This window comes from Clarias gariepinus, chromosome 21, assembly GCF_024256425.1.
Source record: "Clarias gariepinus isolate MV-2021 ecotype Netherlands chromosome 21, CGAR_prim_01v2, whole genome shotgun sequence".
Lineage (NCBI taxonomy): Eukaryota > Metazoa > Chordata > Actinopteri > Siluriformes > Clariidae > Clarias > Clarias gariepinus.
Genome location: NC_071120.1, coordinates 9,390,789 through 9,500,210, shown reverse-complemented (window position 1 = coordinate 9,500,210; position 109,422 = coordinate 9,390,789). Strand labels below are relative to the sequence as shown.

General features: G+C 37.5%; 7 protein-coding genes and 1 long non-coding RNA gene across 9 annotated transcripts; 2 read left to right on the top strand and 6 right to left on the bottom strand.

Annotated features, from left to right (window-relative positions):
* Window positions 1-5,263: 5,263 nt before the first annotated feature.
* LOC128509012 (uncharacterized) lies at window positions 5,264-13,417 on the bottom strand. Its single transcript, XR_008355990.1, has 2 exons — window positions 13,186-13,417; window positions 5,264-5,380 (listed from the first exon to the last, which is right to left on the bottom strand). It is a non-coding gene; the product is annotated as an uncharacterized LOC128509012 (long non-coding RNA).
* A 2,749-nt stretch (window positions 13,418-16,166) lies between these two features.
* ela3l (elastase 3 like) lies at window positions 16,167-20,730 on the bottom strand. The gene is made up of 8 exons (XM_053480709.1): window positions 20,632-20,730; window positions 20,439-20,527; window positions 20,199-20,296; window positions 19,957-20,085; window positions 19,699-19,835; window positions 19,300-19,445; window positions 18,901-19,053; window positions 16,167-16,225 (listed from the first exon to the last, which is right to left on the bottom strand). The coding sequence occupies exons 1-8, from the start codon at window positions 20,669-20,671 to the stop codon at window positions 16,208-16,210; spliced, it is 810 nt and encodes a 269-aa protein (XP_053336684.1). The 5' UTR covers window positions 20,672-20,730; the 3' UTR covers window positions 16,167-16,207.
* A 3,930-nt stretch (window positions 20,731-24,660) lies between these two features.
* Window positions 24,661-29,535, bottom strand: pxmp2 (peroxisomal membrane protein 2). Its single transcript, XM_053480712.1, has 5 exons — window positions 29,363-29,535; window positions 26,613-26,735; window positions 26,215-26,377; window positions 25,706-25,825; window positions 24,661-25,176 (listed from the first exon to the last, which is right to left on the bottom strand). Exons 1-5 carry the CDS (start codon window positions 29,470-29,472, stop codon window positions 25,108-25,110), a joined length of 585 nt encoding a protein of 194 aa, XP_053336687.1. The 5' UTR covers window positions 29,473-29,535; the 3' UTR covers window positions 24,661-25,107.
* Window positions 29,536-32,981: 3,446 nt separating this feature from the next.
* Window positions 32,982-42,355, bottom strand: LOC128509121 (ubiquitin carboxyl-terminal hydrolase 30-like). Of its 2 annotated transcripts, none has more exons than XM_053480705.1 (13): window positions 41,931-42,355; window positions 39,719-39,828; window positions 39,122-39,373; window positions 38,903-39,006; window positions 38,706-38,804; window positions 38,572-38,617; window positions 38,359-38,453; window positions 36,750-36,809; window positions 36,522-36,608; window positions 36,243-36,317; window positions 35,787-35,979; window positions 35,273-35,381; window positions 32,982-34,734 (listed from the first exon to the last, which is right to left on the bottom strand). In XM_053480705.1, the coding sequence occupies exons 1-13, from the start codon at window positions 41,999-42,001 to the stop codon at window positions 34,527-34,529; spliced, it is 1,509 nt and encodes a 502-aa protein (XP_053336680.1). In that variant the 5' UTR covers window positions 42,002-42,355; the 3' UTR covers window positions 32,982-34,526. The 2 variants fall into 2 exon arrangements, with proteins under 2 accessions (XP_053336680.1, XP_053336678.1); XM_053480703.1 differs by having other exon boundaries at window positions 36,243-36,320; window positions 41,931-42,351.
* Window positions 42,356-43,102: 747 nt separating this feature from the next.
* araf (A-Raf proto-oncogene, serine/threonine kinase) lies at window positions 43,103-58,566 on the top strand. The gene is made up of 16 exons (XM_053480702.1): window positions 43,103-43,537; window positions 46,287-46,495; window positions 46,589-46,692; window positions 46,814-46,916; window positions 48,238-48,389; window positions 48,508-48,594; window positions 48,670-48,814; window positions 49,013-49,040; window positions 49,226-49,353; window positions 49,454-49,647; window positions 49,835-50,011; window positions 51,316-51,362; window positions 51,474-51,592; window positions 51,823-51,954; window positions 52,223-52,357; window positions 53,617-58,566. The coding sequence occupies exons 2-16, from the start codon at window positions 46,388-46,390 to the stop codon at window positions 53,755-53,757; spliced, it is 1,800 nt and encodes a 599-aa protein (XP_053336677.1). The 5' UTR covers window positions 43,103-43,537; window positions 46,287-46,387; the 3' UTR covers window positions 53,758-58,566.
* A 3,847-nt stretch (window positions 58,567-62,413) lies between these two features.
* Window positions 62,414-69,889, bottom strand: zgc:64051 (leukocyte surface antigen CD53). Its single transcript, XM_053480711.1, has 8 exons — window positions 69,607-69,889; window positions 67,167-67,240; window positions 66,833-67,021; window positions 66,137-66,211; window positions 65,008-65,109; window positions 64,823-64,921; window positions 64,592-64,675; window positions 62,414-63,373 (listed from the first exon to the last, which is right to left on the bottom strand). Exons 2-8 carry the CDS (start codon window positions 67,221-67,223, stop codon window positions 63,305-63,307), a joined length of 675 nt encoding a protein of 224 aa, XP_053336686.1. The 5' UTR covers window positions 67,224-67,240; window positions 69,607-69,889; the 3' UTR covers window positions 62,414-63,304.
* A 3,466-nt stretch (window positions 69,890-73,355) lies between these two features.
* lman2lb (lectin, mannose-binding 2-like b) lies at window positions 73,356-79,840 on the bottom strand. Its single transcript, XM_053480708.1, has 8 exons — window positions 79,636-79,840; window positions 78,447-78,565; window positions 78,104-78,221; window positions 77,772-77,854; window positions 77,514-77,675; window positions 75,820-75,934; window positions 75,515-75,631; window positions 73,356-75,168 (listed from the first exon to the last, which is right to left on the bottom strand). Exons 1-8 carry the CDS (start codon window positions 79,838-79,840, stop codon window positions 75,026-75,028), a joined length of 1,062 nt encoding a protein of 353 aa, XP_053336683.1. The 3' UTR covers window positions 73,356-75,025.
* Window positions 79,841-101,462: 21,622 nt separating this feature from the next.
* tbx3b (T-box transcription factor 3b) lies at window positions 101,463-108,930 on the top strand. The gene is made up of 7 exons (XM_053480713.1): window positions 101,463-101,988; window positions 103,686-103,953; window positions 105,285-105,431; window positions 105,795-105,871; window positions 105,968-106,098; window positions 106,756-107,204; window positions 108,633-108,930. Exons 1-7 carry the CDS (start codon window positions 101,714-101,716, stop codon window positions 108,858-108,860), a joined length of 1,575 nt encoding a protein of 524 aa, XP_053336688.1. The 5' UTR covers window positions 101,463-101,713; the 3' UTR covers window positions 108,861-108,930.
* The last annotated feature ends 492 nt before the right edge of the window (window positions 108,931-109,422 follow it).

The window sequence follows — 109,422 nt, the reverse complement described above, 5'->3', positions numbered from 1 at the left end:
TATGCAGAAATTTCCATTCCAGGATAAGGAGACAGGATTGTGTTTGTTTCTTCTGGTATACAGCAAGCCTCAGCTTCACTGTTCATTATAGTCAAGATATGGAAGTGGAGCCAGGATGGTACCTGGTGCACAGCGTGCTCCCGAGTGTAAAATCTTACTGAAACAATGTAATAAAGAGAAGTGCATCGTCAGCACTTTGGGTATTAAGGCACCTAGTAATTTGAGCTTGAACTTCATTATAATTTAATACCTCTGCAGTGTATGGCTTAGACTGTGTGCAGCAAGGAACTGCGAGAAACTGGGAACAGTTTCAGATTCAATTCCTTAACTATAGCACATTTGAGGTTTATTTCAGACAAAACCACTGACCAAACGTACACAATCATTGGCCATGCCAAGCAAAAGGGCGTGAAATCTGGCAACCCCAACAAAAGAGCTCATGCTTGTGCAATGTTTTGGTTTTGCTTTACTTTGTCCCATGCCCAACAAGAGGCTTTCTGTCTAATACTGACAGCTGTATTTATATTTAGCTACACACCTAACGTAGACATTCCTCCTCTAACTGTTGCAGCTTTCCCCACCCAGATTTTACCCAGATCTTGTTCCTTTTCTCATCATCCCTCCTTGCCTCTAGGCTGCATTTTTCTATTTCCTGTCTTTCAGTTCCAAGGAGCTGAAGCTAACAGTGCTCACAATGTCCAATGTCTTTTTTTTTTCAGTTTGGGTTTGAAGAATTCACACAACTCTAAGCTTTAAATGTCTATCCAAGGTCAGTGTCTTTGGACTGCTGGTCGATAACTGTGGTGAGGATTAAGTTACAGAAATTTGATCCTGGATCAGACTTTATCCTGAGTAACAAGCTGCAGTAAGTAGGCTGGCGGATGGACGGCGTTCAAGAAAAGGGGAGCAGATAAGAGGCTTTATTTGATTTACGTAATGATTAGCCTTCATCCTACTGCTTGCAGAGACAAGACGAGGACAAGCTCACAAGGGGTTCATGCTGTTTTTTAAACGGTTTCTCACTTTTACTAGTACCTTTTTTATTAAGCAGGACAATGGACTTAATGGGGATTATTATTGTAATGTCACTAATTTATATGTCATAAAATATCCCATAATATTAAAGGAGTACTAAAAATAATCAGTATAGGAATGAAAATTTTATTACCATTAGAACAAATGCCAAAACATTGGGAAAATTGTTTTGGTTATATCAGTTTGCATTTTGTGTGATTTTGCAAAATGCTATGCAGCTGCGTTTGTGTAAATTTAGGTATGCAATTTGTTGCACACAAAACCTTTTTAATTACCAAGGGGGTTGAAGATCATGGAAAACATTGTGATTGATGGGGTTCACAGACACCCATCAATGGATCCTTGTAGTATATAAATGTTGGTGTACCTGTAATGGCAGTTACAGAGTATTAAAAAAAATTTATTTATTTTTTTTCGTGACTTTTTCTTGAAACATTCTCCAAAAAATCCAACGCCTTTAGTTTACTCTTGATTTGCCAAGCTGATCAAGTGATGGAAAGAAGCAATGTTAATGGCTTTTCAGTTGTGTTGTGTACTGTAATATGCTAATATTGCTATGTTTCAGTCATTCCATGCTATGGAAAGGAATATATTTAGTGGTTTTCAAATTAATTGTTTTGCCATAGAGAACTTTGTGTGCCAGAGAAAATAATTTGCCAGAACAGGTGAAAGTAAAAAAAAAAAGCTTTTATTTTGTTTTCCTGTCAAACTGTTCATATAAATAATTTGACAACCCTACAAATTATTTATACTAAATCATGTAAAAATAAAATTGAGACATTCTGTAATTTCTTTACATGTAACATGTACATATTTGTTTCCCTTTTTTGGGGGAGAAATTATTTTGATGTTACAGGACTAGTTATTGTCAGTAACATTGGAGACAAAACTTTTGCAAATATTAATACATTAATATATGTAATTACTTGTAATTACAATGGAAATATATATACATATATATATATATATACATATATATACATATATATATATATATATTAGTTATAAAACTAATATATAATATTTGTATTTAGACTATTGAAATACATTTTAAAATAGTTGTTAACTTAAATGGCTTTTATTTTGTTAATTTGGAACCAAGAAACCATTAACTGCAAAAGCAGACATGGCAAAAATGGTCAATTTAGCAACATTATGAAAATCGTCAAGCACATAATGTGTGTGTGCATGTGTGTGATATTATAGCCTAGCTTTTCCCCTTAATGGGTAAAATATGAAAGTAGGAAGAAATAAAAAAAATATATGTATTCTAAATATACTTATCAAGTGAAATGGAACATACCCCAAATTATGGAATGAGTTATAAGCTAGTACAAAGAAGAAAAAGCACATTTTCCAAAGATGGTAAAAAATCTGAGGCATTTATTCCATTGAACATTATAATGATTCGCACATGAAAAAGCTCTTCAGATTCACTGGAGTCCATCTGAATCCCAAACATACAAAACCAATCTTGATTAAGAGATACCAGACCTATTGTGAAGATTTGGTCCTCTTTGGTCCTATTGTCAGTGTCAATATGATGCCAGTGGTGTAGAACTTTATGTGCAGTATTTATTTGATGTGTGCACCATTTTGGATGTACTAGTGTCCTGTAAATGTCAGATCATGTTATAGTGAAACATGTCACCATCGACAAAGTTTTACTCTATGACTAATTAACACGTTACACGTAACATAACCTTATGGTCATACATGTAACTCAATTGTGCGACCTACATTACGTATTTTTACACATACTTTTGACTTGGACAATAAATCTCAAATTATACCATTTATTAGGTCAGAGAATCATATATTTAGAGTTTTATAATGGAACATGAGAAAAATAAACCATACTTATATAATATAGAAAATTCCCAGTGAAATTACCAAAATTTAAATTAGTTCCTCAGTGATTTTTCGAAGAGTTACGGGTTTTATTGTCTCCCAACAAAGTTCCATTTTGAATCACTTAAGACAAAATCTTTCATGATTCCCTCAGAGGGACAAGAAATAGAAACAGTTAATGGCTCAAACCTTTATTTGTTCATATTTGTGTATAATCAAGATATTTTTCATTCTGTGCTCTTTGAAATCAGTTCCTCAAATATTCTTCAAATGTGTAGTTGTGGGAGCTTTTAATAGGGTTATTCAATCACAGGGTTTCCTTAAAGATATAGACCAAAGAATAATACATTAAAAAACTATAAAAACCCAATGCAACAGGTATTTGTTTGTTTGTTATAAGAGAACATTATACCTAAGATAATGACCTTGAATAGTCAAAAAAGCTTTAAATATTCAATGGTCCTAAGCTTGCTAATTTGATTCTACGTGGAAATAAAATTTTACCTAGAGGGTTAGAGAGAAAAGGCCCCACATGGAGCTTTGAAACTTTTAATTAGTTCTCTTTCCATCTGAGTGGAATTTTTTTCTATTTCTCTATAAAGCTACAGGTGGTGCACTCTAAACTATTCACACATCAGCAGGTTGCGCAGCATACTATGAGGTAGAAGCAAATTATTTGTTTTGGTTTGCAATAAAAAAATTTCTATATTTAATATCGAATCAGGATGTATAAAATTGTGATATTTATACATGGTGGGTGAAAATAGCCCACGGTATCTTGCTGGGATAACATTGGTGACCTTTTTTCCATGCAGGATGGTGAACCACGCCATTTTGTTTTTACTGTGTATGCTTGCTTAGCCCAGCAATTTACAGAAAGTTGGCTGGGACGATGCTAAACTCATGAATAGCCTGCAAGAAGTCCAGATCATGATTTTTTTTTTGTGGTGCTACGCAAAGGAGGAGGTGTACAGGACAAAGCCTCGCAAAAGAGTCCAGAAGTCTGTGCCTACAATAACTTGGAGGCACAATTTCAAGATGTTCCCAGCAATATCCCAAACAACTTCCCAAACTTGTCATTTGAGGAAACTGGTTGATGCCACCAGCCTATGTTAAAATTTAAACATTTGCTTTTATTTTCCTATGTAATAAAGTACAATTTGTTTCAATAAATTTGTATTAGAAATATGGCCTCTATTACCAACTTATAATGCCTAGTTACTTTTTATCCACCCTCTAGAACTGCGAAACAAATTGAAAACCTGGGGAGCGTGATATCATATCGGGTGGTCGTTGGTGATTTTTTTTATCCCTACTTTCCATACTGTACATCCCCACAGTCTCCTTTCAATAATTCAACAACTCCTATGAAGTCTCTTTAATGTGGGGATGATTGGCTGAGGCAGAAGCTGTCAGCAGCCCAAATTCTTAATTGGGAAACTCCAATCAGCCTACACTGTATGTCTTTGGACTGTGGGAGGAAACCCACTAAGCATGGGAAGAACATGCAAACTTCACACACATACAGGCCAGAGGAGAGATTTGAACCCCCTGGAGGAGCTTGCCGACTGATTACTTACTACAAGTCAGTCTTTTAACTGATCAGTTTCAACTCATCTCTGATGTGAGTAGCTTTCAATAAATATCAAGCTAAATCAAATGTAAAGGTAAATATACGAGCAACTGTAAAGACGCGGCCAAACCCTCAGGCGACACGCCAGAGAACTCTTAACAGGCGCTGGCCAGCATAGGTTTAATTTTTTATGCTCATTTCTATCCTTTTATTCTAAAGCAGGAAAACATAAATGATTACAATGCACAGATAAAATAGTTTGTGTTTCATCCCTCTGAAATTTTCAGCTTGGTTTCCGCTCAGTGTGAAACCAGGAAAGTACTTCACCTGCTCCCGGGTGTAAATGATGTTATTAAAAAACCAAGGCAATAACTAAACAGTGCTGTGCTTTTCTTCTTTATCGCTCTCTCCAACAGAACCTTATTACAGTTTAATATAATTCTAAATCATCCCAAGTTATTTCTCTGACTATGAGGATTCAATAGCGCCATTGTACGATGGCTATTCAAGTTCCAAACTCAAATGACCTGCCAGGCAAGTACAAACATATCTGAAGTCTCAGGCTGAAGTCAGTAAATACTTTTGTTCGCTGCTCTTCTTCTTCTCTTGCGTCTGTCCGAGCACCGGTGCCCTCTCTGGACTGGAGGGCACTTTACAGGCCTTGCATATGATGATGAAGAGAAGGAGCATGAGAACGGCAAGTACTGTGTTACACACGATGGCCACCACAGCTGCTGAAGAAAGGCCGGTTCTTGGTTCCGACTCCATTATAGTTTTCCTATCAGAGTTTAGTTTCTTAAAACAAACAAACACACCACATATCGGTGGTGGTTTAATTAAAAAAGCAAATCAACTATTGAAGGTGTAGAGAGTTGTTCCTTTGCCCTTTTTACAGGATGCAGTCGGAGCTTTGATTCACACCTGAAAAGACAAATAATGGTTAATAAAATAATCACGTGCCCTCTAATTGGACTGAACAGGAACAAATCATTCCATGAATGGACTTTTAATTCGGTTCACTGATTGTTACAGACATCATCAGACACATATAATCAAAGAGCTCATTTAAGGTTTAAAAAAAAAATCCAGAATATATATTCATATGTATTTAATATGAAAAACACAATACATATGGTTTTAAATAGAGCTACCAATCACAATGCAATGCTGGGTCCCGATTGGAAAAAGAAATTTTGGCAAACCATTCTGTGACTAAGTGCAGTATAAACAGGGTGTGCGCTTGTCCTCTAAAACAGCAGAGCATGAACAACCTGATGCTTAACATATGAAGGATACACAGAATAAACAAAATAAAACTGTAAATGAGTATTATACAACACCGTGACATTCCACGCCTTCTTTACAGTGAATAATAAGCACTGAGGACTGAGACTGATAAAGTGCAGATGTTACACCTCCCTCATTGGGACTGACAGGTGCACAGGTCATGTCTCTTCCGTTAGGACTGAGAGCACAGAAGCCATGCCTCCTTTATTTAGACTAAAAGGTGCAAAGGCCATGATTCCCTCACATGGACTAATCTAGACAGAACCTCTACAGCTCTTTTTAATGGAACATTCATTCTTCCATTACGTGGAAACAGGAAAATCAAAGAGGCCACATAACCTTTGCTGGGATTGACAGTGACAGAGCCTGTCATTGTTTTTTAGTCCGCCTGCTATATGATACAGTCACATCTGACCATAGTTTGCAACCATTTACAGTGTTATATAATATTATATATATATAAGTATAAGTTATATATATATAAGTATAAGTTATATATATATATATATATATATATATATATATATATATATATATATATATATATAAGAATATAATTACACAAATTTGAAATGACTGAGTCAAAACACATTATTACTACTATTAAATATTATTAAATACGGAAAGTGCTGACTGATTGATCAGTCGGAGGTCACTTAAACAACTGGTGAAGTTTCATTATAAAATATTGAAGGCTGAAACCAGAGCTGTGTTTAACAGAGAAAGTAAGCGCATTAAGAAAAACACTTGTTAGGAAGGCTAGCCAGGAAAAAGTCGTCAAACTGCTCAGAAGTACAAGAATTGACCTTTGGAGTAATGGCAAAAGGTCGTGTGGTCTGAAGAGAGGGGAAGCGCATAAGGCGATGCACCCATCATGCACAGTGCCCACTTGTCAAGCCTCTGTAGGTATGATCTGGGGTTGCTTTGGATGGTCAGGTCCAGGCTCAGCAACGTTATACGTATGGCAATGAAATTAATTCAGGATGTACTAAATGATTGGCTCTGGGAGCAGTAGGATTCATTTTCACACATTAACTGTCGACCACATTGTGCACTGTAATCAAAGCTAATGCCGGTCAAATGAAACGTTGGCGTGTGAGACTGTCACGCGGCGTATATTCACCGGCCACTTCGTTAGGTACACCTGTACAACTGCTTGTAACGCAAATATCTAATTGTTCAATCACATGGCAAAAACTTAAATTATTTAGGCATGTAGACATGGTCAAGACTATCTGCTAAAGTTCAAGCAGAATGGGAAAGAAAGGTGATTAAAGGCACTTTGAATGTGGCATGGATGCTGGTCTGAGTATCCCTGAAACTGATGATTTACTGGGATTTCCAGGCACAACCATCTATAAAACCAAGGATTTACTGAGCATGGTGTGAAAAAGGGCAAATATCCAGTAAGCAGCTGTTCTCCGGGTGAAAAAACCCAGAGGTCAAAGAAGACTGGCCAGAGTAGTTCAAGCTGATAGTAACTCAGTAACTTAAATAACATCCTGTTACATGCTGAGTAGCATCACTGCAAAACATCACACCGGATGGTCGCTAAGAACAAGAAACCGAGGCTATAATTTGCATGGGCTCACCAAATTTTACCAACAGAAGATTGTAAAAATGTTGACTCTGGTCTGATGAGTCGGACGTTCGGATGGTAGGGTCAGAAATTGACATGAAACAACATCAAAGCATGGATCTATTCTCATATCAACGTTGTAGGCTGCTGCTGGTGGTGTAATGGCGTGGGAACTATTTCCTTGGCACACTTTAGATGCCTTAGTTCCAGAATATTGCTGCTGACCATGACCATCCCTTAATGACCACAGGATAATGTGGCACCTTGTTGAATCTATATCATGAAGAATTAAAACAGTTCTAAAGACAAAAGTGGGTCTAACCCAGTACTAGCACGGTGTATCTAATGAAGTAGCCGGTGAGTGTATATTGTATAGATGTTTTGTGCAGATGCATGTGACCCAGAAAGCAGAAAGCTTTTCCCTCAGCCACTATGAAAAAGCTGCGTCATCTTTTTTCAGCAGTAACAATTGCATTCCGATGTGACATAAATTTCATGATGAGTTTTTAATGTGTGGCGCAGAACAGAAACACATTACCATAACTGAAACCAGTTGTTGTTCTGTTCCTAACCGACTCTCAGAAAGCCTCCGCTGATGATAATTCAGTGAGCAAATGAGAGGCAGATCTACTCAAATTGCCATTAAACACTCGTTACGCAGCTGGACGGTAAACTTTGTCCTTCACGAAGTCAACATAACTGTGGCTCTGCGACACTCTCAATGAAGATGGATGACATTTGATGCGCTTAATCCATTCACACTGCAGGTTAATGTTAGCGTCAAGGCGTTTTTTTCCTGCTTACGAGACTGAATAAGATTCAATCACAGGCATGGTGCCAAGTCTCGGGGCAATTCCCCTCTCGCCCCCGCGCCAATTTCACACCCTGTGCTGTTATTACTGAGCGTGGAATGAGACGAGGCAGAAGGAAGATTGAGGACGGTCACTCTTTCCGTCTTTCTCACACACACATACACCAATGAGTTCAGGTCCAGAGATGGAAAAAAGAGAGAGGAGAAGTCAGCTGTATAACAACTGTGTGATTTTAGAGAGATGACAATCCAAGCAAAACGAAACCAGATTGAGGAAAATAAATAATTAAAGAAACAGTGTCGTATGTATTTTGTGTTTACTCAGCAAACTTTTTATTTGATTTTATTGTAGTGGTTATAAGTGCTACAACAATTAGGAGATGAATCATGAAACTTTATTCCAGAGAGGTTGGCGTTCTGAATAAAATATGGCATTCACAAAACTAAAACGTGTGAGCCAGGAAGTACAATAAAAAAGGAAGCTAGTGGTTGTGGTGTGGGTCGGGCTTTTTGTCATGAGTCACGTACATTTTTACATGAATATTAAATATTGCAGTCGCTTAGTGACCTTTATTGAACATTAAATATGACTATAAACAGAACAAACTGCTGTGGTATAAGAGGAATAAAACAAAATGAATTTAAAAGGCAAGCTTGCTCACACTAGGCCTGAATGACAAGACAGGAAAAAGTACTACGGAGGTAATAAGTTAGAATGAGTGTGAATCTTTCCTTACCTCCCTTCTTGGTGTCAGTGCAGTGAGTTATTGGGCTTCGCTTTGCTAAATTGAGAGATTCTTTTTCGCCTATCACAAGTCTACAACGGGAAATGAGCTCTCGCTTTGATTATCAGCATCTGTCTCATCACCTAAGCTGCAAGTCACTCATATGATTTAAGCACGTCTCTACACTCAACTGATCTCTGTCTGTCTTTTATGTTAAGTTCGCTCCATTGTTTTAGGTTGGTTTTGATGGTTCTGGTTCTGGTAACTGATTACAAACTGAATTAAAGTCCATTCTGCTACGGCACCCAGACTTCCAAAGCATGGTGTTGATTACTCTCAGGATAATGTAACCATCACAACAACAAAATTACATATTAGACCATTTTGCCATTTTGAATAGAATATCATGTCCTATGCCTTTTCAATCACATACATGGACTAGCCACTTCATTAGGTACACCTTGCTGGTACAGGATTGCACCCACTTGTGCCTTCAGAACTGCCTTAACAAGGTGTTGCAAACATTCCCTTCGAGATTTCGGTCCATACTGACATGACAGCGACGCAAAGATGCTGCAGATTTATCAGCTGAACATCCATGATGAGAATCTCCTGTTACACCCAACGGATTAAAATTTGGCGACTGTAGCCATTTTAGTACAGTGTCATGTTCAAGAAACCAGTTTAAGATGATTTTGGCTTTGTGACATGGCGTGTTATCCTGTGATCATAAAGGGGTGGACAAAAATACTTACACAGCAATAAGTTGTGGCAGTTAAACCATGCTTAAATGGTACTAAGCGACTCAAAATGTTCCAATACACCATTACACCACCAGCAGAACTGTTGATATAACGTAGTACAGATGCATGTGTTCATGCTGTTTACGCCAAATTCTGACCTTAACATCTAAACGTTTTCTAATCTTGGTGAGCCCATGCGAATTTTACCCTTATGAATTGTTTCCCGGTCTAAGCTGACAGGAGTGGCACACAGTGTGGTTTTCTGCTGCTGTAGCCCATCTGCTACCATGCCTGATTAGACCTGATTAGATATTTGCATTAAAAAACAGTTAAACAGGAATCCCTAATGAAGAGGCCGGGAAAAGTATTTTGCATTTTTTTGACACAAAAGACCCATTTTTTTGTTTAAAAAAAGGCTGAGAAAATCTCTATTTTAGATCGTCTATGAGCTATGAAGAACATCTGATATAAAAAAAAAAGTAGTTGCGATGCTGCTCAAGCATCACATTACATTTAAAGTGACTGTAACAGAACATTATTAACACTGAAAGCAAAACCTAAATTTACACTGAGATCTATTATACTCAAGCTGATTTGTCCATGTCAGGAACAATTTAAGACTTGTGTGTAAGTCCCTCAGTGGCTGCTTTGTTCCGTTTGCTGCTGGTCATGAATGTGGAGCTGAATACTAAACAGCATGAAGCGAAATACACTAAAGACATTCAAGTGCTGAATGGACTGAACAAGGGTTTGCGGATGAATTTGTTTTAAAAAATTGTTTGATTAAACTTTATTATTTTTGTATAAGTCAGAGTTTCTGCTAAAATATTGGATCATGTCAGGTTTCAGTCATGCGTCCTGACATCACCATGATCTAGGGTCGTGTTTGAGTTGCAAGCTGTTAAATTTCATCAATGCACACACCCTGACACAACCACAGAGTGACAGTGTCTGTGAAAAATGGAGACAAAGACAGCATTCTGTGCAATAACAAACAAAACTCTAATAAAGTCCATAGAACTTCTAGGCAAGTTACAAAAAACATTATGGAAATTATACAACCTTGTGTTAATCAGTGCCGCTTCACTACTCAGGGGAATAAAAGGATTTAAGGAATGAAGCACTTGGGAAAACAAATCCTCGACAGGGTGGTATGATGGAGAGACATATTATTTTTGCCACCACCGGCATGTCCTGTATTTTATTCCTTTTATTACTGCGGAAATTTGTGATTCCTATTTTATTCTACAGTTGGAGCTCTAAACTGCACCTCGGCAGGCAGCACAGCATCCTGTGTGGTAGTAGCAAATTATTTGCAATTTTTTAGAATTTTAAAAAATTAATAATAATAGTAATAATAATAATAATATTGAATTAGGGTTTATAAAATTGTGATACTTTGTATAATATATTATGATAACAAATATCATATTATAAATATAAATATTGTATCAAGAGGTCTATAGTGATTTCCATCCCTAATATTAGCCATAATATATTTATATTTAATGTGCATATGACTGTTGACCAGAGGTTCTACCACAGTCATACAAGATGGAAAAATCGTCACCATTGGCTCCATGGTCCCTAGTTGGACTACAGAGGTTCCTAAATGGATACATGGATATTTACACATAGTTAAATAACATTATTCAAATTAGTTGCTCTGCCAGATAAATCAGATTTGAGAACTCAGCAAAGCTGCAATCAATATTATGGACAACTTGTTGCACTTCCTGATTCCTTATATGGTAACACTTCCTACAGCGCGTGTTCAGATGGATATAAGTACAAATAGCTTGTGTCTGCTGGAACCCTTTTGTCTAACTGGAAAATGTTAACATGTCTAACATCCTAGTCTGTCTGTCTCCGGGTCTCTGTAGGACTTACATGTTAATGACTTTTGTTCTTTTGATCTACGGGATGTACGTGAAACAGGTCACCACTCCTGGGAACTTCAGATCATGTGTGCGTGTGTGTTTGTCCCTTTCTCTCAGTTTGAGGCCGTCTGGTGAACGTATCAAGATGCAGCAGACGCATCAAACAATAATTCTTTCTTTAATTCATTTTAAACAACCCACATGAGTCAGGAGACACACCTGGGGGTCAGTTTAAATTGTCTTGCGTCAATGCAAGTCCAATTCTGTTATTTTCTAAGCAAGCATACAGTAGTGTGTTGTTCTAGACTTAACAGGATAACTGACACATCCTCGTGCATCCTTGTAACTCACCTTTCGATATGGATGGACGGCATAAAGATGCAGAAAGTTTATTCCCAAGTCTCGCCCTTTTCTCTTACCCTTGCTTGTACTGCTCATCCCACGACTCTTATTCACAATCTGGTCATACTGAACATCCTGAAAGCACCAGAATCATTTGCCTTTTGGTCTTTTTTTACTTGTAGGGCCATACACTGATGCATTAAGAAGATGTATATAAGTCAAAAATTATCACAAACTCTTGACTGTGAAATTTACTTGAATTAACTTACAGAAAAGACAAATACATATTTTTTAACATAATCCCCTTTCTTTTCAATACACTTTGTCCATCTGTCAACAAGCTTTTATATTCCCTTATGAAAAAATTGTTCAAAGCTGAGCTGCCAGCCACTAATGCACTACTGTCTTCACATCTTCATCAGAAGTGAATCCTCGTCCTCATAGGCCTGCAATCAGGAGACCAAACAGGCGAAAGTCCTATGGAGCGAGATCAGTACTAAAGGAAGGATGCTTTAACACCTTAAAACGAAGTGTGGGAAGAAATGTGAGAACGTGCATCATCGTACAAAATCACAACACAATTGGACAGCAGTCCTCCGAGTTTAAGCCGAAGTTCAGCCTTTAGGTCTTCAATAAGCAACTCACAGTTTGCAATGTACTGTTGGTTGTTGCACGTGTTTCCTGATAATATTCCAATACTGGTCCCTGAGAATCCCAGGAAACTGTAAGCATCAATTTTCCAGCTGATGGTTAACTTTTAAGCTTTTTCTCAATCAGTGATTGAGGATGTTTCCAGTCCAACTCTGCGGTTTACTCTCAGACACGTATTGATAATTCTGTGTCTCGTCACTAGTAATGATTCTTTTGAAGAAACTTTCACCTTTCTTAGCGTGCCAATATAAATGTAGTTTGCAGATATCCAGACACTTTTATTTAGGCTCATTAGGCTATGTCCTTCATATTTATATGCTTCCTTCCTCGTGTCCTTTTAGGAACTTTTTCCTTTTCTTTACTCCAGGATTGCTTATTAAAGATCTTAATCTTTTTGTTTATTTGTTTGTTTGTTTATTTAAGATATCTAAAAATGAATTCGAATTGCAGTACATCCTGAAACATTTTACACTTGCTGCGTTGGTGTATGATCACACACACACACACACACACACACACACACACAGCGCACATTAAAACTTAACGCAAATGCAACATATTTCATATAAACAAAACAAAATTTGGTCGCGCGAGGGGGAAAAAACCTAATTTGCACGCGCACACATGTTGCGTCGCGTGCATACAACTGTTCAGACGCTATAATTCAGACATTTTAATACATTAAAATAAAGTATCACTCAGACTGACCCGGTTCATCAGGAGCTCCTCCCGGTGTGTTTGTTTGTGTCGATGCTGGAAGGACCTTTGCCGTAATTTCCCAACGTCTGGTTGACTTTCGGAGCGCGCGAGAGCTAGGAGGAGTCACGCGAGTAACGGTGTCAGTTAAAGCGCGCACTGCAACTGTGTGGTCCGGCAGGGGGGCGTGGCTTCAGCTCGCCACATTAAAAAGCCTCGAGCAGAGACAAAGTGCTTCTGCCTGCCTGTTCTTTTTAAACGCGCGCGAGGCAGCTGAGACTATCTGTAGAAGCGCGCGCAGCGGAGAGATTCCCACGTGACACATAATGTGCCTAACAGACAGAGAGAGAGAGAGAGAGAGAGAGAGAGATGTTTTGTTTGTGTTGATCTGCAAGATGTAAATTCTTATCACTGAGGTACATTTGGTCCTCAGCACGAGTTTTATTATTATTATTATTATTATTAGTGGGGCATAACAACATGACATAATAAAAAAAGATAAAATTCAATTCTATTTAATTAATTATAAAATGGTGACACTGGTTTAGTGATAAGTACTGTCGCCTTGCACCTCAGGTCTGTGTGCATGGAGTTTGTATGTTGTCTCTGTGCTTGGTGGGTTTCCTCCGGGTACTCCGGATTTCTCCAACAGTTCAAAAAGAGATACAGATTAGGCTAATTAGTGTTCCCAAATTGCATGTAGTGTGTGTGTGTGTCCTGCGATGGAAAGGTACCATGTCCAGAGTGTACCATGCCTTACGTCCAAAGTCTCATGGGATAGGCTCCAGCCACCCCCTGCAACCCTGTACAGGATAAGCGGTATAGAAGATATATGAAAAACACCACTTGCATGAACTCAGCTGGGAGTTATTCCCACTGTACAGTCCTGATCTTGATACAAACCATTTCCACATGTTTGGGCCATTAAAGGAGTTGGCCATTGATGGTATATCCAAGCACTAGTAAAATGCTCTCAAAACAATTTTCTGCATAATCGAACATCCTGGTTTCACTTGAACACAGCTCGTAACTTCGCGTGAAACCTCACTAGGGTGTGATTTTTATTTGAAATGATTTTGCCTGCGCTTGTACATTGGCAGTGAAAGCATGTTTGTTGTTTATGAACCACAAAAAGATAAGTTTTGATACGAGCAACTGAAGACCATCACAGACAATAACACCTCCATAATGTTTTTTGTAAAGTAAGATTTAATGAAAGTTAACCAAAGAAACACTAGTCAGGATATTTGGCAATTGCTGTCTGGTTTTTAAAAAATGTTAAAGAATCATTAGGAATTGGAAAGAGTCGAATCTTATTGGTGAGCTGAATCAAATGAACTGATTCACTGTGAAAAGCCAGAATCCCGAACTTGCTAAAAAAAGACACAAAGTATACAATCAATCAATCAATTAATCAATCAATCAATCATCATAATCAATTTTATGTTTATCATACATTTTTGCTAGCTATGGATGCTAGCAAGCAACTGTAGCTTCTGTATACTCATAGCTATATAAACTATATAAAATGTGTGAAATATCCTCAGTTTATACAAATAATTCTTCTCGCTAGCAAGGAAACTGACTGCTAACAAGCAAGCTGGATGCTAGAAACAGTAACTGGCTCTGTTGTGTAGGAGAGGAAATGTAACCACAAGTTAGCCTTTGCTAAAATAATTCACACATTATTTCTATTTCTACATTTAAACCAGTTATTTAGATAGCTAGACAGACTCCCAATATATGAGCTAATTTATGCTTTATAATGCATTTAAATGTTTAGAGAAACCCTGAAGATTCCAACATTAAACAATTGACTATATTAAGTCTATCTCAGATTTTTACTGGTGAATGGTGATTATTTTTTTTACTGACTCATTTCTACATAGCCAAGGCACATGTTTATTCAAGGTGCACGTGCAATACATCTCAATGGTTGAGATATTGATGTCACATGAAAAGAAAAGGAGTTTGTTTTGGTTTCTTTTTAAGAAACGAGGCAAAAAAATTCCCACACAATTGCACTTGTATTTTGAGATATTTTACATTGTTTTTTTGACCAGCAAATACAAAGAAACGTCATAACAGTCGATGAAGACAGATGCAAGCATGACAGCAGCCTTGGAGATAAAATTCAAAGCTTTAAAATACACACACACACACACACACACACACACACACACACACACACACACACACACACACAGAGAAATATATATATACACTTCCACAGTTCAATTTCAAACCAAATTCTACTCTCCAGGTTTCCCTGGGCTGCAGCATATTCAGGTCTGATCTTAGGCCTCCTGCTATGCTTGGAAATGCAGCTCCACCTTGTAGTAGCCAAGAACGAATCAAACCTGCTCATCGGGATGGAAACCATGTGTGTGACCTTGCAAAGATTTATAATCTGAATTGGACTGGTAACAGATTCCCAGTCTTGGCTTTGGCACTAACGCCAGCAGGTAACGGTGGGAAGCATCTTCGTCGGGAGGCAGGTGTTTGGAGTTGCTGTTTGTTCTCTCATGGCTGGTCAGAAATCACTAATAATGTGCCTTGGTTGGAAAACACATTCCATGTTTCGTATACTTTAGGGTTTTGATATTAGAACGTCAAAAACATTTGGGCAAATACTTCAGAGGATGACATGATCAGACTGCTTGTCAACAGGAAAGGAAAGCAAATGCTTGGGGCTCAGGCCACTATAGGGCGAGCCCAGAGGGCTGACAATTTCATTATTATTTATAAGATAATGGTAATGAATCCTGGCTGGAGAGGACCCCTGCACAGTTTTTGCCTAGGGCCTCTATATATGAGTGTGATTTATATTTACACATGGAGTGATCTGAGGAAATTTAGCATGACAGGTTTAAATATATATATATATATATATATATATATATATATATATATATATATATATATGTGTTTGTGTGTGTGTGTGTGTGTGTGTGTGTAAAATAGACAACAGACACCATGACAACAATGACAAATGCATTACCATTAAAGGATTTATTGAAATGAGTTTATCACCTTAGTTTTTAAGCATAACCTGAAAGCAAAGAGAAAGAAAAAATTTCTTAATAACTGCCGAATAATTTTATATTTAAATATATTCCAGTATTGTCAGCTATTGTAATAACTATCAATGTTATATTAGTATACCACTGCACTAAAAAACAGTACACAGTATGAATATTTAAACTGTTAATAGATTATACAATTAACATTATGTAAAACAGTATTAAGTGCAATTATTTAACCATATCAGAACACAGTATTAAAATACAATCTATAGAAATAGTATAGTAAGTAGTAGAAAAGTTGTAATAGTAGAAGTGGCTGTATTTCTAGTTATAACAATATTAGTAGTGCCAGTAATAGGAGTTACAACAGTAGGAGTAGTGGCAATAGTCATTGTTACAGTACAGTGCTGTGAAAAACTATTTGCTCCCCTCCAGATTTTTTTTTTTTTTTTTTTTGGCATATGTGTCACAGTTAAATGAGATCATCAAAAACATTTTAATATTACACATTACATTTTAAAGTTAACCACCAAAGAGTCAATACCAGTGGCGGCTGGTGCAAACATTTTTGGGGGCGCAAACAAAATTAAAATGAAACGTTTAATAAATGCCTGTAAATAGCCATAAGAAGTGCTGGAAAAGCACCGGAAATGTAAGCTCGGCCGCGGTCCCTTGACTGCTGCTTAATTAAAAGATCAGGTCGATCTGGTCCAACTTTATTTCTTTCTTCATTAAATTGCCTTGTGAAGGGGTATTTTAGCAAAGAAATGACAGAATTTTCTCTCATATTTAGACTCTTTCAGAATGATTAATAAGACTCGTTGGGAATGGTCCAATCACATGAGCCCAAATATTTAAAAACAATATTGATTCACTAAGAACAAACGTGGGAGTGTTCAGGACACACAGTTCTGCGCCCTAAGGATGATTTGGAAAAAAATCCAATTAGAGCTCAGCCTCAAATCACATGCTTTTTAAAAATGTACGTGCCTACATGGACACTCGTTTTTCCGGCGCCCCGCGTACACAAACACAAATGATCGTGACACAGTTTTGGATTTTTTTAATTGTTTTTTTTTATTTTTATTATTAAACAGAATATTGTGACTAAATTACTTTATTTTATTATTAACATGAATAATTATTATGGATCGGCCGCCACCGGTCAATACAAAATGCAGTTTTTAATTTTTTTTTTATTTATAAGGCTGTCCAAACCTGCCTGACCCTATGTGAAAAAGGTATTGCCCCCTAAAACTAAAAACAAAAACTGTTTGGTGTTGTTGACACCAATAAATGCTTGGTGTCTTTCGCCTCACTGTGGAGGAATTTTGGCCCACTCTTCTTTGCAGAATTGCTTATATTTAGCCACATTAGAGGTTTTTTTTTTAAGTATGATCAGCCTATTTGCATATCCTATACTACAACCATTGTGTTTGACTGTTTGTATAAAAAAAAATGTATGAAATGCTGTGCTAGTTTCATGCCAGATGTAACAGGATGCACACCTTCCAAAAAGTTTGACTTTTGTCTTCGCCCAAAAGACTTAAGGATAATCGAGATGTGTTTTGGCAAATGTGAGACAAGGCTTTGTGTTCTTTTTGGTCAGCAGTGACTTTCACCTTGGAACTTAAGATGTTGTTCTGTGTTCTTTTATAAGCTCCTCGCCGTTCTGCTCTGGAGTGATTTCGGGAGGCCGGCCACTCCTGGGAAGTTTCACCACTGTTTCAAGTTTTTTTCCCATTAGTGGATAATGGCTCTCACTGCGGTTCGCACCGCACAGTGGTTCTCACAGTGAGTCCCAAAGCTTAGAAATGGCTTTGTTCCCCTTTTTAGACTGATACATTCAGACTGATACCAATTACTTTGTTCTTAATTTCTTTAAATTGTATCATGATGTGCTGCTTTTTGAGATCTTTTAGTGTGCTTCACTTCAGATAGGTTCTAGTTTAATAATTTATTGATTCTACAGGACTGGCAGTAATCAGACCTGGGTGAAATTTAAGTCAGATTTCTAAAAAGAAATTGGTTAATCACAGGTTTTCATAATTTATGCGGAGGGGTACTCAAATATACTTAGATTATCTTTGTGTGATATAATTTTTTTGATGATCTGAATTATTTAAGAGTGTCAAGTATGAAAAAGAAAATCAGGAAGGCTAAATACTTTTTCATGACATTGTATAGCAGTAGTAATAGAAGTAGTAGTAATGACAGTAATCATAGTTATAAAAGTAGTAGTAGTAGCAGTAGCAGTTATAGTAGAAATAGTATTACTAGATATAGCAATAGTAAAGCAGTGTATTGTAGTGGTAAGAAAAAATGTTGCATTAATAGTAATAATAATAGAAATGGTAGTACATGGTAATATATAATAGTAGTCATAGCAACAGTGGTGTTGTAGTAGTAAAGTTTGAAGAGTTCTAATAGTATTAGTAACATTTGATGCAATAGTGGTTGTAGTAGCAATAAAAATAGTAGTTGTAATAGAAGTATTAGCAGCAGTACTAGTAGTGGTTAAAGTTATGGCAGTATCAGCAACAATTGTCAAGGTACTAGTAATATTATTAGTAGTAGCAGAAAAAGTGTTAGTGATCGGAGGAGTAATAGTATCAATAGGAATATTACTTTTAATAATAATGGTAGTATAAGTAGTGGTAGTAGTAATATTGTTTCATAAGATTGCAGTTTGCTTAGTCACCTCATTGATCCAGTCATTGTAGGCAGACACGCGGGTGAAGACGGTTGGTTTCTTCTCATAGTTGCAGCCGAGGCCTGAAACAAAGCTGGCGATGCCATGCACTTCCCACACACCATGTGCGTTCTTACAGTTGAGAGGACCACCAGAGTCACCCTGCAGGACAGAGGACCACAATATCAGCTTAGAGACTGGGAGTTACTGCTGTTAATTCATATTATGAGCCAAAGCAAGGAAGACCACTGCATGTCTGGATGGTTAGGATAGGTGTGGATGACGTATTAATGGATAGTGGTTTTATATGGAACTATTACATAAAATTCTCACACACTCCCATATTGACATTGATGTTAATCTTTACTGAAAGCACAGTAAAAAGCAATATTGAATGCTGTCACTTACATTGCAGCCAGCGACGACACCGTCACCACCGGAGCACAGCAGAGTGTCTCTCAGGCCAATACCCCACCAGTCAGGTTTGGAGCAGGTGGCATGGTCAACAACAGGCATCAGAGCCTGCTGCAGCTTATCAGCGATGGGACCTCCAGCTGAAACACACCACAATGCAGTCTGAACATTGAATTTATAATGCTTAACGATTCCTAAGGCTCTGTAGATACAAACAGTTGGCCAAAGTTAACCCTTGGGGTAGTAGTTCTATTTTGAAAATGAAGTATGACATTCAGTTTTATGTCTTAAAATAAACCAGTCAAACTAGTGGGTTCAGAATTTGATAATTGCAACAATTCCAACATGAACCCATGAATAAATACTTAAAAATTTAGACACACTCAAACTTACTAGAGAGTCTGCCCCAGCCGCTGATGTAGCAGGGGTAGTTGTTGGGAAGAATGGTACCAGCAGGAGGCAGGCAGGTCAACTGCACAGCGTCACTCAGGGTCACATGCTCAGTGAGTTTAATCAGAGCAACGTCAAACCTGAATTCACATTCATGCAAATCATATAATTTTTTACACGAGTTTTTACTCTGATGCTACTCTTATTACCTGACCAAGAGACTAGAATGAGGATATGAGACTACAAAGTACATCTTCTCACCCCAGAGCTACGAAGATGGGGTTCCACCTCTCGTGAACGATGATCTTCTCGGGAGTCATGGCTTTGGATTCGGCCTCCTCTGCTAACAGGTTGTATTTTCCCACATACACGCGGTAGGTGTTCTGTTGGCTGTGACAGACGAGAGCAAAAGTTTAAACATGGTCCGGCTGCAGTGCTGTCTTACAGAATCATACTGTAAACATCAACAAGGAAGTTAACAATGAAGTAACATCAAGTCATACTTGATACAATGAGCAGCAGTCATCACCCAGTTGGTGGCGATCAGAGATCCTCCACAAGTGTGTCTCCACTCATCATTGCGCAGGTACTGCAGAGAGATCTGTAAAGGAAAAAAAAAAAATATATATATATATATATATATATATATATATATATATATATATATATATACATGTTTGCATTTTTGGACCGAAGGAATAAAGGAAAGACAGAGAAATACAAAGAAAAGAAAGCATGATTACCTGCCAGGGCCAGCTATGAGGAATGGCATCCACTCCGTTGACCACGCGGGTGGTGAGGGGCTGGATGGCGGGAACACCGCACCCCAAAGCTAAAGCATCAACGCAAAGAATTGTGAATGCATAGCAAAAACATCATGATGCAACTCTGAATGTTAGTTTGGTTAACACCTGCCCAGATGTTAAAGCTGCTTACCGCCAGCAATGAGCACTGATGCCAGAACAAACGACAGCATGTTGACTTGATTCTGCTGACTCTTACATGTCGAGACGATTTATAAATCCTTCCTGTCGCAATAAAGCTACACCCCAATTCTAAAAAAAAAAGTATAGGTTTGTCCATCACCCATTGGATAAAAGGATAAAATTAGATTTTGAGTGTAAGGCTGTGTCAGGATTTGTGCAGCTGGTTTCCAGAAATGAATTCTCACGGCCTTCACTCTTTCACACACTCACGCCAACGTTTTTCTTACTATGCTTGTGCGGACCTACCCTTATGTCTTTATTATTAATGCATCTAATTAATTTTATAACTACATCTAACTTTAACCTTAGCTTCAGCAACTCCAAGGACACTGTAGGGTATTTACCCCCTTTTTATTTTTATAAATATATGGAATCTGTAGTTTTGTAAAAAAAAGAAGATCTTTTTCCTTTTTTTTTTTTATTTAGGGGGACCAACTAGATGTCCTCATTATTTAGACAGTGTATGACAGTATATGACCTTCAGTGGATGGTATTTCATTTTGATTCTTCTTAATGGAATCCAGGAGTACAAGGTTTATTTTATTTATCAAAATTATACAGAAAGTTTTTAAAATCCACATACACCTATTAGATGATTAATTCAGTGATGTTGAAAGTCTCAAAAATGCCATATTTTGCCAAGGTTAGTGATCATGATGGACTACTGCTTGTAGCTGCTCTGTACTGTACCAACCTACAGTGCAAACAGATTGTTTACCATCACTCTTTACTGTAGATTGATGAACACTGAAAACAAAAGGAAAAGCAGAAATGCGCCTTGGAGCCATTTCTAAACAACTGCAGACTCCAAAATTAGTTCCAGCAATTGTCCCTAAGTACCCTGTGTCCCTAAGTTATTAAGAGTTGGAGCGACTCTACAAAATCTCCCACTAAAGTTTGCAGCTGAACACATGGACAAAGAAAAGTCTTCTGGAGGGACGTTTTGACCAGGACTGGTGCATTGCACAAAGTGAATGGAATAATGAAAAAGGAGGACTGCCTAAGATGATCTTAAATCATCAGCTAGATGGCTAAAACTTGGCAAAATTAAATGTTCTAGTTCATGGCAAGAAACCAAGTTATATGTATTATTATATATATATAAAATATAACATTTAAGAGCAACTAAACTTATCTGCTCTTTATTTTTCCCCAAAAGCCATATTGGTACATTATCTAGGTTAAATCAGGTCAACATATGCCACTTTCTCATGTCAGGTCAGTTGGTCTGTATTTGCATGTAGTTATCTAAAAATGGAATATCACATATATTTCTCAAGCAGCTGTTTACATTTTGTAACGATACTGTACCTTTCCCCTGAATTAGCTTGTTTTTGCTCTATATTTTTAAGAGTACAAAATAATTAACTGTCTATGATCCATTTGTGTGGCCAAAATTTATGGATGATTCAGTAGAAAGAAAAACCTAGCTGGAGTACGTACAGTCAGGTCCATACATTTTGGAACAAATATAAGTTTTTTGGCATTTGTCCTTTGTACACAACCATGTTAAATTTTAAATGAAATATTCAATTTATGAGCAAAGAGTCAATACTTTCTGCTTTAATTAAATAAGTTTGACGAAAGTGTGGCATTAATCAGTTGAGAATTACTTTTGGGGGATTATAAATAATGGAACAAATAACAAGCAGTTATGTTCTCTCATTACTCCATGACTAATCAAGCAGATACAAATAAATGAGATAAAAGGTTTCAATGCAAGTGAAGAATGACATCATTAGACTAAAAATAATAAAACAAAAACATCAGAGAGATGGCAAAGACATTGGGATTGGCCAATACAACAGTTTGGGACATTCTTAAATAGAAAGAACTAATTGGCAAGCTCTGCAACAGCAAAAGCCCTGAAAGACAACTACTGTAAAGTGGATGACCACATAATTCTGTTCATGGTGGAAAAGAACCGTTTCACAACATCTAGCCAAGTCGAGAACACTCTTGAAGAGGTAGGAGTATCTTTGTCAAAATATACAGTCAAGAGACAGCTTTATAAAATAAAAACAGACATGTTACATCAAGCTGCAAACCAGCTTTTTTTTTTAATTACTTTAAAAAAGGCCAGAAAACTATGTCAGATTCTTGAAATCAAGATAACCTTGTACCAGAATGATGGAAAGATATGCATTGATGTTTATTGATGATCTGACTGCTGATAAAATAGCATGATGAATTCTAAATTGTATAGGGCTTTACTCTCTGCAAAACTGATAGCATGCTGGTTCATAATGCAGATGGATAGTGACCCAAAACATAAAAGTTTTGGAAAACCACCCAAGGAAACGAAATGGGTTATTTTATTACAAATCATTTGTATAGCGCTTTTAATCGTGGTCATTGTTGCAAAAAAAAAAAAAAAAAACTTTGCTGAATCAACTAAAAATTATTGAAATGAGTATAAAGTGTGTGAGAAAATATGTGAGTCGAAATGATCAGATTAATATTCAGAGATATATTTTTTACTGGCCAAGTCAGTCCCCTAATTTCAACTCTATAGAGCAGGCTTTTCACTTACTGAAGACAAGACTGACGGCAGAAAGACACACAAACAAGCAACACCTGAAGGCAGCTGCAGTAAAGGTCTGGCAAAGCATCTCAAAAGAGGAGACACCGCATTCGGTCATGTCAATGGGTTCCAGACTTCAGGCAGTCATTGAAAGAATTTCCTTTATCTTAGTATTAAAGGCAATCCTTATGTTTGTAATTACTGTATGTACATTTTCCCATTATTTATGAACGTTTAGCACTTGTGTCATTAATTCAAATCAAAACATTTTTCCAAAGATTAGACGTTCATATATGGTAAAACTCATGTCTACCTTTTACATTGTACACCTCTGTACATTCATCGTGACATCTCAGTAACACATCTTCCATGTGCCACTATAAGCTAAAGTTTTTCTTATGTTTCTGTTTTAGATTATGTTTCGGATTTGTTTTTTTATGCTTGGATTGGTTACTTACATATTCTGATTTAAGATAAGGAAAGATTGTCAACATTTTCTATTAAATAGGAGCTTAAATAATTTCTCTCTGTCTGATACTGGTATCCTTATGTGATAAAATGTACATTCAGTTAGTCTCCCACATACACCGAAGCAACCTTTATTACATTATGTACACCACACTGGGAACTGTTACAGATCCTATCGTGCAAGCTAAGATTTGCAGGATTACAGACCTACCTCATAGATAAAATAGTACAATTCAGTGAGGGTGTGAAGGAAGGCAGGAACTGCACTGACATGCTCGTGCCCTCTAGAGGTTGTAGTGAGAACAACAACAAAAACAATTCAGTCCTGAACAAACTAAAATATACAGTAAATGGTTACCTATGAGTAAACAAGATGTTTTTTTTTTTTTGGTAATATTAAAAGGTAAAATCAGTTTTATGAAAATCAGAAATTGATTATGATGGCTTTCATTTTCCTTTATTGTGCACAGATCCACCATGGTTAGTGTTTATTAGTCTGTTTTTTGTATGACTAACCAACATCAAGAGGTTTTCCTCCTTCTATGCAGTATCCTACTTTTTTATTCCGAGTCACCTCAAGCATAAAGTTTAATCGAATCATTATAAATAACCATGAACATCATCTCCATCTATAATTCTGTAACACAAAAAACATGCAACGACTCATTAAATATAATGAACCAACATATTGTATTGGTGTCCTACATTTTATCCATTTAGTTACCCTAAATGTTGTAAAATATCCAGAAAATACATATAAAATACAAAAAATTTAAGACAAATTATCCAAATGAAATTGAGAATTTAACAATGCCAAAGTATAACCTACTGTAGGATATTAACATTTCTTGTAATTCTGAGCCATAAATGTAAATCAAGAAATTAACACTGCTTAGTTGATTTAATTATTATTAGTTTTTATTATTCATTAATCATAATAATAATAATAATAATAATAATAATAATAACAAACATCTGTACCTTTGTACAAAACGTAGTGCTACAAATGTACAACAGTGGCATTAGTGCATTACAATTATTACCATTATCATATTATTGTCAAAATTCAATATTTCCCTGCAAAAATATTTGCTGAAAAATTACACAAATTCATTCACATGCTTTACCGCAAATACTCACATTTGCACATAATAAAAATGTCTTTGTTTTTTTTTACATATTAAAGTAAATGTTGGTGTTGTGAGTTTGTAAGAGTTACAGCCTCTTATTAACTTGAGCAATTAACCTTGTGATCTTTTCAAGAAGCCATTTTCTATTTCATGACATCTACCACAACAGACGTGAATACATTTTTCCCTGACTTAAAAAAAAATGCCAGACGTACCTGATTTAGTGCAGCATCTTTAAAAGGCACGCATTGGCTTTATTAGTACTGACCTATGTAATCATGTTTTAAGAGTAATATTGCAGTTTTTATTTCCTGACAGATGTGAGGTAGGCATTCCAGAACAAGGCGATCAGGTTGGCAAACAGCACCCGATACTGGAGAGAGAGAAAAAGGGAGAGACAGAAGGACAAGAACTGAATCATGTATTGCCCCTATGTTTTAGGTTGTTTAAAAACATTTGTTAGAAATGCTCTTGGATCTCTGAGGCACTGTGTCAATACTGCTGTAGACCTTAGGAACAACTCAGAATTTACCCAGAATGCACTGTGGTGTTAAATTTCAATTAAAAAGTTTAAATAGGAAGGAACAAGAAACGTTACATCAAATTATCTGTGCATAATAAGAACAGGCAAGTTTTAAGGGGTGTTCAAGTCAAAATAGGCACTAGTGAAATGTTGGGATAAGTGCATTGGTGTAGCAGGGGATTATACAGAGAAATAAAGGGAATTTTTACTCTCGTAACTGTGCTCTGGTATTCTGCGCAATCAAAAGTCCCTCATTGACTTGAACACCTCTAAAAGTTTAAAATGTCTTTTCTCACAGTAAATAAAAGAATCTGTTCATATCATTATATTGAAGATGCTGAATATCTGAGTGGCTACTACTTTTTGGTTTCAGACTCACCTGCACAGGCACGTAGTTAATGTTGATGAACTGAAATGGTGTCCAGACTTTCCAGTTCATCTTGAGAGCAGGCCAGTATCTTGCCTTTAGCTTATCCTGAAGGTCAGAGTGTGTCTTTCCCTAGAGCGAACAGGCAGAATTCAACAGCATAAGGCTATGTAAGGCATGTCTTTAGTCTTGTAAATGCATAAGGGTATAAGGGTTTGATTTATAGCACAATATAATGTATTAGCACTATTTACTGCAAGGAATAAAAAAAGAAAGAATACAATATAGACATAACTGGGTGTGTAACTAAGGTGGTTACTGTGGGTGTGTTACTGTGTAACTAAGCTCTAGTATTCTGTTGTGGAACTTTAAGGAACATTTCCGATAGTATTGAATTTAGTCTAATCAGCCTAAGGTCGGTGTCAGTGTTTCATACTTCAGTACAATGGTATAGTGTCTAGATCAGGACAGAGTGGAATCCTGATTGGTCTCCTTTAACACCTGGGACAAGGTCAGTCTACCTCCAAAGTGTTCATCACAGCAAAGAAGAGGAGGAGGAAAGCAGGGGCGAAGATGAGTCGCTCCAGGAGCAGGCGTTTCAACAAGGAAAACGGTGCCGAGGCTGGAAACAGGAGCTCAAGCAGGTGGTAGAAGTGATGACTAAGTGGACCTGTGATAACAAGCCTGAAAACATGAAATCACAAAAGTACATTATATACTGAGACGGAATCCAATTTTTTACAGCAGCATTCTTGGTAAAAAAAATGTTTTACTTCAATCTACAATCCATTGTAGTACTGAGCATTCTGGTTTAGGATAAATAAAGACCATGGTTAAAGAGTGCTAATTACTGATGCTATAACCTCAACAATTAAACGTAGCAAAAAAAGGATTTATATATTTTTTAATTAGGTCATACCCGTATACAGCGAAGCGGAGAGGACCATAAACGTCCACCTCTTTCCCCGACTGACCATCTTTCCGCTTTTTTTTAGACTCTAACACTTGAGAAAGCAGGTTTCCCAACGCAGACAGAACAGCACTGAAAAAAATAAATAAAACACAACACATGAACCTTTTCCACATTTAATTAAAAAAATTTAAATAAACTTTCATCCTATTAAATAAACCATAAACATTACACTAAACAAGACTTGTATTAAGGGCTTGTACAAAGCTTTAATGTAGACTTGTTGGTTTCTTGGTCAAGAGCTTAGCAACAAACAATCTTACTAGCTAGCGTTAGCTACATGGAATCATGTTAGAGATGAAACCTGCACATTCTAGCTTGAGCGCTAATCCCTTTCACCCACTAGCTAAGGGTTGCATGTACATTTGGTAAAATATAAAGCATTCATTTTTCCTTTTCCACTGCTTAACATTTAACTTAAATACACTATCTACGAGTTAGCTTCATAATGTTTATCACCAAATAAAAACAAGCTAGTTAAAAAGCTAGCAAGAAGAAATAAGGTACTGTATCTAAAAAAATATGCTTTACTGCCTAAAAAAAAAACATTAATTAATTACAATATATTTGTCACGTACACAGACATACACAGTATAATATGCAGTAAAACACTTATTCAACTGCCTCTAACCTTAAAAGAAGGATTTCTCTGCAAGAAAATAATTGGTCTGGCAAGTACAATTAAATTTAATAAAAGGGTAAAATAAAAGTAATAAGAATAAAAAAGTGGATAAAGTCTGTAAATAAAACTTTTCCTTTACTCAGTAGCTAGCTAGTATATATATATATATATATATATATTTTTTTTTTATTTATTTTTTTTATACACTACATGGGTATTTTATTTTGGTCAGAATTATGGGATGATTTGCCCTTCTGGAGAAATACTCTGTTAGTATTAACTCTTTTATCACACTTTGGTTTTTTTAGCAGTCAGTGCAGCAGGATGAAGAAACCAATGTTGTTGTTAGTCTTTCGGCTTCTGCCACTGAGGGGTCGCCTCAGCAGATCATCCGTAGATCACCCAGCGGATCACAGTGGTTAGTAGTGATGGAAAGTTTAAATCATTTTAGTCACTCGGTTCTTTAAATCTCATTCATCAAAATTAACGAATCCTTATTTCATGTCATTTGGTTCTTTTGATCAGAAATAAAATAAAATGTTACATTTTCAATAAACAGACCCCCCAAGATGTCTACATACACAAATGTAGACTTTGGCTATACAGTAGTTCCAGTAATTAAAAAAAAACTTTGGCTATAGTTTCAGTAATTAAAATATTACAATGCAGCTAAGGACATATTATAATAAACAGAATGAGCAGCTCACCTCTCATATCTTCTTGTCTGAGTCGTTCGTTCTTTTTAATTTATTACACTGAGTGTCTATGGGAGTCACGTGACAAAAAACCTAACGATTCGGACCAAAGGACTCAAAAGTAACTACTCATTTCTTTTTCCTGTACATAACCTATGGAGGTTTTGTGATGATTTGCGCATGAGTGCCCGGTAGAAAATTTACGAATCACTCTCTGAGACTACTCGGTCTTCTGAGCCACGTTAAAGACTCGTTAAAAAAAAACTAATCGTTCATGAATGACCCTTAACTATGGTTTGGGCTTTGGGTGGGAACTGAACCTGGGCCTTCCTCATGACAGTGAGAAAACTACCACTGAACTAATAGTCTTGGGGATAATCGAGATATTTTTTGACAAATGTGAGATGAGCTTGTGTGTTCTTTTTGTTCAACTGTGGCATTCACCTTGGAGCTCCCCCATTGAAGCCATTTTTGCCCACATGGCACTGAGGAACACTGTCCTTCACTGAGGCAAGTAAGGTCTGCAGTTCTTTAGATGTTGTTCAGGGTTCTTTTAGTAGCTAGTGGATGAGTCATTGCTGTGTTCTCGGAGTCATTTTGGTTGGCCGGACACTCCTGTTAAAGTTCCCCACTGTGTCAAGTTTTCTATGTGGATAATGGCTCTCAGCATGGTTTACTGGAGTCCCAAAGCCCTAGAAATAGATTTGTAACCCTTTCCAGAGTAATACACGTAGTTTCTCTAGTGTTCTTGAATTTCTTCTTTAATCTTAGTTATTATAGCATGCTCCACTTTCTCTGGTTCTCAGGTTCAATTTAAGTGATTTCTTGATTCAACAGGTCTGGCAGTAATCAGGTCTGGGTGTGGCAAGTAAGTTTTCACTCTGCTTGCCACAAAATGTGGCTAATCACAGTTCATTCATGATTTAGCAAGGAAAGAAATACTTTTTCACATAACCCTAACCCTTTCATTTTGGATTTCCCTGTATTTACTTGGGTTATCTACGTGCGTTATTAATTTGATTATGATTATTTGTTATTTGTTTGATGATCTAAATCCTTTAAATGTGACAAATATGCAAAAAGAAAAAAAGGAAATACTTTTTCACAACACTGAAAAGGAGAGCAAACAAACCTAGAGTGCAAAGATCTTTTTTTCACATGCAAACATGGTAGAAAAGTTAATACATAACATGCTGTGCACATGGACGTTTCAGGGTTTGGATCAGCGACCTGATGTGGCAGTGTGCATGCTTTCATTAACTTTAGACTGTTATTAGATAATAAACCTACGTGGCCGGTTTAGTATTAAAGCTGACAGTGAAAGACGGGGGGTGTTGCTGGATTCTAAACATTACAGTTAGAAAATAATCATGCAAACTGACCTTGTAACAGATTTAGTGATGATCGGATATGTCTTTAACAAGTGTAAATACTGCTGCAGTAATCTGGTGACGAGAGCCTGGTCTCGGATCAGCACACTGTGTGTGGGCATGATGGTGTTTATTGGTTATAACTTACTTAGTGAGAGTGAGTGCTGTTCACACACTGCCCTCACTCTGAGCTACTCAACCCAAAGAGGAGGAGCAGGGTTGCCATGTCTGCGTCCCAAAACTCAGCTTTACAGTTCACTCACACAAAGTAACTTCCAGGTGTACTAGGACAGAGTGGGGTCAGTTCTACTGTAAACTGTTGCTAAAAAGTTAGTTCCAACCAAATAATCTGATTAGACGAGAAGCGATCCATGAGTGCCGATATAGAGCATAACACCTGAGATTCAAGATTTAAGATTCAAAGAACTTTATTAATCCCAGAGGGAAATTGCTTCGTCTTGGTTAAACAGTTGCTCTGATTAATTTACAGGGAAGAAAAAAAATTAAGTAATAATAATAATAAAAAACAATTAATAGAAGTAAAATAGAATAGAATCTAATTTAGCACACAATTAAGTTACATATTGCAATAGAAATGTCGTGTAAATAAAAAGAAATATGGCACAAATGTATTGGTACTCGGATATTGCACTTGGAACTTGAGTTGTGGGAACAGTAGTGTCATAAAATATTATTGAACAGGAACTACTGACAGTCCCTATCCTGTAGTGAAAACGTTACAGATGTTTAACTATATATAATTTAAAGGTGTTTTACTAATTGTTAACCCCTGATTAAGGGCACTGCGTTGTGTGTGGAACAAGGGATTGTGCTTCGTACATAGTGCACTAGCTTTCCATGTGGGATTCAACCCTAAACAGTCAGCTACTGTAGCTGCAACTAAAACTTCTAAAGCGGAATAAGTGGAGATATAAAGAGAACCAGAAGATTTACAAGACTGTCCACAACCTCCATGGTTTATTCCTTTTCATGGTTTATTCCAACCTTTTGGCTACATAGTACCTGCAAACATTTAAAACTACTTTCATCCCTCTTAATTATACTAACTGTCGGTCACCAGCTTTGACATTCACGGTTAGTTAGTTGCGGAAGGGTTGGCACCATGTGTTGGTGGTGTGAAATGACTGGTAGGATAAACAAATAAATCATAATCTGTAGAAAATTAAAGGTTCAAGCTGCACCCTCATGCCTTTGGCTGCATCATGTCCATGCTGATATGCTTGTGTAATATTGCTTAATTTTACTTTATTGTGTAGCACTTTGAAAACAATTGAAGCAGATTGTCAAGCAAAGTCGATTTAAGAACTTGAGAGAGTTTTACAAGGTGAAGTGAGGCTGGAGTCCACTCCTGACCCAGAGACAACATCAGAAGGATCTTACCTGGGATAAGGAGAAAAATAACTTCTCTTAACTTGAAGGAAGAGAAAAGATTCACAGAATCCGAGCTGCTTGTAGTGTCCAGTGTGAAGTTTCCACATTCAGTGATGATTTGGGGTGTCATGTCATCTACTAGTGTTGGTCCACTGTTTACAAGCTTTTCCAGTAGGACTCGGCACCTGCCACAGTGCAAACTACCACCAACTTGTTTTCTGACTATGGTATTACTGTGCTTGTTTGGAGAGCCAACTCACCTGACCTGAACCAAGAATCTGTGGGCTTCATGCCGAACACCATCCTTGATGAAACCCTCTTTTACCTGGACTTGGGCCTGGCACTAGGAGTACATTGACTTGTGCAACCCTCAGTGGCTGGGTTTGGTGCATTTTAATTATGACGAACTTTTCTAGGAAACATTCCTTAAGTGTTTTAATAAAAATATCTTAAATACTTCTACTGACCAGGATGTCAATCATCTGGATATCTGATATGCTTAGCATGGTTCACTGTCAATTATGCTGATACTCAACTCTTAGATACGCAATATTGTATCTAAGAGTTTTGCTCTCTTCACTCACTGTCCATACCGCTTTATCCTGTACAGGAAACTGTCCAATCCCAGGAGACTTAGGACACAAGCCAGTTATTTCTGAAATAGATGAACTTATTAACTGTTGTCTTGTTAACATTTAGGCATTTGCCAGATGCTTTTATGCGCAGCGACTTACATTCGACACAGCGACTTGTTAACGTTATTATTTTTTTAATTACACTTTCTTTCTATTTTACTTTATTTTATCTTAATTGATTTAATGATTTAAAAAAAGACTTACATATTCAAACGTAATTCATACAACTACATCTATACAGCTTTGGGTCTGTGTGCATGTTTTACCCGTGCTTGGTGGGTTTCCTCCGGGTACTCCGGTTTTCTCACACAGTCCAAAGACATGCAGATAACCACCAAACCGAAATACAAACTCTAGTTAAAAAGTTGTAAAAGCTCGTGGATAAAAAAAATGGATCTGGCAACACCAAACAGACGAAATCGCGTGGTGGGCGTGGTTAAGAAGTTGTTCCTGGTTATTAGCTATGATCTGATTGGTCTATTTGTCTGGTCAGGACGGGTACTACTTCCGGTAATAATTAAATACGTCGGAAGTATATTCTGTTTTTGTTCTTTTGGAGAAATAATTACATGACACATTTACCTTTTTAAATGTAAATTTGCATTTACACCTTTTTGTCTTGATTAAGCTCTACAATAAAATCGGTTACTATGGAAACCGTTCCCCGAACACAACAGGTGCGGTGCTGTTTTGTTGGCCGCGGGAGTATCCTGTAGGCTGTGCTTCCTCAAACCCGTCAGTTTTGGCCGCCATGTTGGGAAGGGCAGCTTTCATACCTGAGCCCACTCAATTAATTTACTTAGCTAAAAAATATTAAATAACGGCAATTAGCTGTATTATAATTTAGAAACATCAACGTTTTATCAAAATTATTTCTTACAGTTATGGTTTTAATTGTGTTTTGGGGCAATGAGTCACTTTTGAACAAAAAGCTTAGACTCGCTTGCATGCGCAAAGTTAATATCTATCTCTATATATAAAGATTAATAAAGTAGACTTATTAGAAGATTTAAAAAAAAAAAACTTATTGCTTTTACATGACCTGTAACTGCCTGTATAGATGTAGTAAAAATTAAGAGAAACAGTCCCAGTTTGACTTGAACACCACTTGTATGTGTATGTATGGTTCAAGTCAAACCGGGACTATAAAAAAATAATAAATAAATAGAGCAGTTTATTCATAAGTAGTTATGTTTTGTATAGATTATTATAAAACAATGCATAGCAACATACTTTAGTTTATTTAAAGAATAGACAATTTAATAAAATTTTATCCAATTAAAATAAATACGAAAATAAATGTGAATGAAGCCGTTTAATGTGAAGGAATCGACTGCGGATTCAAATAATCTGACTCACAAAACCAGAGAACTTTAAAGTTGCATACATTTTATTTAACATCACTTACAAATCAACTAAACATTTCAAAAACCTTACAGTCGTACACAGGGTAGGAAGTAAGCATAAAAATACCATCTCAGTGCAAACGATTTAGCATATCATTAGCATTTTTGGAACAATACTCCAGGTGGGCACAGCTGGCACGATTGATTCGTTTCCACCTGAACCGGTTTAAACATTTGGCCTTTGTTTTGTTTTTTTCCTCTTTCTTAAGATCTAAAATGTGTAATAATCAGCGCTTATTCAGCCACCATGGCTTCTTGTCGAATTAAAGGTGCATCTTGGCTGGAAGACACCAACACGGTGGAGACAAACGCAAGTCTCTCAAGAGTTTAGCTACATAATGGGACAAAAAGTGTGACTAAAAAACAAAACAAAACTGAGAAATAGGTAAACAAGGAATTTATTTTTAAATATAAAAATCAAAAATTGAGATCCAGTCTAACATTCACACATGAAAAGATGCAGCAGCAGCTATTAATCACAGGCTCGGTTTCCCCAAATGAACTGGTTCCATCCAACTTTTACAAGCGTTCCTGTTCCTCTGGAAAAACCCACGTCCAAGCAGAATCCATGTAGAAATGTATACTTGTTACCCATTCAACCCATGAGGATCTATTTTTAAATAAGAGTCTAACACAAAATTTTAAGCTTTCTCCTGCCTGAATTTTGTATCAAGGTACGACACTTTCTTTAAAGAAAGACTAGCAGATGCCCACTTACAAAACAAATCTCTTAGGGCGAAATCGTTACAAATACAAGTGGTTGAAACCTGGACCATCTGATCATCCAAAGAACTTATTTTTAAATGCACTAGCTTTAAAAGACACCACAGTGGAAATGCCAGAATCACGCATCCTGCTTTTAAAAGAAGCGCTCGGTATTAATATTTCAGTTCCAGGTCTTGATCATCACTTTTTCTTTGAGGTACTTCATATTAAAATAAAACATTAAAGCAGTCAGGAAAACAAGTTTAATTTAGGCTCTTCAGCTTAAATCCTAAAACGTTCCTGCGTACCACTCACTCCACTTAATCCAACGTGTGCAACGCTCCCCCTCCATCCCCTGCCGTCCCCCAAAAAAGCAAAAAACAAATCATGCACATTCAGGTGAACGTCTTCGGGCAAAAGTGTGATCTTAATGGCACTGTTTCTCATCCCAGATCATCAGGTTTAAAAAAAAAAGGATTTGTGTTTAATGATGCAGAAAAACAACCAATATGAGAGTGGAAATGTTGATGTTGAGCCACGAGGAAGTCTATAGTAATCGCTTCTTACAACCGTGCTGAGCAGAAATGCATCTCAGGACGTTAAGGTTGATACATGGAAGGGCACATCAGGTTTCACCTGTCAGTGAAGAACAGGAATTTGTAAAAACTGAAATCGGACGGCGTAAGATTGCTGTGTGTTACATCTGAGGTAACACACTCTCGTGTGAGTGTCAGCTCGTTTCGCCCTGACAACCGTGTAAACATCTCTGTGATGATGTTTTTTTGCTTTGTTTCTTGATTCTGGTGTTTGATGTGGCGTTAACACGCGTCTGCATGACTGAGCAGAGAGTGTCGTCTAGGAGAAGTTTTTCACCAAAGGAAGAACCGTCTTCATACTCGAAAGCTTGCGTGAAGATTGTCATGTCCCGGAGGTGTCTTCGTCTGGAATCCGTGGCTTTTTGTAAACCTGACTTGATCCAGCATAGACGCTGAGTGTCAATTTAACATTAGCACTAACCCTAGTCTCTGATGTCCCAGGTCACTTGCGTACTCGCTCATAGAACAGCAGGTACGCACTGGACGAGAGCACTTCCTGCAGACTGGCCTTACGCACCGACTCATCTGAAACCCAGAGCCACTGCGGGCTAAAGGACGCCGGGCCGCGGCGGTATGTGACGAAGTGACCTGAGTGCGTGTCGCCGTGGTGCACGAGCACCGCCGTCAGCCGGAACAGGTACTCCGCCGAGCTGGAGGAACATCGCAAAAACAAGGTGACATTAACATTAATTTCCAGGAAGTACGAGCAGGTATTTTTATTTTTAATTTTTAATCTAATTTGTACGTGGCCAAGAAGTGCAAACCAACATAAAACTACAATAACAAATTTAAAAACACAATAACAAAATGAATTCAAAATTAAAACCACAAAACCGAAAATAAAATAACAAAATCAAATACAACATATACATATCCAGAAAACAAAATACCAAATGAGAAAACACAATGACAGGTCACTCAAACAGGAAAAGGTAGGTATAGTTCGCTAATTAAATTCTTACTGCTGATTGGATGAGACATCTGTCACTTAAGACATACAAGAAGTCCTATCAAGTGAGGTCAGAATAATTTTTAAAGCACATTTAACACAACTTAGTTGACCAAAGTGCTGTATAATCCTAAAATACTGAAATGAATCCTTAAATGAAAATACCACCTAAATGTCCGTGTTAAATGTTATATTGTTTTTGTTATTTTTTTGTACTTCTCGGCCACCGTATGTCATACCTAAAGTCATGCACGAGGTCGAGCTGAGGCCCGAGTGCTCCTGGACGGAGGAATGCAGAGGAGATGCTGCCATTCGACAACGGCTTGTTGTTGTTATGATGCTCTGGGTCTAACCATAAAAACCAACACAGATGCTTCAATTAAACAACTGAACACTTCAGTTCCTCTCACACACACATTTTACGTACATTTTATAGTATATATGGTACAGCATACACACACACTGAAAAATATATATAAATATATTTACTCTCAGTTCAATTAAATGTAGCCCCTTATAACATTAGTTTCAACATTTTTTTTTTACCGGACAGCAAGTATCTATTTAGTATAATTACACATAATTATTATTATTTTCAAACAGTAATAATTGACTCGTACAACACGGGATGTAAATGTGCAAATAGTTCAGAGTGCACCACCTGTAGGATCATAAAGAAACTGTAATGTTTTACTGCCTCAAATGCCTCCAAAGTCACACAAGAGGAGTGCTTCTTCGCCCCCCATCTCTTACCGACTCCATTTTGGTCACGCGGTTCCTCCGCTGTGTGTTTTTTGCTCCTGCTGGTTTTCTGTGTGGTGCTGCGGTGTTTATAACGGTCCATGCTGAGGTATTCTGAGAACTGAACGTGCTCATGTCTCTTAATAGGAGCGCCCTCGGGAGACCAGGTGAGTCTCTGAAGGTGAATACACAAACACTGGGGTAGCTGCACACACACACACACACACACGCACACATAGAAAAAGGGGGAAAAAAAACACAAATCAAGCATGTTGTTAACACACATCAACACGTGTTTGTAGTGAAGCTGTTCATGGTCTACTGCTAACACTGTGTCCTGAACTGTACTGTATCGTCTCCTGCTTTGCTCATGCTATGTCGTGTAAGGGGAAAAAAAATTGATCTGCTTCATCTGTCCTTATTTTCAATCCCTTGTGTTATGAAAGTCACCAGTAGAGCCACACCCACCTTCCCGAGTTTAAGCTGCTTCACGAATGTCGTCCTCTGGCTCTCCGGGACGTGACTGTCCTCAGTCTTGGCCTGCTTCTGATTACACACATTCGGTCATGTTACAGAGAAATGCAAAAGTCCTTAGAGTGTTTTACAAAAAGCTCAACAAATGTCTCCTAAAGCCGCCTTACAACTGTTAATACAGCAACAACATTAATATACTCGCAGCTTTTATCGACTGTCCTACACTTTGAGTAGCTCCGCTAGGACACACAATACATCAGGACTGTCCCCTACCTTGGTGCAGTTCTCACACTCCACCTCTTTAATCGTTTCTGAGGAGATGAAGTGCTGAAGACACTGATCCAGAGTGACCGGCCGACCCTAAAGAACAAATTCATCTTAGTAAAAAAAAAAAGCTGAACACACATTTAATCTACTCAATCTGCTTCCATCAGCCTCTAATCAGACACTGATGTCTACAAGCTTACGTAAGAACCCGATGTGGTCCAAAGGTTTGCTTACCCACTGCACAGCAGGAATGGACAGCGAGAGGCTTTCGAATGAATCGTAACGCACTGGACTCTGCACACATGGATGAAGGAAGGATTAGTGAGCACTTATGAAACAAAACATTTACACGATTCTTGTCTTGATGTCTTAGTGATCTGTATTTTACGCCATGGCTGCTCCAAAGGAGGACTCGCTTTTATTAGTGTGTATGTTTGTGCACATACTGGAACCCGACTGGCTCTTACTGGCATCATATACAGGTTCAGCACTAACTTAAGATTCTCAGTGAGAATCGTGTGTGTGTGAAACATCTGCAGCAAAAAGCTTTGTAATACAAACATGCAAATACAAACCATTTATACAGGTTGTACTGTATTGTACGTACAGTGAAACCTTGGATTAAGAGCATAAGTCGTTCCGGATAAGTGTTTCCCTTTATGCGCGCAGGTACTGTGTGTGTGTGGTATGCGTGTGAAACTAAAGTAAGAGGAAAGGAGAAATCACAACCCCCCCAGCCCCCCCCATATCGTCTTAAACAGTAACCTGTTCCCGTCTCTCAGTTAAGTTTCTCACACACACACACACAAACACACACTACATTGTTTTATCTGAAAAATTAACATGGAACATCGCTAATGACACTCGATTGAGTGTCACACTAACAGAATCACTGCTGTAAAGTAAAAATAAAACAAATTACCCTGCACTTTACCTTTAAAAAGAATCGCGACAAAGCAGTATATTTGTGTAAAGGCGAGAGAAGGATGGGTGTGTGTGTGTGAAGGGGCACGGTGTCCAATAACGTGCGCGTACACACATGACAACAGGCTGATACAGAGTGAGAAAATGGATCTTTAACCTCTAATGAGACACACACACACACACACACACGTGGTCACAGTGTTATAGTAAACAGTACACGCGTGCACGGGTGTTGATTATCCCAGGGAGAGACGAGCACTAAGACCCAGCAGAGAGACGATTACCCACAATTCCGCAGCGCGAGAGAGAGAGAAAAACCGTTGGCTCAGTTGTGATCACGTGAACAAAACAAGGTGCGCATGTGTGATACATGATACACGGTCCCAAGGGTTTCCAAGTCAAAGTTTATTAAAAATCTTTTCTCGTCTTGCGGAACACTTGCAAACCACGTTACTCGCAATCCAAGGTTTCACTGTATATTGTCTTGTACAATACTGTATTATTCCACGCTGTATGGTACTCCACTGTACTACACTTAATAAACTTTTCCATAATCTACTGCACTGCACATTTCCATTTAACTCTACTATACTGTATTGTACTTTACAAGACTTTCCAAAACATGTCCCTCTCACCTCCCCATGTCCAACATTTTTTTTATTTTTTTAGTTTAAATGATTCCCTTGTGCTTTTCCTCACGTAATATGACCGGCGCTAACTGTCCGTCATTTGCAAGGATTTTTTAACCAATCGTTGGCCTGGCCTTCAATTGTGTCTTTGTTAACCCTTTGTTTGTGTTTGACTGGTACTGTATATATCAGGGGTTTTTTTGGCGCAGTGAAATGGTCTGACATGCCTAGTCGTTTTTAACTAGTATTTTTTAGACAGATAAACTATATAGTGTGCTGATTGTGAAAACCTGGCGCTCGCAGCGTTTGCAGGCCATGTAGCTGGTCAGGCGTCCATGGAACGGGTGCTGTGTCCTCCAAAGGCTGGGAACGGGGTGCAGAGGACCTGTATGGGGACAAAAAATAAAGAAATATGAAAATGGAAAAGGTTAAGCACTAACAGTAAATAGAGCAATTAAGGCTGAATATTAATCTTAAATCAAATCAAATTAAACGCATTTCACCTCGACTCCAACAGCTGGCAGGGTTTTCACTCGTCTCTGCTGATTTCTGGAATACGAAGAGTACACCACGTAAGCGTTCAAACTCCTTTAAACAACACACATACAGCTTCGTGCACAAGTGAACTGTCCTGCACCTCCAGCGTCTCCATGTCAAACAGGTGAGTGACTCTGGGCTGTCGCTCGCGCTCCTCCTCCAGAGTCGACGTGAGGACGTGGAAAAGCTCGTGAGCATCCTGACGACGGAAGAAACCGTTCAGACCGAGAAGGGGTAGAGTGCGTGTGTTGTAAAGTTGGGTTGCCAGGTCGTGTGAAGTTACGCTACACATCTTACCTGTTCCTCGAATGAGCTGATGTGCCACCTGTACAGACGAAGAGCTTCTAAGAGACACCCTGCATCCAAAACATCGTCTTCTCCAGGGTCAGGACTGGACAGAGCTGAAGGATAAAATTTGGGGAAGAAAATACAATTGTATAATGAGGAGAAAATTTAGGGACAGGAGAAAAAAGAAAGTAGAAGAGTCATCCATAAAGAGAGGCAACTGGAGTTCACCTGAAAGCAGCTGTAGTAGTGTTTTGGAAACTCTGTTGTCTGTCTGCGTTTCTGTCCGAGTTTCTGTCTGAGCTTCTGTCTGCGTTTCTGTCTGCTCTTCCGTCTCGCCACACTCCATGCCAGAGAGACAGGAGCTGCTGTTTGTGGTGAAGTCCTGGAGCCAGCTGATGAGCGAAGGACACGTAGCCAGACCCTGCAGCAGTGCGTTCAGAAAGCATGTGTTTCCCAAGTTCATCAACCCCGGCACCATGCCTACACACACACACAATGATTTGGGTTTGTATTACCATTTGCCACTTTCTTTGTTCATCATATAAACAAAAAAAGTGTTGTAACACTAAAGTGAGGCAAATAAACGATTCACTTTGCATAACTATTCACCCATGTTGGTATCACGTGGCCCCAGAACACTAAGACCCACTGGATCACACATATTTATCACTGTACTGTAAACCATTCTGTGTGTCTTCTTAAAAATTTAGGTTCTCCTGGAGAGTAAACGAGGAGAGGTCACATGCTGCACGGGACCGAAAGTACCAGCCTCCCTTGGGGTATCTAAAATATACCGGAGCACCAGAAGTGCACATTTTACAGTACCTCGCCTCCTTTTCTTCCTGTCTGCGCTTGGACCCCAGAGGACGTACACCCCGACCGCCATGGCAGCGGCGATGCCTCCGATCACACCCCAGTTCTTCATCATCCTGTTTCTGAAAGACAAATAAAATTACTATTGCAGCAGTCATAAATGGTTTTGTATCCCCTGTATTTGTGCGCTACATTGGTAACTATGGCAACCCACTCTCAGTGAATATGGTGAAAAAAATGGGACATATTATTTATATATACATAAACAGCATATACACTAGCAGTCAAAAGTCTGGACACACCTTCTCCTTGAGTTTTTTTTTCCCTCAACATAGTACAATAAAACTAACAGCCAGCGCCCAAACCCCAGTCACTGGATGCAGTGCCGGTCCCAAGCCCGGGTAAAATGGGAGGGTTATGTCAGGAAGGGTATCCAGGACTATCAAAAACTATCAAATAGTATGATGAAACTGGCTCTGTCCTAGGACATGAAGAACAAGAGCAACCTCTAATGCAGAAGATATGTTTATTAGAAACCCGCTGATTTACAACACCACAGGCTAGAGTTTACGTAAATGCTTCTCTGAGTTGAAGCGGCAGGCATATTTCAGCATCCACTGTTCAAAGAAGACTGCGTGAGTCAGACCTTCATGGTCGACCTGCAGCAAAGAAAACCCTACTTCAGAAGAACAACAAGCAGAAAAGACTTGATTGGGCCATGAAGCACATGGAATAAACGTTAAATTAGTACTTTGGCCTGATGAGTCCAAATGTCCAAAGTTATTGGTTCTAACCGCAGTGTTGGTGTTAGACGTACAGTAGAGAGGGTAAACAGGTGGTTCTTTTATGTGTAAAGCATGGAGGAGTAGGAGGAGGAAGTGGTGTTGGGGTGCTTTGCTGGTGACACTAAACCCTTTTCCACCAAGGCAGTTCCTGAGTTATTTCAGAGCCAGCGCCCAATTTCGTACCAGTTCTTTGTTTTCAGACAGCCAAAGTGCTGGCAGTCAGGCAGAAAAACCGGTTCTATGGTGGCACCAACACTTTGCTGGACTAGAACCAAGAACCGTCTGGAGCTGAGGCGGGATTATCACAACTAAGAAAAGTTGTTAAAAAAAAAAAAGTTTGTGAAAGCCATCTTTAAAAATTAAACTTAATATACAACAGGCAGCTCAAATGCACTCTATTAATGATAAAGCCAGGAGAACCGTTTGCGATGCCATTTTAAAGTTATGTCATCTTTATGTCACTGTATACATGCGTGTACATTCAAAAGACGTACAGTGACATAATACTGTGACTCTCTAGCCCATGGAAAAACAAGTCCATTAGTTAAAAAGTTCTTTATTGAATAGGATTTTAACCGGCACTAGCACCAGACATAAACTAGCACCTTGTTCACTTTGGTGGTAAATAAGTAACTGTTGGTACTTTATAGTAAACAGCCAAAAGACACTCTTTCTAACTCATTAAAAAATATATATATATATATATAATATAAATATAATATATATATTCTACATTCCAGAATAATACAGTAATGTCAGCATGGCTACCACAGCATTTTGCTTATTTGACTTTATTAGAACAATTTATTTTTGCAATTAGTCTGACCCAACAGGACAATGACCCCAAACACACCTCTGGAGTGTGTAAGATCTATTTGTCAAACAGGGAGAGTGACTGAGTGCTGCATCAGATGACCTGGTCATCACAATCTCCTGATCTAAATCAAACTGAGATGAGCTGAAGGAAAATCAGGCAACTAAAACTCAACACCTCTGGGAACAGTCAGGTGACCTCATGAGGGAGAGTCTGAGAGAATGACAAGAGTGTGCAGAGCTGTGACCAAAGAAAAGGGACTCACTGTGTGTGTGTATACATCACCTTAAGTAGTGAGTAATATAAGACAGTGTACTGTTTTTATTAACAAAAACGTCTTAAAAATACCCAAGTGTCAGTTTACCCACGAAAAAATGGGTTTATTTGTATTTAACACGGAGAAACATTCAGCTGAATGCAGATAATCGGCTGAAAACCCAAACAAACGCGACATTAAGTCCTTTTGTTGTGAGCGAGTCAGCCGTGTTAGCCAAAGCGGCTAATCAGCGCTCGCGCACAGAAATGACATGCGTAGTTTGCACGAGCCCTTCCGCGTTTGATCTCTGCAGCAGGACACATTTAACCCGCAGAAAAAAATATTAAAACCGCGTTGCATGTCACAGACCTGGCAGAGGACCGTATGCGGAGAAACTCGCGAAGCAGCTCGTCTGTGGCCTCAGGTCCGCACCAAGACATCGTCCAGCACACGGAACCCAAAAGCGTCCGGCGTTTGTTCCCGTTCGAGAGCCAATACAGGGATGACCCTGACCCACATACGGTGTCGGTTCAATCACAAATTGATAGTGTTTGACGTAAAGTGCGCTACAGAGGGCGTGGATACTGTCAGTACACAGTCTATATAGTGCCCGTAGATAGGGGACGTGGTGTTATTTGGGACGCACTTACATGAGGAAAAAAAATCGCTTCGGGGAAAATTCTTAGTTTGGTTCTTAAACCTAAAATACACTTAAATAATGCGGATAAATAAAATATTAGCTAATTAATTAAAATTAAATTAACAAATAATTAATTTGTTTTTCTATAACTATAACGTGAGTTTTGTTCTTCAACTTTTACAAAGCGAGATAAATAAAGTCTGTTAGTACAAAAGTACGTTTGTAAGTATGTTTAAAAAAATAAATTCAACATGTTCTTTATAGTTCACATAGATTTTACTTAAGTAGAAGTGCTGCCTTCGGTTTATTTACGGTGATTCATGATTTATTTTGTGTAACAACAACCTCTTCAAAAAATAATCATCTGTTTATTTTAAGTTAAATTAACAGTGCGGTATATGGCTGTAAATGAGTCTTGGTTTAATTTGTTTTCAGTCCACATGTCTGAAAATATTTATTATATGGAGATATTTGTTTTGCGCAGTGCTTATTCTGCCCTCTAGCGGCGCACCACTGAAATAGCACGCATTGAACAGTATCCTAGCAGCTTCCGAAGCGCTTATTCTTCCCTCTAGCGGTGCTAGTCTGAAATTGCACGTATTGTACAATATACTAGCAGCTCTCAGTTCAGTTCATTTCAAAAGGCCTTTATTGGCGAGAATGTTAACAAAAAAATTACATGGTTGTAAAAGCAATTAGAAAAGTTTAATTATAAATACTTTATATAGTATATTTATAAATAACATTATAAACATTGCTATATAACATTGCTTTTTATAAACATGTATAAACATTAAATACGAAAGAATGACATAGTAGGTAGATAAAACTATAACATAAAATATAAATAAAACATCAAATCCATCAGCCATTGAAGCTCAGTGCTTACTCTGCCATCTAGCGGCAGTCTATTGGAATTACACGTATTGGGCAGTATCCTTGCAGCTCTCAATTCTCAGGAATTGCTCTGCCCTCTAGCGGTGCTCCATTGGAAGTGCACGCATGGACCGTATCCCTAGAGCTAAGTGTTGGATTAACAAGCCTTGTACAACATACAATTCAGTTCTGTGAATATTCACGCAATTAAATGATGCTTTAATGTGTTAAAATAAATTTCATAACATCCAATTTCTGTTGGCTTCTTTGACACATTTGTTTTGCGGCACGCTTCGAGGTCGTGATTGGCCAGCGACAAGGAACGCGGTCAACCAATCAGAGTGGCGAGTTGTCAAAACGGACCAATCAGCGCCCGAGCGGTAGGTGTTCCGCTTTCCCTTGCAATCCTTCTGCTGATCCGACTTCAGATTGAGAGAATTCAAGATGGCCCCCGCCTCAGGTGAGTATTTACTTCAGAAAAAACATAAGCAAAGTGGAACTTGTACACCTGATAGGTTTCGTAGCTCTCTCTTAAGCTTGGAAGAAACGTCTCGGAGTGTTAGGGTGTAGATAGTTGTAGTGAAGTGTGTGGGAGTGGTTGTTCTTGGTTCTTTTTTAGTGTTTTAAAACTAGGCTGCTGTGTTGCTAACATGAGTAATGCTATGGAGTTAGCGTTAGCTGTTTTAGCAGGAGCAATACTGCCGACTGGTTTAATTAGGTCGTTTAGAACTAGTGAAAATTGTGAGTTTTTCATTTTCTCGGATGAAAAACAAATGAAAGTATTTAAACTGTTGATAAACCGCGATCTCCGGCGGCGTTTCTGAGCTCCGTGCCGCGGTGTCAGGGTGAAGACTCGGCTCAGGAGTTGGCTGCGTCCCAAACGGCGCCGTCTTGGACGTATAGTGCGCTACCTAGGATACGGAAGTCACGGTTTAATCCCAAACCGAATGTAGGGAGCGAGATGCGATTTGGACACGTCCATAAAATATATATATAAAAAGGAATCCTTTGACTTGGAACTCAATAAAAGCTCTGCTGTTCTAAGGAACGTGTGTGTGTGCGCGCGCGCGCGCTGACTGAACTGTAGTTTGTTTTAAAGGCTCTTCTGTAGGTTTAGTGCAACAGGTGATTATTAACTGCTGCCTTTTTAATCACATTAATTACTAATTATCTTATGTTGATGTTTTTGTTTTGCTTCTATGAGACGATATTAGTCATTTATGGTGTATAAGTGTGTGTGTGTGTGTGTTTGTACTCTCAGTGTGGGTCTTTCACATTCTGATTCATCTCATCTTGTTGCATCACTTTGGGAACATCTTTCAGCCATAACTCCTGAATAAAACATGACAGAGTGGGCAGTTCTAGAAAACTAATCAACAAGCAAGTGTGTGTTCTCCACACACACACACACACACACACACACACACAACGTTCAGGACTTTTCTTTGTCTAGTAGCTTTACATTCGTGGCATCTATTAGTCCCTTTATTTCAGCTGTTACTATGGAAACAAAGCATTCATCAAGTGAGTGTGTTATGGTAATGTAATATTGGTATGTAATATTTACGACCAATTAAATTCAGGCAGGAATTTGAAACCTACTTGTAGATTAGCGTATGTGTTCTGGCCGCATGTGTTTTGTTAAACACCGTGTGTGTACAGGAGAGAGAGAGAGAGAGAGAGAGTGAAAGTCACAGAGTCCTCGTCCTTGACAGCAAGTGGAAAAAGTTGAAGTGTAATTTGGTGTGTACGGTGTGTTTGAAACCGAGACGTCATGTTTCTTTCACACATATCACATCAGATTTCGCCTTTTGGTCTAGAGATCAGGCTCACAGGCAGTGCGCGAATCGGATGTTCAGGAAGTTTGTTTCATCCCAGTACTCGCCAAAAAGGAGGAACTTGAGAAGAGTGTCATGTTTGACTGATTACATGGTCACAGAGAGAAAGACACGAACACACTTGACCCACGCACACACACTTTTCATATAAATGGACTAATTAATCACTACTGCAGCGATATTGCAAGTGGGAGTGTACCTGTCAGACTCCGTGACTGAGGGGGCGTGTCCTCTAGACTTGTCAGGCTCAGTGACTGAGGGGGCGTGTTTTTTAGTTAAAAGATTTTCAGTGAGAGAAGGGGCGTGTCCTCTACACCTAAAAGTCTTTGGCGACAGAGCGGGCGTATCCATTTGACCTAAAAGTCTGGGTGACAGAAGGGGAGTGTCCTCTAGACCTAAAAGTCTCAGTGTGAAAGGGGGCGTGTCCTCTACGCCTGAAAGTCTCATTGACAGAGGGAGGCATGTCCTTTTGATCTTAAGGTTTTGTTGACAGAGGGGGCGTGTCCTTTGACCTAAAGGTCTCATTAACAGAGGGGGCATGTCCTCTAGACCTAAAAGTCTTGCTGAAAGAGGGGGCGTTTCCGCTATACCTATAAATCATGTGACAGAAGGGACGTGTCCTCTATACCTCTGTAGGTCTTGATACCTCTTAGGCTCTATAGGTCTCACTAGACCTAAAAGTCTCTGACAGAGGGGACGTGTCCTCTAGACCTAAATGTCTGTGTGAAACAAGGCATGTTCTCCAGACCTGCCAATCTTGACAGAGGGGGCGTGTCCTCTAAACCTAAGAGTATTGCTGACAGAGGGGGCGTGTCCTCTAGACGTAAAAGTAAATTTTTTTCTGAGCTGTAATTGTTTCTTACAGAATCTAATGTTGTACTGCTTTGGAAAACTGAGGCGAATGGACCAGAGAGTTTTTTCGAGTGTGTGCTGCAAAATCTTCTGGTTTATTTGTTCGATCTTAGAGAGAGGTTAGGATTTCTAATGCACACAGTTCGTCTCCATCAAAATGTTGAGGTGAGAATAACACTGTTTTATCACCCAACAGACTCGACAAATGGAACGAGGTGTGTGTGTGTTTGTGACAGCTTGGGAAATGAGCACTGGTGATTCAGTGTGAAATGAGAGCACTGCGTACGAGTCACATTGGAAGAGCTTCAATATTCTTGCTTAAAACACACTTAGATCGATGTTGCTTCATATGACAAAGTGATTTCCTGCAAATTGTTGGTCAGTTTTGTCATGCTTCCAGAGTGGGAGTGCTGTTTGCTCATAATTTTCAAAAACGAGTGGCACTCACTCCTTAATAAAACTGTGTGTTTATGTTCATACACCTCTCTTATTATTATTTTTGTTTGCCTCTCCTTCCAGGCTCCAGGTGAGGGCGCCGCTCTGATCCTCTTTCTCTCTCTAGCGGCCAACTGAAGCTCAGTGCTGCATCTTCCCTGTCTCTGCTTCCCCGTGGAGACGCCATGTCCTCCACGTCGTCCTGCTCCTCTTCGGGGGAGACGAGCCCGGAGGATGTTCCCCGAGGAGGAGGAACCATCCGCGTCTACCTCCCCAACAAACAGCGCACGGTGGTGAGTGCTCCCTTAGAAAAAAATATAAAAATACTTAAACTTGGTTAATGTAAACTCGTGAGCAAAAGTTTAGTGTGGAGTTGCTGCGTTTAGGTGAACGTGCGTTCTGGTCAGACGGTGTACGACAGTCTGGACAAAGCGCTCAAGGTGCGAGGCCTCACTCAGGACTGTTGCGCCGTTTTCCGCCTCCTCGAAGGGTGAGTGCGGCTAAACCGCGGTTTATAGCGTCAGCTATCATTGTTTTCAAAAGATTTTACTATGCAAAAAATGTTTTATTATTGTTTGACGAGTTATTCCTGTTATCTGTCCTGCGGTCAGTCGTAAAAGGCTGACCGAGTGGAACACTGACATCACACCCCTCGTCGGAGAGGAGCTTCTCGTTGAGGTTTTGGACGACGTCCCCCTCACCATGCACAATTTTGTAAGTGAAAGTTTTGTTATATAAGCGTTATGTATTTGTCATCACTGAGTCTCATGGTCATATTTATTTACATACACACACGCACACACGCGGAAACACAAAGTCGCACGCTCTAATATTCGGACCATTTTATAAAGTCTTCTCCAGTGCATCCCAAATATTTTCAATGGGGTTGAGGTCTGAACCCTGTGGTGGTCAGTCCATGTGTGTGAAAATGACGTCTCGTGTTCCCAGAACCACTCTTGATGAATATTGGTATCGTCATCCTGGAATATGTCCGTGCCATCAGGGGAGAAAAGAAATCCACTGATGGAAAAACTTAATTTAAACTGAATTTTTTTGAGCTCATAAAGTTGAACCTAGACCTGACCAACAGAAGCAACCCCAGATCATAACACATAACCACAGGCTTGTACGGTAAACACTAGGCACTGCATTCAATTCAATTTTATTTTACTTGTATAGCGCTTTTAACAATTGTCATTATCGCAAAGCAGTTACATTATCGCAAAGTTTTTTATAGAATGTGTATGAACCAGAATCGTCAGATAGTCCCTGATGAGCAAGCCGAGGGCGACAGTGGCAAGAAAAAACTCCCTGAGATGGTAATAGGCAGAAACCTTGAGAGGAACCAGACTCAACAGGGAACCCATCCTCATCCGGGTGAAACAGAGAGCAGGAATTGATCTGTATTTATACTGTGTGTTAGGTGGGAGGCAGTTCAGCTATAACAGTTGATGTTAATTGATGTTAATATGAAGTCCAGGTAGTTATTGGAGACTCCGGTAGACTTGTAGAAAATTCCAGTCCTGAACTATCGAGTGACTGTGGCCAAGTCAAGTCCTCAGAGAAACATCTGTCAACATCAGTCGAGGCCAGAACCATCTTCATGCATCTGCCTTTCTTCTTACCCTGAGGCATCAATCACTTCGGAGCAAGGACTCGTCAGACCACATGACCTTTTTTCCAATGTTCCCCAGTCTGTTACACAGCTGTTTAGTCCCAGTCTCTGCATGGTGCGTGTGCAGAACCTTACTCTGACCCATCTGAAATAGAGTAACATCTTCGCCACGACCACAGGATACGTCTTCTGACGTGATTGTTCAAGAAATGAGAAGTTACTCACTGCATCTGTTAGTGATGATTCAATTCACTGCAGTAATTATCAAGTTTAAAACTCATAACTATTTGCTTAGCTGGTTATTTTTTTTTTTTCCCGGACAGTTGTACACATATAACATACATATGATTCATTGTACTCATTTCTAGCATAAAGAAAACAATCTTGTCCAACTCAACAACGTCTTGCTTTTGAAACCAGGTTCGTAAAACCTTCTTCAAGTTAGCGTACTGTGACTTCTGCCACAAGTTCCTGTTCAACGGCTTCCGGTGTCAGACGTGCGGCTACAAGTTCCACCAACACTGCAGCAGCAAAGTACCCACGGTCTGCGTGGACTTGGATACCATGAAACGGTGCGTGTGTGTGTGAGGATGTGTTACACTTGTCATGTTTATTTTTAGTTATGTCCCAGAACATTTGATCCTCAAGCAAGTGAGAGTCGAGCGTATTGTGTGTATTCTTTTTCCTCAGGTATGCAGGAGACTGTCCGTCGGGCCCTTCTGAAGTCGTGCCCGATCCTATCCCCCTTGACCTCGCCTTAACACCTGACCCTACTGGGTATGTTGTGTTGAATAGTAGAAGACTTGTATAGAATTTCAGTTTATTACAGAATGTCTGATCTTGTGTCTGCAGTTCAGCGCTGCTCTCGCCGCCCTCGGCGTTCCACTTCCCCATGCCGGGTGGGGACGGTTCGTCTCTGCAAAGGCATCGCTCCAGCTCAACTCCCAACATCAACACAATCCTCCCGCCGGCTCCTGAAGCGTTCAACCTCATCGAGGTCAGATATGCCAAACCTGAAGCCAAAAAAAAGTCAGAGTCCACTATCAAGGATCGCTAACAAGACGTTAACAACAAACTCGAGAAAACTCCAAATGGTCCCTGCTACTGGACTCTCACTTGCTTCTATCACTTTTTAGGTTTACTTCATCATCTTATTTATTTCTTTTTTTTTATTCCCCCTTCCACTCTCATTTAGGAGGTAGTAAAATCCAACAGCCCAATGGGTGAGTTTTTGTTTTTTAATCATGACGGCAGTCTTTCTGATCGTCGCTGTCACATTTCTGTCCATTTTCTACCTGCCACATCTACAGCAGCACATTGTCCACCTTCATGCACTTCATTAAAGCTGTTTCAGACATTTCCATCATTATGTACGAGAGAACAGTAGCTTTGAAGTATTTCCCCACAGGACCGGAATTCTCTCCCAAACCCTCAACCAGTCCGCCTCACCTCGGTTCTCCAGGTCGGAAACCACCCAAATCGCCACCGGAGCGCAAACCGGTCCCCATCCTAGACGCAAAAAGGGAACGGAATCCGGTGAGAGATTTGTCAAGCTATATGGAGTCGATTACATTATTAAGACACTCATGTGAAGCGGATTTGGAGTTTTGTGTGTTGTGTGTTTTGGGCTCATCAGCGTTACAGAGACTCGAGCTACTACTGGGAAGTGCCCTCGCACCAAGTGACCATGCAGAAGCGCATCGGCGCCGGCTCCTTCGGTACCGTCTTCAAGGGCAAGTGGCACGGCGACGTCGCCATCAAGATCCTGAAAGTGACCGAGCCGACGCCGGAGCAGCTGCAGGCCTTCAGGAATGAAATGCAGGTCCTGCGGTGAGTCAAGAAATACGGGAAAGTTTCTCTAAGAAGTTTATTTAACGTTTCTGAAACGCATTCAGATGAACCGAGAGCATGTTAAACAGACCGGAGCGCGTTGTTTGTTTGCATTCTTACAAGATTGATATTTTTTTCTCTCTTCTTCTGCTTTTTAAAATTTAATCTCTACGTCTTTCTCTCGCAGAAAGACGCGCCACGTCAACATCCTGCTGTTCATGGGCTTCATGACGAAGCCGCACTTCGCCATAATCACGCAGTGGTGCGAAGGCAGCAGCCTCTACCGCCACCTGCACGTCACTGAGACCAAATTCGACACCATGAGGCGCATCGACGTGGCGCGCCAGACGGCCCAGGGCATGGAGTACGCGAATCCACACTGCAGAATAATTAAACCCATAGATAGAGATCACATAGTCACATAGATGTTATTTTTGTGATCTTATTTGCATCAAGCTTTTTTACTTCCTGCACTAACATAAGAGAGAGAGAGAGAGAGAGATATTGTTCTGATCCCCGGGGCGATTCCAGCACATCCTGAAGCGCACGAAACGAATTTAATTAAGTATGATTGCAATATCGGTGACGGAAAAAGACGAGACTAAAATGTGGTTTAAAAGAATTAAAACCAATAAAACATTAGTTACCAAACACGTTACACTAATAGATTAGCAAATTGTCACCCACAGGAGCCACAGTATCCCTGCAAAAGTCCAAGTGTGTATGTACAGTAGTGTGCATATAATATTCTGTACCAATGTTGTTATATATGTTTATCATGTCTACATAGTTATGTACAAAACAGTTGTTAGGTTTTACTGAGCTTGCTGGAGAATATGAGTTCTTCTGGTAACTTTGTTACACTCGCTCCTTTATATGTTTATGTAAATCCCAGGAGTGTACATTGAGTTTTTTGTTTCCATCTGAAAAGTGGTCTGTCTTGGACTATATATTTTTTTCTTTGCAGCCATGTATGTATTCTCCTGTAATGTTATTCATTTATTATTTTTTAAGTTACATATGGAAATACTAAATGATTTTGTACATAATTATGCAGACATGATAAACATGTATAACAAAATTGGTACAGCATATAATATGGTGGCTAAGACTTTTGCACAGTACTGTGTGTGTGTGTGTGTGTGTGTGCGTGCGCGTATATAATATTTTGTATATATGTGTATATAAGTTTAAAAAAACTATTGTCCATACGGCTCCTATTGTTTTGTAGTTTAAAAAAAATGGACATGCAGTAGTTGTTGTGAGGATTAGAAATAAATATAACTAGCTGAAAACATCAGATGGAAAGATACATACAATGTTAAGATAATTATTTTGTGATAAACTTTTAAAAATGGGCGTTGGCTAGTCAAGATTGACTGTAGGGTTGATTAATAATAATCTTATTGCTAAAATGTTACGTTTCATTGATAAAAAAAAAAAAACTAGACTAAAATGTCCAGACGTTTAGTCGACTAAAACTTGAATAAAGAAAAATAGGATAAGACTGACTAAATATGATTAAGACTAAGACTGAAATTAAAAATAGCTGACAAAATTAACACTAATTTAAGGTAATTTAATCGAGGATAATCTGCCGATATCTTGCCGTATACCACGTCTTTAGTCGATACGTCATCATTGCCCTTTCCTTTTGTTTTTTTACAGCTACCTTCACGCCAAGAACATCATTCATCGGGATCTGAAATCTAACAGTATCCTTAAAGAACGAACATCATGATGCAGCCTCGTCATGACTATTCACGCGACCATTATCCACAACAGTGTAGCTTCTGTCCTTTAATGTTCCTTAATTTCGGTGTGAGATATCTTCCTGCACGAGGGTTGGACGGTGAAGATCGGCGACTTCGGCTTGGCCACGGTGAAGTATCGCTGGACCGGCTCGCAGCAGGTGGAGCAGCCCAGTGGATCCATACTGTGGATGGTGAGCCAGATTGGAGTATCCTCATTTACTAAAAACATAGAGAAGGACACAGTGGGTGTGTTTATATAAACACGGCTAGATTATCTACTTAGTCAAGGTGCTAAGAGCTTGTGATGATGTATAAACACAGAGCTGAAAGGATGCCTCGTTCATTTCTAAAGCTAAAGACGCCAACGTCGGACATCTTTATTGTCTCACTTGATCTTATTTATTTATTTTACCTTCAAAAGGCTCCCGAGGTGATCCGCATGCAGGACCCGAACCCTTACACCTTCCAGTCAGATGTGTACGGCTACGGCGTGGTGCTGTACGAGCTCATGTCCGGCACGCTGCCTTACTCCAATATCAACAACCGCGACCAGGTGAGAGTCACACCATCACTTTTATCTCCAGAATACAGGTACAAGGACATGGTGGTGGTAGCGAGGCAGTTAACGAGCACGAGGAGATGGAAAAGGAAAACATGATCGTCGCAGAAAGATATTAACTATGTTTACTGTTCTGTAGAATTTCAGAGTCACAGTAACATATGATTGGTTTTCCCAGACTGCCACATGTTACACTTCCCTCATTCACAAACTGTTATCGTCGATATGATTCTTGTTCTGATCTCGTTTTCTTTTTCTTCAGATCATTTTCATGGTGGGTCGAGGCTACCTGTCACCAGACCTCAGCAAGCTGTACAGTAACTGTCCAAAGTCCATGAAACGTCTCATTATCGACTGTCTGAAATTCAAACAGGATGAAAGGCCGCTCTTCCCTCAGGTCTGAACAAACATACGTATATTTTTGTACTTTATTACATCAGAATTAAATTAAATCTATAAATTTTAATGTAGGCACCGGCCGCTTTTTTTTCTTGAATCGTTCAGCCGTTCTTAGGTCATCAGCTTTGTATGACAATTTTTTTATTGTCTTGGGGCGTAGTGTTGCATTCCTCGCACGCCACCGTCTCTGCACAAGAACAATGGAATTCCACACTTCATAGCGAGCAGCGATCTTACTGTAGCTCGTTCCTAAACAGTCGAGCGGTCGGCCATCTTCGTTTACGCCGCATGTGCTGCGCGTGCGGCTGAAATCCTATTTACTATCATCTATTTGAAGACTGTTTCCATCATGATTTGTTAAATATTCCCTAGTTAGTTTTCATCTGCGCTGTTCAGAAATATTTCTGTAAAAAGTGATTTAGATCAGGTTTCGCAGAAACAAAAAATAAAATAAAAGAGCAAATTTTCTTCGCACACATCTGAAAAAGTTAACTTTTAATTTCAGTAAAGTAACATTTGCTTCTGTAAATTGCAGTGGGACCAGTTTTAGAGAAGCTTTCCAACAGAAACCCTTTTTCACACACCTGCAACTTTTTAGAGATTCACTAAATTTCACTAGGATTCTATAGAAGCTATAGATCTAAAGTTCTGTAGGATTCTTATTCGTTTTTTTACAGAAATTCGCTTCCATTTGGAGTTCCAAAGACCATGTTTTGCATAGTTTAATCACATTTCTGTGAAAAAGAAAACGCACCAGTCTCTTTCACACTGCGCAGTGTTACATAAGGACAGATGAGTCGTCCAGGGAGTAAAGACGTGCCAGTGATAATGGACAGGATGGTCGGGTTAGCGGCCAGCCTGGTCCATATGCCATCATGCTAACTGATTTCAAATTATTGCAACAAAAATATTTAATTAGCGAAATAAAAGTTTAAACAGAGCATTAATGTCTTCCCAGAAATTCCCTAGAGCCGAGTAGAACCAAGTCAGAATTCTGCAGAACATCCAGACCTCCATTTTAAAGCTGAAGTTCTGTCCTGTAGGGATTCTTTAAACACTGGGATTATAATTAATGAGTAAACAGGTTCATCACAGATTGATACGTCATAGTTTTTCTGTGTTTATAAAGCAAGGTAGTTTCTGTTATCACTCTGATTATTGTAGCTATCTTTTTTTTTTTTAATCTAAAGAACGTTCCACTTTGAAAGTGTTAGTGACATTCCACCTAAGAGTGTGTGTGCGTGTGTTGTTCTCCAGATCCTGGTGTCCATCGAGCAGGTGCAGGATCTCTTGCCCAAGATCGAGCGCAGCGCCTCGGAGCCGTCGCTGCACCGCGCCGTTCACGCTGAGGACCTGAACCCGCTGCTGCTGCACACCACACGGTTCCTGCCTCTGTGAAACCAGACCCTTCTGCACAAGATTCTGTCCTTCGCACTCACTATACACACACACACACACACACACACACACACATTCCTGCTGTGCATTCCTTGTCTCTGTAACACATCAGCAAAACTTTTCAGTCATTCCATTTCTCTGTTTAAACAAGCGGTCCTTGTATTTTATTCGTCCCTTAGCAACTCAAAACTCGATCCGATTGTAGCCACATTTGCTTTACAAGTACGAGCGTTGAGAAACGCGAACGTTACCGAGTTACAGTGATGCATCCGTCATCCCTTATGGGGACTTTGATCACATTTCTAATGAAACCCATTTCAGTCACGTTCTGATGCGGGACTACGAGCGTCTGGGTCTGCGCTTCCAAACACCAGTCGGTTTGCACATTTCTATTAGAAATCCGTACATAACGAGTGAACACTACAGGTTTTTTTTATTTTTATTATTATTATTATTTTTTATTTTTTTTTATAAGAGCACCAATATACCTTCCTGTCAGTCGCACTCTTACTTAAGCAAAGGCTTGATTTTCGTTCAAATAATCAGTCGAGCGGGTTATGTATCGTCTCGTTACCGTGGTAACGAAGCATTTTGTCCTTGTACATTTTAATTAGCCAGAAATCAGGGGTGTTTTTGTAGTACCGAGGCAGAGCAGGCAGTTCGCAAATGACTTTTCGAGAGTTTTCGCTGTAGTGCAAATTAATTCCTTAATGCACACATCACATAGCTAGCTTTTATACGATTATTTGTGCTGCCATGGCAACCAGCAGTTAGCTTAAAAATATCCAGTGTTCTGTGACAGGTTAGTAAACAGTAAGTAGTTACAGTATGTCGACGGGAAACTGCACCTTTACTGTATTTTTTTGTTAATGTTGTAGCAATCTACAATATATCAGCATATAATGGTGTACCGTAAAATTTAGATGGTGGAATCTTCTTGTGAACATATCGTAAAAGAAAATAGCAACCAACTTAGCAAATACCATAACAACCACTTAGCAGCAACCCTGTAACATCCTAGCAAGGCTTTGAAATACCACAGCAACCACCTAGGTCACGGAGTACCTTGATATCCTATCATGGCTTCGAAACACCAAAGCTTTAGGAAGCGTCATTGCTAGCAAGTGTGTATCCGTAGACAGGTATTAGCAAACCATCACGAGTGCATCCAGGTGATATTTTCTTGGTTACCAGGCTGTACAGTGCGTTTCGCGCAGGCTTGCCACTCTAGCTGAGAATTTTTTTTTTATAAAAATCCGGTCCAATCTGGACCGTGAAGCTGCGCAGCGTGGTGGCTCAGGAACGCAGATGGCTGCAGTGAGTAATCGCGCAGAGGGTGTGTTCTGTGGCACACAGATGGGAAAAGAACTAGCCATTTGTTAGCGACAGTGTGCATACAGTCCACATCAGAATTAGATAGAAAGACAGGTAAAAGGGGTTAAAGAAATGTAAACTGTATTTATTGTCGTGTCTTTATCCCCGTCAGCGTTGCAGTGAATTTGGAGTTTGTCCTGGCAACGATGAGGGTGAGACAGGAAAACACCCTGGCCACTTGAGCAGTCCTACATGCTATCACTTATACAAATGTATCCAAGTGCGATTGTGATGTCATTTTAGAATCTTATCTATTTATAAACCGACATTCTGAGCGTTCAGCTTTTTATTCAGCCACAAGGGGGCAGCATAAACAAGGAACTCTCTTTGGATGTAACAAAAAAGTTACATGGCTGTTATTTTTGGTTGGAGAAATTGAGATCAGCACAAGATAGTCAGACAAAGTGGTGTTTTTTTTATGGGCCGATATCATTAATTTAAGTGTAGTCTTAATTAATTTAAGCTGTTTTTTTTTTATTTTTTTTTTATTTTTTTTTTAGCTACGTTCTTTTAAAGGGGCTGGTTACCCCTAAGTAGGACTGTGTAATTGTGATGACACGGCAATTTGCCAGCAGTTACAACTGTGTGTGTATTTAAAATAAGGAAAAAACAAGTCTTTTGTAGATCCGGAGCCATGAAGAACTGCCCGAGGTGCTCTTCTAGATCACTAATCAACACATTTGACTGGTCAGACTCAAATGGATAAACAGTTAAAACGGAGCATATATATATATATATATATATATGTTTTTTTTTAACTATTAAATATTTCTTTGCCATTGTGTGCTCCTGAAGCCTGCAGATTGTAATGTTTGCTTGATCACTGTGAAGCGCCTGTGTTTGGACCTTTTATGGCTTTCTAATTCTCACTAGAGCGATTTAAGTCACTAGTCATAAAAAGTATCACGTACCCGTTGTGTCACTGTTGCAAAAACTAATCGATGTGCGTATACATATGTGCTATTCAAAGACGGGTCAAAATAAAAATGTGCTCGTTAGCTGACGTCCACACGCTGCAAATCGACTGGTGTAGATTTATAATTAACACACAACTGGTTATTAATGAGCTCTCGGAAATCGTTGACGTCATCCTTGGCTGCACACCTGTCGCAATAGGTAATCGATTAATCAACGTGTCAAATACTTTTTGAGAAATATTCATATCTGAGTGGTATGTGAGATGTGTTCAAGATTTTAAACGGTTTCATGCAAGATCGGTTTCCATCCAGCTGAAGTGCGAGCTAACATTTCAGAAAACAGTTCCAATCCTGTTAGTAATCCAAAACTAACTTTATACAGTACAGACAAGTCAATAATCCTGTAACTTAAGTCAAGTGCGATGTAAGTAAGATACAATGGGCGTTCAAGTCAAACCAGGACTTTTTGATTATGCAGAATCATTCAGAGTTTGCACCAACACAGTTATATGAGTAAAAACTCCCCTTATTTCTCTTTATATAATCCCCTGATACACTAAAGCACTTATCCTAGTGTTTCGTTAGTGCTTGGCTACCATCAATGTAGAAGGTTTTCTCAGTATACCAAAGCCATGATCAGACTGCCTGCTTCACGTCTGAAACTCTGGCCTCCCAGAACCTCCTTTAATGGCCCCAAAAATGTGGAAATAGTTTTGAGCAAGGTAGGGACTGTACAGAGGACGTGACAATAACTCTCAGCTGAGTTCCTGTAATGTGCGGGTGATTTTGGTAAATGATTGTGTACAGTCCCAATATGACTTGAATGCCCATCATAATTAAAAAAAAAAAAAAAAAAAAAGTAATGATAGAGTCTGAAACATGGATAGTTTCTGATACCTGATGAATTGTGGACTTTTCTACTTTACTGTACATCATACAGAAATGGTTATAATAAAAAAAAAGAGATTTTAATGCTAGTAGATATTATCAATAATTCTCATTGTTAGGTTTTTTTAATTATATTTTAATCACTTCAGTGCTCCATTCTTTGTACGTTGATTACTAAGATAATCAATCAAATTACTGAGGTAGTCAACATTTAATTATTTAGTTTTTAACATTTAGTTTTGCAAGATTATAGCGTTGTCTTCTTTTGAGTTGGTGCAATATTACCACCTACTGGCCTGGAGTATATCAAGGAAGGCTAAAAGGAAAAATGTTGAAGAGACATGACATTTAAACATCAAGCGAACACAAGTTACACAGCATTTCAATGCATATTGTTATTGATTTTGAATAATTCACAACCTGTAAGAAATATAAGCCGTATGAGTGCTGCTAAATTGAATCAAATTTGATTTCTTTCAAAGTGGACCTGATAAGAATAAGCTGAAATGAAGCTGAGAAAATCACAGGCATAACTTTTCTCATTTAACACATAACTTAAATACTGAAATCCTGTGCAAGGGCTCTGGGTTCCTGACTTTGATTTAATGTCAATGTAACCACATTCTTTCTATATTGTAAGTGAGCGAAAAATATTATTGTCCTCCTCAGACTTCTATACTTCTTTATATTTTTGATTGTTGACTTGCTGATTATGGGTTTGATTCTTAACTCAGCTTTTATTCATCATGTTCTTAAATACGCATAAAGAAATCCAATCATCCATTTTTGAAATTATAATAGTCATGAAATCTGGTGTTATTTCTTTCTCAGATTTGTTATGCGACGTACAAAGAATGGAGCTGTGACAGAGAAACACATTGATTATCTTCCCAATGCATATTAAACACATTGTATAGTTGTTTGCTTTAGGCAAGAAAAAACGGAGAAACCGTTAAAACTAATTAGTTATTGCAGAGTTGCACAGTGAAACATAATTAGAAAGAGACAGTTTTAGTTTTTATCTTTAAACTAAAAGCTTCTTAAAGACAGCTTGTCTGTCAGTCAGTGAGGATGGTTTTATCTGCAATAGAGTTTTTTTGTTTGTTTTAACAGCTGGCCATTTAAAGCACACTGTTTCAAAATGCAATACATTTACTCAAACAAAAGGCATCAAACTCCACTTCAGTGCATCTGCTGTCGGGATCTGCGGAGGGAAAACGGGTCAAACTCTAAACTCAATCCACAGTTGTTTTTCTTCGCAAAGCAGAACACAACGATCAACTTTTGCTTAAATTTCCTTTTTTTTTTCCCCATATCTTAGGTGAATTGCAATAATTTTTGTGTGTATAGTTGAAGAGGTATAAGGGGGTGTTTAAAGTTTGCAATAAATGTACTCTGCTGTGTACAGTTACATTTCTTTCTTTTTTTTTCCTTTTTTTTTAGTTTTACCTTAAATTGTGCTTGTACTTGTTTCTATTTTTTGTGTAACGATTTCCGAAAGAACAAAATTATTTTAAAAAATTTTTAAAAGGAAATCTTAGTATTTTTTTAGGGTTATTGTTTTTATTTGGTCTTAAAAATATGGAGGAGATAGGATTTTATTCTTAAAATAAAACGGTGGAATCATGAATTGTTGTGTTTCTGTTTTATCCAGTTAAATCTTTTGTAAATATATATACCTATAATTTGAAAGTTATACGGAGGAGGTAATTGTGTTATTTTTTTCATGTTTAAGCCAGGTGTAAAGAATACAAAAAAAAACACTTAAGGAATTTACTCTTTTAGGAAAAGAATCAGCCATGATTTGGTGATTTATCCCCATTATATCAGAGCAATTTTACTTTAATGAACAACCCTTCCTGCTTCTTATCTGGTTTTGGTTACATTTAATTTTAGGATTTGCCCATATCAAGTACTGTTATATAAATATGTTATAGAAGCATGCAATTAGGAACTCCTGGAACTCAGCAACTTCTCTGGAAGACTTTTCTTAGTTGGAAAACTTGGTGACTCTTACAAAGCACAGACACTAGAGGCCTTTGTAGAGTCGCTGTGAACAAGCTCTTACTACAGAAAATTTTATGTTAAAATAATAAATCTATGAATAATAGAAATATTACTTTTGATTTACTTTCAGTACTACTTATTGTATGGAAAAATCTGAACTGAGAATTAATGAATGCTATCGTTTGAGACAAGTCATAAGTCACATGATTATATGTGAGGTATGTTACAACTAACACTGCTATTTATATGAATTCACATTGTATGAGAGTAAAATTTTATATGCATCTATTTTCACTCAGTGAAATAGATTTTTAAAAAAAAAACATAAACCATTACTACCTTAAACGTGAAATCATCCTGATGTTGATGGGAAATCAGTTGGTCACTATTGTAGATTTAGCCACAACACTCATAAACCAAGTTCAAGTTGCTAATGGAGGTAACCCAATATCAAGTACATGATCAGCTGATCTATTTGGCCAATTCGCACAATTCTAAACATCTCCTGAGGTTGTGTTGGACCATATATTGTACCTCAGATAGTCCAGGACCAGTCCTGAAAAAACTGTCCTGTCTTTTGAGGTGCAGCCCGCCGCGTCAATTTGGTAGAGAAGGCAGCATAATCCTATATTAAGCATGTCATCGAATGACTAATTTGACAAATTGCAGGAGCCCAATGAGAATTTTGTAATGTCCTTTAGATGGACCAACACCTCTTATTTATAGGAATGGTCCTTGGAGATGCATCCATTGATGTAGAAGGTAGAAGGGAAGGTGGCAGACCAACCAGCCTTTAGGACACCTGTAGTCTTTCCCCACCTGCTGTCTCCAACTAGTCAGAATGCAGGTGACCCATTTACAGGTGGAGACTGGAGCTTATCTTAGACGCCTGAGTCGTAAAAGTGCTAGAGGAGGTAATGTAATACTACATCAACTGCATTATAAACTAACCAGTTGGCAAATTGCTGGGAGACCAACCAGGTCTCTGAATAATCCTTCAGATAGACTAACGCCAGTCTTTTAATAGAAGGATCCCTGGAGAGGAGGAGCAGGCAGATCACAAAGTAGTCTCAGGCCTACCTGCTGCCACAACGAGTAAAAATGCTGGTGACCCAAGAAAAGTTGGAGGACCCTGTTATACAGTGGTGTTTAAAATAATAGCAGTGTGTTAAAAAAAAAAAAGTGAGTAAAGCTCCATATCCATATAATAACTTTTAATTTAAATCACACAAATGCCTTGGACATCCTGCACATTCTATTCTAAATCCCAACATGAAAAATGTGCTAAATGGATTATTAATTTACAGAAAGTGAAGAAAAACAAATATTAGTCTGTTAAAAAAAATAGCAGTGTCATCATTTATCAATCCGGAAATCACATTCTATGATTTTTTAATAATTTATTTGTGAATTACTGTGTTAAATAAGTATTTGATTACTTGCTTATCAGCCAGATTTCTGACCCTTTAAGACCTGTTATTTTGCTTTTAAATAGTCCATATGCTTCTTACAGAGCTACTCCTTGGTTTTCCTGGCTGTGTGCTTTGAGTCATTGTCATGTTGGAAGACCCAGCCACGACCCATCTTTAATGCTCTGACTGAGGGAAGGAGGTTTTTGTCCAATATGTCACAATACATGGCTCTGTTCATCCTCTCCTTAATACAGTGCAGTCGTCCTGTCCCCTGTGCAGAAAAACACCCCCAGAGCATGATGCTTCCAGCCCCATGCTTCACTGTAGGTACGATATTATTGAGATGAGACTCATCATTCTTCTTCCTCCAAACACGGCGAATGGAGTTAAGACCAAAAAGTTCTACTTTGGTCTCATCTGACCACAGGACTTTCTCCCATGACTCCTCTGGATCATCCAGATGGTCCCTGGCAAACCTCAGACGGGCCTGGACATGGGCTGACTTAAGCAGGGGAACCTTCCGTGCGATGCAAGATTTTAAACCATGACGTCTTAGTGTGTTACTGATAATAGTCTTGGAAACGATGGTCCCAGCTTTCTTCACAGCATTGACCAGCTCCTCCAGTGTAGTTCTGGGCTGATTCTTCACCATTCTTAGAATCATTAATACCTCATGTATCAACTCAGACTTTGGCTGATTGTGGGGTGCACAGGTGTCTTTATGACAGCTAATGACCTAAAACAGGTGCTAATTTAGAGTCATGAGCAGAGTGTAGCTGGACTATTTAAAAGCAAAATAACAGGTCTTTGAGGGTCAGAAATCTGGCTGATAAGCAAGTGATCAAATACTTATACTCTGGCCTCCCAAAAATAATACAATGTGATTTCCGGATTTTTCTTTTTAGATTCTGTCTCTCACAGTGGAAATGCACCTATGCTGAAAATTGTAAGAGTACTTCATCAACAGGGTGATCAAATACTTATTGACCTCATTGTATGTCTGTATCCTGACTGTATAATGAGCTGATCTATCCGACCAGTTGTCAAATTGGATGGGGTCTTATGGATCTTTGAGGTTAAAGGAGAAATGGCAGGCCATACATTTGGAACACCTGTGTTGGTTAGGGTTCCACATATGACTTCCCCCCCACTTGCTGACTCTAACTAGTCTAAATGCTTACAAGTAGAAGCAGGAGGTGTCTTAAACCCCTAGAATGAAGTTGATAGATGAGGTATCCCCCTATTGATTGCATTTCAAACTGACCTATTTGACCAACTATCAAATTTCTAGGGGTTCTTTAAATAGGTTAACAACATTCTTTTAAAAGAAACCCTTAAGACAAGCAGTTGGCAGAGCACAGACCTCAGAGGAGAGACCAAATGTAAGTTTCTGCTGTGTTTTAGATAGCAGTCATAAAGCTGGTGACCCAGTTACAGGTGGACGCAGATTCTTGTTATAGACCATGAATAGTTGCTAGAGGAGGTATTGCAACCCCATATGGAGCTGTTTCACCAATTAGCAAACTGTATAGTCAGATCTCAGGATTGTCCTTTAGATGAACCGATTCCAGGGTCTAAAATGTCCAAAAATCATGGAGATCAGACAGACCAAACTAAAGTCATAAAAAGTTGAGTTGGCAGGGTTTTTTTTTTTAACAGAAATTATTTTAACGTGTGACCTTCAGTGACTTGCTAAAAATGTGGGTGAGAAAGACAGGAAAGGCCTGTTGATCGGCCCTCATCTGAAGTTAAAAAGATTACACATTGTCTGGTCTGGATGGTTTCCTGGGCTTCACAACTGAGTTCGCAACAGCCTCACTGTGTACATTTCTCGGTGTGGATGGTAATGTAGGTGCGAAGTGAAGTGCTCAGTTGAAATATAGAAAGTGGATCATGAACTTTGTAATTACAAAGTGTAATGCTTTATGTTGTTCTTCTCACATTGCTAAATGAAGAAGTGGCTATTAACGAGACATTTCCACACAAATTTAAACTTAAATTTGTTTTCTAAATGAGCAATAAAAGAAGTAGCTAGTTGACCGAAACATTACGACATGATTTTACTTTTACCCCAAACGTTTATTTTTTGCAAACAGAAAGTCACAAGATGCAGTAGTTAGTACAGCAACATGACACAATGCAAGAAAAGAACACAAATAAGTTGAATTTAAGAATCTACATTTAAACAAGGTGTAGCTATGTACAGCAACGTTTATGGTTATTAAGAGTAAATGAAATAAACTGGTAAAAATAAATGAGAATGGATTTTTCAATAAAAAAAGGTTCTCAGTTACACAGCTTCATAAAAAGAAGTCAGTTTGGTGAATGTGGGTGAAAAAAGAGATTTCTACTCTTTCAAGTCAATGCGTGGGTGGGGGGGGGGGGGACTTTTGGTCATGCAAGGGGGTTTCTACACCAAAATATTTTGCGAAGTTAAAGTTAGCATGGAAACTGCTAAATAAAAAGTGCTTTTGTTGAAACTACATGAGCTAATGTCAATTTGTCATTTAAAGATAGTGAAGTTCATTTAAAAGGACAATAATGATTCAAAAGTTTAATAAAACGTGACATTTTATTAAACAAAATCAACATCAACTTTGGTCCAGCCTGATATTGCACTAATACTATATTTTACGAAAAGATTAAAGACAAAATTCTTTTATTATAGTTAAGCATTTATCCATATATTTAGTCATATATGCATTTCCTGTACATAAAACCTTATAAAGATGAAAAAGATAAAGAAATGGCTTTTAGATATGACGGAAAAATTCACAAGATGTGTCCCTGTACAAATGCATCACGTTCAATTATGTCGGAGTCACAATCTAGACGAGTGTCACTAAGTTTAAAGATGAAATTGTAAAAGTATAATAGTATGATTGGTCACAAGCTTCCTTATCCATTCTCTTCCTCTCTTCTGCGCTGCAGGAAAACTGAGGAGGCCGATCACTTGTAGCCAAGTCCGGATTTGGTGATGTGGCAGAACAGAGTCATGGAGAAGCACATAGCCAAAACCTACAGTCAGAAAGACACGGAGAGCAAAATGAACCGAGGAACATTGCTTTATTTAAAAAAAAAACACTGATCTTAAATCACAGTGGGGTATGTGTAAATCGTATTGTGGATGCTGCACTGGTGTCTTTGTGCTAGTACCAGAGGTGGAAAGTAACATTTCAAAAAGTAATTTCAAAATCATTTACTTGCATTTGCTACTGAAACTGAAATGTCTATCTGAAGATTTCTATCCGCTTGCCTTTTTTAAACTACACTAGATCCCCTATCCCACCCCCGCGGTTAAAAAAGTAACTCGGTAACTTTTACTCTGAGTAAATTTTTAATGAGCTACTTTTTACTTTTACTTGAGTAGATTTTTATAATAGTACCTTTACTTGTACTTCAGTAAAATTTCAAATGTTTATTACTCTTTCCACCTCTGGTAATTACACCATCGAGCTGTTGGATAGGGGTGGGTTTTTTATGCCACCGTGTTGAATCTGTTCGCCCTCTAAGCTAAGTTTGTAAATGGGCTGAAATTCACTATGATATATTCTTTCAAATAAATAATTAAATAAATAAATAAAAAACCCTGCAACAAGCAAGTATTTCTGGACTTTCCTTGGTCTTCCTTCCACAGCAATATTTAGTTTTTTCCATAGAGTGAATTTTTTATAAGGTCGATGTCAGGCTACGCCACAGGTTATGGAGTAGGCCACATGCCCTCCGCCGTACCCTATTGTACAGCCTAGACATAATGCTGAAGTATAAATTGGAAACTTCGGCTTCTTTAACCTCATGAAGCTTGGGTTATTGAATTTATATGCCATAACCCCATTGCATGGGGTTGGGCGTTATGATTCATCCTTAAGGTATTCACTGGGGTTGAGGTCAAGGCTTTGTGCAGAACACTGGAGTTTTTCTACTCCAACCTTAACACACCAGGGAGCTCGATTTGTGCACAATAGCACTGACATGCGGGAAAAGGGTTTGAGCTTCGTAGTAATAGTGAAGGGAAACATAAAGATTTAAAAAACATAAAGTTTTTCCCCCCAGCTTTTGGAAACATTTTGCCATATACTGCATATTCTGTTTGCTCAAACAGACCCTTATTTCCTTATTTAGAATTTCATTTTTAAGGATGTCAAAATTCATAAATACATAAGAAGGTGCAGACATATGATTTTGTCGATAATGTGCATGGTTTTGTTCTGTAAGGTGAGATATGATGGTTTGCACCTCAATGCTGCATACGATGATGACCCCGATCCCGGTTCCTAGCAGATTGCTTTCAAACCACTGCTTCAGTTTTGAATAGCAGCCCTAAAACACACACACACACACACACACACACACACACACACACACACACACACACACACAGTAACGCTACAGATATTGCTTTCAGGCAATTACATAGAACCTCAGTTGTGACATTTATTTTAAAATAGAAAAACAAAGTTGTCATACTGTAGTCCAGGCTTTGCCTTGGCATGGCGGTGTTTCACAACACGCCCCTGGTATTTTGGGGTTCCAATCCGTGTAGTTGTTTACACCACAGCACTTAAACTACAGCCATATAGAAAGGTTGTCAGTAGGCCATGTTATGTGCACCTTATTAAAAATATATATCAAATGCTACTGTTATAACTTACAGTTTTCTGAATGATTTCCCAGTCAATGGTTGAATTAATTGTTTCTCCTGCCAGGGTCTGATTTAGGCTGGCCTTTAGTTCATCTTGTATGAATTTGTCAATCTACAAGTAGTACAAAATCTACAATGAGTCATCATTCAGTACAAAAGATACCCATGAGAAAAAAACATACAGAAGAGCTTTATGTATGAAATGTCACCGGTGAGTTAAAATAAATAACAATTAAACAGTAAACAGTAGCTTTCTGAACAAAAATATAACAACAAATAAATTAACATTACAGTACAGTAACTTATTATAGGAAATACTTCAGTGTACCACAGCATACGGTAACTTACTATGACAAACACTACAATATACTACAGGTAGAGTACCTAACTATGACAAATACTACAGTGTACCACGGTGTACAGAAAGTTACTCTAACAAATACTGCAGTTTGTCATGGTATACAGTAACTTACTACATCAAATACTCCAGTGTACCACCGCATACTGTTACTTACTATAATAAATGCTACAGTTTGTCATAGTGTTTACTATAGTAATATATTGTAATGTAATATAGTAAAAGTGTGTAGTAACTGTCTATAATAACTACCACAGTGAAATGTAGTATATTGTAGTAATTAGTATATTAAACTATAGTACCATACCATACTATACTATACTATACTATACTATACTATACTATACTATACTATACTATAAGTATTTGTTATATACTATAGTAGCATTTGCCTTTATGCCTATATTGTAGTATAGCCTGATACAGACATTCATCCTGTGTACATGTCTCTAGAGATTCAGATTTTTTGTTGTTATAAGAACATCAGTGCATTTTCACCCTTCACGTAACTTTGACACATCTTGCATCCCTCACACATAGATTAACACAGAGGTACAAATCCACAATGTACAAAACTAACATAAAGATGAAATAAATACAGTACAAAAGGGCGACATCTGTTAACTGGGCCTGATATAATGGATGCAATTGTGATGCCAACATTGTCCATTTGATATTCTTACAGTATATTGTAATTAACTGCGTTCCCCCTTTTTGAATTTGTTTACCTCTGGGAAACCCTACATTCCTATTTTTTACTCTGTAAAAGTAATTTTCTTACTTCATGCTCGTACAAGAGCAGGAGGCAGGCCACAGCTAGTTCGGACAACATCAGCAGGAACAAGAGACTGAAAAACTGAAAGTATAGAGATCAAACATGAACTGAATTACCTACAATTATTCTGATTTTTTTTGTAATCATCATATTCCTAGTGCTAAGTGGGTAAGTGGTACAGCTAGTACTTTGTTAAGCTTCCGTTTTGGATTTCATGAATTTTTCAAGTTGGTTGTGTCTGCAATTTTGTTTTAGGATTTAGTTTATGTGTCTGTTTTTGCACAGTAAGTAAGAATTCAGTCAAACTGTGCATGCATGTGTGTGTATAGGGAAGTTAGCTCCCATTGTTTCACAGTGGGCTTGGCTTGGGGTTTTGTCAGGTGGTTTGGCTGAAGCAATAGTATAAACCATTAGGACACTGCGGTCTGATTTTTTATTAACTTTTGGTTTTGCTTTGAGTGGTCTTTCTTGGCAATTTTATATTGCAAATGAAATCAGCAAATTTACCATCTAAGTTGAAACTTCTCCCCAAAATGTATATAGAGTTGAAGTTAAAGGCAGATGAATTTAAACATAAATATAAGCAAAAATAGAAATTTACTACAAATATGTATTTTTTTTTCTTGAGGTAATAATACTGCCACTTGTACTGCAAGTTAATAAATGTAGTTAACAAAAGGAAACAAAAGGGTTAACACTTACAGACATCAATAGGCAGCGGTTTTCCTTAAGTGCCCCCAGGAAACCCAAAAAAGACACACAGGTGACGAATATACCGATGACGAAGAGCGCACTGGCCAAGTTCACGACTGAGAATGACGGGAAGAGGGGCAAGTACTTGGACGTGGTGCTCATGTATATCCCCAAGCCAAATATCGCAGCTCCACAAAGCTGTAAGCATCAAAGACATAAAGGTGAACTTAGAAGTGCTTAGAAGTGGATAGATTTCTTAGATGAAGTCTAATAAAGTCTTATCATTATTTACAGTCACTACAAACATATTTTTACTTTTATTGGTAGTTGAACTTATACATACAAAAAAGATGAAGTTCACTGCACACATGGTGTATTTTAAACACTTGAGGCACGACATCCTTCCTTTTGTGGGTTCTAGACAGACTGACAGACAGAAGGCTTGTTAAATAGAGTTAAAACAGACATACATTAATTCCACTCTTTCTCACATGGTACTCTTCAAAATATTGGAATCTTTTATAATCACCACACCCTACCAATAAACGCAAACCTCATTTACGAGTGGCATTCAAGTCAAACCAGGACCTCTGATTGTGCAAGATAACAGAACACAGTTATGAGAGTAAAAATTCCCTTTATTTTTTTCACTAGTGTTTTACTAGTGCTTAGATACCATCAAGGTAGAAAGTTGTTTCAGTATGCCAGTCTCGATCCAACTGACTGCTTTATTTATGAAACGCTGGCCTCCCAGGAACTCCTTTAACAGCCCAAACATGTGGAAATGTCTTGAAGGCCAGGACTGTAGGGGGTTCCTGTAATGTGCAAGTGGTGTTGGTGAATGATAGTGTGTACAGTTCCCACAGACGGGAGATGGTGTCTCTTCTGCACAGTGATGACAAATTATCTGTCAGTTTTTTTAACGATCAAGCCTTCCACTTAATGTTCACGAGAATTACAGCTGTGGGCTCCAAGCCACCTCGGTCGGGATTGGGATTCATGGATGTACGGGCCTTCTTTACAATGTTTGCACCATTCAAATGTTTTTTCTGCACCTAAGAGTCTCATCACCGTACTGTGCTTAAAGTCTTCTGTAAATGTCAACTGGTTTTACATTTTCCTTCACAAGTTCCAATTTTCCTTGAACACTTAAAATCTTAATTATAGCCAAGATAGGTAACCTATATTATTAAATATTACAAGTTATTTTGAACAGTTAAAAACCTCATATTAATTTTCACTTCCCAGTGTTTGACTGCTTTTGAACCATAACCTATTTCTCTGTGGTTATAAACATGATGTGTATAAAAAAACATTAACATTTAGAAATATCATTAAACATAATTCTGTGTCAGAAAACCTAATACAACCACTTACACTGGAGACTCCTTCAACACGCTTTAAACAACAATAAATTAAAATATATTTGCAAGCAACGATGACCAGACCCAGGCACCATGCACCATCACTGCCCTGGCAGACAGTTGGCACACGCACTTAAAGGGGACATATCGAAACCATTATGTCATAATTGTAGAAAAGGGCATTCACGATGTCACTCAATGTGATGACATTTAATATGATGTTACTCAATGTGAAATCACTGTATGTAACGTCACACAGAAAGTAACTTTTCATCATAAGTTTAATGAACAGCGGACCTATTGGGGATATCAAAAATTAAGAGTGATAACTTCACAATATTGCCTACTCGATGTTTTAAAATCACAAAGGCCCAGTTTGGTGTCAATCATATAAATCCCGTAGGAGGGGTATATCAAATTCCACTTGGTGTTTTTGGCAAAAACCCACAATAACTGACTTCCTGTTGAGTTGAGCCCATGACTCGAAAGTTGTTCAGCTCAATTAGGTTTAAATGCACCTAGCTGCTCATGCACCCTAATGGCAGCAGATTCCATCACGTGTGGATTTTTATGATTTGGACCATGTTAAGATCCCCCAAAAGCCACAAGAGGGCCCTGATACATAGGGCTGATGTCATAGTGCTTGGGCTACAATTTAATAAAAAAGCATACTTTCATAGATACTGTACTTCAAATAACAATAATAATGTAGCATAACCAGAAAAAAGAACTGCATGCGTTGAATATAACCAGCACAGACACTCAACTTCCTTTTTCTGTTATAACTCCATGTCTCTCAAAAAGCAATGACACACACTTCCTGTGTGCGCTTCCGAGAAACAAAGACACAGTTCCATCATGAGGTTTAACATTTTTAAATACAAATGAAATCAAGCCGAAAAAGCGTGAAATAGTATTTGTTTCACCTAACTCTGTTCTGTACTATCGATCCTTTATATTTTAGTTCTAATCTCATTTAGTTTTATAGTCACATATGGAAATTTAAATCATGTAAAGAATGAACGAAAGCAAAGACACATTCTTTTGAAACTTTGTTGGGGCTTTCCTTAACGTCGTTAGCATTTCATGACCATGATCATCACTTTTAAACAGTAATTTATTACCTCGCTCATTTTTAAGTGGTATAATTAAAGTTCATTTGAGGTGCGTTTTCTACAAGTTCTTTAAATGTCCACTTGTAGAACAATTTCTAATATTTGAAACCTCAAATTCTCTGTAATTCTGCGTGTTGTGTTATAAGTCTTTCACAACACCCTCCTGTTGTAAGATTAACACATTAATAGACATTACGTTACAGTAGATTACATTAGACATACATTTTTTGTTCACTGAACATGGTAATTAATTTGGTTGGAATTTCTATTACAGTTTCTTTAAAAAACACCACATTTCTCTTACCTTAACTTGTTGAAAATGCTCGTTCGTCCTTGTAATTGCTCAGTCTCCGTCCAGCTGCGTGGAGAAACACATATGTGTACTGAACTTCCTTTTTCGCAAGCAGTTCCACTTCTGATCTGGGGTCAGATCCTTCTTACCTTAAACGTCATACTTGCAAAAAGACCGAGCTCAGATCAGTTATAATAAAACGTTTAACACCAACACACATCAGCTAATGAACTAAAATACAAACAGTGACGCGCTCAGCTTGGAAAATAGAGGATAACTTATGAATCATGGCTCATGGGCATCCGTATGAGCGCAGACGGGGATATTTTACCATTTCCTTTAATAGTATGCATTTAAACACACCAACAAATATACACAGTATGGAAAACCACAGCCCCACCACATGCTTTTATTCATGTGTATGTGTGTGCAGCTCAGAAGGTGTGAAGCATTGTTAAAGTCTTGAAAGAATGAAACTGTTCGGCAGACCACACTGAAGACATCAGGCTAATTTAGCACTTTAACTACTTCTGTTAACAGTTTAGCACCATGTATACACTCAACGAGCCAAATAGATAGATGACTTCCACTCCATTTCAAAAACACAAACTGTGATGCCAGAAGTCTGGCCACGCCTCCTGGCTGAGACTGCTGTTATGTTGTTTTTAGCACCATGATGTCTTATTATTATACACGTTTATAAAAATACCATGTGTGTAGCATGTCTGACAGATGGTTTTGGATGATGCATGTGGGTGATGATTCAGGCATGTAGATACTAGAAGCTTTTATTACGTGTTTAGTAGACTCTAAACTTAGGGAAATTTGTGAAATTTTTCAGTTTGGGCCCCAGACAGTGGTGGGATTTGAGAATGACTAAACTTTTGATCATAAATGTGGGTGAAAATAGCATACAACATCTCTGGGAATTTTCTTAGTTTTTTACTTGACACTTAATCATGCTGTAAGTGATTTTAGCCCAAAATCCCTTGCAAAGCCATATTCAGTTATATTTTATGTGTGTGTATGTGGTTTCCCTTGTTTAGTTCCTCACTGAAATCTTTAGTTACATCCTTTAAAGTTGCAGAGGAATAAAACTGGAACAGGGAAACCGAAAAAGGAGAAGTAAAACAATACCTACAGGGATGCTGTTACTGCAGAAATGGACAGAATGGACTGAACAAAGACAAAGTGGTGCGGGTTGAGGGTGAAATGCTTAAGACTGTCAAAAAGTACTTTGGGATGGTAAAGATGCAAAATCTCTTTTTAAGATCATCTTTGTTTTAGACTTGAACTAATATTCGGACGCTTGCATCATTTTTTGTGCTGCAGTTGTTTTGAAAATCTTGAAATCTCTTAAACCTATTCACAGCTTATAGGGTTACGACTGAAAAGACCTAATTGTGATTATACGTCATGAATGTAAATCATAAATCTACGAGGGACGAAACCTCTTATAAATGAAGATAATGTATGGTGATACTCAGGCCGCAGTAAAACATGAATGGTGTAAATGTTTTAAAGAAGGCCGTACATCCGTGCGTGACGATCCCAGCCGATGTGCCCACTGCAGTCATTCCCGTTAACATTCGGTGAATGGAATGCCCGATCCTTAAAAATCGATGGATAACGCCAACTTGTAAAGAGACACTGTGTGAACTGTACAAAGAATCATTTACAAACACCACTTGCACATTACAGGATCTCAGCTGGGAGTTATTGCTACATCCCCCTGAAGTCCTGACCTCACTCCAAGCAATATCCACATGTTTGGGCTGTTAAAGGAGTTCCTGGAAGGCCAGCATTTAGGAAATGACACAGACAGTCTGATCATAACACTGGCATACTGAGAAAGCGTTCTATGTTGATAATATCCAAGCATGCTGGTATAAGTGTCAATCTCGGTTAAAAAGAAAGTTTGTAACTCTTATTACTGTGTTTTGTTCTGCACAATCAAATGTTCTGCTTTGACTTTTTTTTTAGTTTGCAGAATTATTAACAGCAACAACAACAAAAAAAGACATTAAAGTTGGATTGTATAACTATTCATTATGCTAATATGAAAAACCCTAGATTAGTTCAGTTTCTGGGTTGTATGAAGAGCACTGTTATGATGATCTCAATATAAATATAGCTTTTCATTTATGACCTCATCCAGCAAGAATTTTTGGTTGTCAAAAGATTGTGGTGAAGTTAATTTAGCAAATTACAGATGTCAGGACAACGTTGGTAATAGGTTGTTTTTAAAAGCTAGACTTACTATGATGAATTGACGTGGGCAATTAGGGTGACGTTTCTGTTGTTCTTTTATTGTTACGATCTGCTGGGCAGAGTTTCTCAGAGAACCAAACCGCTTTCTTCTGGAAAAGTATCAGTCAGAGTTTTTAAAAAAAGAAGACATAAAAACAGTGGTCAACAAACATAGATAAGACACTTAACTGGGCTTAATGAAAAGGTAGCAGAGAAGGTTAAACAGGCATGTTGAAGATTCAGTACGATTGTATAAAAAGGTAATTCAACTTTTTTGACCTTGGGACATAGCACAGTGTTTGAGAGAAACCTTACACCCAACAAAAGAAACCCAGCTGAGAACACCATCCTTACAGTGAACTGCTAGTGGTAGCATGATGGCTTTCACAAACAGTGTCTGGGAAATTGATCATGATTGAGGGTGAGATGGATGAAGCTAAATGTGGGGCAGGCCTAGAAGAAAACCTGTGACAATAGCAAGGAGGTTTACTTTCCTAAAGGACATTAAACCTGGACATACACAATCAAGTGGGTTTAAAAAACAAATAAAAAAAACCTTGAATGTATGAGAATGGCCCAGTCATCGCCCAGACCTCATTCTGATTAGAAAATTACTGCAGTACTCACCAACAGCTCACTCCTGCCAATTCGACTTGACAGATTAGCCAATGTAGCTTCTCCCAAGTGTTGAGGTGAATATTGTGCAAATTAAATGGTTAAAGTCCATTTAATTCCAGGGCAAAATGAGGGAAAGCTCTAGGCAAGAAATTCTGCTGCAGGCAATTGTAAAGCAAAAAATAAAAATTAATAAATAAATAATAATAAAAATGTTTGGAACAAATGGTTTCAATGATTCTGCTAGAGATTGCAATAATAAATTCATAGTATAATCATTTTATAATATTTATTAATATTTACTGTAGCATTCCATTGACATTTCAGTTGTTTTATAAGTTTAATTTCTTGGGAATTATTTTTCATGGTCATGCATAAAATACTGTTTTTTTTTTAATACTGTATATTAGCCTCAGCAACGTAACTTCACTCACAATGACTGTTGTCATGAGTCATTGTGGCCGACCATCATGTAGCAATGTGGCCTTGAATAGAGACATGGGCGCTATGTTTTAAAATTAATTGCATTACTTCTCAGAAAGTGGTTTCATGAGGGCCTAAAAAAAGTCATAATGTAATGCTTTTGGCCTCTAACCTCCCGAAAACACACAATGTAACAATAATTTCACAAAATCCACACAAAGAAATGGTGTAGAAAACTGTACAAGAAGTATGTTAGGGATGTATGTAAGGATGACACAGCGTTTCTGATTGTAGGAGCGTTAACACAAACATTTCCACAATGCTTGTTTTGGAAGTTCACTTTGCCCACACAGACTACAAATTTGAAATTGTGTACACAGGTTCACTCGCCTTCTTTAATATCTTTCCGAGGCCCTTATGTTCCTACCAAACCACGTAAACCATAATGAAACACATACACGTTTCAGTTTATGAAAACTGTCTTCTGTTTTATTTGTAATATTCTAGCAAACATTCAGACAAATTGATTTTGTTATGAAAATGAAATATCTGTTCCTAAATTGTTCATCCAGCAACTTTTGAAATCACTGATCTTTTAGCAATTTATACAAACAGCTCTTGTAATTACAAGATTGTTGTAATTTTAGTCCAGTTCAGTCTTATTTTTTTGTGCATTGTGATTTTAAAATAAGACATTAGAGCTCTAATGTATGTTATAACTTTGAAGAATTTAATATTCTATATAATGTTCAACATTTAATGGAATAAAATTTCCTTTAAAGATCCCTTTAATCCGGTAACACCCTTTGTACTAAAAAAAATTATGTGACAGCCATACACTATAAGCCAATAATATTTCCAATTAAAGAAACCTCAAAAATCTAAAAAAAAAAAAAAAAAAAACTCATGCATGCTCATTCTTTTTCAGTGGCAAATTATTACATTTAAAAATAAAATCAGATGATAATGTGTAAGCATGACGACCACCCAAATAACAATAATTAAAGGAAATAAAATTATACAAAAAGTTTTAATTAAGCGCTATAATTTAAATAACAAAAAAAGGGGGGCACTTTTTTTTGTTTAATAAAATAGATTTTTGAGAGGTTGTGTAAACGTTAACGGGGTATAATTTTCAAAATTCAGTGCATTACTATTCACAGCCTTTAAAAAAAAAAGAAACAATTAACCCAAGAAACCCCAAACGTTTGTTACTATTTATTCATTTATGATCTTTGCAATAAGCTGACTTCCTTTCTCGATGCTAGCAAATCGCCTACTGTTTAAGGCTTAAAAGGCAGGAAGAGTGTGTTTAGTATGTACAGTAGCACTGACACCTGACTACCAGTAAAACTGGTATAAGTTGATGTTAATATAAATGGGTGAACTGGTTTGTTCGGTAAACGCTATTTGTTCCATCCAGCACATTGATCATAAAACGATTTTCACTTTGTTTGGTGTATTTTGAGTAAAATGGCACAAAAAAAGGTCCTGACTAACTCACAAACATACACATGAACTCTGACACAGACTTCTTTATAGTTCAGCTAAATGAGTGTGTGCGCGTGCAAATTTATAGATATACATATTAAAGACCTTGATGTCTGATTTGAGCTTTTTGACGAATAATCAAACAAATGCTAAATGACAAATACTAAAGTGTTCAACAAAACAAAAGGCAATATGAAAAACCTAATTTCTAAAGAAAATCAAAGAAGTTAAAGGCCACTTTTTTACTTAATACGAGTATGCTTCACTAGCACACAAGCATACAGCTGCCTAGCTAAGTCTTTAATATGCATCTCCAGTTCAGGAACAGATCTCAAACATTTCTGCGCACACACACACACTCACTCACTCTCGCTCGCATTGCATGCAATGTTGTCTATCTAGGTCTGTAATATGTATAATGCACTTCAGGAGGAAATCTGTGTCTTGCATTTTTGCACGCACACTCTCAAGCACTCACACACTTGCGCACCTTGTTCTTTCCACATTAATATTGAAAAACTTCAGCAGATCGATGAGAGAATCAAGACGAGGCAGTTCTCTTGTATGGCTCTTGAGTGTCAGAGGTAAAAAGTCAGTTTGATGCAGCAGTGAGAAGAATCTTCTAAACCTAATAAAACATTCTAGGTGCTACTCAGTAAAAGCGCTTGCGGCTGCGCTCCTTCCAGCGGGCGTAGATGAAGAGCGACGCCACGATGAGCACCACGAGGCCGACCACAGAAAAAATGAACAGGAAGAGAAGGGTGAGCGTACTCATGCCTTCATCCACCACCTCCACTGCAACAGAAAAGAGTGCAGAAAAAGTAGGACTGCTGTACAACATACAGTACTTCACCATTACCATTTACATCTAGAGAGTATCTGGCAATGATAAAAGAAATTTCCACAGCTGCTCAATGATGCTGCTGCATCAGTGTCTAAAAATAGGGTGAAACTGTGGTGTTGAGTTTCATTTCCATTTTTTAAGTCCCTGTATAAATTTAAAATTCATGGGAACTCAACACAGATGCAGCCTGATGAGCATCCTGTTCAACACCAACTTTGTAAGGTCAGTCGTGTTTAACCTCACTAACTAGCTTTACTTTTATACACACATTCATGTTTTCTTTAATTTATTTTTTACCAGGAATCTCTCTGCGGTCGACGCTGGGTATCAGGACCTCCTGCTCATCCTCCAGTTCCTCAAGAGTTCTCTCTATTGTCAGCTCAAACAGCTTGATGGAGATCAGGTCATGGTTATCTGCAATTAGGTGATCAATCAGACAGCAATTAGCCAACGTGATATGGTGGAATAGTAGTGTGAATCAGACAGTGAAGATCAAGCCTCAGTGTAAGCGGTATCTCAGGTCTGTGGCGTACCTTCCTTTCAAGTTGGCATATGTAGAAAAATAACATTCTTGTTTATAATAATAATTTTAAAAAATGAACCTGACAGATCTCCAGTAAGGGATGAGGCTCCAAAGTAATACCCTTGAGGAAGGTGGACACCTGGGACCTCGACACACTCCTTCCACTCCTGCTTTCCCTCTATATCCATCATCACCTTTGAAGGAGTGAAAGAGAAAATTAAAAACTGACCTCCTCTGGGCTCGCCGTGTTTTCTGATCCACAATCAGCTTCATTTCTGGACTGGATTTTGCTTACATATGACACATTAATGATTGACTGATTGATTTAAGACAGTGACTGTATACACAGCACATGACCTATAACATGAGTAATCTGTTGATCACAGGACGCCCCCTGGTGTGTGCTTTAGGGAATTCAGGTACAAACAAGTAAGATTGTTTTTTTCTATTTTGTTATACAGAAGGTTGGACAATGAAACCTAAACGCTTGTTTTTTTTGCCCACAATAATTCATTAGTATGGTGAAGGGCCTCCTTTTGCGGCCAATACAGCATCAATTCGTCTTGGGAATGACAGATACAAGTCCTGCATAGTGGCCAGAGGGATTTTGAGCCATTCTTCTTGCAGAATAGTGGCCAGGTCACTACGAAGGGGAAAACGTTTCCTGACTCGCTCCTCTAAAACACCACAAAGGGCCTCAATAATATTTAGATCTGGTGACTGTGCAGGCCGTGGGAGATGTTCAACTTCACAATCATGTTCATCAAACCATTCTGTCAAGTGTGTCGCTGTGTGTATTCGTACATTATTATCCTGATACACGGCACCGCCTTCAGGATACAACGTTTGAACCATTGGGTGCACAAGTCCTCCAAAATAGTTCGGTAGTTCTTGGCAGTGACACGCCCATCTAGCACAAGTATTGGACCTAGGCCATGATATTGCAGATAACCACTGTCGCCCTCGGCTTGCTCACCAGGGACAATCTGATCATTTTGGTTCATGCACATTCACATTCCATACAAACTTAAATAATTATTTTGATTGTGTAAAGCTGCTTTGCGACAATGACAATTGTTAAAAGCACTATACAAATAAAATTGAACTGAATTGAATTTTAATTCTGCAGTGAGTTAGGCAGCTGTGTTTTTTTGTTTTTGAGATACAATCCAGGTTAGCACCTGGACATCCCTTTCAGACATCTTCCTCTTGCATCCGCAGTTACTCCTGTTGGATGTGGTTCGTCCTTCTTGGTGGTATGCTGACATTACCCTAGATATAGTGGCTCTTGATTCAATTCAATTAAATTTTATTTGTATAGCGCTTTTAGCAATTGTCATTGGCACAAAGCAGCTTTACACAATCAAAAGAATGATAAGTTTGTATGAAATGTGAATGTGTATGGATTCAATTCAATTCAATTTGTATAGCATTTTTTGTATAGCGCTTCATACATCACAAAGACTTGCTGTCTTGGTCACAGATGCGCCAACGAGACGCTCACCAACAATTAGTCCTGTTTGAACTCTGATATGTCACACATAATGTTGTGTGCACTGCAATATTTTGAGCAAAACTTTGCTATTACTCTGGTAATTAAACATTCACACTCTGCGCTTACTGGTGGAATGTGCAATCAATGAAGATTGGCCACCAGACTGATAAAATTTAGCCATGAAACCACCAACACTAAATTGGCCAGTGTTTCAGTTTCATTGTCCAAGCCCTGTATATGTTACATAATCATACATATACTGTAGAGTGTACGATTACCGTCAGCGTGCTCTTCACGTATCTGACCAGGACAAACGTGTCATAGTCGACGTTGCGCACTGCGGCCTGGCAGCCCCCCAGATCGGTGTTCCTGCCGTCCTGATCATGATCGTATGCCACAGTCCCATTTCCCACCATGGCTGAAATAAACGGAAAGACTCTCTAGGAAAAAAAAAAGAAGAAGAAGAGAGAGAAGTGTTAAAAATAGCGACAGTCACAATAATAGAAACAATGTTACTGCACAAAAGGTTCATCCACCTCATGCTGATTTTCGTGGTTGGGATATGTGTCGATGAAAATCCCCAGGCCAGTAAAATGATTCACGTTTCCAAACACAGGGCCTGGAAACAATCACAGAGAACAGAACAGAAATTAATATCTGGAAGCTGCAGTTTTAATCTGTTTAACATAAAAATCAACATGATCATGATTTTATGGTAACGAACAAATGCACAATTAAACTAGACTGAAAAGAATATATGCTTGAACATTACTTATAGACGTTAAAAAAAAAAAAAAAAGAAGAACAAAGTAACAGCAAGACATTTAATACTTTTATTTAGACAACAACAAAAAAAAGAAACACGTGCCTATTTGCATGCGTTCTCTGGTCAGCCACAGCGCCAATCCATCGCCGTTCAGGTTCTTCTTGCCCTGGCCGTGGATCTTAAAGTGCACCTGGAACTCCCAGTCCCGAATGTAGAATGGCTGCATGTTTGCGCACACACACATATACACTCACAGTTGGGAACTAGTTTAAATAGAACTACAAATGGACTAAAAAAAGGACAGAAGAGGAATAAAACACTTTAGGGCATGCTGTACTAGAAAAATAAACAAATTTAAGACAGGGAATTCATCACACCATCCTGTTGTTAATTATTTCCCTAAAACTGCAGTGTTTTATTCCTACTATATCCAGAGCACACTTACGATACGACTCCACACTGCCCCCTGTCTGCTCTGTAGGTCCGGAGTCAGGCGCACATACTCGGGGGTGATCATGGCATTGCCCAGTAAATCCCAGTGCGACGAGCTCGACGAGCCCAGACCTGCGTGCACAAAAACACACACACACACACACATTAATTAGTAAAAAGTATTCAACTAATGAAAAGACAGTGTTGCAATTAAGGAGGGTGAATAAATTATTTGTGTTACTTGAGAGTCTAACACACTGTAAATAAATGAGGGTGACCTTTTCCTGGACGGTGTGTGATGAGATGACATTGGATTAATAATTAAACCTTTAACATTTTAATTATAGATACCCAAGTATCAATCCGACTGTTCATATTTAAGAACAAATACTCATACATAGACTCATACTCATATACAAATAACAAAAAAAGACACCATCTTTAACTGTTGATGGTATGCTATTCATTTTGTTGTGCACTGAATCAAAACCACACTCCTTTAACCGTGTAATGGGCAGCGGTGGCTCTGGGTTACTGATCAGAAGGTCATCTACCCCCAGCTCCACAGAAGCTGCAACTGTTGACCCCCTGAACAAGGCCCTTAACCCTGTCTACTTCAGCCATGACTGAAAAAAAAAATCTATTCAGTTATAAATCGCATTATTTCACTGTCACAAACAACAATGAAGCAAAATGTGACGTAGATCAAAACTCTGTATGGTATTGTGGCAATACCACATGACAAACTGCCACACAAAAGAGTGACAGGAGATGAGAGGAGTGGTGGAGAGCCTGGAGATAAAAACCCCGACATCTGACAGGACATCTACCTTCTCACAGCCAGGTGAACAGGAAATACTAGTTATTTCATTATGGGGCAGAATATTACCCAGTATGCTTAGAGTAGAATGAACTTAACACGTTATGAAGTACTAAATGTGTATTCTTTACATAAAATTACTTTAATTATTGTCCATTATGAGTATATAATACTTAACGCTTATTAAAGTAAGGATTACATTTCAACACATTTTAAAAACACTACCCGTATTCAGGTTGTTGCTCTCTGATTGGGTAGAAGCAGTCAAGATTTCGGTTTACGATTAAAAACCGAGAATCAAAATTACGGCAATCACAGCACAGGAGGCGGGATTTGTCTCCAAAACGGGTGGTAAAAACAGCATCCTGACTCGTTCCCCTACCTTGGTATGGCTTGGTCAGCGAATACTCTCTCTTAAGAAATTCGTCTCTCTGAAAGTCGTCATATCCGGAAGAGCGCGCTGTCAGTGCGAGGAGAAATGCTACGAGAAAATACACTTTGGCGTTGTTTAGAAAATGCCGCGAGAAATCGATAAACTGTACAGAAAATGCGCGGTGCTTCTTAAACTCGTTCATAGGCGCCGCCATCTTTTACCGTCTACTTCCGGTTGAGCTCGGCTGCAGCGAAGATTGGCGAATGTGCCGACCGAATGTGCAATTTCAATTGGTTGGGAGTTCTGCCATTCAAATCGTCAGCCAATCGCTGTTGTCCACAAGGGCTTTCTTACGCGTTTACGCTAGTTCATTTTTGGAAAGGAGGGGAAAAATACTACAAAGAGCCACCACACACACACACACACACACACACCCCTACCTGAGGGATTTTTCTACACCGCGCTATTAACTTATTTATTTCGATACAGAAAAGCTACAGTTTGTTAAGGGAACGACAGGACAGGAATGAATATGTTTTATGGATATTCCACAGCATTAAATGCAGTTACAGTCCACTGAAAAATTATTGGCCCTTTCCTGATTTTTATTTATTTATTGTTGTTTTTGGCATATTTGTCACACTTAAATGATTCAGATCACCAAACTAATTTTATATCACACTAAAATAAACCAGGAAAATACTAAATGATAATTTAATTCATTACGGGGAAAAAAAAGCTGTCCAAACCTACCTTTGTGCGCTTTGTGAAAAAGTTATTGCCCCCTTGCTAAATCATGAGTGAGCTGTGATTCACCATTATTTTGGAACGCTGAGTTAAATTTCGCTTGCCACAGCCTGGCCCGATTACTGCCAAACCTGATGAATCAAGAATCACCTAACTGGAACCTGTCTGACAAAGTGCTAAAAAATCTTTAAAAAATAATACATCATGATGTGATCCAAAGAAATTTAATAACGATGTCACAGAACCAGTTTGGGTCAAGCAAACACAGATTAAATTTTTGTTCTGTATGTCGCTCTGCAGGAGAGATTAGTAAATTGACATTCTCTCTCATACACACACACAAACAGACACACACATACACACCCACAGGTGCAGTTAGTGTCCAGGGATGCTCAAGGCAGAAAGAGAGGCGGAACACACAGTCTCCATGGTCAGGTGGAACATGGAAGTGAAGTGTGAGTGAACCGGGGGATGGTCCCGTCGGGGACACCACCTTGTCTCTTCAGCGTTCTGTGTACAGAAGCTCTCTCTTTCCCTGGAGGGAGAGGATACAGGTGTGAGTCAATTGTCGTCTTTGCGATCAGGTGCTCATTTCTGGCTGACAAACATGCCCATCCACCCCAAGGTTTAATGACGTGTGCATTTTCTCACCACACACTTTCTGTCACCTAAGACCAGTCTGTTTATTCTTCTTTGGTCTCTCTCACCAAGATGTTTCAGCCTACTGTACAGAACATCAGAATGTTTTTCGCACCTGTTTCATCCTGTTTAAACTATGTGTGTTGGAAATTTCCAGAAGACCCAAGCCAGATTAGGTAACTGTATAAATGTGCAGTAGATCCTAAAAAACTGGGCAGTGAGTGTAAGGCAGTATTACAGTACTTCTTGCTGTCTTCAGTTGTGGTGCTGCATGGAATCATTTGCGGATCATAATTCTGTTGTGTGAATTCCGGCCTCTTGCTTCGCCTCCTGGTCATCAGAGTCACTGCCGGTATTATGTTTCCTCGTTGAACGCGACCCCTGTAACTAGGGAAAGTGTGACATTTGTTTTGATGACCTCTTCAGACCCTTAATAGGGAGGGTAAATCTTTTGACGCCCGAGCTGTCACGGCTGATTAAACTGGAGACAGAGACAGTGATTAACACACCGTGTTTAGTTACACTTCCTGCCAGGGTCACCACCAAGACCTGTCTTTATTTTATTGGTTTATTTTTTTGTTGTTGCCCCTTCTGAGCATTTAAATCCATTAAGACCCGGACCAAACTGTAAAACTGTTTTATCATCACATAGTACTTTTAAAAATACAGTGCACAATCATCTCCTCATATGAAATCTGGTGACACTACACACCGGGATCAGACCCAGGTAGAAGGCAGACTAAAAGATGATAGGTGAATGAACACATCATGCTAAAATGTCAAATGACCATTAAGTAGCCATTTCCTGAGCACGTTTGAGAATGAGAATGAGAATGCAAAAGAGAGGGAATAAAGAAAGCTGTGTGAGAGGGTGGGGTGTTCTTGTAGCTGAAGAAATGAAGTTGCTTAAATCGATTAATAAGAACAAGAATGAGTTAAAGGGGGATCATGTGTAAGAATCATATGGAATGAAATATAAGAATATGTCAAATCAAATCAAATCTGCAAAATCAAGTGCAAGAATAAAATAAATAAGAATCATGTCAGAATCAAATGTGAAAATAAATAAATTGTGTGCTAGAAAGAAATAATGAATTTTGTTTAAAATACACAGGGCTTCTCAGTAAATTAGAATATTGTAAAAAAAAGAATATTTAAAAAGTGAAACTCATATTCTAGATTTATTACAAGTAAGTCAAATATTTCATGCTTTTTTAGATTTAATTTCACTGATTATGGCTTACAGCTGATAAACAAATCTAGTATCCTAAAATATTCGAATATTTTATTGTTATTTATTTATATGAATAATTAATTAATTAAATAAATAAATAAAAACACCAAATTTCTCTAATTCTAATTCGGTACATGCATGGGGAACACTGCTGACCTGACAGTTGTCCAGAAAACGATCATCGACACCATCCACAAGGAGCTCAAGGCACAGAGAGTCCTCGCTGAAAGGGTTTGCTGTACACATAATGCTGTATCGATAGCACATTCATGGAAAGTTAACTGGAAGGGAACAGTATGGTGGGAAAAGTGCACAAACAACAGGGATGAGGCTGGAGTTGGTGCATTAAGAGCCACCATGCTCAGAAATCTTCTGGAAATGAGCTAAAACTGTTGCATTCCTAGTATCAACCCAGTCCTAAATGAGAGACAACATCAGCATTTTATCTGGGTTAAGGAAAAAAAGAACTGGACCATTGCTTATTGATCCAAAGTGCTCTTTACAGATGAAAGTAAATTTTGCATATCATTTGGAAATCAAGGTCTGGAGTCTGGAAAAAGAGTGACGAGGCACAAAATCCAAGCATCTTGAAGTCCAGAGTGAAGTTTCCACAGTCAGTGATGATTTGGGGTGCCATGTCATCTGCTTGTGTTGGTTCACTGTGTTTTATTAAGTCCACAGTCAACACAGCCATCAACCAGGAGATTTTAAAACACTTCATGCTTCTGTCTGCTGATGAGCTTTATGGAGATGCCATTTTCCTTGTCCAGCAGGACTTCCAGTAGGGCGCACAATGCCAAAATTACCACTAACTGGCCTCCTGACCATGATGTTACTGTGCTTGCTTGCAACTTACCCCTCACCTGACCTAACCCTCAATGGGGTTCTATGGACTATTGTTAAAAGGCAGATGGCAAACACCTGACCCAACAACACAGATGAGCCAAAGGCTGCTTTTAAAGGAACCTGGTCCTCAGTGACACCTTCAGTAACACCTGCCTCATTGATGCAGTAATTCATGTTAAAGGAACCCAGACCAAGTACTGAGTGCATAAGTAAACATACTTTTCAGAAGTAGGACATTTATATATTTATATATACATTGTGGAACCTCGGATTACGAGTATAATTCGTTCCAGAAGCGGGCTTGTATTCCAAAACACTCGTAAATCAAAGCACATTTTCCCATAAGAAATAATGGAAATTAAAATTATTTGTTCCACAGCTCAAAAAAATAAATACATAAAAATAATTAACACAAAATATAAAGTAAAAATAAAACAAATTAACCTGCATGTTACCTTAAAAAAAGTAAAAATAAATCCCGACCAATAAGTGTTTCCATTTATGCGCACATGCGCTCTCGCCTTTAATGTGTGTGTGTGTGTGTGTGTGTGTTTTTCTCCCTCCTGCGCTGCTGAGTGTGTGTTATGTGTGTGCGCGCGAGCATAATTTGACACACACTCTGCAGCGCTTTTTCCCAAGAGAAAGAAAAAACGCACACACGTAACACTGACACACAGTAAAGGCGAGAGAGAAAGAGTGTGTGTGTGTGTGTGTGTGTGTGTGTGAACCGGTGGTGTCAAATTATGCGCGCACACACATAACACACACAATCTGCAGCGCAAGAGAAAGAAACACACACACACACACACACACACACATGGATTGATTATACCAGTAAGAGAGGAGCACTAAGACCCAGCAGGGGAGATGAATCCCCGCAGCTCCAGAGAGAGAAAAACCGTTGGCTCAGTTGTGATGACGTGACGCTAGGTGTCAAAACAAGAAGCGCATGCGTTATACATGATACTCGGTGCTCATAAACCACGACAACACTCGTTTTTTAAGTCAAAATTTATTACAAATCTTTGCTCGTCTTCCAGAACACTCGTAAACCGCATTACGCGTAATCCGAGGTTCCACTGTATATATATATTTACATAATTTTTTTTTCTCATAAGAAAAATCTATCTTGCAGTTTCAGATTTTATGATACTGTATTATATTAAATAATATTTAATTAACCTTCTTAATAAATAAAAGTTTGCAGAAAATCAATGCAAATCAATTGTGCAAAGCAAAGTTCCTAAACTCTGCAGAAGGTGAGAGCAGTTAATATATCGATGCTAAAATGTAGACAGTGTGTGCTCGAAAAAAGGGACAGGATAAGGAGGTGTAAAGCCGCCTGTGGATTATGTCTGGAGATTCGCTTACGTTATTAATCAGCCGACTCTGAGCTGTATACACGTCTCATGGGAGGATAGAGTTCAAGATAGAGTTGAAGAGTCCAAAATATCCTATTTGGTTGTTGAATCTCCTTAGTACAGGACGTCCAGTATAAATATTCAAAACATTTGTTTAATATGTGTAATAAACTAATCATGTAGAAAATTAATTATTGAAATTATCATAATGACGATGTCTGAAAACCGACTCCTAAATACAAGATTACTTTTTCAGGTTGAAAAATATCTCAGTAGAGTTATATAGTACAGTTAAGGCTAGGGTTTAGCTTTAGCTATTACATATCAACAGCATTTCCCTTGTAAACCCTGCGCTTTATGTGTTTATGTGTGCAGCTGTTTAGTCATGTAATCTATATCTGCTCGTCGCCTGCTGGGTTTTTTACACGCTGTCCCCAATCACTCAAAATGTTTCGTTTATTTCCACACTGATCTTTTTCGCCTTAGCTTGCACCTGTTAGCTTACAAACCCGCTCCTATGTGCACAACAGGTTCAGCACATACAAAAACTCAGGGTAAACTTGGATTTTACACATTTTTACTTCCCTATGGTTGATTTGGTATAAACCTAAAGAAGGAAAGATAATGTATGTTCAAAACATGCATAAATTGTCTATCAGAAAATATCTGATTTCTGGTGAGTTTTGGTCTTGCTTTTCTGGGAAGGTCTTCATGAGAGCCAGTTTCATCAAGTTCTTGATGGGTTTGCAAATGTACTTGACAATACTGTTCTTGCAAGAACTATTCCAGAACAGCTGCCCTTTGTGTCGTAAAATAGCAACTGACTGTTTCTGTTAGAGTTACTCAATCCCCTAATGCCGTATGTGTTATTTAACAGTTTTTAAAAGAAATTAAACCTACTGTATATTGTTATAGATAATAAAATAATAAAATTTTATATTAAACTATATATTAAAATACATCAGTAAAAGAAAACTAGTATGTTATAATAACTGATGTATTATTATTATTATTATTATTATTATTAAGATAGTGGTGCAATTTTGTATTTAATATCTATATAAATGAAAGAAAGGTTTTGCTGTACATTGGTCAGAACTCAATCTTTCAATGATATTTTTCATTGAACCTGAGACCAGTCTCAGAAAATATTCTGTCTGTCTGTACGTCTGTATGTACTGTATATCTGTAGGTCTGTCCAACCGATTTTGTTACATCAAAATGCATGCATCTCGCAAAACTGACTTGACAAAATTTTATTAAACATTGCGAGTCCTTCTGTATTTGGTATCCTAAAATTAAATCTGCGCCATAAACTAAACCAAAATGTTTAGTAGATGGGACGTTATGAGCAGTTTTGTGCCATTACCTCATAGCAGCCATCACTTTTTTGGACAAATATTACACTTTTGCCCTAAAAGCGGACATGGCTATACTCGTCACTCAACGGAGCAAATCAACGCTAAGGTCTACTGTAAATACACAGTGTATGTGGAAGACATCCTCAAGGAACACAAACAAACCTGTGTGCTAAAAAAAAAAGGTATGTAAAACTGAACCTTCAATGATGAATGGACAGATCATTGTATGTTTATTCTTTCTGCTGGAAGTTTAAAACATGTTGATCTCACATGTTTAGAAACCCGGTGTTAACTGAAGAGGTAATGTGACAAAAGAAGTACAACTTAGCCTAAACATGGCGTAAGATACTCAAAATTACCAAATGAATAAGTTATGCAAAGAGTTCCGCTATACAGAAAGACAGGCGGACATGTACGCGGGCTTCAACCTGAAATAATAGTATTACTAATTACATTAAAGCTGATCAAATTATTTTTAGCTTCAACCTTTTCACTCTCTTTCTAAAAACTCTGTAATAATCAACGTTGGGTTTTAACGCTAGTTCTTAACTATGCCTGTATTAGATATATCGACCTGTATGTACATGTTAGGATACCAAAATGATTCTTGGTTTTCTTTTTTTCCCCCTGCTTTTTATTTATTTATTTTGATTATGTTAGTGCACACTGTACACTAATAGAGTAGGTGCCCAAAGCCAAAGAAAACTCCAGATGGCACAGCAATGTTGACACTGGTGTGATATTTTAAGCTTTAAGTTTTCATTATATTGTATAAGATGTAATGAAATCCTTACTGCCATTTCACAGTAGACAAATAAACAATATCTATATTGTCTACATCACTGCACAGTTTGGGGAGAGTGAACAGCGACAAAATATTAAGCAGACAGTCTTAGGATTCAGATTATATAGTAGTGTTGGATATTAAAATGAGCATTTTCCAGTTAGCAGTAACATCAAGAGAATATTTGATGGTTGCAAAATGGTACAAAATTGGTAAAATAGCTGGAATAAATATAGGAGAGATGGAATTTACCAAAAAAAAAAAAACACACATAGGTGTGTAAATGAGAGTCCAAGTGTGAGTGATCAGTGTAATTTGAACATGTGTACTGGGAGTTGGAGTTTCCTTTTATAAATAATCTGTATTAACATGGTCGCCTTGCATTCCCTCGGTGGGTTTCCTCAGGGTTGTTCGTTTTCCTTCCACAGTCCAAAGACATGCAGAATTAGGCTAATTGACGTTCCCAAATTGCCCATAGTGTGTGATTGTGTGTGTGAATGTTGAGCGGCGGTCCTACCATGGTCGTACAAAATGAAAATAAATACAATGGTCACCATTGGCCTCCACTGTCCCTAGTTGGACTACAGAGGTTCCTATACAGTATCCTATGTAGATGAATGGATGGATGGATGGATGGATGGATGGATATAGTACAATTATATTTTTTACAGTATCATGGTAATTTTTTGCTGATATAATACATACTGTATACCACACTATGATACATAATTGTCCATGTACCACAATATTATAGCTGGTTCTACCATACAGTATACTGTAGTAGGGTACTATGGAACACATACTGAGGATACTGTAAAAATATGTCATACATGTTTATGTACCATAATGCTAATATTTATATAGTATGATACCATTGTATGTACACACCATGGTACTACCACGGTACCCATTGAAGTGCCTACCATGGTAATGTCTGAAGTACCATGGTACATATCATAGTAAAATTTTGGACTTGTTTTTATTTTAGTGCAATGCTTAACCTATACTTGCATCCGTTCCGTCTTATTATCTTTAAGACATTGTACTTTTGACGCTTCATAAAATTAGATTCTTTTCTAATAAATCAAAAGGTAATTGTGATTTTGTTTTTTCTGTGGTAGAAAAATAATTAACTGCCTGAGGAGCTTCTGTCACCCTATCACACCACTCACTATTTTTGCTATAACAACATTCCCCTAAGTGTTTTATTTTTTACACAACTAATGCCTTTGCTCACACTCTCGCTTAGGTCTCCGTCTGTAAATAATTTGCTAAAGAAGACGTGTTAATGCTTTTCCTGGCGTCTCTGCAGGACCTGACGATGGCTATAAATGCGCTGTAGATCTCAGCAAAAATCAGGAAATACTTAAGAGTGTTTAAGAATGCAGCGCTGAGTAAAGCATGTCTACTTCCTTCCTTCATCCCTCAACCATCCTTCTGTTTCTATTGAATTTGTGCTGATGCAACAAGGGAAAAAAAAAATCATCTACTTAATTGAAGAGGCGAATCTGTGTCCAGTCACGGCAATCGATACTTCACACCCGCACCGGACACTTAAACCGGAATTGTTACCTGTCCAAATGTGTGCTAATTTATTCTTACAGCTCCATCCATTATCAGCATGTGCTTAAGGTTACTTCTTGTTTGCTTAGTAATAAGCCTTGTGTGTGTATGTGTATATATCTTAGAAATGTGTTTTATGCCAAAACAAAACTTGATCTAATATTTAATATTATGAGAATTACTAAATAAACGTATTATTATTATTATTATTATTATTATTATTATTATTAATATTAAACCCATTCCTAGCCCTTTTTCTTTATTTCAAGCTAAAAACGGTTTGTGATAAGTTTGCTCGTTTCCAGAATAATTTACCTTCAAATACATAAATTCATGCAATTTACAATAGTTTTAAACTTGAACCTAAAACTTTAAAGCATGTAATATACTATACTTTTGGTTTATATACCCAAGAATACAAGGTATAGACAATTTCTTGGTTTTTTATACACACTATTATTTTCAGTATATGTTGTTGTTGTTGTTGTTGTTTTCAGCTGTTCCCGGCAAGGGGTTGCCACAGCGGACCATCCGGTCCGCACATAAACAGTAAGCTTGGCACAGGTTTTGCTCCTGATGCAGCTCTCGCATTTTAATAATAGGTTTTGTTTAAAAAAAAACAACAAAAAACTATAGTATTGTAAATTTAAATTTAAATAAGGTTTTTTGAGTTTACTTTATATGTGAATATGTGTGCAAAAACGTTTACATAGTAACATAGCATTAAAAGTATAAAAAAGAAATAGTTTCCTTGAATTGTGTATGGATTATAGAATTATTACATTAGAATTACTTCAAATCCGAAGGTTTAAAATTAATAAAATAAAAATAAAAATAAAAATTATATTTAAAATAAATATAATTACTGATTTGATTTAATTTAATTTAGTTAAATTAAATTACAATTTTTTTTACAAAAATGATTGAAAAGAAATTAATTTAATCAGACCAGCAGACTTAAAATTGTCTGAGCCAAAGCTTTTTTTTTTGTGAATGAAGGTAAAAAAATTGACATTTACAGAAAAAAAATACAATCCTGTCTAAGGTGCCTCAAAGCCCACTCCAGTCATTTCCATGACAATTTAGCTCCTGGGAATAAAACTACCTGGTTCGATCATCATCGTTCTATTTTTGCAGGATAATGCATGACCCCACTGCACCACTTGCTCATTAGAGGTCAGTGTTTCAGCAGTGACAGTGACATGAAGCAGGCAGTCATGACTCAGGTGTAATGAGAACTTTCTACCAAGCACTAGTGAAACACTGGGATAAGTGCATCAGTGTGGGACTATATAAAGAAATTAATAGAGTTTCTACTCTAATAACTGTGTTCTGTGTAGCCTTTTGCATATCGATAAAAGGCTTTTTTACAAACAAAATTAAATCAAGTAGATCTACTTAATTATATTTAATGCGTTTAACATAAGTTACAGCGTTAGCTTAAAGAACTGACACTGGAGTCTCCTTCCATAAAAATCTATTTATGGAAAACATTATCTATCCACACCAATCTAATCTGTCTAAATAGATTAAATAAGTCAGCTATAAATTAAATGCTATATATTGTGTAGTGGTGTGTGAGGGTTATTTTGACAGGTCCAAAGAAAATGATGTGAAAATATGAAAATTTATCATTTGGGGTCATAATAAAGTAAAAAAAAAAGAAAAAAGGAAATCCTTTTATGATGCCCAGCATTATTTTGACATTCTTCTGACAATTTGTGCTGATATAACACTCATAGTGTATAGTATTTCTACAACAGGGCATCATCATCAGAGTGGCATGTACTATAATGTGCATTATCAGTATCTAATACAGTATCAGATGGATTTCCTTTTAGAAAGTGAAGTAAAAACCTATTGTCCTATAGGTGAAATGACTTGATCAACTCATCTAGTAATATAGCATATGCTCTTTTCCCCATTTTGTTATTTATTTCTTCTATCACCAGGATGAAACACTTTCTATCATTGTGAGTGTTGTTCGAGCTCTTAAGTCGCTGCGTCACTTAGTTAAAGAGACGTCTGGGAATGCACGGGAGAAGCCGTATGAGGCCCAGGGGACGGAGAAAATTTGAAACGCATCAAATCCTGTGAACTCTGGAGTGCCCAAAAATAAAAACCAGAGCACATATTGACATTTTGGCGCAGTGAAAATCTACTCTGGTAAATTAGCAAAGGACTGCCAGACTCAGTAAAGAGGTGATTAAAAGCTGTATCAGTTCTCATCGGAGTATTTAACACGAATCTTGGTAATGAACGCACACACACATACAAATTCATAAACGCACAGTCGGCTAAATAACAATAAAAAGGGCTTTTCTTTAAATGAAGAAAGTTTATATTGTGGTCTTGAAGTCAGCCATGTCATTTAGGTTTACACAGAAAAATGATTTTGTGCTATAAATATCATTTTTATAGAATTTGTAGTCCACCATTAGAGTCACCTTGAGGATATCTTGACTATCAGGTTTTTCTGCTGTTTGTTATCTAGCTCAGTCAGTTTAGGAAAATATATATATTTTTTTATCAAACACTGACCAGGTTACAGTTGGAATAAACTAAACAATAACGAATCCCAATTATTAGCAGCCTGCCCCAAGGTGTTTTATTTCTTTTAAAAAAAGCCATTTTTATTTCCTAAACAAATAAAAAAAATAAAAATGCTTATATATATATATATATATATATATATATCATCCGGAAATCGCTGGTTCAGTTCCCGGGTACCTTCTGTAACTTCTCGCAGCCGGAGGTCTAGAGCTCTGCCGTTGCCGGTTGAGAAGAGTTGGGCGTTGGGCTAGCAACTCGCCCCAGAAAAAAAACAATTGCTACGGAAACAGTGAAAGTCCTTTCCAATGGAGAACTCTCGTTGCCTTATGCACCGATCGGTGCTGGTGGCCTTAAGGATATATATGTATATAAAACAGGTTTTGGTTTTACTTGTGCAAGTAAAACAGCTCTGGCCATGGCCACACAGGGCCTTTTGGGGTGTGCTGTGTTGTCTGGCACAAAGATGTTGGCAGATCCTTTGGGTGCTGTGGGTTGCAGGATAGGGCTTCCATGGATCAGACTTGATAGTCTGGCGCATCCCATGGATGCTCAGTTGGATTGAGATCTGAGGAATTTGGAGGTCAGGTTGGCGGGTGTCGACTTACACACAATAAAAATGTGTGTGACAGGCTGTGGTGCACTGGGTGTTCTGGTTCCTTTCTATCATGTCAGTGTTTGTGCTACACTACATTGGCTTTTCTGTGGGATCAGACTGAGATTTGGTCCCCACAATCATAAATAAGCCTCGGGTGCCCATATGATCCTGTCACCAGTTTACTGGTATTTAATTGATAATCAATTTTAATGTCTTAATGTTATCTGGTGTTAATGTTATGGCTGATTGGTGTAAATGCCACATTATGAAACTGTATGAAAGTACGAAAGAGGTCAGTCAAATACTTGGTAGTAAAAAGATTTTAGTGTTTTATTTCTGTCTTTAACTGACCCTTTCCCTGAAACAGGCTGCTTTAAATTATTGAGAACGCACATTTAGTTTAAAGACTTAAATTTGGCTTGAAATCCTTTAAATTTCTGACTTATAAATTACAGAATGCATCAAGATACAGTCATTCCATCAGCATCACAAGTAGATCAGGACATAAAACTCTATTCAGTCCTTTTAAGAATTGCTATATGTTATACACAGATGATGGGAGACCTTTTTTCCAAAAATGCGACGGTGCAAGATTCAATACGTCACCCTCCTCTCAATAAGCTAATCGTTCTAATGTGTGAAAATTGATTTCAGCCGTCCTCCCCTCTTTTCCCATCCCTCACTCTCATTTTTCCCCGTTTCTGTCCTCCTTCTCGGAGTGATTCATGGCCTTGTTATTGATAAGCCTCTATTGATTTTGTAATGCAGTAAAAGCGTTCGGGTTTATTCCCACTCCCTCAGTGTGTGTTTCCTGAATTAAATGCGTCTCATGAACCCAGTGACCAATAACAATTCAGTTGTAGATTCTTTGACTTTGGAAAATGTGTTTCATCATGAGTTAGAAAAAATCTTTTTTTTTTTTTAGGAAGTTTTTTTTAAATATTTATGGTTAAATCGACCTAATGCAATAGAACAAATTGACAGTTCATTAAAATATACTGTAATGGGGGATGTGCATCATTAAAAAGGTATCACATTGTGATTATTATACCATGTAATAATCGTAATAGGCTTTGTACTATATTAAAAATATTCACTGATAATTAATAAATTGCACATTATGAAAGAAATAAAACAGTGATATTAAAAACATAACAGGGCACGGAATACTTAATATAAAAACTAAGTATACATTTGCATTTTCAAAAATGACCTCAATAGATAAAACTTAAACTACTTTACTGATGAAGCTTTGAATTTGCTGAAGACAGTAAGCAAGCTCGAGCAGAAACTATTAACACCCAGGCTGCTGTGTGTGTTTAGAACCTCCCTGCAAATTTTGCTCATAAGTGTGCATTCCTTAAGACGAAAAACTGTTCCAAGAAAAAATTTGATGTGTCTAGAGTTGCTTTAAATTTTACTCATATTGTAAACAAATTATCTTAGAAAGTGAAATTAATCTTGATTTTTTAAAAATATTTCCTGTTAAGAGTTGATGATAATTTAATATAAAATTGTCAAACTTAAGGTATGTTTAACTAGAATTACAAAAATAATTACTAAAAATAGAAAAGCAGTGCTAGAAATAAGGAAATAATGTCCCAATATTTATAGATTTTAAACTTAAAGTGGTATTTATTTTTGATGCATAATTCTTTAAAAAATCTGATCTTTACTAAGAAAAAACAAATAAATATCAGCAATAAAAATATTCTGCCTATAAAGGTCAAAAGATGTCTAAAATGATCCAGTCAGCTAATTATTAGAGCTTTCATGTTTATGTTCATTAAAAAAAAAAAAAAAAAAAAAAATATATATATATATATATATATATATATATATATATATATATATATATAAAGAATAATTTTTAATTAAAATTATGCTAAGTAGTCTCTACTGTTTAAACAGAATGGAGCAGAAAGTCTGTATGCACAAATGGCTACGGCAATTTAAATATCACTCTTTACAGCTAATGTGAGCAAAAAGGCACCTCAGAATGCACAACATTTGGCACAGGACCAATAATATTGAAATATTTAAAGATGTTGCAGTATTGGACAAGAGACTTGTACTGTACAGTAGAATCAGCACCATTCTGACTTTTTGCATTGCAGTAGCAGCCTTAAAAATAATTCCACTTTTAGGTTAATTAGACAATATGGCAGATTGTCATGTTATAAAGATGTCCTAAAGATGTCCTCATTTATTATCTCTGGTTATGTGGAGACTCTCTGTAAATGAACTGTTACTACAGAAACAATGAAATTTTAGAGCGAGTGTATTACCATAAGGTGTTGTGCAAAAGTCTTGAGTCCTCCTCATTTATTCATATTTTGTTTCACCTTTTCAGTCCAGTCCCTGTACCTTAGCAGTTTCAGATGAATATTTTAGTTTGTTAAGTTTACATTAAATCATTTGAATCATTCAAGCCTAAAAACATTTAACTTAAGGCATGAACCAGTGAGAAACAGGTGCAGATGATGACAGATGATCAGGCCGGTGATTAGTTTACTGGTGATGCTGAATGCTGAGTGGAACAGATGAAAGGGGAGATGAGGTCGCTGCTGAGGTTGTTACATAAACAACAATTTTTATATCATATCTTTACACACTTTGCAGCCTATTGCAGGAAAATATATGATCTCATTTCATTTAATATGAAGACATAAGGTGGTGCTTGAGACTTTTGCAGAATACTGTATATGGAACTACTATTAAAAAAAATTATAGAATTTAGAATAGTTATTTATTTAGCTTTTGCTTCACACAAGTTATTAACGTTTTTTACAGAAATATTTTACTCTTAACAATAAAAATGTCTGCTGCTAACTTGGTTCAAAAATGGAAAAGAATTAAGGGAAAAATAATGTAGGTGTCCGGATACTCTCAAGGACGTTCGCTGAAGTGCAGAAAAACATCGGCTTTGTGAAAGACATGGCAAAGTTCAGCCCTCATGGGCTAAAAAGATAGCACAATGAAAAAAAAAAAAACTGTTAATTTAATTCCCATTCAATGAGCAACACTATTCATTCATGTAGTTTCCACTACATATATAAAAAAATTATTTTTTATTCTACTCTGAAGGTCATTTGTGTTCAGCTATTCTTCTGTAAAGCAAGATATGGTTCCTTATTTGTTATTGTTATTTGTGATAATTATGTTCACCTTGGTTGTACAGAAGAGCTCTCACAAGAACCATTTCATGCTTATAAAATGTCTATTTAATGTTTTTTTTTTTTTGTTCCAGAAAAACACACAAAAGCTAAATCAGGAAGGACACTCTTAAAGGAAGCATTATCCGAACTGAACAACTCAGCATGATTGATTTTTGAGTTGGTATAGAGAAGGTTGTTTACACTTTGTACTTGGGAAAAAAAAAATTTCATGCTAGATGATGTTTTGTTAATCAGTCTGGCCAAAAATGCTGGATTTATATCACTAATGCTTCCACTTACAAATGCCAGTGTCAGAGCACAATGTACTCCTTGAGCTTATTTCGTTTAGTGTGTCCATCAAGGTTAAGGAAATTTTATACTAGAACACTTTTCTAATTTTACGAGAGGTGTTCAAGTCAAACCGGGACTTTTGATGATGCAGAATAACACAACAATAACAATTCTTATATTTCTCTATGTAAACCCCTGCACTTATCCCAGGGGTTCACTAGTGCTTGGATACCTACAAGCTAGAAAGTTTTCTTATTACGCTGGAGCCATGATCAGACTGCTTGCCTACATGTCTGATAATGCTGGCCTCCCAGGAACTCCTTTAATGTCCCAAACATGTGGAAATGTCTTCCATCGAGGTCAGGACTGTAGAGCATCCCCTGTACAGTCCTGACCTCGATGCAAGCCATTGTATACGTACCAACTCCCAGCTGGGTTCCTGGTGTTTGTCAATGATTGTGTGTACAGTTCCCTTTAGACAGATGCGTCTCTTCCACAAGTTGGCGACAAGTTATCCATCAGGATACGAAAGCCACTAGGTCTGGATCATCATTCATGGACGTACAGCGTTCTTTAAAATTTTGCACAATTCAAATGTTTTACTGAGGCCCAGAGTCTTATCATTGTGTTGTGACTTGAAGTCTTTGTAAATGTCAATCAATTTTACACGTTTATTCACAAGAAATGTCATCACAGGTCCCAGTTTGACTTGAACGCCCTTTGTATGAATGTTTCAAGAGATGGTACAGGAAAGACGAGGGTTGGAATGGACGATAAAAATCAGTAATACATTGACTTGAATTAATTTGGTGTCAATGGGCATTAAAAAATCTGTAAAAGCTGTCACGGAAGAATAATGTCAGAAGTAAGCACCATTTTGACCTCCCTCTCTTTATTGCACCTTCTCTGTTTAACTGCATTCTTCTCACCTCCTCTGTCCAAACACGGCGGCTCACACGGGCCTGCTAGTGGCCGACCATTCATCACACTCCCTCTAAGTACACACTAAGGTGTCTGAGAGATCGCAGGACTAAAGGAGTCATTCCACTCTCTTTGCCTCATTCATTTTCACCACAGAGTTTAATTCAAGCATTTAAATCTCATTCGCTTCAATCAATTCTATTGCTATGTCGTCTGATCTAATTGCAGATCAAGTAATCTACAGAAATCTAAAAATGATCACATACTATATAATAACATCTAATTTAAAAAAATATTCATCTCCTTGATCTCTGATCTAGTGACAGTCTAGTTTGCAATACTGCAATGGTAGCACAATAGATTAATCCAACTATTAAACTATGCCAAGTGTCAGTATACTCAATCCAGAGATTGCTTTTTTTCTCAAAAGTTTAATCCCAATACTTTTATCTAATACTGTATACATATAACACAGTCTCATTCAGACACTAATAGCTTTTTTTTCAACAATTTAATTGTAAAGTATTCCTTTCAATCTGTACTTATAGCATAGTCTAAAAAACTAGATATTTTTTCAACATTTAAATCCCAGCACAACATAGAGAGTAAGGTGTTGTTTCTCATTCTGTAGTTTTAGCATGGTCTAATCTCAATAATAATTGATTTTTGCAATAAAATTTGCAGGATTTAATCTAGAGGTTCACATCTTTTTTTAAATCAGTCTCAAATCTAGGGAATAAAATTTAACTCAGTTTTATTTCTACACAGGCTAGAGACAGAGCCCCCCCACTCCCCCCCTCCCCCAAAAAAAAGGTAACCAAGGCCAAATTTACAAATTAAAATATTTTGTTTGCTAAATTAATTACAAAAAAATAAAAATAAAAAGTGTGTCGAGCCCATTCTAAAAGCCTTTAAAAGACTCAGTTGAATCTTGGGAGATTTATTATATTGTATTCTATGACTAAAATACTTGAATATGTTTGTAATTTTTACTGACAACTGCATAATTATCTGTCAAATAAATGTATTGTAATTATTTTATTATCTGAGACTGCTTACAATTTCTGCACCGTCTAATCGAGTGACTAATTAATGTCTTTTTTATATAAAAATCTCAATACAGTCTAATAAGAATATTGATATTATGTTTAAAATAAGACATTTCTATTTTATATACATGCAAAATGTCGACACAATATTTAGAGACTTGTTTATTTTTTCCAATATTGTAGTCAACGCAATCTCAGCGCAAGCTTATCTCCTGACTAAAATTTGTCTTAGCTTAAGAATAATATTCTGTTGCCACTATTTTATGAGGGGCATTTAAGTCAATCTGGCGCTAGCACTAAAACTTTTCATGAGCGAAGCGATAAAACCGATTGACATTTATAGAAGACTTCAAGCTCAGTACAGTGATGAGACTCTTGAGATTAGCTTTATTTTTTTTTTAAAATGCTTTAAAGAAGACTGTATCTCTGTGAATGATGATTACAAACAGTGGAATGCCTATTCAAGACTATTCAAGCAGTGGAATGCCTGATCCTTGAATAAGGACAGTTAACTTGTTGCCAACTTACGGAAGAGGCACATCTGTCTGTGGGAACTGTTTACACAATCATTCACCAACAACACTTGTACATAACAGGAACTCAGCTGGGAGTTATTACCACATCCCCAGTACAATCCTGATCTCACTCCAAGCCATTTCCACGTTTGTGCCATTAAAGGAGTTCCTGGCAGGCCAGCATTTCAGACGTGAAGGCTCCGGTGTACTGAAAAAACTTTCTACCTTGATGGAACCCAAGCACTAATGAAACACTGGGAAAAGTGCATTAGTGTAGCCAGGGATTATATAAAGAAATAAAGAGAGTTTTTGCTTTGATAAATCTGTTTTTTTTTTATTCTGTACAGACTAAAGTCGTATTGTTGTATTTCCAATAATGTAGTCTAAACTAAATCTAAATTGTGGCGTCTTATTTTAAACATTTAAGTTGAATCTATAAACAAATCTAACCATTGCCCAATATAATTACTTAGACATGCTACCTCATTTACCTTTACATTTAGTCATTTGGCAGATGCTCAGAGTCCCACAGTGCACAGTTTACCTTTGACAATACTACTCTTAATATCTTTCATTTAGGTGGGGGGAATTTACCACCGGGTGATGATGTCACTGAAATCAGATGTACAGTCCAGAATGCAATTCCCCACACCCTTGCCTGGGACCAATATCATTCCGTTCCTTTTGAAGTGACATGAAAAGCACCCTGGGTTTTCCCTCACCCATATGCCAGAAAAAGACCAGCTTGTTATTAGCGGACTGCTGGGGATTGGCACAGCTGCCCCATAAGCCTGAGTGTGTGTGTGTGTGTGTGTGTGTGTGTGTGTGCGCGTGTTTCTCTCAACGCCGGTGGTACTCCAGAGCGCTGCTGAGTGACATAAAGTTGTTACAAAAAGGCGGGGTGTGAAATGGCTGAGATGTTTTTTGGTAAAACTTATGGAGACAGAGTTGCGCTGGCATGTGGGAGTGGACAAAACTTTTACAACAGAAGGCATTATTTCCGCAGCTGTGTAACACAAATCCACTTTTAAAATCCTGCTTTTAATATAAAAATGTTCCGAACAGAGAATGCAACTAGAAGACATGGTTTATGGCCCATAACAGCATGGCTGGGATAATAAATAAATAATGAATAAAAAAAAGGTAAGCACAGCTCCCTAAGGGAAATCTGAGTAAATCCAAATTCCGGCACTGTTCTATTCCCCCGCCTCATTCTTATTTGTGACAGCAGTGGTGGCCTTGAATGCAAGTCCCTAAGCATGGTTTGACTGGCATACTGAGCCAGGCATTAGACATTGCATACAATAGAGAAAATATATATAACACCAGCCTCTTGTGAAATAGGTTTTGCGCCTACAGACTAGAGACATGTGTATGGTTATTTAAATGCATAGATAGATAATCTTCAAAGTTTTTTTTTTTTTTTACTTTTTAGCACAAATCCTTCATAGGTTGAATGGTAACATCATCAGAATGTAAATATATTATGTATATCTCTGTATATATGTACATATATATGATTTATAAAATCATTGATGATTCTGTTGAGGAAAATCCCACTTTAAAGCTATCTCATAATGAGAATTTGGTTCCGAGTTTGCGAGGATGAACTGAATACCAAAGAACCTGATACTTATCTGAAACTTTTCAGTGATGATTAATAATGTGTGTGGATATATGTGGAAAATATGCAACATGATGAAACACAGTGCTCTGTAAGGCGTTGCCATTTAAACCCAATGCCAAACTCAACTGTAATAAAAAGCTGTAACTCAGTATATCACCTAATCCTAATTAACATCATAGAACGGTACGACTCCTGCCACCCTTGCAATAAAAACAGTTCTTGGCACAATCATTCTTCCACTCACTCATGCTGATCTCAGACCTGTGACACTATTAAATGTCAGAGAATTTAAAACCCCTAACTGTCAAAGAGTTTCTCAGTGCTGGTTACAGATCAGCGTCAGTAAGTGGTGGCGGCTAACAATTATTTTATTCAGAAAGCAGAACCAGAAAAGATCTTGTTGAAGAAGCAGATCCAGAAACTTCAAACCACAGATAAACCAAAGAGGCCACGAAGTCGCAAGGTGATGTGTTAAATAAGAACAATGGTTCTGGATGTGGACAGGGAGGAGCTGGATCCAAAAGTAGTAAGTAAACAGATTTTGTTCATGAGATTTTACTTTTCTAACATCTATTTCCAAAATATTGTAATACAGAAATATGTAAATGATTATCAAGCAACCACTAACTAATATAAGCACTAGAATACGCAAAAAAATATTTTCTCCCATATGAAATAACAGCATGTGTGGCCAGGCATATTTTTACAAATGTTAGTGGCTGGCTTAACACACTTGAAAGAGAATATTATCTGCCCAGATGCCCACGCTAGTGGCTAGTGTCGCTGTGATTGATATGGGAGAGAAAGTATGCCACCGCTCCCTCTGTGGGAACAAGGACATTTTTGCTCCCTAGTAGTTTCAGCCACAGATGGATGTGGCATCATTGGAGTTCGAACCTGAATATTTTAATTTTAATTTTCTCAGTTGACTGAAAAAATCCTGAGAAATACATCATTTTTTAAATTAATTTCTTATATGTGGTCTTAATAATTTATTAATCATTTGTTGTTGTTCCAATCAATTAATTAATCAAAAATATTAGAGAGAGAGAAAAAGAGAGAGAAAACCTTTTGCAGATTGCTTTTGTGTTTTTGTATTGTATGTTATTTTTTTAGACTGAAAAACTTACCTGATTGAGCCATCTCTGGTTGACGTATTAAAAATTATACTATCTTTTAAAAATATACTGTATATACCTTATTAATTGCTCTATCGTACCATAAAAATAAAATGGATCGAATGACCGAAAACCTCTGTGCTAAGCATTTTATGTGACTTCACATTTCTTTGGCCATTTCTTAATACTGTATACTGATATTGTCTGTAATATTGCCCCAAGAAATTAAAAAATATATAAAAATCAAACCATAATATGGTTTGTTTCACTATGAAATCTAAGCTCAATCCAGCAATAATCTACTTTTTGTGGATTCTCTGATTGTGGAAATGAGTGAACATAAATGCAGGACATCTAAAAACTTGGTTCTGAGACATTTTTTTTTTAATCTAGAGCAGAATTGAGATGGAGAAAATTTTAAATACAATGTGATTTACCGTGTTTTAACTTTAATTACTATGGTTTGTGAGGTTATAAAGGAAATCATCATGTATTTTGCAGTGACATGTAAATTGACATTGTATACAGACATTATATACAGTATACAGTAGGTATGCGCAAAAGACAAACAATCAAATAAACAAGCAAAGAAACAAAATTTCACTCTCGTACTTGTACAGGGTGAGTCGATGATGTAATGCTTCCTGGCTTGTGCATTTTATGGTGAGAAGGTCTGTGTTACATGGTGTCTTGTAGTTAAAAACTGAAGATTGATTAGTGTTGTGGGATGTCAGGAGGAGGAGAAACTCAGGTTTATGTCACTAAATAGCCAATCAGTAGGAGCAGTGTGTGAGTTTATGTACTGGACATAAGGTATATCGGTCACACAAAAAACATTTTGTGTCAGAAATCATTAAATTGTACTACTTGAATTGTACAAATGTATAAATGCATGAATATATAATCAGATATAAAACATAGTGATGTTATTTATTTATTCATTTATAGTTGTTGTGTTAGTAGTAGGAGTGATGACACTGTAAAGAGTACAGTTTTACAGTAATATATAAAAACACATGGTAAAGTCCTAAAACCACGTGACTCCTTCCTGTTTGGATCTTTATTAAATAGCATCCTTGCTCTTTTAACGCTATTTAATACAGAAGTGTTGTTTTAATTCACTAACCAAACTTTATATTGCAGTATTGCATAGGACTTATTTAACTGTGCACCCCATTAAGTCTACCGTTCACGTTTGTTTTTAAAACCTTTTAATTATCTTCTAATTCGGTGTATTTGTAAGTATTACGGAAGTGTACTGCAGCTATGGGGACAAGCGAACGCGCCGGTGATGACGTAATGACGTAGCGTTCTTATTCCCCCCGTATGATTTAGCAAATTGTGCAGCGCCTGAGTGTGATGTTTACTAACCACGCCCATCTCGAACGCGATTGGTTCCTGCGCGTCCCCACAGGGAGCCAATCAGAAAGTGCCTGTCTTTAGCCGAGTTTAAACTCCAGCTGGACTGTGATGATGAGAGGAGGTGATCCTACTCCTCTCCCAGCATTTCCTCTTTTTCTCTGTCTCTTGATTTCTCTTCAGGAATAACTAATGCCACAGAGGTTTTAGGGGATTTATAGGAGGCTTAGGGGATTTAGGACACATCCTGAAACATGAAGAAACAACCCAATGTGCACAGAGACACCTAATTCTTTACTGAACTGAAACTACAAAAGATTTTTTTAAATTGATTATATTTTGGTTCTCTGGATCATCCAGGTGAACATGACGTACCACGCTCCGTTCTTCCCTCTGCTTGGGTGTGGGAGGCCTCTGATGGAGCAGATCGCAAGGAGAAGCATCATCATCTCCAGCCCCACATCTTCATCATCATCATCATCATCTTCATCATCATCTATTCATCATCACCTCCAGCATATGGAGAAAGAGGAAGAGGAGGAGGAAGAGGAAGAAGAGGCAGTGGTGCACTTAGAGGGAATGGACCTGTGGAGGCAGTTCCACCGGATTGGCACTGAAATGGTCATCACAAAGTCGGGGAGGTAAACAAACAAACAATCGAACAAACGTGATGCCCTTTTGTTCTATTTGCATGAACAGCAGTAATTTTTGCTATTGTTCAAGAAGTGTTGTGGGATTTGCGGTGAGAAACACATGGCAATTTCTAATGTTAAAAATTTAGTCTTGCAGTTTATTTTATTTCAACAAATGAGACAAAATTACTTTCCTTATAGAGGAATAACATAATGCTCCCAATGTATTTTTCTTTCAAACATTTAGAAGCTTTCAACATTTATAACTCTACATTCATGCCTCAGATTCAGATTGATCCTAAAACCATTTTCTTTAACATACAGTCATGGTAAAAGTGCACAGCGAAACCTACAGTACATATTGATTAGTCCAAAAAAGTCTGATCACGCACTTCAGAGTAATGCGAAAATCCCGTCACAGACTCAGCGAATCTGTTAAGTGTTAAAGATGCAATATAGAACCTATAAGTTACAGTATACATATACCCATCAATATCTGTTATCTGTGTGCACCATAAAAACAGTTTATGCACAAGTTGTTAAGTTCACCCACATTACTTTTTCAAAATAAAAACAAGAAGATGCCATATAAAACATAAACAATTATCAATTTAACAATTCAACTGATATAAATTAAAAGCAAAAGTTTCCTATGTTGTTGCATCTTTGATAATTCCTCAATATTTATTGCGATACAATATGGGTTTAATGGACATGACACTAGAGGTTGGATCTGAAGGTTTAAAAAGTTTCTTAATATTATTATTATACATGGACTATTCATTTCATAAATACATCTCTAAGACTAACGGGAATCCCTATAGCTCAAGATTGCGTGATCTCAGAAATCCTAACAACTCAGTAGTTACATTTTTTATATATTTAAGTTAAATTTACGTAGCTTTATGTCAATTTTTATGTATGACTTTTGTTAAAAGTTGTCCCTAACTATTGCACATGCAATATGGCATCTGTACCTTATACATTATACATTACAAACACATCTATCTATAGTTAAATACAGTACATGTTATTGTTGCATCGTTGATAATTGCTAAGTGTCCAGTGAAAATATACCATAAATGATTCATTTGCTTATTCAAATCATAAAAAGATGTATTTTTAAAATAATAAAGATGCAATATGCTGCAAGTATGTTATTAAACATGTCTCAGAGTTACACAGCTCTGAACATCTGTAACTCAATAATATATTTTAAAAATGAGCTTATGTTCGCATGTTTCCCATCTTGTAATTTTAATTTCCACTTATATATGAGTCTCATAATACGTTTCATATTATTCCTGAATATTAAGGATGCAATATGGTACCTATAACTTACAGGAATGTTAAACTAATTTTTCTAAGTAACGCTGCTGAGAATCCTCTCTAAAGGCTATAAAACATAGTTAGCAACTGTGCGAATTACATTTCTACACAAGCCGTGGGTCTCATATTGCATCTTTAATAAATACTGAGGAACACAAGGCGTAAATCCGAATTGACAGACAGTAAGTCGATATATATTGTTTTTTTGCTTTTAAACAGAACCTTGAACTCTATCAGAGTAACGTACAGTAGGTTGTAGATTTACTCACATTTTGGTGATAAAAGTTATTGTTATTAAATCTTCAGCTCATAAATAGACTCACCCGTCTCAGACTAACACAGCTGTGTTTTCTTCGTTTCCCCTTGGCGTCGATGAGGCGTATGTTTCCTCCATTGCGTGTGCGCTGCAGCGGTTTGGACCGGAGAGCGAGCTACGTGCTGCTGATGGACGTGGTGTTGTCGGACAGCTGCAGGTACAAGTTTCATCACTCACGCTGGACGGTGGCAGGAAAAGCCGACCCGGAGCTGCCCAAGCGCATGTACGTTCACCCGGACAGCCCGGCCTCTGGGGATCACTGGATGTCCCGGGTGGTGACGTTTCACAAGCTGAAGCTGACCAACAACATCTCCGACAAACACGGATTCGTGAGTAATAATAAGAGCTCGGATAATAGGAGCTGAATTCTCCAGTTTCCTCTGATCTCTGACACACTGACAAAATCAAAAGGGACTCAAAGTCGTCTTTAGAGCTCTAACACACATATTCTGTTCTTACTTTTATTAAAAACCCCACTGTTAAATTTCCTCGCCTCTCGGGGAAGCAGTGAAAGTCGCTTCGGTATGTTGTGTCTGTAATGACTACATGATGTTTTGTCTATAATATATATTTTTTAACAGATATTTTGAACATGTAGCAGTTGTTACAGTGTTATGTCTGAGTTTTATTCCACATGTGTTTATTATGACTACAACTAGTGTTTGAGGTTCAATCAGCCTGGCGTGCCAATGAAAGTGATCCAGAAAGGTGTTTTTTTTTTTTTTCAATTCAGTAAATGATAAATTTCCAAATGTTAAGCCTGGTAAGCCAGCTAAATGAAATTTTACTGCATTTAAAATGATATAGATTTTAACGAGACCATTTCTAAAAATGTAGGTAAATTGCAAAAACAAGTCCGGTGTAATTGTTAGCCTTCGACAAATTTCTGGTGAACTGATATCTTGCTTGTCATAGGCTGCTGTCGCGTTAAAGCATGATACAATATACCAGATGGGCGATGAGTGCAATAGTTTGCACACCTTTAAGACAAAACTTTCACTTGTCACACTTAACAAAAATGGTATTTGTGCAGTACATTATATAATCTTATATACATAGTGTATATACAGTAGATAATATATTACTTCAGCTCATACCATCTATTCTGACATTATAACTGCAATCACTTTTTTTTTTAATCCAGGATTCAGTGGTGCAAACTTTCGTTTATACAATATTTTATTACTATTTTAGCTTAAAAAAATATTCAACATATGATTTTATATACAATACATTATTGATATAATTTTTTTAAGTAATACAAATTTATCTACATATTCACATGTATTTATTTATTTTTAAATTCTTTTTATTTTACAACTAATTATTAAGTAATCATTTTGATACTTTAGTGAACTATGTGTAGATAGCTGCTGAGTTTAGTACTTTAGTTTGCTATGTTGCTTTTATGCTCACTATTGTAATTTCCCTTGGTTCAGTGTAATGTTAGTGTAACAGGTGGGACAGGGCATGAGTACGATGAAAAAATATATAGTAAAGAAATATTTGTACCATAACATAACAAAAATGTTATTTTCATGCCGAATATGTTACAATTATAATACCAGCGTATGAGTTTTATTTTCTTGGAGAATTATAGTAAGCATGCTGAATTACTGAAATCTAAGATTCTGTTTTTTCTTTTTCTCTCTTGGTCCAGACCATTTTGAACTCCATGCATAAATACCAGCCGCGGCTGCACCTGGTGAGAGCTGATGACCTCCTGAAGCTTCCGTACAGTGCGTTCAGGACCTTCGTGTTTCCTCTGACCGAGTTCATCGCTGTTACTGCGTACCAGAATGACAAGGTTTTCTTTCTTATACTCTGTTCACTTTGTTCACCACTTTAATTAGTATGAATTATTTATATAAGCTCCTTCATTTGTACAAATTTTTTTACATTATAACTATTATATTATAATTATATTAAGTTATATTATACTATCTACTTAGTTTTATATTATGTACACTGTACACTAGCATGAATAGAATCTGTGTATCAGATCATGGACACATATTAGCATAACACATTCTATTACTGTAAACAAGTGTGATGTAATTATATATTTATTATTGATTTATTAATGATTATAATTTACGTGAACCTTCATTGTAACAAAGGGAGGAATTGTGCTGATATTTTATAAAATGTCACGTTTTATGTTGAGCAGATTACACAGCTGAAAATCGATAACAACCCCTTTGCGAAGGGATTCCGGGACACAGGAAACGGGAGGAGGGAGAAAAGGTCAGGATTTGGCATGAAGTAGTGTCGCTCAGGTCCGAACATCAAAATAATGGGAGGGAAATGAAGAAATGAATAAATGAATGTTGTTTCCATTAGAAAACCTGTAATGCTGCAGTTCAAGTCCAGGGACGTGGAACCGAAGAAAGATGGCGGGTCCTCAGATGATTCCTCTGATCGTCCCGGCCGCTTTCTCCAGGCTACAACTGTCAAAAAGTCATCATTCAAAGGTTATAAGTTTATGTTTATTCTATTATTATTATTATTATTATTATTATTATTGTTGTTGTTGTTGCTGTTATAGATACATTAAATACAGTATATATATTTTTAATACATGCTTTGTTTAGTATTTTTAATATTGTACGATAATATCTACAATAATTATATAATAACAATAATACTGTTAGAAAAATAATTATAAAAATAAATAATAACATATGAACACAAAATCACAGTAACAACAAAATCAAAGTAAGAAGGAGTAAATAAATAAATAAATAAATAAATAGGAGAATAGATGGAAAGATGGATAGATTATGTACATAAAGGTAAATAAATAAATAAATAATCAAACGCACAAACAAACTAACAAAACGATAAATAAACAAATAGAGATAACAACAAACAAATTTGTGTATAGATCAATGCGGAGTTAGACAATAGGAAGGGAAGTACTGTACAAAAATTAAAAAAATGAATGAATATACCAAAAGTAAAGGGGAAAACAAATGATCAAATATGTAATTAAATAAACAAAAAAACAAGAATTAATAAGACTATAGTAAACAAATATGTAGACAAATAAATAACATCCAGGCCGAAATAAGCAGCCGAACAAACAAACAGATAAATAAGGTTTCACTGACGTGTGACTTCTTGTGCAGATCATTTTAAGAGCGATACTGAGAGTGACGCCGAAGCGGAGAGCTCGATCCCTGAGAAGAAACTCGACTCCAGAGAAATCTTCACCACCAGCCACGAGCCGAAAAACACGCGGCCTATCAGAGGCAGCAAGACAGCTAAGCGATCCCGGGGCGCTGAGAAGTGTGTGTTAGACCTAAACGTTGTGCCTCTGCACGCTGGACACTTCACACGGACTCTGGATGAGTGTTTCCTTCACCGCTGCTGCTTTTCAGGTCAGCAGCGTCTCGGCAGCATGAGAAGAACGTCACGCTTTCCGCCAAACCAAAACTGTTTAAACTTCTGTGCGGCCGGAGCTCCAGCTGCTGGAGAAAACATCAGGGGCTGCAGCTACGGCGCCATGGAGACTGCACACCAGGGCATCCTGGGAAGTTTCCCACTGTGCCTTCAGCAGCCTGAAACGACCTCGCAGGTACGGTTTCATCAAAACTTTTACAGGTTCTAAAAAAGACCTTTTTTAATTTTGCAATTGCTGTAATAAATGAATTACTGAGGCGGTATTAGTAGACCAGTGTGTTAAATAAATAGATATTAATTCCACAATTAAATAGCACAATGCAGACATGATTTATTACAGACGATATTGCACTACCACATTCTGGTATCATTATGTATTAAATAATGTTATATAATTTAATTATATATATATATATATATATATATATATATATATATATATATATAATTATACAAATTATGATTATAATTTATATAATATATTATAATTTAATTATAAATACATAAAAAGCTAATATCAGTTTAAGATGTTTTATCGGTTTGTGAATGAAACCAAAGCAAATCTGTAGACACATCTATCACTACATCAACATAACACTGAAATACTGTGATGTCATAACTCGAAACTCTCTTTAAGGAAATGCTTGAAAATGTTTGCAGTGTGTGAAATTCAGATTACACGCTCAAATATAATCCTAATTAAAAAAACATATTACAATGAAAGTAACTGTGAAGTGAAAAAAAAAGTATGTATTTACATTAAATTGTTAAACATGGCCATTTTAATGAGGTGCACAGTTAATCTTTAAGCAGTTATTTTTTTTCATACTTAAATAACCGGATATCCTGTCATTGCCTTAGTTTTAAAAATAAATAAATAAAACTTCAAAACACTAAAAAGAAACATTATTAATTAATCAATCAATCAAACAGACAATAAACACAAAGATTAAATTGTTGATTAATTATATAGATAAACAAACAAACAAAAATAGATTATTAAATACATAAACAAATAATTGAATACAGAAATAAACAGATTATTAAATACATAAACAAACATGATTTATTACATTAACAAACTAACTGATGATTAAATACATAAACAAACTAACAAACTAGATACATTAATGAATATACTTAAACGCCTTAAATATAAAACATACAAAGCATGCAAATACATAAGCAAATAAATGATTTAATATGTAAATGTAAAAAAATTGGTACACTTTGATACAAAGTTTAAACACAGATGATATATAAACAAATACATAAACTGTAATAACTAAACTAAATATTTACATGTATAAAAAAAATTATAGATTTTTATACTGTTAGTAAAATAAATTAGCAATTTATTATTGTTAAACAATAATAGTAAAAACATAAAAACAAACACAAATAAATAAAATGTAACTGCATACTAATGCTGTATTGTCATCTTAGTAGCCCTAAGGTGAACACAATGTTCTGCACTGAGGAATTCACTCCTCGTTATTTGTTTTGAATTGATTTTTTATTATGATTGGTTTTAAAATAATTTTTTTTTTTTTGACTAATCATTCATTCTGTGCTGAATTGAAACAGTTTTATTGTATCATAGGCTCTGCTCCTCTCTCACTGTTACCCGTATAACTGCATGCTGGCAGCCCCGTGGACTCAGCGAATGCCCGCTCCTGCTGTGGGCCACCGGCCTCGCTGTGCTCCATACACTCTCCCACACGTTTCACACACACACCTGCTGCAGCTCAAACGCCACGCTTCTGCACGAGTGGAACATGAGAGCAAAGTCAGCAGGGGTCAGAGGTCACCGACGCCGCCTTCCACCTAAAAAGATGATACAGCAATTTAAAACGAACAGCAATAAAACTTTACACCTGTGACTGAAGTGTGAATAAAAAGTAATGATCTGTAGAATATGAGTGGAACTCAAATCTGCGGAGGGGCGGAGGGGGGGGCGGAGGTAAGACAAGCCGCGTCTTATTTAATTTAATGCTTATAAACTTTTCCTATATACAGCACTGTAGAGTCTGAGCTGGTTGACAAGAATGGATTTAGCTACAGCACCTTTTTGCTTTTTGCACGTTTTGGACAAAAGCCTGAAAATTACAATACAAAAATATACTTTAGATGAACTGCTTGAAATAAAAAACTGATACAGAGTCTCAATAATAACAATATGAATAAAACAGTATTTTAAAAAGTATTAAAAGTATTTAAAAAATGTGTAACTGTTTTAAGTTTTGTGGATTTTCTTTTTTGCAAAAATTTTATGATTCCTGAATCCTGACATATTATTTGTATAAAATATAAAGTATCTTTTGGCTGTACAGCCATGCAAAAAGCTACACGTGATATTTGTTAAAGTATTCCTGTTTTACCTGGAAAAATTA

Bases quoted from the DNA above. Each gene is read 5' to 3' on its own strand.
- LOC128509121 (XM_053480703.1), bottom strand. From the start codon at position 42,001: ATGTCTTGGTGCGGACCTGAGGCCACAGACGAGCTGCTTCGCGAGTTT. The intron at 36,810-38,358 runs GTTTTCACAATC...CCATGTGTGCAG, and splicing joins GCAAACGCTGCGAGCGCCAG to AGTCCAGTGCGTTACGATTC. The intron at 36,321-36,521 runs GTAGGGGACAGT...GTGTGTAATCAG, and splicing joins AGTGTGAGAACTGCACCAAG to AAGCAGGCCAAGACTGAGGA.
- araf (XM_053480702.1), top strand. From the start codon at position 46,388: ATGTCCTCCACGTCGTCCTGCTCCTCTTCGGGGGAGACGAGCCCGGAG. The intron at 46,693-46,813 runs GTGAGTGCGGCT...TCCTGCGGTCAG, and splicing joins GTTTTCCGCCTCCTCGAAGG to TCGTAAAAGGCTGACCGAGT. The intron at 49,648-49,834 runs GTGAGTCAAGAA...TTTCTCTCGCAG, and splicing joins AATGAAATGCAGGTCCTGCG to AAAGACGCGCCACGTCAACA.
- ela3l (XM_053480709.1), bottom strand. From the start codon at position 20,671: ATGCTGTCGTTTGTTCTGGCATCAGTGCTCATTGCTGGCG. The intron at 20,528-20,631 runs GTAAGCAGCTTT...TTGATGCTTTAG, and splicing joins ATCAGTGCTCATTGCTGGCG to CTTTGGGGTGCGGTGTTCCC. The intron at 20,086-20,198 runs GTATGACTTGAT...CGTCTGTCACAG, and splicing joins ACTGCTGCTCATTGTATCAA to CCAACAGAACACCTACCGCG.
- zgc:64051 (XM_053480711.1), bottom strand. From the start codon at position 67,223: ATGTCGTGCCTCAAGTGTTTAAAATACACCATGTGTGCAGTGAACTTC. The intron at 67,022-67,166 runs GTATGTATAAGT...TGATGCTTACAG, and splicing joins CAGTGAACTTCATCTTTTTT to CTTTGTGGAGCTGCGATATT. The intron at 65,110-66,136 runs GTAAGAAAATTA...TACTACTTGTAG, and splicing joins TGCTCTTGTACGAGCATGAA to ATTGACAAATTCATACAAGA.
- pxmp2 (XM_053480712.1), bottom strand. From the start codon at position 29,472: ATGCCCACACACAGTGTGCTGATCCGAGACCAGGCTCTCGTCACCAGA. The intron at 26,736-29,362 runs GTCAGTTTGCAT...TATTTTTTTCAG, and splicing joins ATCACTAAATCTGTTACAAG to TGCTGTTCTGTCTGCGTTGG. The intron at 25,826-26,214 runs GTAGACTGACCT...TGTTCGCTCTAG, and splicing joins CTGTGATGAACACTTTGGAG to GGAAAGACACACTCTGACCT.
- tbx3b (XM_053480713.1), top strand. From the start codon at position 101,714: ATGACGTACCACGCTCCGTTCTTCCCTCTGCTTGGGTGTGGGAGGCCT. The intron at 101,989-103,685 runs GTAAACAAACAA...GGCGTCGATGAG, and splicing joins GTCATCACAAAGTCGGGGAG to GCGTATGTTTCCTCCATTGC. The intron at 107,205-108,632 runs GTACGGTTTCAT...ATTGTATCATAG, and splicing joins AGCCTGAAACGACCTCGCAG to GCTCTGCTCCTCTCTCACTG.
- lman2lb (XM_053480708.1), bottom strand. From the start codon at position 79,840: ATGGCGGCGCCTATGAACGAGTTTAAGAAGCACCGCGCATTTTCTGTA. The intron at 78,222-78,446 runs GTAAGTGTGCTC...GCAAACATGCAG, and splicing joins GGGCAGTGTGGAGTCGTATC to CCATTCTACATTCGGGACTG. The intron at 75,169-75,514 runs GTAAAAAATAAA...TTTCTGTTGCAG, and splicing joins CGACCGCAGAGAGATTCCTG to TGGAGGTGGTGGATGAAGGC.